At 43.9% G+C, this 143821-nt stretch overlaps 3 protein-coding genes across 13 annotated transcripts in view; 2 read left to right on the top strand and 1 right to left on the bottom strand.

Moving 5' to 3' along the window:
* The window catches only part of ANKRD13C (ankyrin repeat domain 13C), a 77591-nt gene extending 25895 nt beyond the window's left edge, over nt 1-51696 (top strand). The window contains exons 2-13 of one of the 2 annotated variants that reach the window (XM_075003512.1): nt 3448-3489; nt 6983-7087; nt 14541-14626; nt 17729-17774; nt 19028-19094; nt 23118-23262; nt 38494-38625; nt 42269-42430; nt 44537-44616; nt 45201-45299; nt 46170-46270; nt 47653-51696. In XM_075003512.1, the coding sequence (XP_074859613.1) occupies nt 3448-3489; nt 6983-7087; nt 14541-14626; nt 17729-17774; nt 19028-19094; nt 23118-23262; nt 38494-38625; nt 42269-42430; nt 44537-44616; nt 45201-45299; nt 46170-46270; nt 47653-47783 (1196 nt within the window). In that variant the 3' untranslated portion in view covers nt 47784-51696. Of the gene's footprint in view, nt 1-3447; nt 3490-6982; nt 7088-14540; nt 14627-17728; nt 17775-19027; nt 19095-23117; nt 23263-24683; nt 25622-38493; nt 38626-42268; nt 42431-44536; nt 44617-45200; nt 45300-46169; nt 46271-47652 lie in introns of those variants that run through there. The other variant, XM_075003511.1, reaches the window with a different exon arrangement.
* Nucleotides 51697-63030: 11334 nt separating this feature from the next.
* Nucleotides 63031-96849, bottom strand: SRSF11 (serine and arginine rich splicing factor 11). Of its 8 annotated transcripts, none has more exons than XM_075002373.1 (14): nt 96502-96849; nt 87205-87338; nt 83143-83252; nt 81614-81706; nt 76504-76553; nt 75260-75387; nt 73989-74070; nt 71545-71691; nt 68141-68272; nt 67422-67511; nt 65881-65976; nt 65212-65350; nt 64958-65107; nt 63031-63366 (listed from the first exon to the last, which is right to left on the bottom strand). In XM_075002373.1, exons 1-14 carry the CDS (start codon nt 96627-96629, stop codon nt 63295-63297), a joined length of 1551 nt encoding a protein of 516 aa, XP_074858474.1. In that variant the 5' UTR covers nt 96630-96849; the 3' UTR covers nt 63031-63294. The 8 variants fall into 8 exon arrangements, with proteins under 8 accessions (XP_074858474.1, XP_074858475.1, XP_074858479.1 ...); XM_075002374.1 differs by having other exon boundaries at nt 64958-65104; nt 96502-96848; XM_075002378.1 differs by lacking the exon at nt 64958-65107.
* A 4143-nt stretch (nt 96850-100992) lies between these two features.
* On the top strand, nt 100993-141652 carry LRRC40 (leucine rich repeat containing 40). 3 transcript variants are annotated; one of them, XM_075003199.1, is made up of 15 exons: nt 100993-102447; nt 103820-104001; nt 106232-106305; nt 109180-109309; nt 110843-110966; nt 111807-111949; nt 112826-112998; nt 113358-113448; nt 116714-116759; nt 119342-119447; nt 126525-126632; nt 129153-129263; nt 131764-131841; nt 135028-135213; nt 137231-141652. In XM_075003199.1, exons 1-15 carry the CDS (start codon nt 102132-102134, stop codon nt 137334-137336), a joined length of 1974 nt encoding a protein of 657 aa, XP_074859300.1. In that variant the 5' UTR covers nt 100993-102131; the 3' UTR covers nt 137337-141652. The 3 variants fall into 3 exon arrangements, with proteins under 3 accessions (XP_074859300.1, XP_074859301.1, XP_074859302.1); XM_075003200.1 differs by having other exon boundaries at nt 102346-102791; XM_075003201.1 differs by lacking the exon at nt 100993-102447 and adding an exon at nt 102573-102625 and having other exon boundaries at nt 103887-104001; nt 137231-141651.
* The last annotated feature ends 2169 nt before the right edge of the window (nt 141653-143821 follow it).

The following is a 143821-nucleotide window of genomic DNA, read 5'->3' as shown; positions in this document are numbered from 1 at the left end:
TCAACACCAGCCAGGAGAGGTTCAATGCCCGCCTGACCCACGCCCGCCAGGTGGTAGAGAGAACTTTTGGCTGTCTGAAGGGCTGCTGGAGGTGCCTCCTTGCCCGACTGGACGTCAGCCTCCAAAACACCTCCCAGGTTGTGGGTGCGTGCTGCACACTCCACAACATTGTTGAGAGCAAGGGGGAGGCTTTCGTCCAGGGGTGGGCGGTCGATGCTGGCACGGGCTTTCCCCCAGCCGGCTGCCGCACCCAGCCGCCAGGCCCACCATGAGGGGGTACGGGTCTGTGAGGCCCTGCGGGCCCACTTCGATCAGGGAGACCCCTGAGCACCTCCCTGGCCTTCCCCAGAAGACACCCCCCCCCCACAGCCCGCAATGTCTGCACGCCGCCCCCAACACCTGCACGCCACCCCCCCAACAAGCACACGCCTCCAGCTTTTTGGAAATAAAATATTTTTTTTTAAAACTGGATAACTTGTGTGAATCAACAAAGAAACTGCAACTAATCCACCAAAAGGGGGACAACTATATACAAAAAGGGGGACAACAGCCGAGCCGTCCGCCGGGCCCCCATCAGTCTGGGGTGGGGGTAGAGGGGCGCGAGCCCTGGCGGTTACGGCTCACAACCCCCTCTCCCCGTGTCTGTGGTCCCTGGCGTGGCCGGCTGGGGGCTGGGAGGACCGGCAGGGTGGGGCCGGGATGCCTCCGCTGGCCGGTCTTCAGCCCCAGTGGGCTCTGTGGAGCTTGGTGGTGGTGAGGCGGGTGGGGCGGCAGGTGGAGCAGGAGGTGGGGCAGCAGGTGGCAAGGCGGGTGGAGCGGCAGGGAGGGCGGCCTGGAGGGCAGCGGGGGGCGGGAGCCGGGCGACGGCCTCCCAGATTGACCCGGCTATGTCCCTGAAAACCCCCATAAAGTCCTCCCATGCTGCCCACTGCTGGGTGGACTCCTCCCGCTCAAAACAGAGCCTTTCCTCCGCCACCTCTGTCTGCTGCCGGAGAGGTGCCAAGAGCTGAGGGTCCACCAGGGCCATCCCCAGAGTCCGGAGGTGGCGGGACCGTCCTGCTGGCTTTGGGGGTGTGTCTAGGCGCTGGTGGTGGCTGGCCTCTGGCGGGCTGTCAGGGACAGCAAAGGGTGCCTGGCTGCCTGGGGCGTCGGATGCTGTAGCTGGAGAGAGGGAGGGGAAGGCTGTTAGTACGGTGCCCTGGCCAGTGGCTTGTTCTCCCCACCCCGTCTTGGGTGCTGGGTCTCCGCCCCCGTCGGTGGGTTTGATGTCCCTGTTGGCTGTCGCCATGGCATTGTCCCCCCGCCCCCTGGGGTCAGGACTGAGTTCTGTCCATGGGTACGGGCGCTGATGGCCGTGCTGCCGTCCTGGGACTGTACTGTGTCTGGGCATTTGCAGGCTGGGGTCCACTGGGGTTGTGTGAGGCTCCTGGTCGTGGCTGGTGCCCCCGCCCTGTGGCCCATGGGTGTGTGCTCTGTGGGGTACGTACCTGACCGTCCATTGCCATAGTCGGGGGAAGCTGGGTGGGCGGATGCCCAGCTGGTGCTCCGGGAGGGGAGGTCGATGAGGAGTCCCCCGCCCCTCGCTGCTGGACCTCTCCTCTGCTGTCCCCAGGGGGGCTCCTCGGGTGGGCCCCGGGGTGCGGGGCTGGCCTCCGGGCCGGACTCTGGCTCCGAGGCCTGCTGGGGCTCGTCGGCCATGGTGTCAAGGGTGGCTGGGGCGGAGGAGGTGTCGCGGGGGCCCAGGATGGCCCTGAGCTTCCTGTAATAGGGGCAAGTGGCAGGGACAGCCCCAGACCGGCTGGTCGAGTCCCGAGCCCCGGCGTACCCCTGCTGCAGCTCCTTCACTTTACTCCGGACATGATCCAGAGTGCGGGCAGGGTGACCCCAGGCGGCCAGGCCCTCGGCCAGTCGGGCGAATGCTTCTGCATTCCGCCGCTTGCTCCCCATCATGTGGAGCACCTCCTCCTCACCCCAGAGCTCCAGCAGGTCTCGGAGCTCGGCCTCCGACCAGGAGGGGCCCCGCGTCCTTTTGGCCTCCCGCCTGGCTGCTGGGGGTGCCTGGGTCCCCTCAGGACGGGAGCCCTGGGGTAGCTCGGGGGGCTGCCTTGAGGCAATGGATGAAGGCAGCGGGGATTGGGGTCTCTGAGAAGTGTGCAGGGCTAGCACGTGCCTGTGCTGCTGCCTGCACGCTCTCAGCTTCCTGCCACAGGAAATCCGGGTTGGTGGTGCCTTTAAGGCTGCCGCGTGGCACCTATAGAGCCCCGCAGGGGCTGGAGAGAGTGTCTCTCAACCCCTCAGCTGATGGCCGCCGTGGAGGACCCTCCAATCTCGAAGTAGCGGGACGCGGATCGTCTACATGCACCCTACCTCGACGCTGAACATCTGAGGATGGGAATAGCGACTTCGACATCTCGCCACCTAACGTCGATTTCAACGTCGAAATAGCACCGACGGGTGCTATTTTGATGTTGTGCTGGCTACTTTGAAGTAGCTGGCTAGTGTAGACGTACCCTCGGAGTCTAGCAACTCCTGTCAGGGATTTTTATTCCCTTACACTAGAGTTGGTACTGTCCCATCAGCTTGTGCAGCCTTCATGGGTATGAAGGTAATACACACCAAAGTAACAATCACCAAAGTCTTTATTCTTTAATGTTTCGCAATATCTTGGTTTCAGTGCTTCTTCATGGGCAGGACCTAACCCCTTCTGTAGGGAGCTAACATTTGAACATTAATGCTCCTTTCTTGTCAGATATCTTACACAATTACAGAGTATTAAAATGCAAACCCTTAATGTAACCTCGAAACATGGGGTAGAAATGGTTTTTAAATAAGATTAATACATGCAACTTCCTACAGTCATCTCATAATATCTGACACATTCTTGTAAACTTAAGATCTGTTTTACCAGTACTAATACACATATGAACCAGACAGGTTTCCAGCTATGCGTTTGTCAGTGTTCAGGGAGGCGGGATGTTATACGTGAGCTGGCACACTGTTTGCCAGCATCACATTCTTTAAAATTGATCAGAATAATTCTTTGTAGTTGTTGCTCTAGATATACTATTCTTGATAAGATCTGAGACTTTTCTGATCATAACAAATTAATTGTTTTGGGATATAGCTCTTACTTTCCTAAAAACAGAATCAGATTTTTTCCTGTTTGATTTGCTAGAAGCAAATTTCGTCTTGTAAATGATAGACTTTTTTCCTGAAGCACTTTTTGATATAGATTTATATTAACATCTTAGTTTTTGTATCAAAGGAATTGTTCATTAAAAAGATTAATCTTGTAAGTGTTGTATATTTGTCATTGATAGATTATGTTCTCTCTGTTTTAAAATTGAGTTGCATATGTGCATTTGAGACACCAGAGCCAACTTCTGAAGAAAGTCTCATCAATGTTTGTACCAGAAATTTAATTATCTCCATATTTTTCCATTGTAGGAAACACTCCGTTACATCTTGCTGTGATGTTGGGGCATAAAGGTTGGTAAATCTATTTTAAGTATCTTATGTTCTTGGATTTTGCTCAAGATTTTAGAGAAGAGAAATGTTTGGAAATGGGAGACTAAAAATAGACTTGTATTGAATGTGTTCAGTTGCAAGTTGAGGAGGCTTTCAGGAAAAAAGAGGGTATGTGAGATTAGAAAAATAAATCAGAGAAACTGCCAAAACTAAGGTTGCAAGTGGGACCTGATATATAAATGGAAGCACACAGGAGATCTTTGGAGCCAGAATAATGAACTATAATAGGTGGTCATTGACTGGGCACTCTTTGGAGAGTCTAGGAAAAATATATGTAGAACAGACTTTTCTCTTTCTACAGCGCTATCAGGGAACAGTGACACATGGAGGGTCAGTGTTAGAAAGGTTAAGGAAAGAGAGCATTACTAAACGGTGCTTTTCCATTTTCACCCCAGAAGTCGTACTTCTGGGAGGTGGGAAGGTGCTGCCATTTCTTCTCCCAGAGCTAAGCCCCCATCCATGGGAACAGGAAGAAGAGCGGCAGTGGAAATGAGTGGGCTGCCTCAGATGATTTGGTTAAGCAACAGATACCAGGGTGTTCTTTCCGTCTGGCTACTTGTTTACCAGAAAGCAGGAAAGGGAAAGCCTCTCATTTAAAAAAAAAAAAAAAAATTTGAGAGTGGAAAAAAATCAAGAACCAGCGGAGATTAGTGCTTTAAATAATTTTTAGGTGGGTAGGGTGAAATGAACTTAAGTTGTTGCTTGAAAAATTCCATTCTACGTACATGTTATGTATTGATAGTAATACCTTACAATATATATGTGACTGCTAAAGGAAGCTTTTTAATAATTTTTTCCACAAAAATAGCATTTATGTAAACATAATCTCAGTGGGATAAGTGAGTGTTCTCCCTGTGCGTTTCTCGATAGTTGTGAAAGTAAATCAGTTTTCAAAATCTGTTCTAGTTATTACTTCTCTTAAGAATAGTTTTCAGTAGCTTGGCTCTTTACAATGAAGCTTCAGATAGAAGTCGTCCTTGTAGAAATATTATATTTCACAGATTTCAGCTGTATTAAGTAAAACTGAGTTGCTTTATCAATAATCAGTGCTCCATGAATGGTGACTTAACACCAGATTCCTGTGTAGGTAGGTAGGTACTTCCACTGTTTTAAAGACTGAGACTTGTCCAAGGCTACATAGCAAATCATAGCATGAATTAAACTAAAGAATGCTTGTGCTCAGTTCATTAGATCATGATTTCCAGGATCATATACGAGATCACTGCATAACTTTATCCTTCCTTGGTGTTTGTATAGCACATCATAATTGCTTCTGATTTTGGTACTTAATAATTTAAGTACAGTAGACCCCTGACTTACACATAAGTTGTGTTCCTGGGCAACCATGCCGGAGTCAAATTTCCCATAAGTCGGGACCATGTGAAGGAAGGGCCCTGCCACCTTTGAGTCCCTTGGTCCTGGCTGCACCTGGCTCCCTGCTCCCATGAGCAGTAGCGAGTTCAGAGCCTGGCGCAGCACTGTGGGTCAGTTTCCTGGCTCCTAGGAGTGGCGGCGAGCTGGGAACCAGGCGGCAGCCTGGCTTCCCTTTGCTTGTGGGAGCCTGGAAACTGACCTGTGCTGCGACCTGGGTCAGTTTTGTGGCTCCTGGAAATAGTGGACAGCTGGCATCCAAATGGAGCAGCACCAGTCAATTTCCTAGCTCCCCCCGACTCCCAGGAGCTGGGAAACTGATCACTGTGCTGCACATGGCTCTGGGCCCCCGCAAGCAGAGGGGAGCTGGGAGCCAGGCTGCTATCTGGTTCCTGGCTTCCTGCCACTCACGATTTTGACTCTCATTCTTTTGACTCGTGACTCGGGTGTCTATTCTGTATGGAATGTTAATGGGAGAGCAGCAACATAGGTCTGAGTAAATAATGAAAGCACAAGGAAGAGTAAACTGCATGAACTATGAGACCATGCTAGTGAAGTATGAGTGCTTCAAAATATTTTTGCAGCTTCTGAAAGCTAAGGGCACAATTAGTTTCTCAAATTCCTTTTACAGTAAACTCTTTCATACCTGTCATTCCATCATCTGGAACTGTTCAATAACTGGTATTTTAACCATAAGTAAATTTTAGTTAGGTTTTCCTTAAGTACGGTATAGTGAAAGTGGATAGAAATAAATACAGGATAAGTTTACAGTGCACAGTACTACTGTTGGTAAATAAACTACTCTGCATACATTCTAGTTTCATATCTACTCTTGTTTTTCTTTAGTGTTATGCAGTGCTAGGTTAACCTCTCTATTATCCATAATATTTGAATATCCGGCACCCTCCCGGTCTTGTGGCTGCCAGATGTGAAAGTTTACGCTGTATATGTACCAAATATGTTTAATAGCTCTTCTCAATACCTATACTTCCTGTAAATGACCATAGAGTGTCCATTATAGAGAATGAGAAATAGCAAACATAACAAACATAGCCTTTGTCCGTTTTAAAATATATACTGGATGACGGTTATTGTATTTCCAACCAAAGTGGAAACAGATACATTTTAAGAAATTGCCGTGTTTACTCTTAACCAATACCCTGTTGTTGCTTTTGGGGGCAAGAGAGCTGTAGTTTTTGACAATTTGTTGTCATGAAGGGTGACACTGTTCTTGTAAAAGTGATGCTTTGGAAATTAGGCCTGATTTGTGAAGAAAATGAGGGATGGACTGTTTTACCTATTATTCCTGCTTGTGGGAGAAGGTTGAACTGAAGGGAATGATCCGTACCATTGTGGCTGCCACCCTCATCTCCTGGAACCCTACCGTGCACTGTGAAACAATGTGGTCTCAGTCAGCATAATTCTGCGATGACCGATTCAGATTTGGAGTGGGGGGAAGGAGAGAGATCGACTGACTCATGACAATGACTCTGCCTACATTTTGAACACCATCTGGAACATGAGACTTTCGTTCCTGTTGTCACCCCTCCACTCATGTCAATTTCTTTCCCACTTCTTCTCTTCTGTTTTGTGCCTTCTGTTGAACAAAAGTGTTAGCTTGTTAAGTCTGTCTCTCAGCACTGCTGTGAACCTGTGACCAGGGAAGCAGCTAAAGGCAATGTTTTAAACACCCTCTGAGACACTAGTATAGGTTTGCTATGTCTCGGAGTAGCTAAGAAGACTGGTGATATACAAGTTTTTCTGTACCAGTGAAGTTGGTGTTCTTTCTGTATCAGGGAGACTTGCTGCATTTTCTGTCCTTACTTGTCCCCCAACCTCTTCTCACAGAGTGAGTGAGAGAGAGAATCTGCATTTTAACAGCAACAGTTCCAGAGCATTTCTGCTTATCAGAAAGGACAATTGCCACCAACTAAAAGACAGTGTCAGTTTTTTGCTGTAAAAACCCTAGCAGCTAAATGGAAGAGAAATAAAGGCTATTATTAATAACACATTTATAGAACAGTTTAAGAAAGGAAACAATGGGATTTGCTGTAAATAAATATTGCCACTTGTTCTGTTACAGAATGCGCACACTTGCTTTTGGCCCACAATGCTCCAGTAAAGGTGAAAAATGCTCAGGGATGGAGTCCTCTTGCTGAAGCCATCAGCTATGGAGACAGACAAATGAGTAAGAAATGTTAGCTGATTCCTTGGTTGATGTAAACAGAAGTCTGTATTAGACTAGGAATTGAGGTCTGTTTAGCTGATATGTTTGAGTTGTACTTGGCATCAATGTTGGTTGCTAAGGTTACCACTGAAGTTAACTGCAACTAGTTAACATTTATTTAAAATGTTACTGCCTGTGCCTATCCTAGATATTGTGTTGTTTAAAAAATGTTAGTTATCTGTTAAGTGGTATCTCTGCTAAACAGTTTCTCTAGTCCTGATAGCACCAGCATAGTCATAAATTAAACTGTATTAAAGCAGGGGTTCTCAAGCTGGGAGTTAATCCCTCAGAAGGGTACAAGGGAGTTACTAAATGCGGGCTTGCAAGCTGTCAACTTCCAGTCCCAAACTGCACTTCACCTCCAGCATTTGTAGTAGTGTTAAAGATAAGAATGTTTTAATTTGTAAGGGCTATAATTAATAAAGTCCATGCTCAGTCTTGTTGTGTAAAAGGAGTCACCAATGCAGAAGTGTGAGTTCTTCTTGGAGTGTCCCTGTGGGTGTTCCACATTAGGTGTTGGGCTCGCCCGGCGCCGCAGATTGGATCTTCCAAGCAGTTACTGCCAGACCGCACATGCACCGGTGCGCGCTGCTCCCTTGCGCGCTCCTGGCCACATGCGTGATCCGGTCCCCGCCAGTTCCTCTTAACCGCCGTTGGCTGCAGACAGAATCCAACTAGGCCACGGCCAAGTTAGCGTATTCAATGGTTTTAACTGTTTTTCTTTAAAGTTTTCAAGTTCTTAGGCTACTGTTAAGTTAGCCAGTTTTTTATTTTCAAAAAAAAAAAAAAAAAAGAAACAACAAGCGGGACGGCATTCAGTCCAGTCCTAGTAACAAGCGGAGCACCGGAGGCCAGGAGCCTAGGGCCATTAGCCCTCCTGCTGCGTCAGGCTATCCGAGAGGGGGAAAACAGCACAGAGAAGGTGCTAAGTACCCCATTAACAACTAAAAGACTCACCAACAATGTCCTCTTCAGGATTCAAGGAATGTGAGTCTTGCCGAGAGGCAATGCCAGCGTCTGATGGGCATAGTCACTGCATAAGGTGCCTAGGGGAGTCCCATGTCACGCAGAAATGCTCCTTCTGTGCAAAATTAACAGCCAGAGCAAGGAAGGACAGGGAGATGCGGCTTAAAATGCTGCTCTTCGACAAGGCCCTCCAGCCAGACGTGCCGGAGCGGCCGCAGCAGGAGGCACCCTCCGGGGCCCATAAAAGGAAAGCCGCCTCCCTCACCCCATCAGCGCAAAAACGGAGGAAAGTCTCCCCAGCCCGATCCCTGCCAGCAGCAACAGCGAGCGGGACGGGAGGAGCGCACAGCCCCCAGCCGCAGCAACAGCTGATCGGCGGCGGCACGGAGAGCCACGTGGAGGCGGGTCAGCCTCCGATAATCAAACAGCCACCCCGCACCGTGGGCAGGGCGGCGGCTAAACAAGCGCCGGTACCGGCGGCACTGCAAGCAGCGGCACCGACCCCCGGGGAACCGGCGGTGCAGAGCGCGCAGGCACGCAGCCTGTAGGCACCGGAGGACACCGCCAGTGCAGCACCGCCCATAAGCGTGCTGAGCACGGCGCGGATGGGGCCGAGATCCCCTACAAGTCAGGGGGCGGAGCTACCCCCTCAAGGGAGGGGGAAGGCTGCACACAAAACAAGGCACCGCAGCCCCTCTCCAGACAGGGCTGCAGAGTTGCTTTCTCTCAGCCCTCCGCTCATGCTGCAGACTCCAACTAGAAGGCAAGGGGTCCCCCCTAGCCTACCCAGAGCCCCCATCTCCATTTTTACAACCAGCCTCGCCCTAGCTGGGACCACCTTCACCCTTCCTGGGGTTTGAGCCGCTGGAGTACTATCACAAATTGCTCTCTCCAGTGTCCCAGGTCTCTCGACAATCGTGCTCCCCCAGACACAGAGGGTATGCACCAAGGGAGTGGTCCAGGTCACCTTCCCAAGAACAGTGCCCATGCTGCCATGGTCGCCCCTATCACGCGGGGCATAGACACCACCGGCAATCTGCCAGGGAAAGATCCCCACAGACGGTCCCGTATCCCTGAGGGCAATCGCGAACGGGGACAGAGACTCAAGTATCTCAGGGGGAACTGGTTATGGAACCCCAAGATTTTTTCCCTTGCAAGCTTCCAGTGAGCGGATGTACCATCACCAACAGGAACCGGAAGGGTCCAGAGAGGCGTACCCTAGTGGTTCCTCGCTCTCCTCCCCGGACGAGGCTACGGCCCCGGGGGACGTCCATCCTCCGGACGATCTCAAACAGTTCCAAGAGCTGTTTAAGAGGGTGGCCTTCACGCAAGGCATCCAGACAGCAAAGGTGCAAGAGAAACACCATAAGCTCCTCAAAAATCTGAGACCTCCGGCCTCCTCCAAAATAGCAATACCGCTTGATGACGCAATCTTGGAGTCCGCCACTATGATATGGCAGACCCCTGCGACTATTCCGCCTGTCCACAAGAGAGCGGATTAAAAAAAAAAAAAAAAAATACTTCGTGCCGGCAAAGGGCATGGAGTTCCTGTTCAGCCACCCACAACCAAATTCCTTGGTGGTGGAGTCGTCGCAACAAAGATCAAAGAGATCTCAATTCAAGACAGGGGGAACAGACAAATATGTCAAGAAGCTAGAGCTGTTCGGCAGAAAGGTCGTCTACTCCTCCACTCTACTGTTGCGAATGGCAAATAACGCAGCGCATCTAGCGAACCATAATTTCGACAACTACACTAGGTTAACCTCCCTCATGGACTCGCTTCCAGAGGGCAAGAAACCGGTGCTCAAGGCCATCGTGCAAGAAGGCTACGTGGCCTCAAGGACGGGAGTTCAGATCGCCCTGGATGTTGCGGACACAGCAGCACGCTCCACAGCTACGGCAGTGGTGATTCGAAGGGAGTCCTAGCTTCAGACTTCGGGTATACTGAGGGACCTGCAGGCAAAGAGAGTCGATCTTCCCTTCGACTCGCAGAAGCTGTTTGCTGAATCAACTGACTCGGTCCTTCATTCCAGTAAAGATTCAAGAGCCACACTCAGGACCCTGGGGATTTACACCCCTCCATACAGAAAGAAAAAGTACAACCCTCAACAAAGATGGTACCAGTACCAGCAACAGCGTCCCCAGTACCACAGGGGTTACGAGCAAGGGCGACATCAACAGTACCAGCAGTACAGAACTCCCAGGTGACGTTCCCAACAGAACCGGGTGTCCTCGGGACAGGGCCAAAGGCCACAAGTTTGACACACAGATCCAGGGCTGCGCCATCACTACCATCGCACAAGGTCATCTGAAGCGGTTATTCCACCATCGCCTCCGACCATTCTATGACCAGTGGCAAAGGATCACCACAGACAAATGGGTGCTGGAGATCATAGCCACGGGGTACGCCATCCCCTTCCAGTCGCTCCCACCACCACGACCTCCACCCAGGCCCCACCTCCAGGAGGCCCCCCACGTAGTGAGGCTCAAGCAGGAGGTAGACCATCTCATGCTCATAGGGGCAGTGGAAAGAGTGCCGGAGCAACTGCAAGGGAGAGGGTCCTACTCGAGGTACTTCCTCACAGAGAAAAAGACAGGAGGCTGGAGGCCCATCTTAGATCTTCGAGGCCTCAACCGGTACTTGCGCAAGCAACGCTTTCGGATGATCACAGTCGCCTCCATCCTCACGGCACTAGACAATGGAGATTGGTTCGCAGCCCTCAACTTACAAGACGCGTATTTTCACATAACTATCCATCCGGCTCACCGACGATTCCTCCGGTTCATGGTAGGCAAAGAACATTTTCAATACAAGGTCCTACTGTTTGGCCTCTCCTCGGCCCCCAGAGTCTTCACCAAGACCTTGGCAGTGGTGTCAGCCTACCTGCACAGACAGTGGGTATTTATATTCCAGTATCTGGACGACTGCCTACTCAAAGAGGCCTCGAAGGAGGAGGTACTACGCATGATACGCGTCACAGCACGCACGTTCTCTTCGCTCGGCCTGGTTATCAATGTGGCAAAATCAAAGATAGACCCCACACAGGACATAGAGTTCATAGGGGCACGCATAAATTCTATTATAGCGAGAGTGTATCTACCAGAGACTCGCTTTCGGGCCATCGGCTCCCTCGTGCAAGTCATCACCTTCAGCCCTACGGTGCCGGTTCTGACGTGCTTACAGCTGCTGGGCCACATGGCAGCAGCGACGTTCGTAGTACAGAACACCAGGTTACACATGCGCAGCATGCAGCACTGGCTGGCGAGCGTATACAAACCGGCAGCACACACTGTTCACAGGGTGGTGTCGCCCACAACAGAGGTACGCAAATCCCTGCAATGGTGGGTAAACCCCAAGAACCTGCTAACAGGGGTACCCTTCCACCAGCCACAAATATCGGTTTTTCTTACTACAGATGCCTCCCTCATAGGGTGGGGAGCACACATGGGCAAAGAGGTGACGCAAGGGCTGTGGTCCTCCACGGAGCAATCACTGCACATAAATATACTGGAGCTCAGAGCAGTGTTCAACGCCTGCAGACACTTTCAAGACCATGTACAAGGCAAAGTAGTCGGGATCAGTACAGACAATACCTTCACCATATTTTATATAAATCGGCAAGGAGGAGCTCGGTCCCGTGCCTTATGTGCGGAAGCAGTCCGGTTGTGGAACTGGTGCATCGCCAACAATATAACCTTGAAAGCCTCGTACTTACCATGCGCTCACAATGTGAAGGCAGACCAGCTGAGCAGGCGTTTCACACTCACACACGAGTGGCAGATCCATCCCAATCTGCTACGACCGATTTTTCACGCATGGGGTTTTCCCTAGATAGACCTGTTTGCTACTCAACACAACAAGAAGTGCCCACGATTCTGCTCCAGGGCAGGACTGGGACAGGGGTCCCTGGGGGACGCATTCGCGATCTCCTGGAGGGGCCCCCTGCTTTACGCTTTTCCTCCCACAGTGCTGATCCACAAAGTCTTGCAGAAAGCCAGGAGGGAAGGAGCCCGAATGATCCTGATAGTCCCAACGTGGGATCGACAGCGATGGTTCCCCCTACTCCTGAACATGTCAGACCGGCCACCGATGCCCCTTCCAGTAGCGCCGGATCTGCTCACGCAAGCCCAGGGGTCCATAGTGCATCCGCACCCCCAAGGCCTGCGACCACAAGCGTGGTTAATCCATGGCTCATCTCCCTAGAGAGCACATGTACGGAGGAAGTGCAGCAAGTCCTAGACAGTAGCAGGAGGACTTCCACCAGGAAGACCTACAAGCAGAAATGGACTCGCTTCACGGCATGGTGTTCTACCAAACAGCTAGCCCCCCTTTCGGTGCCTATACCTGTAATACTAGAGTATTTACTGGACCTCAAGAGAGGAGGACTCTCACTATCCTCGTTAAAGGTCCACCTTGCTGCCATTTCGGTGTTCAGACACGAAGAGGAAGGGCACACGGTGTTCGCCCATCCCATGGTTACCAAGTTCCTCAAAGGGTTGGTAAACCTATACCCCCCTCGGAAACCGCTTCCACCTTTGTGGAACTTGGACCTGGTGCTTAATGCGCTAACGGGACCACCGTTCAAGCCTTCGGACACGGTTTCCCTCCGCCTCCTTACGATAAAGACGACCCTTCTTCTCGCAATCACGTCAGCTCGCAGGGTGAGCGAGCTTGCGGCAGTTATGGCAACGCCACCCTGCACTGTTTTTTCCAAGGAGGCGGTAACCATACGGCTGCATCCACCCTTTGTTCCTAAAGTTTCTTCTGAGTTTCATATTAACGAACCTATCGTTTTACCCTCGTTTTATCCAAAGCCTCATAACTCTAACAAAGAGGCGCGCCTACACCTCCTGGACGTGAGGAGGGCGCTAGCCTTCTATATAGACAGGACCAAGTCCTTCCGGAAAATGGATAGACTCCTAGTCTCTATCGCTCCCAAATCGAAAGGAGAAGGTCTCTCTTCGCAGAGAATCTCGCAGCACATCGTATCCTGCATAAAAATGTGCTACGAACTCAAAAAGACTCCTTTACTGGCCACGCCCAGGGCTCATTCCACTAGGGCGGTGGCAACATCAACAGTCTTTTTCAAGGGCGTTGCGCTAAAAGACATTTGCAGAGCGGCGACCTGGTCATCCTATGACACCTTCGCCAAACATTACGCCCTTCACAGGGTATTCCAAGAGGATACCCGTCTCTCGACAGCGGTCCTCTCGGGGACAAGCTGCACATAATCCGATTACCCACCTCCTATCTTGGGTTACTGCTGGGTAGTCACCTAATGTGGAGCACCCACGGGGACACTCGAAGAAGAAAGGTAGGTTACTCACCGTAGTAACGGTGGTTCTTCGAGATGTGTCCCCGTGGGTGCTCCACTACCCGCCCATCCTCCCCGCTTCGGATCTCTGTTTAGTGTTTTGCAGGAGTATCCGAGGTGGTTGGTCAAGGAACTGGCGGGGACCGGATAGCGCACGTGGCCAGGAGCGCGCAAGGGAGTGGCGCGCACTGGCGCATGCGCGGTCCGGCAGTAACTGCTTGGAAGATCCGATCTGCAGTGCCGGGCAAGCCCGACACCTAATGTGGAGCACCCACGGGGACACATCTCGAAGAACCACCGTTACTACGGTGAGTAACCTTTCTAACCAGTGTAGTAAAGCGAAGACTGAAATTAAGTATGTTTAAGACATTGTTTTTCAGTGAATGTGAAAACAACAAACAGACTTTTTCGAAGAGCGAAATCATAAATCAAGGTAACATCGTGATTCATTTGTAATTTGCTATTGTTCAGTGTAGACCATTGGGGCAGCTTAATGCCTCTGAAAACTTATCAACCAGTTATGTGTTAAATGTCAATTGAAGTTTCTAGTTGTGATTAATCAGGAGTTTGTGTGCAGGTTACATATGGGAAGTGAGATATTGCTTTTGTCCTTGGTTCGCTGCTGAACGGAGGGGCTCAGTCACAAGCTGTGTTGAATGAATTACTTACCCATTCTTGTCGCAAGTGAATCAGTAAGGTTTCAAAGTTAGCCCACTGCCACCTATTAGTGAATGGCAGTTAAGAACTTCATTGTTTGGAGTTTTCCTGTTTGCCCTGTAAATATTGCCAGCATTTAAAACACAAGGCATTCCTCTGTTCTTCAGGGATTCTTCAGTAAATTTTAATGTCTTCCACAGTCGGATGTCCAATAATGTGCAAGCTCAAGTTGGATGCAGCAAGAAATGTTGCCATGAATTTACATATGCTAATTACTTTGCAAAATAATAATAATACTGAGGCTTTCTTGCTGTGGTAATTCACCTATAGTTCTATATAATTACATATTTTAAATGTCTGATGAAAGACACATCCTTACATCTTGCAGTATTTGCTAAGATCTGCAAAATGAGTCCCTACCCTGACAAGTTCACAATCTGATCAAAATATTTGATTTACAGTATCCTTCTGTTTAGTTACAGCACTCCTAAGAAAGCTGAAGCAGCAGTCCAGGGAAAGCGTTGAAGAAAAGCGACCTCGGTTATTAAAAGCCCTGAAAGAGGTAAGCTCAGTGCAATTGTTGATAAATGAGTTATTCCTTTATGATCTTCATACCGAAACAGAAAGATCGTGTATCCTGCCACTCTGCAGTGGAGCCCCTTTCAGACAGCCCTTTGGGAAAGTATGTTTTCTATGTCTTTAAAGAGATCATGGCCACCCTATGGTGGGGCAGATGATCGTGGGGACCTGTGGAGGCCGTATATTCCTAGAGCAAAAAGTACTGTGGTCAAGTAATCACTCTCTGTTGAATTTTCAGATATTCTTTAGTTAAACTAAATGTGCTAAATTCTCAAGTTGTACTTTAAAATTAAGTATTTGATTTTTCTAAAGTTACTTGCAGGAATTAATTTGACATATTCAGAGTCATAATGAATCCTTGGAATGTGAAATTTCACGCACACAAGTTATTCTCACAGGCTATGTCTAGACTCATATTGCTATGTCAGGATACAGACGTCTCCCAGTATAGCAGCTCCAGGGTTAAATGCCTTGCTCAAAATAGGAGCGCTATTTTGAGCACAATATTCCGTGTCCACTACCCCTTTTCATGAGAGGGCTAAAGAAAACCTTGAAATAGCCCCTTATTTCAAACTTTGGTGTGATTTGGATAGCACAGAGTTTGAAATAAGGTAATATGAAATGTCTTATGCAATTTACGTAAGTTATTTTAAGTTATGGCTACAGTGTAGCTTTAGCCATACTGTCAGTGTATTATATTTTCATTGTTTTTGACTGTGCCACTAGTGCACTGGTTCCCAAACTGTTGTTCATTATCACTCTGGCTAGTCACGTGTTGATTATTTCCAAATGTTCCATAGCAGCTTCGTATTAAGATATAGTGAATGCTTTCTAATACTTTCCTATCTAAGCAATTGCTGTGATGGCAAATGGGTCAGAAGAGTACGTGCATCCTGAATGGGAGATGGGGTTGTGCATGCTGTGAAATAGTGTGTCCCTGCTCTCTTATTGGTTCAGTTTCATAGCTTCGTGTTTTGGAGCATCTGTCTCTGGAGAGAAGAGCACTCGAGCTCTATGCCCAGTTAGTGCTAGGTGCTGTATGGAAACTGCCAAAAAGAGTGCCAATAAGGCTTTGGGGGACATGGATCCTCCTCTGCAGTTAGAAATTGTTACGAGAGGCACAGTTTATATAAGGAGGAATTACCCATCTACCCAATTTTCTCCAAGCTGCATACATATATGCCTCTTTCTGGAGCTGGTTCCCTTTCTCTTCCAACTGGCAGTTCTTCAGCCTCCCAGTCTTCTTGGCTGCTTCCTCACCACCTTCTTCTGTGGAATAAGCTGGATCTAGTTTTTATAGGCTCTAGACTCCTCCCACTCCCAGCTGCCTCTGGCTGCTTCTCCACGTTCACTCTCCCATTGGGGTGCCATGGTAGTGGGGCAGTTTGAAGCAGGCTAACGAGGTGCTAACGTGCATATTCAGTGCCTCATTAGCATAATGGCAGTTGCGGGAATTTCAGAGTGCAGGCTTCAAATTGCAGATTGACAGTGAAGATGGTGGCAGCTTCGAAATAAGTGCCCCACTTCAACATTCCCTTACTCTTATCTAGTTCTGTGGGAGTAAGGGAATGTTGAAGTGGAGCACTTATTTCGAAGCTTCCCCCTGTGATGGGGTTCAGGGGTCCCTCTGCACTGCACCCTGTCCGCTGGCAGGAGTGACTCTCACTCAGCAGGTACAACAGGAGGTTTATTAGGCAACAGATGCCCAGTTTCTCACAGAAGGGACAGTACAGCAGTCAGAGACAGTCCTTCCAACCCATCCTGGGGAGAAGACCCCGAGGGGTGCCCCTCTGGGGTGTAGCTTTCCCCCTTCTCAGGCTGGCTGCCTTCCAGCTCTCTCTTCCCCTAGCCTCTAACTGCCGCCCCCGATTCAAAAACCCAGCTCGGCTCCTCCCTCCTCTTTGTTCAGGGCAGAGGTGTTACCTGCCAGTTGTTGCCCCAGGGTCATCCTTAGCCACTGGGAGCTGATCTGCTTGCCTCTCACATCCAGCCTGACTCTCACATGCACCCCCCCCCACTCCATCACACCCCCATCTTCACTATCAATCTGTAATTTGAAGTCTGCACTTCGAAAGTCGCATGGCTGCTGTTATGCTAGTGAGGCATTGAATATGCGCATTAGTGCCTCGTTTAGCCTGCTTCAAACTGCCTCATTACCATGGCACCTCTGACGGGAGAGTGAGAGTGTAGAAGCAGGCTCTGAGAGGTCAGCTAATAGGAGTCAGCTGCTTGTTTTTTCCCTCCTGCCATGTGGCAGTGCTCACTGTTGTAAGATCACTGCAGTACAATTTTATGTGAATTAAGCTTTTATGAATGGGACTTTCTGGACCTTAAATTTTATGAATCATTAATTGATTCAATAAAGAATCTCTGCTTACTTTCTCCACCTTTAGAATAGAAATCCATTCCCTGAAAGGTTGACCAGTTTTGGCCATGAGTAGACTCGGTAAAGTAGTTGTGGTGCTCTTCTTTCACATGGACACAAGACCATTTTCCAATCTCCAAGTTGAGATCAGAAATGAATGAATGCCTCAATTTATTCTAAAATTGCTTAAAAAGTACATTTCTCATATCTCTTTTGGTTTCATTTTTTTGCAAATATTCTAGGGCAGAATATTGCAGAAAGCCCAGTTTAGAAATTGTGAATATGAATGTTTGCACCAGACCCTGTTGGTGACTATATTTCTCAAATTATGGAACAAGTAGCACTTCCTAACTGAAGTGCTCAATTAAAGTAGTTGATACAGCCTGAATTTTTCATATTGGATATTACTACCAACTGCTTGTGTCCAGTTCAAAGTCCAAGAAAGGCTTGGATGATTGCAAATAAAAGCTACTGATCGGCTCTTTAGCCACTGTTAGTAAATCTGTCACATTAATTTTTCTCTAGCCGGTATGTTATTTTCATTGTTTTTAAGATGGAATCAAAGTAATGAAGTCTATTTTCTTAAATACAGTTATACCTATTTTCATTTTTTCCTGGCTTTTCCAAGATGGCTTTTGTTTTGCATGTCTTCCTGGAAATGTTAAACTGTCGGTATTGCTAATGGTGTATGCATTAATGATATACTTGTATTTTTTTCAGTTAGGTGACTTCTATCTAGAACTTCACTGGGATTTTCAAAGTTGGGGTAAGAATTATGCTACCTGTATCTGTGTACTAATAAATGCAAATAAATGGAAGCTATAGTATCTGCCTTTATAGTTAAACACCAGCACTGTTGAAAGAGGAAAAAACCTAAACCCCAACAATACCCCATTCTTTTAGACACTGTCTGCAGAATTTCAAAGCCAGTTGCATGGAAATATAAACCATCTACTCAACTCTGGAAAATTTATGTAGTTAGATCTGCATCTAGCACCAACTTGGAGTGCTAGAAAGTAAATTAAGGCGTGCAATATTAGAAGGGGACATTTGGGGGGCGGGACCAGGTCTTCCTAGAGTGGTGATGTTGATCCTTGATTGACAGTGCTTTGATATATCAGTCAGCTTTTGCCTAGGAAAGCAGGATCCCCAAGTATAGTCAGAATTGCACTATGATTCCACCACCAGCCTCCCACAATGGTGAGCAGCTCAGCCTTGAGAAAAGTGCATCCTTCAATCTCTTTCCCTTGACTATTCCATTCCGTTAAATAGAGGGATCAACCCATTATTATAAATCAAGTTTAAGAAGAATAAGACTCCCTGGACGAGTGCATTTTAGAGCAATTATTGCTCTTCTCCATTGATTGTATGCCTTTGTAATGCCAATCAGCATTTTGGGGCAATTTAAAATCATTGTTTTACTTCTGTAAAATGAGTGGTGCTTTATAAAATGCAGTCAGCTGTGTTGTATTTGTCTTTGCACATATTAATATTCTAATAGTATCTTGGTGCCCAGTTTCACTGCTGGTTTAGTATTCATTTGAGGTTTTAGATATATTACACTATTCTATTTCAGTGACTTCAGTACAGTCAAACTGCAACTAAGCTTTTTTAACCAGTATAATAGCAGTAAAAGAAATGCTGAGGTCATGACTAAAATATGAGCAGCTAGTAGGTAAATGGTTGGAAAATTGTATATGGTTCAGCTGGCTTGAGAATATTTTAAGCTATTGTGGGAAGCTGAAGGCAATCAATTTAACTACATGGCATTTGTTCATTTTTCATTGATTGCAACACTAAATTTTCTGTATTTAGGTATGGTTTCAATCAATATGTAACTAATGGATATGGTACTATAGTTTTAAAGTACAGTAGTGCTTGAAGATGAGTGAAATTTGCAGTGTTTTAAATAAAATGTGTATTACTGAGATAGGGTCTGTTGTGCAACATACTTATATTTCTTCAGTATAATTATACTTATGTATATATACTTAATTATATTTCTATTTTTACATGTAGTGCCTTTATTATCCCGAATTCTGCCTTCTGATGCATGTAAAATATACAAGCAAGGTATAAATATCAGGTAAGCACTGGTTTTTAGTGATTTAAACTAGTTAAGTTAGAGCTAAATGTTCTAAGAGTACAACTGAAATATCACTTCTGGTTCTGGTTTGAAGGCCACAATTGGCTCCAGCCTTAGCTTTCTGAAACAGTGTTATGTTTGCATGATTTTTTTTTTTTTTGTGAAGAGTGAAGGTGAGTTTAAGTTACCAATTGTTCCTTTTAAAAACAAAAGCTCTGGAGAATGGAACTGCCTTCCAAATAATTGGGAACTGTATTATGAGTGAGTTAGAAAAACGTAGTTCTGTTTAAATTAAAAATTGTTTTGTTTATGTAATGCTTGGGTTTCACGGGTCTTTATGGAAGTGAATCAAACAAGCATTTAGAATTACTTTAATGTAAACAACTGTGGGCTATTGATAAATGTACTTAATGTAACTCTATCTTGGGCATAATTAGGAGTAATGGGATAAAAGTAAGGAAAGAAACGTATTTAAGGAAAATCTAAATAGGGAGACGTTGTATAACAGCATTTTGCAGGTTGTCAGTGAAGTGTATTATAACATGCCCATCCAGTTTCATGGGACAAAGCATCAAAGAACACTTCAGTGGCAAAATCCTTTCGGACAAAAAGTGCAGTAGATAGGCAAATACATCATCATTTATTGCCTTTTAGATTCTTTGTTGCCAAATGTAACCTCTTATCTGATTCAATTCCAAAAGCTTCTAATATGTTTTTAAAATCTTGGTAAAAGGTGTTTTCTGATCTTGTTCATTGGAATGTAACTTTTGTTCTTGGTATATGTTAGTTTTCTTAGATGTAAGATCAGATGATGCTCTTCGCTACAAATGTAACTACTGAAGTTTAAATCAATAGTAATAACTATAACGTGAATTCATATGGCTGAAGAATAAATATTGGTTTAGTTTCGTACTGAGTCAGTTACAGAAACAAATACTTGAGTTGCACCTGCCGTGTAACAAAGTCATGTCAGTCAATTAATTATATTTTTAAACATTACAGTAAAAATCCTTTAATCTGGCACGTCTGGGACCAGGCAGGTACTGGATTACCAAATTTTCTGGATTACTGAAATCACCACCCAGCACTTCTGCAGCTTCACCACCTCTGTGCTCCTCCAGCTTCATAGGGTGACCAGCCATTCCATATTGGGCGGGACGGTCCTGTATGGGGGATGCCAGAAAGGTGTCCATACTCATTTTTTTTAAAAGAGACGAATTATCCTGTATTTAGGCCCTTGGGGGTAGGGGTGGGAGTGCCCACGGCTGCTGCTTTCCCAGGGCTCAGGGCCTGGAGCTCCTGTGGCCACTGCTTCCCCATCCCCTCCTGCCACAGCCCCAACCCACCACCCAAGCCCCCCAATTTACTCAAATTTCAGAGTACACAAGGGTTGAGTGGAAGCAACCCTCATGTCTCCTGGGGGACTACTGTATGTCCGATCATCAAATTTTGCCAGATTATCTGTTAAGTGGAACTATTTTTGCCTGATGCCAGACCATCAGGATTTCCAGACTGTCAGAGGCTGGACTAAAGGAATTTTACTGTATTTGAATTATAGCAGCTCTTTTGTTCTGAGGCATGGCGGCTTTTTAATACTGCAGTAGCAAATGTTACTATAATGTCAGAGAATGAATGCTCACATCTTGTGAGGCAAGAGCCGTATATTGTTTTGTTTTCTGCAGTTTTCCCCACTCAGCTATTTAATTAGATGTAATATTCTTTGTTGGATTCAAATGTCTCTTCCTTTAAATCTCCAAAGTCAACAAAATCAGAAGAACAAATTATGCAGAGGATTTATTCCACAAAAACTACTGCTCTCTTTAAAGCTTTTAACATAGAAATATGTTCTGACTTTTTAGGTCAGATCTCACTGAGGCCGTGTCTACACTAACCAAAAACTTTGAAATGGCCATGCAAATGGCCATTTGGAAGTTTACTAATGAAGCGCTGGAATACATATTCAGTGCCTCATTAGCATGCGGGCTGCCGCAGCACTTTGAAATTGATGCGGCTCATCCAGGCAGGGCTCCTTTTCAAAAGGACCCTGGCTAGTTCGAAGTCCCCTTATTCCTGTCTGCTCATAGGAATAAGGGGACTTCGAAGTAGCAGGGGCCTTTTCGAAAAGGAGCCCCGTCTGGACGAGCCGTGCGGCAGTGAGCCGCATCAATTTTGAAATGCTTCAGCAGCCCGCATGCTAATGAGGCACTGAATATGTATTTCAGTGCTTCATTAGTAAACCTCAAAATGGCCATTTGCTTGGCAATTTCAAAGTTTTTGGCTAGTGTAGATGTAACCTGAGGGTGCGTCAACACTTGTATTCTACTTTTGAAAAAGGTATGCAAATGAGGCATAAATGGCATATTTGACACCTCATTTGCACATTCTAATTTCAGAAGAGTTCCTTTTGAAAGAAGAAAGCCGGTGTAGATGCCGCTCTTTGAAAAGTAAACCCCCTCTTCAAAAGAATCCTTCTTCCCATTAAATAAAGGGGAGAAGGATTCTTTCAAATATGGGTTTACTTTCAAAAGAGTGGTGTCTACGCTGGCTTTCTTCTTTCGAAGAAGCTCTTTTGAAATTAGAATATGCAAAAGAGGTGACATATGCAATTGATGCCTCATTTGCATTACTTATCTCCTTTACATAGCGCTTTCGAAAGAGGAATGCAAGTGTAGACGCACCCTGAGATCAATCTGAATCTCTTCTCTGTGCACATGCTCCTTTGATTAGTGGTAATGGGGATCAAGAGTGAATATAGATAAAAATATTCTATATGTTGTTTTATTTTATTTTTTATTTAAAAAGAATACGTGGCATAATTAAAACTAAGAACTAATGACTGCTAGACTAAACAGATCTGGTTGCTTAGCTGTCTGCAAAAATACTGTGTTTTGGAGGCAATTCACAGGAATTCTATTATGGGAAGACGTCATGATCCACTCAACTGTAATTTGGGGGGTTTTTAGAAGTAGTCCATACACCTGTGCTGCTAATATTTAAAAAAAAATTAAAAGGCTGGAAACACTAGCTAAATCTGATTAAAATTAGGGCAGTGCATAGTTAACTCGTGCTGCTGGTCCTTTTCTCAATTTGGGCCGTATCCTGATATCCACCCCTTGCAACTTTGCTGAAATCAGTGCAACTCTTCTTCAGAAATCCTCAGCCACATGGGCTGTGTCTACATTACCACCTTCCCTCGAAGGAAGGATGGTAATGAGGCTGTTCGGAGTTTACTAATGAAGTGCTGCTGTGCATCGGCAGCACTTCCTTAGGCAAATTTTCTCCTCCCCCCCCCCCCCCCCCCCCCCCCGCGGCAACTCCAAAGTTTTAAACTTGGAAGTACCGGCGCGCGTCTAGCTGCGGCGCTCCCGCTGGTACTTGGAAGTGCTGGGGCATCTTTGAGGTCCCCTTACTTGCTTCCTTACTTAAGGGGACTTCGAAGATGCCCCGGCACTTCCAAGTACCAGCGGGAGCACCGTGGCTAGACGCGCGCCGGTACTTCCAAGTTTAAAACTTTGGAGCTGCTGTGGGGGGGTAATTTGCCTAATGAAGTGCTGCCAATGCTCGGTAACACTTCATTAGTAAACTCTGAACAGCCTCATTACCATCCTTCCTTCGAGGGGAGGTGGTAAAGTAGACCCAGCCATAGAGTCATGAAAGTAACATAAAGGTCCCTAGAACTGTATTTGTAACATGGGATTAAGTTTCACTGAGTTCTGTATATTTTTCTCTCCATTCATGTAAGTGAATCCCTATATGTTTTCCTATGCGTTAGTTCCAGTTTGCATTTATACAAATAACTTTACTACACAAGGATTTTACTGTGTAAGCAAAAAATAGTGGTTTATTTCCTATTTTTGTAAGTGAAATTTGCAACAATTAAAACAATGAAAATTTTAGACTTCACTGTATCAGTATGGAGGGAAAAAGCATGGCTATTGGATACTATTTGAACTCTTTTGTGTATTTGAGCACTTCTAGAAAACTCCTTTTGTAAAGTGCTTTACTGTGAGTATATTTCCACAGGCTTGACACAACTCTAATAGACTTTACTGACATGAAGTGCCAACGAGGGGATTTAAGCTTCATTTTCAATGGTGATGCAGCACCCTCTGAATCTTTTGTAGTTTTAGACAACGAGCAAAAAGTTTACCAGCGAATACATCATGAGGTGAGCCGCTGCATGTATACATGTTAAACGTATCTTATATCTATATAATATTGATACTAATAAAATACTTACATTAAATATGCATTTTGCTAAAAAGTCAGTGTGTGTACCCAGCTGTAGCTCAAGTAACAGCAATGAGGTAATCATTTCAAAAGCCAGTTTTGTGAATGACAGTGTTTGGGATGAATGGTAAATAATGAAGAGGATAGGTCATAGAGAGTGAGCTGGATTGCTTTGTGAGGTGGGCCCAAGCAAACAGTGTGTTTTTTCAATATGGCCAAATGTAAGGGCATGCATCCTGGAACAAAGAATATTGGCTATGCTTACAGGCTGAGAAGGTGTTGTTTTTGGAAGCCTTGACTCTGAAAGACTTGAGAATCATAGAATCACAGACTATGGCTACGTCTACACGTGCACGCTACATCGAAGTAGCTAATTTCGAAGTAGAGACATCGAAATAGGCTATTTCGATGAATAGCGTCTACACATCCTCCAGGGCCGGTAACGTCGATGTTCAACTTTGACGTTGCGCAGCCCAACATCAAAATAGGCGCAGCAAGGGAACGTCTACACGCCAAAGTAGCACACATCGAAATAGGGGTGCCAGGCACAGCTGCAGACAGAGTCACAGGGCGGACTAGCGCTTCCGGGGCAACAGCTAGCCGCTCCCTTAAAGGGCCCCTCCCAGACACACTCAGCCTGCACAGCACGCGGTCTGAGGAGCCATAGGCACACAGACGCCGGGCGCCGCAGTCATGGACCAGCAGCAGCAGCAGCAGCAGCCAGAGGTCCACCCAGCCCTCCCAGCAGAAGCAGGGCTTGCCCTACTCTGTGCCATGCGGGAGGCAGCTGAGCACCTCCTTCGTACACCGGAGGAGGAGATGCCCCCAGGGCAGCAGGGCTCAACCCCTAACCCTGCAGCACCCCACCCCCCCCCGCCCCGCCTCACACGCCGGCGGCTGTGGAGCTACCCCACCAGCACCGACTGGTGGGAGCGGCTGGTGCTTGGGGAGTGGGACGACGACCGCTGGCTCAGGAACTTCAGGATGAGCCGGCAGACATTTCTGGAGCTGTGCCAGTGGCTCACCCCCGCACTCAGGCACCAGGACACCGCCATGCGGCGTGCCCTCACAGTGCAGAAACGGGTCGGCATCGCTGTCTGGAAGCTGGCCACTCTCGACAGCTACCTATCCGTGGGGCAGCAGTTTGGTGTCGGCAAGGCCACCATCGGGGCTGTCCTCATGGAGGTAAGAGAACCCACGGGGGGAGGGCAGGGCAGGGAAGGGGGGCCTGTGCAGAGGAGGGCAGGGCAGGGGAGGAGGAGGGGAGGGGAGGCCAGGGCAGAGGAGGGCAGGGCAGGGCAGGGCCACGCACACCCTGCTCACCCCTCATTGGTGCTGTCCCATGTGCTTTCTCTGCAGGCTGTGCGTGCCATCAACGCCATGCTCCTGCACAGGCTCGTGAGGCTGGGGGACCCAGATGCCACCATCGCGGCCTTTGCCACCCTGGGCTTCCCCAACTGCTTCGGGGCTCTGGATGGGACTCACATCCCCATCTGCGCCCCACATCACAGTGGAGGACGCTACATGAATCGAAAGGGCTACCATTCTGTCGTCCTCCAGGCCTTGGTGGACAGCCGGGGACGTTTCCAGGACATTTATGTGGGCTGGCCTGGCAGCACCCACGACGCCCGGGTTTTCCGGAACTCGGGCCTGTGCCGCCGGCTGGAGGTGGGGACCTACATCCCCCAGCGGGAGATCCCTCTGGGGGACACCACCATGCCCTTCTGCGTCATCGCAGATGCGGCGTACCCCCTCCGGCCGTGGCTCATGCACCCCTACGCAGGCCATCTCTCCGCTAGCCAGGAGCGCTTCAACGAGTGCCTGAACTGTGCGCGCCAGGTGGTGGAGCGCTCATTTGGCCGCCTGAAGGGACGCTGGAGATGTCTCCTGACCTGCCTGGATGCGGGCCCCAACAACATCCCCCTGATTGTGGGTGCCTGCTGCGCCCTGCACAATTTGGTGGAGAGCAAGGGGGAGACCTTTTTCCAGGGCTGGGCTGCGGAGGCCGGCAGGGCAGACGTCCAGCCACCTGCTGCCCCCAGTCGGCAGGTGGACCCCGAGGGGACCCAGGTCCAGGAGGCCCTGCGGGCCCACTTTGATGAAGAGGCCGCGGGGTGAACTCTGCCCAGGCCCCCTACTGCCCGACCCTTCCTCCCCCACACTCCTGCCCTAATGCCTACACCATGGAGCACCCCACCGCACCCCCCTCCCACTTTTCCTGGACAAATGACAGCACGCACTGGTGGCTGAACTTAAACGTCTTTTTGTTTCAGAACCTTTTTTTTTAACTGTAAATATTTGAACCAAAAACAAACTATGTACAAACATGTTGGAAAAAACTAATATGTACAAAAATAAAACAATACAAACAAACCAGTGTCCTCAATAATAAAAAGAAAACCAGGGAGGATAAAGGGGAGAACTATTTACATGGGGGGGATGGGGCAAACGGGGGGCAACAAATAATAACTGTAAACTATATACAAGGGGGGGGCCACGTCCCAGGCTCCTCGCCCCTATAGCCCGGCACTGGGCGTTGGCGGCCGGGAGCCCCGCCGCGGTCACAGCCCTGTCCGGGGCTGGGTGGGGGTGGGCCGGACTGGAAGGTAGGACGCCCGGCGAGGCTCAGGTGGCTCCAGGGGTCCCTCGGCGCTCCGGCCCTCGCCGGTGGGTGGCGGGGCGACAGCAGACAGGACGGCGACGGGCGGAGCAGCTGGTGGTGGGGCTGGTGGAGCAGGCAGGGCGGGCGATGCGGCGGCCGGCGCGGCATGGGGGGCCAAGTAGTCCACCAAGCGGTTAAAAGTGTCCATGTAGGCCCCCCATGCCTCCTGGCGCCAGGTCAGCGCCCGCTCCTGCAACTGCAGGTGCTGCTCCACGACCTCCAGCTGCCGACGGTGGATGGCCAGCAGCTGGGGGTCTGTCGCCGTCAGCGGGTGGTAGCGCGGGGTCCGCCGTCTAGCCCGCCGCGGGGCCGGTCGGTCCTCGGCCAAGGGGCTGGCCTGGAGCGATGGTCCCGGAGGGCTCTCCAGGACGACTGAGGCTTTGCCGGCGCTCTCTTCCAGTCCTTCTGATGGGGCAGGTGCGGGACACAGGAGAGGATGGGGGAATAAAGAATGGAGACAGGCGTTAGTATGGGCCCTGAGCCGTGGCCTTTGTCCCCCCAGCCCTGTGCTGCAGGTTCCCCATCCCCGTCCCCGGGAGATGCTGCTGTGATGGATGGGGTTCAGGGGTCCCCCTGCCCTGCACCCCGTCCCCTGGTGGGAGCGACTCTCACTTCACCCCGCAGGGTCTGACAGCAGGAGAGGTTTCTTAGACCACAGATGCCCAGTTTGTCCCAGGAGTGACAGCACCAGCTGTCGGAAGAGACAGTCCTTCCAACGCGTCGTAGGGAGAAGACCCCAAGGGGTGCCCTTCTGGGATGCAGCTTTCCCCCTCCTCAGGCTGGCTGCCTTCCAGCTCTCCCTTCCCCTAGCCTCTACCTGTGGCCCCCGCCCTCACCCTCGCCCCCCAATTCCAAGCCAGCTCGGCTCCTCCCTCCTCTTTGTTCAGGGCAGAGGTGTCACCTGCCAGCTGTAGCCCCAGGATCCTCCTTTGCCCCTGGGAGCTATTCGGCTCTTGTTGCTCATATGTAGCCTGAGTCTCCCTTTTGCACTCCCCCCACTCCATCACATGCTGCTGCTGCTGCGGGGTGTCCCACCCCCTCCTCCCGGGGGCCCCTCGAGGTTCCGCTCCCCCCCTGGCCCGGGGATGGGGCATGGCACTGTCATGCGGGGTGGGGGGGGGCAGGGGCTGATGCAGTGCTGTGAGGGCCATGGCCCTGGTGTCCTTGGGGCCATGGCCATGTGAGCATGTGGGGGGCCCTGGACATGTATCTCTTACCCCCGCCCCTCAAGCCCAGGGGTGTCCACCAGAGGGGGGTACCTACCTATCGGTCCGCTCCCACGGTCCGGAGATCCCCGGGGGGCGGAGGCCCTGCTGCTGCTCCGGGATGGCAGGAGGAGGATCTGCAGCCCGGATTCTGCAGAGGAGGAGCCCCTCTCCTCCTCCTCTTCCTCCTCCTGCCGCGGTGTCCCGGGGGTGGCCTCCGGGGGGGCCCCCAGGGTGCGGGGCTTGCCTCCGGGGCGGACTCCGGCTGCAGGGCCTGCTGGGGCTCGTCAGCCAAGGTGTCAAGGGTGGCTGGAGGGGAGGAGGTGTGCCGGGGGCCCAGGATGTCCCTGAGCTCCCTGTAAAAGGGGCAAGTGACGGGGGCGGCCCCAGATCGGCTGGCTGCATCCCGGGCCCGGGAGTAACCCTGCTGCAGCTCCTTCACCTTACTCCTGACGTGGTCAGGAGTGCGGGCAGGGTGACCCCGGGCAGCCAGGCCGTCGGCCAGCCGAGCGAACGCATGCGCGTTCCGCCTCTTGCTCCCCATTACCTGGAGCACCTCCTTCTCGCTCCAGAGCCCCAGCAGGTCCCGCAGCTCAGCCTCCGTCCAGGAGGGGCCCCGCTGCCGCTTCCCAGCCTGGCTGCCCTTCTGGCTGGGCTGTGAGCCCTGGCTCCCCTTGGGGGGGGGTCCGCTGTGGGGGCTGCCGGGCAGCCATCGCAGCTGGGTGGGGGTCTGAGGTATGTGCAGGCTGGCCACGTGTGCATGATCCCTCAGCTTCCTGCACAGGAAGGGAGGGGGAGGGGACCTTTAAGGGGCCGCTCCATGCGGCCACCAGTGAGCTGAGGGGCTGGAGAGAGCGTCTCTCAACCCCCCCAGCTGATGGCCGCCATGGAGGACCCGGCAATTTCGACGTTGCGGGACGCGCAACGACTACACGGTCCCTACTTCGACGTTGAACGTCGAAGTAGGGCGCTATTCCTATCCCCTCATGGGGTTAGCGACTTCGACGTCTCGCCGCCTAACGTTGAAGTTAACTTCGAAATAGCGCCCGACATGTGTAGCCGCGACGGGCGCTATTTCGAAGTTAGTGCCGCTTCTTCGAAGTAGCGTGCACGTGTACACACAGCTCATTAGAACTGGAAGGGACCTCAAGAGGTCATCAAGCCCAGTTCCCTGCCCTCACAGCAGGACCAGGCACCATTTATATAATGTTAGAAACTTATCCAACCTGCTTTTTAATATCTCTAGTGATGGAGATTTTATACAACCACCCGAGGAAAAGTATTTCAATACTTAATCACCCGGAGAGTAAGGAAATTTTTCCTAATGTCCACCTAAACCTTCCTTGCTGCAATTTAAGCCCATTGCTGCTTGTCCGATGATTAGAACATAAGAATGGCCATACTGGGTCAGACCGAAGATCCAACTAGCCAGTATCCTGTCTTCTGACAGAGGCCAGTGCCTGATGCCCCAGGGGGAGTGAACAGAACAGGTAATCATGAAAGCATTTCCTCTCCTGACATCCACTTCCAGCTTCTGACACCATATCTACCTATCCTGGCTAATATCCATTGATAGACCTAACCTCTGTGAATGTATTTAGTTCTTTTTTGAACCCTGTTCAAGTCTTGGTCTTCACAGCCTCCTCTGCCAAGGAGTTCCACAGGCCTACTATGTGCTGCATACAAAAAGTGTTTAAAAAAAACAAAAAAAACAAAAAAACTTCCTTTCATTAGTTTAACCTGCTATCCATTAAGTTCATTTGATGGCCCCTACTTCTTTTGTTATGGGAACAAATAAATAATTTTTCCTTGTTCACTTTTTCCATCCCAGTCATGATTTTATGTCTCTATACTCCCCCTTAGTCTCCTTTTTTCTAAGCTGAAAAGTCCAGTCTTTTTAATCTTTCTTCATATGGCATCCATTCCAAACCCGTAATCATTTTAGTTGCCCTTTTCTGAACCTTTTCCAATGCCAATATATATATATATTTTTGGATGAGGTGACCACATCCGTATGTGATAGTCAAGATGTGGGCGTACCATGGATTTATATAGAGGAAATAAGATATTCTGTTTTATTCTTCCCCTTTTTAATGATTCCTAGCATTCTGTTTGCCTTTTTGACTGCTGCAGCACATTGAGTAGATGTTTTCAGAGAACTATCCACAATGACTCCAAGATCTCTCTTGAGTGGTTATAGCTAAATTAGTCCCTATCATTTTGTTTGTATACTTGGAATTATTTTTCCAGTGTGCATTACTATACATTTATCAACATTAAAATTAATTTACCATTTTGTTGCCCAATCACTTAATTTTGTGAGATCTTTTTGAAGCTCTTCACCGTCTGCTTTGTTCTTCACTATTTTGAACAGTTTAGTATCGTCGTCAAATTTGGCACCTCGTTTACCCCTTTTTCCATATCATTTATAAATAGGTTGAATAGGATTGGTCCCAGTACAGACCCTTGGGGGACACCACTAATTACCTCTCTCCATTTTAAAAATTTACAGTTTATTCCTACACTTTTGTTCTTCGAGTGTCCCCGTGGGTACTCTAGATTAGGTGTCGGGCTCGCCCGGCACCACAGATCGGATCTTCCAAGCAGTTTCTGCCGGACCGCGCTCCCCTCCAGTTCCTCTTAACTGCCATCGGCTGCAGACGGAATCCGACTAGGCTACGGCCAAGTTAGCGTATTCAATGGTTTTAGCTGTTTTTCTTTAAAGTTTTCAAGTTCTTAGTCTATTGTTAAGTTAGCCAGTAGTTATTTAAAAAAAAAAAAAAAAAAAAAAAAAAGAATGAGAAACAACAAGCGGGACGGAATTCAGTCCGGTCCTAGTAACAAGCGGAGCACCGGAGGCCAGGAGCCTAGGGCCATTAGCCTTCCTGCCGCGGCAGGCTATCCGAGAGGGGGAAAACAGCACAGAGAAGGTGCTAAGTACCCCATTAACAACTAAAAGACTCACCGGCAATGTCCTCTTCAGGATTCAAGAAATGTGAGTCTTGCCGAGAGGCAATGCCAGCGTCTGATGGGCACAGTCACTGTATAAGGTGCCTGGGGGAGTCCCATGTCACGCAGAAATGTTCCTTCTGTGCAAAATTAACAGCCAGAGCAAGGAAGGACAGGGAGATGCGGCTTAAAATGCTGCTCTTCGACAACGCCCTCCAGCCAGATGTGCTGGAGCGGCTGCAGCAGGAGGCACCCTCCGGGGCCCATAAAAGGAAAGCCGCCTCCCTCACCCCATCAGCGCAAAAATGGAGGAAAGTTTCCCCAACCTGATCCCTGCCAGCAGCAACAGCGAGCGGGACGGGAAGAGCGCACAGCCCCCAGCCGCAGCAACAGCTGATCGGTGGCGGCACGGAGAGCCACGTGGAGGCGGGTCAGCCTCCGATAATCAAACAGCCGCCCCGCACCGTGGGCAGGGCGGCGGCTAAACAAGCGCCGGTACCAGCGGCACCACAGGCAGCGGCACCGACCCCCAGGGAACCGGCGGTGCAGAGCGCGCAGGCACGCAGCCTGCAAGCACCGGAGGACACCGCCCGTGCGGCACCGCCCATGAGCGTGCCGAGTGCGGCGTGGACGGGGCTGAGATCCCCTGCTTGTCAGGGGGCGGAGCCACCCCCTCAAGGGAGGGGAAAGGCTGCACAGAAAACAAGGCACTGCAGCCCCTCTCCAGACAGGGCTGCAGAGTTGCTTTCTCTCAGCCCTCCGCTCATGCTGCAGACTCCAACTAGAAGGCAGGGGTCCCCCCTAGCCTACCCAGAGCCCCCGTCTCCATTTTTACAACCAGCCTCGCCCTGGCTGGGACCACCTTCACCCTTCTTGGGGTTTGAGCCGCTGGAGTACTATCACAAATTGCTCTCTCGAGTGTCCCAGGTCTCTCGACGATCTCGCTCCCCCAGACTCAGGGGGTATGCACCAAGGGAGTGGTCCAGGTCACCTTCCCAAGAACAGTGCCCATGCTGCCATGGTCGCCCCTATCATGCGGGGCACAGACACCACCGGCAGTCTACCAGGGAAAGATCCCCATAGACGGTCCCGTATCCCCGAGTGCAATCGCGAACGGGGACAGAGGCTCAAGTATCTCAGGGGGAACTGGTTATGGAACCCCGAGATTTTCCCTTGCAAGCTTCCAGTGAGCGGATGTACCATCCCCAACAGGAACCAGAAGGGTCCAGAGAGGCGTACCCTAGTGGTTCCTCGCTCTCCTCCCCAGACGAGGCTATGGCCCCGGGGGACGTCCATCCTCCGGACAATCTCAAACAGTTTCAAGAGCTGTTGAAAAGGGTGGCCTTCACGCAAGGCATCCAGACAGCAGAGGTGCAAGAGAACCCCATAAGCTCCTCAAAAATCTGAGACGTCCGGCCTCCTCCAAAATAGCAATACTGCTTGAGGAAGCAATCTTGTAGTCCGCCACTATGATATGGCAGACCCCTGCAACTATTCCACCTGTCCACAAGAGAGCGGACAAGAAATACTTCTTGCTGGCGAAGGGCATGGAGTTTCTGTTCAGCCACCCACAACCAAATTCCTTGGTGGTAGAGTCGTCGCAACAAAGATCAAAGAGATCTCAATTCAAGACAGGGGGAACAGACAAAGATGCCAAGAAGCTACAGCTGTTCGGCAGAAAGGTCTCCTCCTCCTCCACGCTATGGTTGCGAATGGCAAATTACGCAGCGCATCTAGCGAACCACAATTTCAACAACTACACTAGGTTAACCTCCCTCCTGGACTCGCTTCCAGAGGACAAGAAACCGGCGCTCAAGGCCATCGTGCAAGAAGGCTACGCGGCCTCGAGGACGGGAGTTCAGATCGCCCTGGATGTTGCGGACACAGCAGCACGCTCCACAGCTACAGCAGTGGTGATGCGAAGGTAGTCCTGGCTCCAGACTTCGGGTATACTGAGGGACCTGCAGGCAAAGATCGTCAATCTTCCCTTCGACTTGCAGAAGCTGTTTGCTGAATCAACTGACTCGGTCCTTCATTCCAGTAAAGATTCAAGAGCCACACTTAGGACCCTGGGGATTTACCCCCCTCCATACAGAAAGAAAAAGTACTACCCTCAACAAAGACTGCACCAGTACCAGCAACAGCGTCCCCAGTACCACAGGGGTTACGAGCAAGGGCGACATCAACAGCACCAGCAGTACAGAACTCCCAGGTGACGTTCCCAACAGAGCCGTGCGTCCTCGGGGCAGGGCCAAAGGCCACAAGTTTGGCACACAGATCCAGGGCTGTGCCATCACTACCATCGCACAAGGTCATCTGAAGCGGTTATTCCACCATCGCCTCTGACCATTCTATGACCAGTGGCAAAGGATCACCACAGACAAATGGGTGCTGGAGATCATAGCCACGGGGGTACGCCATTCCCTTCCAGTCGCTCCCACCGCCCCGACCTCCACCCAGGCCCCACCTCCAGAAGGCCTCCCATGTAGCGAGGCTCAAGCAGGAGGAAGACCATCTCATGCTCATAGGGGCAGTGGAAAGAGTGCCGGAGCAACTGCAAGGGAGAGGGTCCTACTCGAGGTACTTGCTCACAGAGAAAAAGACAGGAGGCTGGAGGCCCATCTTAGATCTTCGAGGCCTCAACAGGTACCTGCGCAAGCAACGCTTTCGGATGATCACAGTCGCCTCCATCCTCACGGCACTAGACGATGGAGATTGGTTCGCAGCCCTCGACTTACAAGATGCGTATTTTCACATAACTATCCATCTGGCTCACCGACAATTCCTCCGGTTCATGGTAGGCAAAGAACATTTTCAATACAAGGTCCTACCGTTTGGCCTCTCCTCGGCCCCCAGAGTCTTCACCAAGACCTTGGCAGTGGTGTCAGCCTACCTGCACAGACAGGGGGTATTTATATTCCCGTATCTGGACAACTGCCTACACAAAGGGGCCTCAAAGGAGGAGGTACTACGCATGATACGCGTCACATCAGGCACGTTCTCTTCGCTCGGCCTGGTTATCAATCTGGCAAAATCAAAGATAGACCCCACACAGGACATAGAGTTCATAGGGGCACCCATAAATTCTATTACAGCGAGAGTGTATCTACCAGAGACTCGCTGTTGGGCCATCGGCTCCCTCGTGCAAGTCATCACCTTCAGCCCTACGGTGCCAGTTCTGACATGCTTACAGCTGCTGGGCCACATGGTGACGCAAGGGCTGTGGTCCTCCACGGAGCAGTCACTGCACATAAATATACTGGAGCTCAGAGCAGTGTTCGACGCCTGCAGACACTTTCGAGACCATATACAAGGCAAAGTAGTCGGGATCAGTACAGACAATACCTCCACCATGTTTTATATAAATCGGCAAGGAGGAGCTCGGTCCCGTGCCTTATGTGCGGAAGCAGTCCGGTTGTGGAACTGGTGCATCGCCAACAATATAACCTTGAAAGCCTCGTACTTACCAGGCGCTCACAATGTGAAGGCAGACCAGCTGAGCAGGTGTTTCGCACTCACGCACAAGTGGCAGATCCGCCCCGATCTGCTACGACCGATTTTTCACGCATGGGGTTTTCCCCAGATAGACCTGTTTGCTACTCAACACAACAAGAAGTGCCCACGATTCTGCTCCAGGGCAGGACTGGGACGGGGGTCCCTGGGGGACGCATTCGCGATCTCCTGGAGGTGCCCCCTGCTTTACGCTTTTCCTCCCACAGTGCTGATCCACAAAGTCTTGCAGAAAGCCAGGAGGGAAGGAGCCCGAATGATCCTGATAGTCCCAACGTGGGATCGACAGCAATGGTTCCCCCTACTCCTGCGCATGTCGGACCGGCCACCGATGCCCCTTCCGGTGGCGCCGGATCTGCTCACGCAAGCCCAGGGGTCCATAGTGCATCCACACCCCCAAGGCCTGTGACCACAAGCGTGGTTAATCCATGGCTCAGCTCCCTAGAGAGCACATGTACGGAGGAAGTGCGGCAAGTCCTAGAAAGTAGCAGGAGGACTTCCACCAGGAAGACCTACAAGCAGAAATGGACTCGCTTCACGGCATGGTGTTCTACCACACAGCTAGCCCCCCTTTCGGTGCCTATACCTGTAATACTAGAGTATTTACTGGACCTCAAGAGAGGAGGACTCTCACTATCCTCGTTAAAGGTCCACCTTGCCGCCATTTCGGTGTTCAGACACAAAGAGGAAGGGCACACGGTGTTCGCCCATCCCATGGTTACCAGGTTCCTCAAAGGGTTGGTAAACCTATACCCCCCTCGGAAACCGCTTCCACCTTCGTGGAACTTGGACCTGGTGCTTAATGTGGTAACGGGACCACGGTTCGAGCCTTTGGCCACGGTTTCCCTCCGCCTCCTTACGATAAAGACGACCCTTCTTCTCGCAATCACGTCAGCTCGCAGGGTGAGCGAGCTTGCGGCAGTTATGGCAACGCCACCCTGCACTGTTTTTTCCAAGGAGGCGGTAACCATACGGCTGCATCCACCCTTTGTTCCTAAAGTTTCTTCTGAGTTTCATATTAACGAGCCTATGGTTTTACTCTCGTTTTATCCAAAGCCTCATACCTCTAACAAAGAGGCGCGCCTACGCCTCCTGGACGTGAGGAGGGTGCTAGCCTTCTATATAGACAGGACCAAGTCCTTCCGGAAAATGGATAGACTCCTAGTCTCTCTCACTTCCAAATCGAAAGGAGAAGGTCTCTCTTCACAGAGAATCTCGCAGCACATCATATCCTGCATAAAAATGTGCTACGAACTCAAAAAGACTCCTTTACTGGCCACGCCCAGGGCTCATTCCACTAGGGCGGTGGCGGCATCAACAGCCTTTTTCAAGGGCGTTGCGCTAAAAGAGATTTGCAGAGCGGCGACCTGGTCATCCTATGACACCTTCGCCAAACATTACGCCCTTCACAGGGTATTCCAAGAGGATACCCGTCTCTCGACAGCGGTCCTCTCGGGGACAAGCTGCACATAATCCGATTACTCATCTCCTATCTTGGGTTACTGCTGGGTAGTCACCTAATGTGGCGCACCCACGGGGACACTCGAAGAAGAAAGGTAGGTTACTCACCGTAGTAACGGTGGTTCTTCGAGATGTGTCCCCGTGGGTGCTCCACTACCCGCCCATCCTCCCCGCTTCGGATCTCTGTTTACTGTTTTGCAGGAGCATCCGAGGCGGTTGGTCAAGGAACTGGCGGGGACCGGATCGCGCACGTGGCCAGGAGCGCGCAAGGGAGCGGCGCGCACTGGCGCATGCGCGGTCCGGCAGAAACTGCTTGGAAGATCCGATCTGCGGCGCCGGGCGAGCCCGACACCTAATGTGGAGCACCCACGGGGACACATCTCGAAGAACCACCGTTACTACGGTGAGTAACCTTTCTTTTCCTGTCTTTTTAACCAATTCTCTGCCCAAAGAGGGCCATCCACCTTATCCTATGATAACTTATTTTACTTAAGGTCCCTTACCAAAGGCTCTTATCAAAGGCTTTCTGGAAATCTAAGTACCCTATATCTGCTGGATCCCTCTTATCCACATGCTAATTGACTTATAGCTCAGCGATTAAAACATTGGCCTTGTAAACCAAGGGTTGTGAGTTCAGTTCTTGACGGGGCCTTTCAATTGCCTGGGATTTTAAAAAAAAAAAAAAAAAAAAAGGTCAGGGATGGTGATGGTGTGAGTGCAGGGAACTAGATTTGATGACTTGGACTAGATTTGACGACTTCTCAAGGTCCCTTCTGGTTGTCTGGTATGTTCATATGCAAAGAAGAAAATTTTCTATCCTTTCTTCTTGTAACACCCTTGAAAGCTTATCATGTCCCTTCTCAGCCTTCTCTTTTGCAAACTAAAGATTTATTTCAAATCATGGTGAATAATCAGCCAAACATGAGCTCCAAGTGTAACCTGGTGTCCAAAATTGAATGGGATCATTGGAAGACTAAACAGGGACTCTCAAATGGAAATAGAGGTTGTTTCTGTATTTGACACAGATATAACTGCTCCTGGCATAAAGTGTCAAATTCTTGTGTTCCCAGTTCAAGAAGGATGTTGATAAATTGGAGATGATTTGGAGAATGGCTATGGCAATCATTTAAAAAAATGGAAAACATGCCTTACAGTTAGACTCAAAGCACTCAGTCTGTTTAGCTAAACAAATAAAAGATTGAAAGTTGATTTGATCAGCAAATTACATAAGAAATAAATACATAATAATGGGATTCTTAAGTGTTGCAGACAAACAAGATGCAGAGGCTGGAAGTTGAAGCTAGACAAATTCAGACTGGAAATAAGGTGCAGATTTTTAACAGTTAATGTAATTTGGTTGTTGGAATAATTTATCAAAATTGTGGATTCCTCATCAATGCAGTTACTTTTAAATCAAGATTGGATGTTTTTTCTAATATATGTACTGTGGTAGTTCAGACGGTCACCAGTGTGGTGTCCTCACTGGTCCCTTATTCTGCAAGTGATGATAATCTTTTGACAATGTTCATATGCTCTTGCTATATATCACATTTGCCCTGTGCAGATGGCTAATGTGGTAGACTCTAAGGGATTCCCAGAGACTCAAAAATCGTATAAGGTATGAAGGTACCAAAGCCAGGTTTATTTGGTAAACAAGGTACAATAACAGTTGTCAGCAAACTCTGAGCCACTTATGCATATGTACCCCTTTACAAAGGACCAGCTTAGTCAATGCTAGGATTGCTACATTGTTCCCTAGGCCAGAGAAAGAGTTATATCAGGGTTGCCCAACATTTATAGACAGACAAACAATCTGTGATAAACACCTTACATTTCCTCTTACGCATCAAAGTCATGTTTGTCACCTCCTGTTGTACTTTCCACCTATTGTGCTTTCAGTCCTGATGTTCCAGACAAAATATTGCTATTCATCACCTTTGTCAAACTGTTTTATAATGTGCTAAGTTGGGTTGTCCTTGTACTGCCCTAGTGGAATGGATTTACATGTTGTAAATGTTTTAGCAGTACTAATGCTGAGTTAATGTCCCAGACACTGACTTGCAGGCAAACAAGGGTCTGCTTGTTACTCTTAGTGTAACTCCTGCTTGCTTTGGTTTAGGCCAATGCTTACACCAGGCCCATGCTTCATACTCTTTCTTTCTCTGACATACACTTTTATTTAAACTGGATTTAATTAAGGCAGTCCTATGGTTTGCTATGCAGGCAGTCAGATTAGATGATCACAGTGGTACCTTCTGGCTTTTAGAAACTATGAACCTGTTATGGGCACTGTGTATGGCAAACATCAGCATCAGACGTTTGAATTACTGGCAAAATGCCTTCAATCATATAGCCTCATCCAGCAAAACACATGTATTTTATATCAAGAAGTCCTGTGGCACCTTATAGACTAACAGATTTCTGGAGCATAAGCTTTCGTGGGCAAAGACCCGCTTCGTCAGATGCATGAAGCAGGTCTTTGCCCACGAAAGCTTATACTCCAAAATATTTATCAGTCTGTAAGGTATCACAGGACCTCTTGTTGTTTTTGAAGATACAGACTAACTCAGCTAACCCTTTGATACATGTGTTTTTTATATGTTTTGCTGTATTAGGGTCTATGTAAGGAATGTCATTATCAAGTATAACCACACTTCCAAAAAGTTACTGATCTTAAAATACAGATTTAAAAACTCAACTAAAAATGTGTTAGTGTTTCTGAGTAAGCAAATGGGTCGCTTACAAATTAAAATTGTGCTCTTGAAATGGCTTTGGTAGTTCTCAGCCGCCAAAAGTTGAAGGCTTTAAGCTGCTGTTTACGTGGATTGTGATGTAAAATCAACAAAATGGGGTAAGATACTTTCAAATAATAAATTTTACCCTTAATGGGTTTTAGACAGTTATCTGTTCCTATCCAAGGAAACAGAAGAGTTGGAGCAGAGTTGTAAGAACATTGCCACATTGGGCACTGAAGTTAGGTAGTAGCCAATGCTGTTTTGGTTTGTGTTTTGACTTTTTAACAGCATCAAACTCAGTTTGACTCTGTTTTTCCATTGGTAGTATAATGGATATTAAACTGTCCCTTGAGTTATGGTAAATTAATTGAAACTATCTCATATGCTGAATTATTAGTACATTTGGCTGGCACAGTTTCACACAATGTTCTTCCTTCCATAATACCAATTGTACTGCCATGCTAATGTTACGTGAATTTTTTTTTAATAATGCGACTAAAATAACTAGTTCTTGAAGCATCCATAATTTTATGAGGGTATAAAACTGGCCAATTGAAGGCTAAGGCTTATTCATGTGTCTACTTTTAACAATGAAAAAGGTTAAAATAATCAGTAAGTTCGGTACATTAGTATTTATTTTGTTCCAGGAATCTGAAATGGAAACAGAGGAGGAAGTTGACATTTTGATGAGCAGTGATATTTATTCAGCAACATTATCAACAAAATCAATTACTTTTGCTCGTGCGCAGACAGGATGGCTTTTCAGAGAAGACAAAACAGTGAGTCTGAACAGAGCCTTGCAGTTTTAACCTGCCTTTTCTTCATTACTGTGTTCAGAATAGCACTGGTTGATGGTGTTAATACAAAAGACAAGATGAGTGTTTTTTGTTCAACATTTGCATCATGTGAAATCTCATTTCTATTTGAATTGTAAGCCATGGAAGAAGAGGGTTTGTTTTTTTTTTAAATTAATGTCTTCAGCAGAATCTGTACTGCATAGTGTAAAAAGCATAGTAAAAGAATATTTGAACCAGTTGGAAGAGACGGAAAAGTTCACAGAAAAATGCAGCATCCCACAGTATAATAGAGATTACGAAGCACTGAAGGTAGCTGTAGGACTGTGTAGTAGGCAAATTAAAGGAGATCTTTGATGATGTTTAAACATGTTGCTATAGTTCAGACAGAATCAGTGTTTAGATATCACAGTAATAGTTGAAATAGGAAAATATTGTACAGAAATGGTAACCATGGCAGCAAGTGCAATAATTCCCTTGCAGAGGATGAGATGAAGTCAAGTCCAAACTGTTAGGGTGTATCTACACTGCAAAACAAAAAAGTAGTCCAGTAGCATTTTAAAGACTAACAAAATAATTTATTAGGTGATGGGCTTTTGTGGGACAGACCCACTTCTTCAGGTCATAGCCATACCACCTTGGTTAAACAGCTCCCATGCTATGATCTGAACAAGTGAGTCTGTCCCACGAAAGCTCATCACCTAATGAATTATTTTGTTAGCCTTCAAAGTGCTACTGGACTGCTTTTTTATTTTGATAGTATATAGACTACCATAGCTATTTCAGAATTAGACACTATTCTGAAATAACTTTGTGTTGTCACAGCAAAACTGCTACTTTAAAATAATTTCAAAAGAGTATGGCTTATTTTGAATTCTGTAAACCTCATTCTACAAGGAATAGCACTTATTCTGAAATAGATATTTTGGAATAGGGGCTGTATAGACAGGGAATAGGGGCTATTTTGAAATAAGGGTGCTCCAGTTTTGAAATAGGGGGACTTGAAGTATGTCTGCACAGCAGTGTCATTTCAGAATAGCTGGGCGCCATTTTAACATGCATTTTATGTGTAGATGTGCTATTTTGAAATAAGCTATACAGGAAAATCTCTTCATAAAAGTAATAACATCTGTCTAATGAAAACAATTCAGCTGAAAAATTTCCGGGGGCCATATTTGAAAGTTCTTGCTAGGTTCCCATCAAACTGCTCCTCTCTTGTCAGTATTCAGAGTTCAGCCAGTCTTTGATTCATCTGGTTCTGCTACTAATTTCCATGGAGGGCAGGCAAGGTAGCCCTTACCTCTGACATTCCTGCTCCCAGGTACTAGGGACCTATTAAATTCACAGTCATTTTTCATCAATTTCAGTCATAGGAGTTTTAAATGGTAATTTTAATTATTTCAGCCATTTAAAGCTCAGATTTCACAGTGGTGTTAATGTAGGGGTCCTGACCAAAACAGAATTATGGGGAAAGTGCTCTCAAGATTATTGTGGGAGGGAGAGGTTGCAGTAATGCTGCCCTTCTGCATTGCTGTGTTGGGCAGCTGGAGATTGGTGGCTGCTGGTCAGGAGCCCAGATCTGAAGGCAGAGCTGCTCTTGGTGGCAGCAGCAGTAACGATGGCACAGAATGGTATTGGCACCTTTACATCTGTGCTGCTGCCTGCAGAGCTGGTCTCTCAGGTAGCAGCCACCAATCTTTGTCTGTCTAGCTCTGTGAAGGCAGTGCAAAAAATAAGGGTGAAAGTAACCATACCTCTCCTGTCCTTTCAGTAAGTTTTTAAAAGCTTAATCAGCATGACATCAGACAGCCAGTGAACTTTGGGTGCACAAACTTTAAGTGTGTTCAAGCTGATCATTTTTGAAGATATTTGTCATTCTGGATAGAAAGCGATCTCAGTACATTTCTTGTGTTACATCTCCGAGTTCACCCAAGTCTACACTAGACGGCATTGTGAGGTACAGACAGAAAACACAGATCACTGTGTTTGCACTTAGCTAAGGTACATTTAGAATGTGCAGAAATCTACATTAATTTGAATTATCTGGGGAAAACCCCAAATTCTCTCCCATAGCTACTGTTCTTACAGTTGTAGACACTGAAAACACAGAATGCCAGTATCTTACACTTTTTCAGGTTTGGTCATCACAAAGATGAGGAAGCAGCATAGAATAGGCTCTCAAAATATCAACAAAGGTCAGAGGCATGAACCTTGGAGATTTACCTCTGATGTAGGAATGACCTAATCTAGGATAATTTAGGGCAGAAAGTCAGTTTGGTAGAGTTGAAGTTCAGATATAGGAAATAATGGCCTGATCCTACAAGCTGCTTATGTTCTATTGAACACAGGAGGTGGTGTTTAGCATTTCATAAAATCAGGCCCTACAGCCTTAGAAACAATGAAGGGAGTTAGTAAAAACGTGTGGTAGTACTACAGTAAGCTCTTCCATGTTCAGCAGCCTCAGGATCAGTAGGCTGATCGATATTCAAATATTCTGGATAACAGAGAGGATCTCTTCACCATCTGGGATCTGCATTATGCCAATACTGCTCTCCCTGAAGCCCTGGGCATCTCGGCCCCCACAGCACCGCCTCCACCAGCACAGCCCACTCCATGCTTGCAGCAGCTCAGGCCCTGCCTTGTGCTGCTGGGGAAGGGGTGTGTGTGCGGTGGCTGGCTCACCATGCGGTGGCCACCCATTCTGCTGCACTCCCTACTGGCTGAAGGGACTAACTGCTCCCAGCAGCAGGCCCTAGCTCATGCTGCCACGCTGGGAGGAAGGTGAAGTGGAGTGGGGCTGGCTAGCTTCCCATGCGCCAGCCTCCAGTCACTGCCAGGGTTAAGCTGTTGGGTGCCCTGACCTGTGCTGCAGCCCTGGGAGCAGGACCGTGGAGCACTAGAGGGATGCTCTGTGCTGCCAAGTGTGTGTGTATATGCGTGTGTGCACTCCATGCTGCCGTGTGTGTGTGGGGGGGGGGGCGGTTTGTGCTGCCATGCAGGGCTTGTTGGGGGGTTGGGGAAGAGGTGCTATGGCCACCTGTCTCCACCGTGGTTACACAGCTCCCCTGGAAGAAGAAACCCAGGTGCTGCGAAGAGCACCTGATATCAGTGCTGGTTATCTGAGAGTTCCGGTTAAAGGAATACTGGTTAAAAGAGAGTTTACTTTTTTACTGTTTAATTCTACAAGAATAGACGTTCAAAGCTGTAAAGTCTGAAGTAATGTCACTTATTTTAAATTACTAAACTGCGTACATTAATACCAAGAGTAATGGCAAATAATTGAACAGTATTTTTGAAGAATCAAACCAACTGTTCGTGCAAGTGACAGTGAAAATACATGGAAAATCCAACCTGCCTGTGAGATGCAAGCACTCATTTGTGAGGGACTGGAAGGAATGTTTTTTCTCGTTAGGTATTGATAGACTACCAAATGACTTCCTGTGTGTGGGAAGATTTTTGTCACCTTTCGAAGCATTAAATGATTAAATGATGTTGCTCAAAAGTTAACTTATATCTGACCATGTTTTTACTTTTTCCGTTTTACGGAATGTAAACACTGAGTGCAAAAAAGTCATCACAGTTTTACTGTAGCTTTCGAGTTCATTAATGTCAAATTAATGTCTTCCAGGAAAGAGTAGGAAACTTCTTGGCAGACTTCTACTTGGTCAATGGACTTGTTTTAGAATCAAGGAAAAGAAGAGAACATCTCAGTGAGGAGGATATTCTTCGAAATAAGGCCATCATGGAAAGCCTCAGTAAAGGTGGTAACTTAATGGAACAAAATTTTGAGGTACAATTAACTTACTCTCTACACCAGTCCCCTTTCCTCCTCCCCCCAGGGAATAATCTTAGTCTTCACACTTGAGGCTTAATACATTTAATAGGAAAAAGCTTCTTTTATGTTCTCTTTTTTGTATAAATCTTAGTTTAAAACATTTGAACTGGTTTATAACTGTAATCAATATAGTCTTTTCGTTGTTGAACTCCTGAATATTTCAGTGGGTGATTTACACAAAAAGATCCCTTGATCTTTCATGATGGTTTTTATTGTAAGGTAGAGCTCTTTCTGGCTGACTGAATTGGAATATTTTAGTTTTTTGTTTGGAATGATTTTTTGATTCTAGTTCAGAATGTTGCTTTGAAGGTCATCTTTCTGTTAGTGCTGTTCTCCTCTGCATTTTTATAGAGGTAACTTGCTGATTCTACCTACCGAAGACTTGATTTCTGAATGGTCCCCAATTTAAGTACCTTATCAAGCAAGGTGGCTGGAGCTTTGGACAGGATTAGTCTTGAAATATTTTTCCTCTCTTTTTTTCTTCATGAACTGGGAAGTTATTCCACTAACAGTCAGAACTGCTGACTTCGTCTTAGCACTATACTAAGTGTTTGAATGTATTGTTGTGTTTTTAGTCTTTGTCTCTAACACTAATTTTATGGTAAACCTTTATGCATTCCAACTTTTGTGGCCTGATCTCTGGTAAAATGTCATATTACTAAAAAGGCCTGGATATAACTTTACTATCTTGAGTTGATTATAGTTACTTGTATTGAATAGCAAGTGCTCATAATATAAAGAAAGTAAACTGTTGCATGAAGTCAAAGCATAGAGACCTCAAATGTCCAAAATGATTTAATGTTTTTATTGAGCTTTTTTGTGCGCTCAGTTATTTTATGCTGGATGGTTTCAAGTGATGTTGTGCTTGGAGGGAGTAGGGAGCGCTGGAACTACTCATTAGTAATGTGTAACGTCTTGTCGCAGCAGACTGGTTGTTTGGGTGGTTTGTTAGAGCATCCAAGCAACTTTCTGTTTTTATATTTCTAGCGAGTTCAGCCTTTGGAAGGACTGTGCAGTTGTGCTAGGTTGTGTGTGCTAGGTTGTGTAAATTGCACTGTCTTGTTTTGGACCACAGTGCTTCAGACCAGGGGTGTGCAAAGTGGGGGGCGCTCCCCCTTGGGGGATGTGAAATTTCTTATGAGGGGGTGCAGCACATTCCCACTCTCTGCAGCTGCAATGTCATTAATGGGACAAAGCTGGGTCTGGGAGGGAGTGCAGGAGAGGCACGTGCCCTGGCTGCTCTCAGTTGCAATGGGACACTTGCTCCACTGCTTTCTCTTCCAAGCCCAGCATGTGACCCTGCTCCTGCTCCATGCACAGACAAAGCCTGGCGCACAGCCTGCCACTGCACGTCCTCCAGTTACCTTTATGCTGCTATTTGCTGGGCAGTGGAGCTGCTTCCTCTGCCCCTGTGCTGCCTGGCTGTGTTCAAGTAATCAGTGGAGCACCAGGAGAATTGCTCTTGGCCCTGCCCATACCGCTTCTGCTATTCTAGGGAGCCCCCCCAACATGGCACTGAGCCCAACGGGGACAGCAAGAAGGGGCTGTGTACACTGTGGGGAGGGAAGAAGCCCCTTTAACCTGGCTCCCAAGCATTAGGGTTGTGTGTTAGACCCTTTTAAAATCTTTCCCCAGACCAATGTTCCCTCTAATCTTTTCTATTTCTCTCCCCGACCCCAGCCCCGCAACCAAACAAGTTCAGTGTGTCACTTCCAGGGCCATCTGGGGGGGGGCCCTGCTAATTGCAGGTTTGAAACTGGGGGTGGAGGGGGCAGTGTAAAAAGCTTGCACAGCCCTGCTTCAGAGAATATGGATCTAGTATATTTGTGTTATTGTGCACTAATACAGAGACTTTCTTTTTTAAGAGAGAGGAAATCCATGTTTAGTTTGACTCTTGCCAGTAGATATATAAATACTGGGTTTTGAAAATTTACTACTAATTTCAAAACCTTTGCCTAACTGAAAAATTGTTTTATAGATTACAAAAGTGCCTTTTTATCTTTTGAACAATATCCTACTATGCAATTTTACAGGTAGTGACTTCTTGTTTTTTCTTAACAGCCTGTCAGACGACAGTCCCTCACTCCGCCTCCACCCAACACAATTACATGGGAAGAATACATATCTGCTGAAAATGGAAAGTAAGTATATCTATTTCGTTATAGGCAAGGAGTCCTTAGTCATAAATGCTTCCCCACCTTCGATTGTTTTTCTATTTCCATAGCTTCTGTATTTTTCTTACTACTACTACTTAATTTTCTGCAAAAACCCTTCTCCCAAGGCTGGCTGAACAAAAAAAGGAGTCGGGTATTAAGGTATAAATAATTTGACAATCTTCCACTACAATTAACTGAAAATACAGCAATGTTTTGAAGCTTGTGGACTACTTAATATTTGGAGCCTAACTTTAAATACTTAAAAGATTAAGCTCTGTATTTAATATATTTCAGTTGTGCTTTTTATGGACAGCAATCATATTTATGCTTAAAGTAGTTCAAATTAATTGCTAGCACCAAACAGGTCTTGGTTCTTACCTCAGGCAAGACCTAGTAGCTTATGACCAAACCCATTATTTACATTCAAAATCTCACACTTTCTGAAACAAGGTGCAAAACTGCTCAGTAGCAGCCATGTTTTTGTGAAAGATTCAGTCCTCACCTAACTCCATAGCTAGCTACTTGTTGCCTCTTACGCTTGCTTACTGTAGCGATTTTTTTGTTTAAAGAGCTCCTCACCTGGGTAGAGAGCTGGTCTGCAAAGAAAGCAAGAAAACATTTAAAGCCACAATAGCCATGAGCCAGGAATTTCCATTGGGAATTGAATCGTAAGTCAGAATTATCTTAAACATTCATGTGTGTGGAAATTGCTACTGTAAATGTACTGTAACTGTCGATCTTTGAGATGCGGATGCAGGCATATATTTTCACTCAGTTGTGTGCACATTTATTTTCTTGACTCTTTTCCCCCTAATGTATTTGACTTTACTGCCTCTTGGACAAGAAATAAAAATCATTTACGCTAGCTGCAGCTGTTTTACTCTCTCTGACTTTTGCTTAGAAATCCACAGTGCAATGAGTTCTCTTCTAAAACAAGAGACATTTGTACAAAGCAGTGATCAGTGACTATGGAAAAATGATACTAAGGGGATGAAACCCAGTCTGGAAATTGCCTTTATCTTTACCAGATTGGTCCATGCTTCACATGCTTCCTCCCTTCTTGCTGTCTACACTTTGTTTTTTGGTTTTTTTGTTTTAGCAGCTAAGATTGTCTCACCTGTATTCCATGTGTGAAAGCTAAGGATTTAAGCTTTGGGATCATTTAAAGCTTGAGTTCCTAATTTTCGATCTCCATATAAATTACTCTAAATAAATGTTAGATTTCAAGTTTTGAGGGGCTGGGAGAGGGGGTGGGGGGAAGTAATTGGCAACATGATTTTAAGATCCAATTTCTCATTTTTCAAAAAGGGTAGAAACACTGATCACTGGAAATGGGATTTTAAAACTGTCACTCAAAGCAGCAATGCTGTGTCATCACAGATCTAGGAGTGAGTGTGTGTGTATAGTAGAATTTAGACCACGAATTTTCAGTCCTTTAATTTTACTTATTATCCATTGCATTCAGTGTACATTTTTTGGAAAATAAGCAAGCTGGTAACAGTTAAGTGCTTCTAATACAAATGCACTTTCCTTTTCAGATTATTGAATGTTTTAGAAGTGATTGCACCCTTCAAGCACTTTAACAAACTTAGAGAATTTGTTCAGATGAAGCTACCACCAGGCTTTCCTGTAAAGCTAGGTAAGCTAACACCTTCAGCTTCTACTAAGGTGACCCTGTATTTCCATGAAGCAGGGGCCGAGAGTACTAATGACTGAATTTATGTAATGAATTGTTGATTTTTAGTTACATCAAGGAAACTTAATTATCTACTACATTGGTCTGCCATACCTGTAAGAGGACTATAGTCAAGACTTGGTGAATGGAAAAATCAGAATCCTGTTAGGTTAGCAAAAGACTGAAGAATATGTTGTAGCTGGGATGAGAAGTCAACAACCAAGAAATCACTTTTCTTTACTAGTCACCAAGGGGCTTGAGTAAATAGTGAAAGTGTCAACTATAAACAAAAATTACCATTTTCTAGTCTGGAGCTCATTCTGAAGACTGTGTTGTGTGGTGCACCCACTGCGGATCACTTGAATTGAAGGATGATGTTGACCTTGAATAAATGAATACGTTTTTGTTAATTGGAATTTTCTCAGGATGAACATTGTCATCAGGATTGTTGCCAGGGCCCCTAATCCCACATTTTAACATATCTGATTTTCTTCCTCTTTGAGGATTGTTCAGAATATATATTTACATTTACTATTTATCCCTCCTTGTGACTGCTGTAAATCAGTTATGAGCAACTACATGCAGCTTCACAATTTCTGCCAACAGGTGGAAAAAACTCATTTGCTAATTTGTATGGACACAGATTACCATAGCAAAACCTTTGACATAAAGAAACAAACCCACCCAATTCACAAATAGCAGCAGAGATCCAAGAATAAACTGCCTCTACCCTCCAGGGTAGTTTGTTATAAGGTGGAGGGAAAGGTGGGTGTATATATGAACTTTTCTGAATACACTGAATCTTACTTTGTTACACATCCACAATCCTACAGTATTCAGTGGGAACTGCTTGTGGAATCTTGACCCAAGCTTTTATATGCTATCTGGGTTTTGTTGTGTTTAACCCTCTTACCTAGATTTCCAGCACAATTTTGCTCATCTGATAAATTCAGATGTTTGTTCAAGGCACTGTGAATTTATCTGAACCAAGCCTCTGGAGGTTTGCAAGTCATTCAGGGCTTTTCTATGCAGGGAGTAGCTATTCCTGACCTGAGTCCAAGTGTGGGATGGTCTTATTCTGCAGTCAGAGTGCAATCTTCAAATTAGTTTAAATCACTTCTTTAAAATCAGGAATTGTTAATCTGCTTTCAGTTCATACTACCTTATTCTGGATTAATTTTCATGTGTAGACGAGCCAGTAAAGTGTTTGAAATATTTAATAAGCTCTAAAACAGAACTGGAGTTCCTAATTGCAAGTATATGATAGTTTATTAAGCCAATTGTTAATGTAGTGACTGTGTAACCCTTTCTCTGTGCTCTTCACTGGGCCATTATGCTCTCCTCAGACATACCTGTGTTTCCCACCATCACGGCCACTGTGACTTTTCAGGAGTTTCGCTATGATGAGTTTGATGAATCCATCTTCACTATTCCTGATGACTACAAGGAGGACCCCAGCCGTTTCCCTGATCTCTAATTTAACTGGAAAGTTAATAACAATGCCAGCGTACTCCAGTGAAAGCAAGTGGATGCAAACAGCCCACAAATGCCATTATAGAAGTGGGTCAAAATGGAAGGGATAAACCTTTTTTTAAATGATCAAGAAGAAAAGGGAGCATACACAACTGATGTACTGAAATTCAGTATAATGTGATTCTGGTACCTGAATTGCAAGTCTTCTGATGTGTCATTTACACTTTATACATATAATGCTGCGAGTATGCTAGTTTGACACCTCAGTGACTCTAAGGATACTTTAACAGCTGTGAGGACAGTCATTTGTTTATAAATTTTTTACGTTTGTTCTTGGTGACACAAAAAGCACTCTTGGACCATTAGCGCAAAAACTGAAATGTCTTAGCTGGGTATTAGACCTTTAAAACATCCCACCTTAACAAGGTGACCTTATCTGCTTTCAAGCTGTTTTCATAAGTTGTAAACTATGTAACATTATGTATAGTTCAGTAATTTGAATGTTAGTTGAACACATAAGAGAAGGAATGCATTTTCTGTAGATGAATGAACCAAATGGTAACCATTATACACTTGCATTTACACATTGCAATACTCTTCAGAAATAGCATTCACTCTGCAGGGAATAAGGTACCTCCTTTAGCACCTTAGTGCAATCCATTGTGGTGCTATTCATGTTTTTATCTGAACTGTTAAGTTTTTTTCACTGCAAGCTGTTTACTAATCTTGCTTTTAAAGAATTTGCAAATACTCACCCTCCCCCCACGCTGGTTTAAAAATCCTGGCTGTGTTCACAATGTGGTGTTGATTTAGCATGCTTGGAGTTGTATCTACTGAGAAATTGTCACTTGTGATGTTATACTCTTGGTTATGGGACTTGCTCCATAACAGAAGGGTTAAGTGAAAGACACTTCTTGAAAACCTGGTGTAATTGTAGGGCACATTGAATAGGACTCACAATGGAAAAATTAAAAGTGTACGCTTTTCTAATACGTAGAATGTAACTTCAGTTACTTTCTCTTCCTATTCCAAGGAGTGTGTCAAGTTAAGAATAGGCTTTAAAATCAGGATTTTTTTTGCTTCCTTAACTTATTCATTCCACTGTCCTAAATTTAAAGGTAATTTAGCTTTGTTTTGCTAGAAAGAATGTGTGCAGTTGGCTGTTAGTGCTAATTGTATGAGATTCAGCATTAATTGCTGTGATGCAAATGTACAGAAATGTAAATTTTAAATTTTTTGTGCACCCTAATTAAACTACTTTTTCTACAAACCAATACAGTAAATACTGAACTTGAATTTCTATAAGGAATTGTCAATGCTTTGTATAGGTAACCAATCTTACTAATCAGTTGGATGAAATAAATAGCTAAATCATGATACAGTAAAAGCAGACTTGACAGTCACATTGCCATTTCCCAATAAAATCAAAAGTAAAATTCTTTCAAATGGCTCTTGGCCACTATCTGTCTTAATCTAAAGAGGTTGTCGTAGAGAAATACAATATCCACTGTTTACTGTCCTGTCCCTTCACGCTCCGTGGCAGTGGACTGAATGGACTGGCAGTAGGAAATAAGCATTTTAAAGGGGGAAAATGTTAATAGTTGACTATCAATACTGCACATTGTTGAGTAAAATGCTAGAGAGAAATTGATTAGTTCTGGATGCAAATAAAGCACTAGTGAATTGTAAAATAGTTGCAGCTATTCTGAAGGCACCTAACCAATTTCAGATGTCTAACATTTAATAGGATTAATGAGCTGTTCTTCCAAGTGATTAAGTCCCGGGGATTTTACACTGATTTCATGAATTGAAACCTACCTTCCTTGCCAAGAGCTGAAATCCATAGCAGTAAGTGAGACCAGGAGGCAGAATTATTTTGTCAGTTTTTGTAGCTTAAGGTTACTGTGTCCCCTATTTAGAATTGTTTTAAGGCTAAATGGTGGGAGAGGCAGACTGTCAGTCCATCATGGGCGACAAGCCCGAGAGGGATTCCTATAATACTTGTATTTTTGAAACTAATGGAAACCCTCAACTTCAGTACTTAACCGTTCAGCAGTTTTGACAAAGAGAAAACAATAAATGGTTGAATCTTCCTTGTTACGAGAAAGAAACCTAGTGCTTTGACTAGGATGGGAAGGAAAGTCCACCACCCCATAAGCCTGCATAAGAAAAGCTGCAACTAGAGGAAGAGATGCTAGAAGCTGTGTCTTATAAAGTATGCTTGTTTTTCCAAAATCATATTTTTGTTTTTAATTAGGCCTTGAGAAAACATACAGGATACAGCCCACCTGTGATAAATGGGCCTGAAGACAAGACTGTTTTCCTTTAGTGAACTGTCTGATGTAAAGTACATTGTAGAGTATGGAAACACACCTAGTGACAGCAATAGGCTTTGGTTCAAGCCTTACGCTCATTAAAAATTCTCTTGATGTACTATTAAGAATCATGTGTCAGTGACCAGCTTTTGTTTCAGAACAGTTGCCATTCTTAAATACCACTGGCAGCCTCAAATTATAGGAATTGGCATTCAGTAATTCCTTGTATATCAGCTCCTTTGAGGATACCATACTCTGGGGCTTGACATTTTGAAACACAGCTAGTGAAATGTGCATTTTCAAGAGCGGTTTCATAAATATTAGCAAACAAGGGTTGATGTATGTTTACAGAAATACCTGTTGAAGTCCAGTGTCTGTGCTGTGTAGCAGGAGGGACCTGGCATAGCTTTCTTTCAGTTGCTCTGTCTTCCCTATACCATATAAAGGATAATCGTTCCCACTAGAGAGTGTGCAGCCATAGTACTGCTAGAGAATGCACATACCAGAGCTTTCTTCAGCAGCATAACAATGAACATGTCATTTAATTTTTTTTTTTTTTACAAAAAAAGGCATGTAAAAGGACTTGTGACAAAATACACTGGAATGTGAAAGGCAGCTGATTCTTTTTAAAAGTACATTTCAGGAGTTATCCTATTTGTATATTGGCAACTGTAGATTAGTACTGCTGGGAAAACATCAAAAATGTTTATCTTTCACTATCATGGATGGTGTAAAACTCTTAAGATCTAGATATGCACATGATGAATAATTCTGTCATGGTTTGAAGTTTTTAAAATTTCAAGATTCCTCTCATGGGGAGAATAAGCTCAGGAGAGCACGGTTATTGAAGAAACAGCTTAAATATTGTGTACTTTTTTTAAAAAAAAAAAAGCTGTTGGATCCAACCCTATTTTATTGGTTATCTGAAATATTTATGATTCAGAATATTTAAAACAGCCACTACTTCTAAAGCTGAAATGGAATATTTGCAAACCAAGTACTAAAACTCAGTTTTACTGGTCTTCCAAACTACTGCTTTAATTTGTGGTAAAGGGAATGCATTATTTTCTTTCCAAGTAGCTGCTGTTCCACTGACTGTATTCACTTTTATAACTGCAGTTCTGGACATACATAGCTATCAAATGGTTACCAAACTGTTGATATTTTGCTGGAAACCCCCCTTAAAAGTTTGGTAATATGTTCAAAGCAACTGTCAGTTTTTATGTACTTGTTCTTGATTTTTTTTTTAAATTCATGTAAGGATAATTACATTATTTTAAACTGTATTCGCAACTCTCCTGAAATGCTGCAGTCATTTTATTTTCTTTCAACAGTTTTAATCATGAAAAGTCACTTTTTTGCATTTTACTATTTGTGTGGTATTAACTCACCTTCACTAAGTGATTTTTAGTATAATCTGTTAGAATAAAGACCAAAAGATTTTATTTGATTGTGAAACTGAACATGTGAAAACTGTACATTACTTTACATAATTTGTACATGTTTGCGCAAGGACTGAGTTGAGGAAAGGCAGGGAGTGCTTCAGCTCATTCTGCAAGGATTTTTTTGGTCAGTTTTTAAAATAAAATGACGTTTTCAATATGAGCCTGTTCCTTCCTGTTATGTGGAGACTTTTGTTTATTAAACCTTATTCGGAATCATTATCTTCAGAGGGTTCTGATCCTAAGAACCCCACCTTTAATTAGAGCAGATATAATCTCGCTTGAAGTTAATCTGTTTTCAGGATCTGCAGCCAACTAAAATTAAATCAGTTCCAAACCGCTGCCTTTACATAACACTAGATAAATGGACAGTGAAATCCTTGCCTCACAAGGAAAAGTTGTTAATTAGGGAGTCTGTTTCTTTTCTTTTGAAAGATGCTGGGTGAATGTATGCAACTGCTACTACTCCTTTTGAGTAAGAGACTAACATGGATGTGTCCCCATCCTGGGTCCTCTGCTTATTTTTGTTCTCCAAGACATGGAGACTACCAGGGGGGCCTCTTAAAAACCCACATTAATAAGTTTCACCCTAGAACATGAAATAAGCAATTTCAGTGCAAAGCTGGAGTGATGATAATGCCCAAGGAGCAAAATAAGTTTTAGGCAGTGTGACTAAGTTAGAGATGTTGAAATCTACAACTTGAGGATATTTACATGTTGTTATAAAAGGTGTGTAGGTGTTACCTCACACCTAGGGATCTGGCAATTTACAAGCCTTTTCACATAAAGAACAGGATCCAAGTCTGCCTTTTGCAGGCCACATATCATAATAAAATGCTGGACTGTTAGGACTTTTTATAAAAAGAGCAACCATCAAAAAACTATCCTGAAACAGAAGTTGACCATAATCTGAATATTTTACTCCTTAGGGCATGTTGGTTCTAATATGCATTTTTTTATTAATTAGTGAGTACAATACAATTTTTCAGCACAACACTGAAGAAACTGATTAGAGGCAAGTGGGGGTGGGGGATGAAAAACAAGTTGATGCTAGCTCTTACCTTCACGAAGCTGTAGGAATGGTCGATTACACATCTGTTCCTGGCTGTAAATTATATTTAATTCAGATCTAGAGCTGTGTGGGAGCTATTTGACAATATTAAGTTTTGTTCTGAATGGAAACAATTTCCCCCAAAACCAAGTGTTTCATTGCAAGAGTTTGAAACACTGACTTATTTTTCCCCAAAAACAAAACTGCTGAAATCAAAGCGTTCCAAGTTCTGTTTTTAGTGAAGTGTTATTTTCTTACAATGTTCTAGTGGAAAATTCAGTTGGTGCTAGTCAATCTCAGGCATACAGAACACAGCTTGTCATTAACAATTAAGGTTGATAATACTGCAAGTTTTGTATATCTTAGTTTTCTATGTTGAGGTCAAGAAATAAGAATCCTTTAATACCTTTTTCTTGAGGTGCATTCACTTGAAATGCAGGTAGCAACTACCAAAATACAATCCCCCTGGTATGTAGATAAGGATTGCCAAGGTGTTGGACTCCAACTGGACCCTTTTGCAGACCTATCAAGAATAATCACTGCACGTTTATCCTTTGCTTTTTTGTACAGAAGACAGCTTTTTACTGAGTGCAATGGTTCCTGAATTCTGATGCTCTAAGCAAGGATGTACTCTAAGTCCCTATTTGGGATGGGAATAGGTGGTTTTTTTTGGGGAGGGATATGACATTACTAGAAAAGTAACTTGAATTTTTTGAGATGTTTTGTCCATATAGGTGCTCTACAGTAGGATACATGCACACCCTTGCACGCTCAGCTACAGAATGGAAAGTAGTCTCTGCTGCCTTGCTTCTGTGCAGAGCAGCATTTTGTGCCTCCACAAGATGATATAAGGAAGCAGACTTACTTCCTTTGCACCTTCAGACCAGAAATTCCATACCTAGGCTGTCTAGATGGCCGAGAAGACAAAAGAGAAGTTACTCACCGTAGTAACGATGGTTCTTCGAGATGTGTCCCTGTGGGTGCTCCACAATAGGTGTCGGGCTTGCCCTGGCGCCGCAGATCGGATCTTTCCAGCAGTTTCTGCCAGACCGTGCATGCGCCGCTCCCTTGCGCACTCCCGGCCACGTGCGCGATCCAGTCCCCGCCAGTTCCTTGACCAACCGCCTCGGATGCTCCTGAAAAACACTAAACAGAGATCCGAAGCGGGGAGGATGGGCGGGTGGTGGAGCACCCACAGGGACACATCTCGAAGAACCATCGTTACTACTGTGAGTAACTTCTTTCTTCCTCGAGTGTCCCCGTGGGTGCTCCACAATAGGTGACTACCCAGCAGTAACCCAAGAAAGGAGGTGGGTAATCGGTTTATGTGCAGCTTGCCCCCGAACGGACCGCTGTCAAGAGGCGGGTATCCTCTTGGAATACCCGGTGTAGGGCATAATGCTTGACAAAGGTGTCATAGGATGACCAGGTTGCCGCTCTGCAGATGTCTTTTAGCGCAATGCCCTTGAAAAAGGCAGTTGATGCCGCCACCACCCTGGTGGAGTGAGCCCTAGGCGGGGCTAGTAAAGGGGTTTTCCGAAGTTCGTAGCACATCTTTATGCAGGACATAATGTGCTTTGAGATTCTCTGTGAAGAGAGACCCTCTCCTTTTGACCTGGGAGTGACAGAGACTAGGAGTCTGTCCGTTTTCCGGAAGGACTTTGTCCTGTCTATGTAGAAGGCCAACGCCTTCCTCACGTCCAGGAGATGCAGGCGTGCCTCCTTGCTGGAGCTGTGAGGCTTCGGGTAAAACAAGGGTAAAACTATTGGTTCGTTAAGATGGAACTCCGAAGAAATTTTTGGAACAAAGGCTGGGTGCAACCTTAAGGTTACTGCCTCCTTTGAGAATACTGTGCAGGGCGGCGTTGCCATCACTGCTGTGAGCTCGCTCACCCTGCGAGCTGACGTGATTGCAAGAAGGAAGGTTGTCTTTATTGTAAGGAGATGGAGGGAAACTGTGGCTAAGGGTTCAAACGGTGGTCCCGTTAGCGTGCTGAGCACCAGGTCCAAGCTCCACGATGGTGGAAGCAGTTTCCGAGGGGGGTACAGGTTTACCAGCCCCTTCAGGAACCTGGTAACAATAGGATGGGCAAACACCGTGGGCCCTTCCTCTTCATGCCAAAAAGCCGATATAGCGGCGAGGTGGACCTTCAACGAGGATAGGGAGAGCCCTCCTCTCTTGAGGTCCAGTAAGTATTCTAGTATTACAGGTATAGGCACCTCAAGGGGAGCTAATTGCTTGGTAGAACACTATGCAGTGAACTGAGTCCATTTCTGCTTGTAGGTCTTCCTGGTGGAGGTCCTTCGGCTACTCTCCAGGATTTGTTGTACTCACTCCATATGTGTACTCTCTAGGGAGCTGAGCCATGGATTAACCATGCTTGTAGGCACAGGCCTCGGGGGTGTGGGTGCACTATGGACCCCTGGGCCTGCGTGAGCAGGTCCGGCGCCACCGGAAGGGGAAGCGGTGGGCGGTCCGACATGCGCAGAAGCAAGGGAAACCATTGCTGTCGATCTGATGTTGGGATTACTAGGATCATGCGGGCTCTCTCCCTCCTGGCTTTCTGCAAGACCTTGTGGATGAGCACTGTGGGGGGAAATGCATAAAGCAGGGGGCCCTTCCATGAAATCGCGAATGCGTCCCCCAAGGACCCCTGCCCCAGTCCTGCCCTGGAGCAGTATTGGGGGCACTTCTTGTTGTGTTGAGTGGCAAACAGGTCTATCTGGGGAAACCCCCATGTATGAAAGATCGGTCGTAGCAGATCGGAGCGGATCTGCCACTCGTGTGTGAGTGCGAAGCGCCTGCTCAGCTGGTCTGCCTTCATGTTGTGAGCGCCTGGTAAGTACGAGGCTTTCAACGTTATATTGTTGGTGATGCACCAGTTCCACAGCCGGACTGCTTCCGCACATAAGGCACGGGATCGAGCTCCTCCTTGTCGATTTATATAAAACATGGTGGAGGTATTGTCTGTATTGATCCCGACTACTTTGCCTTGTGTGTGGTCTCGAAAGTGTTTGCAGGCGTTGAACACTGCTCTGAGTTCCAGTATATTTATATGCAGTGACTGTTCCGTAGGGGACCACAGTCCTTGCGTCACCTTTTCGCCAATGTGTGCTCCCCACCCTATGTGGGGGCATCGGTAGTGAGAAAAATAGAGATTTGTGGTTGGTGAAAGGGTACCCATTAGCATGTTCTTGGGGTTTACCCACCATTGTAGGGATCTGTGCACCTCTGTTGTGGGTGATACCACCCTGTGGACGGTGTGGGATGCCGGCTTGTAGACGCTCGCCAGCCAATGTTGCAGGTTGCGCATATGCAATCTGGCGTTCTGTACCACGAACGTTGCTGCTGCCATGTGGCCTAGCAGCTGCAAGCACGTTAAAACCGGCACTGGGGGGCTGTATGTAATGACTTGCACTAGGGAGCTGATGGCGGGAAAGCGATCGTCGGGTAGATAAACCCTTGCTGTGATAGAGTTTATGCATGCCCCTATGAACTCTGTCTTGTGTGGGGTCGATCTTTGACTTCGCAAGGTTGATGACCAGGCCCAGCAAAGAAAACGTGTTTGCTGTTACGCATATCATGTGTAGTACCTCTGCCTTTGAGGCCCCTTTCAGTAGGCAGTTGTCCAGATATGGGAATATGAATACCCCCGTCTGTGCAGGTAGGCTGACACCACTGCCAGGGTCTAGGTAAAGACTCTGGGGGTCAAGAAGAGGCTGAAGGGCAGAACCTTGCATTGGAAATGTTCTTTGCCGACCATAAACCGGAGAAAACGTCTGTGTGCCGGGTGGATCGTTATATGAAAATACGCATCTTGTAAGTCGAGGGCTGCAAACCAATCTGCATCGTCCAGTGCCGTGAGTATAGAGGCAACTGTGATCATCCGAAAACGTTGTTTGCGCAAGTACCAGCTGAGGCCTCTAAGATGGGCCTCCAGCCTCCTGTTTTCTTCTCTGTGAGGAAGTATTGTGAATAAAACCCTTTCCCCTGGAGTCGCTCTGGCACTCTTTCCACCGCCCCTATAAGCATAAGGTGGTCCACCTCGTGGCTTGAGTTTCGCCTCATGGGAGGCATCCCTGAGATGAGGCCTGGGCGGAGGTCTTGGCGGTGGGAGCGACTGAAAGGGGATCACGTAACCCATGGCTATGATCTCCAGTACCCATTTGTCTGTGGTGATCTTTTGCCATTGTGAGTAGAACGGTCAGAGGCGATGATGGAACATTAATTGTGGATGACATTGCGCGATGGTAGTAATAGTGCAGCCCTCGACCTGTCCGTCAAACTTGTTGCCTTTGGGCCTGCCCCAAGGATGCACAGCCCTGTTGGGAACGTTGCCTAGGAGTTCTATACTGTTGTTGCTGTTGATGCCGCCCTTGGTCGTAGCCCTGTTGGTACTGAGCACGTTGAGGTTGGTACGGGTATCGCCTTTGTTGAGGGTAATACTTTTTCTTTCTGTATGGAGGGATATAAATACCCAGGGTTCTGAGTGTAGCTCGAGTCTTTACTGGAATGAAGGACCGAATCAGTTGACTCTGCAAACAACTTCTGCGTGTCGAAAGGGAGATCAACAATTTTTGCCTACAGATCCCTCGGGATACCCGATGTCTGAAGCCAGGATTCCCTGCGCATCACCACTGCCGTAGCCGTTGAGCGTGCCACCGTGTCCGCTACGTCCAGGGTGATCTGGACTCCTGTCCTCAAAGCTGCATAGCCCTCTTGCACGATGGCCTTCAGCACCGGCTTCTTATCTTCTGGAAGTGAATCCATGAGAGAAGTAAGCCTGGAGTAATTGTCAAAATTGTGGTTCGCTAGATGTGCTGCATAATTTGCCACTCAGCAGCAGGGTGGAGGAGGAGTATACCTTTCTGCCCAATAGCTTGAGCTTCTTGGCATCTCTGTCTGTTCCCCCCACTTTGTACTGGGAAGTCTTCGATCTCTGCTGAGACGATTCTACCACCAGTGAATTTGGTTGTGGGTGACTAAACAGGAACTCCATGCCCTTCGCCAGGACGAAGTATTTCTTATCCGCTCTCTTGTTTATAGGTGGAGCGGAAGCCGGGGTCTGCCATATGGTGGTAGCAGACTCCATGATTGCGTCGTCGAGCGGGATAGCGATTTTGGACGAGGCTGGAGGCCTCAGGTTTTTGAGGAGCTTGTGGTGCTTTTCCTGCACTTCTGTTTGGATGCCTTGCGTGAAAGCCACCCTTTTAAACAGCTCCTAAAACTGTTTGAGATCGTCCAGGGGGGCAACAACATCCCCGGGGGCCGTAGCCTCGTCAGGGGAGGAAAAGGAGGAACCACTAGGGTAGGCCTCCCTTGAACTCTCAGGGTCCTGCTGTCGGTGGTACACCCTCTCACTGGAGGCTTGCGAGGGGAAAATCTCGGGGTTCCAAAATCAACTCCCCCTGAGACAACTGTGTTTCTGTCCCCGTCCGTGAGTGCCCGTGGGGATAGTGGATGGTCGAGGGGGACCTGCCCCTGGGTGTATGCCTGTGGTGTCTATGCCCAGTGTGATAAGGACGACCGTGGCAGCACGGGCATGGTTCCTGGGATGGAGACCTGGACCACTCTCGAGGTGCATACCCCCGATGTCTGGGGGAGCGAGATCATCTGGATGACTGAGACAATGGTGAAACTGGTTTGTGATAGTACTCCAGGGGGTCAAATCCCAGAAAGGGCGAGGGTGGCCTGAGCCATGGTGACGCTGGTTGGAGGAATGGAGGAGGCAGCTCTGGGTAGGCTGGGGGGAGACCTATGTCTCCTGGTTGGTGTTCACAGCATAAGGGGAGGGCTTGTTGAGAGCAGCCCTGCAGCCCTGCCCAGAGAAGGGCTGAAGTGCTGGGTTTTTGGTGCTGCCTTTCCCCTCCCCTGGGGGGCTGGCTCCGCCCCTTCCCGTGCCAGGGATCTCAGCCCTGCTGTTGGCGCTGCGCTCGGCCCGCTTATCTGCAGTGCCACGCAGATGACCTCCTCTGGTGCCTGCAGGCTGAGTGCCTGTTGGCCCTGCACCGTTGGCGCCGCGGGGGTCTGTGCCACTTGCGGCGGTGCTTGCCTGGCCGCCGCTCTGAAGGCTGTGCGTGCTGGCTGCTTAGTAATCAGAGGCTCAGCCTCTGCCACGTGCACTGCTGCTTGTTTGTGAGTGCGGCTGGGGGCTGTGTGCTATGCCTGTCCTGCTCGCTGTGGCCGCCGGCAGGGATCGGGCTGGAGAGAGCTTCCTCCGTTTCTGCACCGAAGGGGTGAGGGACGCCGCCTTCCTTTTATGGAGCCCTGTGGGTCCCTCTGATTGAGGCCTCTCCAGCATGTCTGGCTGGAGGGCCTTATCAAACAGCAGCATTTTCAGCCATATTTCTCTGTCCTTTCTGGCTCTGGCTGTGAGCTTTGCACAAAAGGAGCATTTCTGGGTAACGTGTGATTCCCCCAGGCACCTAATGCATTGACTATGCCCATCAGAGGCTGGCATAGCTTTGCGGCCCGACTCACACTTTTTGAATCCTGAAGAGGACATCGCGGTGAGTCTTTGAGCTGTTAATAGGGTACTTAGCACCTTCTCTGTGCCTGTTCCCCTCTCACGAACCCCAGCCTGCCGCAGCAGGCCTGCTGGCCTTCACGTCCCCACTTTGCCTCCGCTCCTCCTCCTCTTTTACTAAGAACTTTCTATATCTATCTATCTATCTATCTTTTTTTTTTTTTTTTTTTTTTTGCAATAAAGAAACAAAATCTAACTAAATTCTGAAACTCTAACAACTCTAAAAACTCTAAATACGCTGACTCCGGCCGCAGCCTGAGCGGATTCCATCTGCAGCTGATGGCAGTTAAGAAGGAACTGGCGGGGACCGGATCACGCACATGGCCAGGAGTGTGCAAGGGAGCAGCGCACACCAGCGCATGCGCAGTCCGGCAGAAACTGCTGGAAAGATCCGATCTGTGGTGCTGGGGCAAGCCCGACACCTATCGTGGAGCACCCACGGGGACACTCGAGGAAGAGAGACAAATTGTGCACTCCATTTGCATATATCTTGCTGGCATGTGGTCTGTCCACACTGGGCCAAATGTCAGGAAAACCCCCTCTGAGACATCTCTTTCCTGGTGGAACAAGGAAGACAGGGATGTCAGCAGATTTCTGCCTGGAGACCTCTGGTCTCCTGAAAGAAGTCTGCAGTTTAGACATAGCCCTAGAGAACAGGAGGGGGGCACCTACATGGACCACTTCATCGAACACCACACTCTTGGTTCTTTTGGGGATGCAGTGTAACCTTGGCTGGTATATTTGAGGTAAGCCAAAAGAGTGTAGAGCTCTTTGTCTAGCTGAAGTGATAGCTAAAAGGAATGGAATGAAATCTAGGGAGAGGTGGTGGAGAGAACAGGTAGCCATTTGTTCACACGCCAATTTCCTCTGGGCATTTAGAATCAAAGTGCAGTCACAGGGGAGGGACTGCTTTGTGCATGGGCAGTAATCCTTAGACCGCTAGCTGTAAGAGTGGGTGAGCCTTTTAAAAGGAAGCAGAAAGCTGTTACAGCAGCCAAAAGCTTGGGAGCTTACTGATTTGAAGACCAGGCTTAAAGAGCTAGTCCAGAATTTTGGAAAGCAAAACCCTTGTCTTCAGAAGAGTAATGGGAAGCCCAAGGAGTAGCAGCATTTCTTCATTTGAAATAAGTTTGGTACCTGCTAGGTTTGCAGCTAATTAGGATAACTGAATTCGGCATAAGTTAGTTCCACACTCTCCAGTTCTCAGAGGTTGGGTTGAATCAGGGTCACACAATTCTATGATGAGAGCCTTCCAGAGCAATCAGAATTGCTGGTGTAGAGCTGGAGATCAGAGTACCACACTTGTCTTGGGCAGGATGATGTTACAACAGGATTAGGCAAAATATGGCCTGGGGGTGTCTGGCCCTCTGGGCTGGGGCCACAGAAATGCATCCTATGGCTTAGGGGGACAGGCAGGCAGTCCCCCTGCCGTGGTCCCAAACACACTGCTAGTACCAGCAGCTGGCTGTTGCTAGCAAGCATGTCTCTGCACGCTCCTGGAGAGGAGAGGGGCAGGGGTCTCTGCAGTGCCTCCCCACCTGCATTTGAACTATTCCCCAAGTCAGAACCCCTTCTGCATCCAGATCGAGTACTCCCTCCAAAAGTATAGTAGAAAAGTGCAGCCCATTTGCCACTTGGAAAAATTATTCCTGTGCTACATAAACATGTTTTTTCCTGATACAATGCGCATCAACTCTTCAGGATGACAGAGGCAGGTGAGCATACAGTGGGGTACAGTATATCTTCCCTTGGCATAGAAAGGACAGCATTTCACATTGTTCAAGGTGGCAAGAGATGTGCTTCTAGAAAGACTCAGGTCTGACATGCTATGGAAGACCACATTGTTGAGCTCCCATTTTTTGTCCCAAAGGATGTTTCAGGTTGGGTTTATTTTGGAGGCCTGAAAGACAGCTAGCTGAGATTTGTCTGAAAGGAAAATTCAGTTCTACAACTCAAGTGATTTTTGCATCAAGCCTAGGATCTTGCTCTGCTCTGTTACACACTGATGTCTGAAAGCACCTGAGGGGTGGTCTTGTGTGGTGCATGAGACATGAAAGTTGATGAGTTGCAGTCATATTTCTGCAGTTGTTTGCAAGCTATGTTGTACTGGCAAGATTAGACTACTGAGTAAAGAATTGTTCTTCAGGGAGAAGTTCTGACAGGAAGGAAGCCTACATTGGATTCAATAAAGTGTTTTCTTCAGATGTCAACGTAGATTTCTTTATCAACGCTGGGGCCTGGAACTTAAAACAGGAAGCCCTGGAGATCAGACTGGCTCTCTACAGCTGATCAGCCCTTTGCTCACATAAGGACTGCTATGTCCCACTGATGCAGATGAGCCACATTGCTGAGAGAAGCTTTGTAAGGATTTGCAAAGGCTGTGGAAATGAGTAGTCCTACGGCACCTTACAGATTTATTGATGCATTAGCTTTTGCATGCAATGATCCACTTCCTTAGATGCAGGGACCATAAAGGCTGTGGTGTAGTAATCTGCCGAGCCTAAAATGGAAGCATTGGAAATTTGTGGGATGGGTGTACAGCTATATGAAAGCCCACACTGTTGAGGGTGACCAGCTAGAATCTTGGCTCTAGGGGTAGAATTATAGTGGTCAGTATCACCATCTTGAAGTGCCAGGAAAGATGTTTGTTTCTTAAGTTGGGATTTGATCTCCATCTTCCATCTCTTTTGGGATCTAGGAAATTAGAACCTCTACTGATGAACTCTCAAGAAACTGGTTCAATCATCCCAAACAGTAAGAGACTGGACCTTTTTCCCTCCAAGAGACCTTCATGAGATGAGTTCCTGAAAAGGGACAGGGAGGAAGGGATAACATGGAACTGTACAGAGTATCCTATAGTGATCACCTCCATCTGGAGGAGGTACTTTGTTCGGGTAGGGAGAATGAACAGAACATTCAACACAGGATCAAGATAAACAGGTTTCAGGCCCTCAACTGAGGTATCAAAACTATTTCTTACAGGGAAGATTAGATGTAGAAGGTACCACATCTGCAGAAATAAATCACCTTCCATTGACAGTAGGAAAGTCTCAAAGCCAGCTGCAGGTTGCACTGGAGCAACCTACATTGCTGTTACAGTTGGATCTACCAAGTCATTTTTTTGTTGCAAAAAATGCAGATTCCCAGTGACAAAGCTCTTGTATCCACCGAAGTGTATAGAGACTAGTCTACATTAAGAACTGAAGAGCCCTTTGAATGGGGGGAGGGAGGCGCAGGAGAGGCTTTCAACCAAAATCTGCACCTCTCTTGGGAGGTCAGATGAAGAGCCAGGAAGTGCTCCACAGCACTATAGCATTTGATAGTGATTTAGAGGCTCTCTGGCATCTACAGAAGCGTGGAGGGAATTTCTGGCTATCAGCTGGCCCTCTGAATTCATGACGTGAAATTGTTCCATCTGGTTCTCTGGCAAATGTTCAATAAAATGAATGAACACGGAATGTGCGTTGAAGTCATTCTGCCAACAAGGCTAGTTTGAAAAAGAAATTAGGACAGCTGGTGAGTAACTTTCTTACGCTACAAGACTTATTTTTGGACTCATTATCATAAGGAGACAGTCTGGAATGAGCCTGTCTCTATCCATGTCTACCCATCAGGGGAAGAAATGCTCCTCTCTCTTGCCTGGGATATACTACTTTTTATCTGCATGCTTACAGGTGAGTTAGACTATAAGCAGGCAATGAGAGTTTCATCTATTAGATCAATGTTCTTTTCCTGAGTGGTAATCTAAATTTCCACCAAGGCATGTTAAGAGTTGGACTTTTTCTAATGGGATCTGGAGGGATTCTATGTTTCATAAAGAATTGGAAAGCCCCTAAGTCACTGGTGGAGGGCAGCTACGGGGCATTACTGCCTCATCCAAACAAAGAAAAGGCTAGGAGAACTGTTTGTATTGACATATACTTCTCTGTATTGACAAAATACTTAGTTTTTTAAAAATTACATTTCTACAAATTCTAAAAATGACAGCACATATCTAAATGGCAAGTTTCATTTTAAAATGCCTGTGGAAAAGTTACAATTTTAAAAACCATTTTGTTTTGTTAAGCATATCAGACTCAAAAATAAGTAAGTAAGTATCTCTGCTAGTTGTAGTTTCACGCCAATACCTATCCATTTAAACAAGTGAATTGTCCTGTCATTTCAGGGCCTTCGGTTAGCTTTAAGAGTTGTACAGGTGATGCACACCCTTCCATTTCATTATCCTGTTTCCTGCTATTCTTCCATCAGCATTCTAGAGAAGATAAAATATTAAAGTGTTTATATTTCAATTAAAATACACAATTTACAGATACATTTTTCTCATTATTTACCCTATAACACTTTAGGTTCCCATTCAGGTCTATCCCCAGATAAGGTAATAAGGTAGTACAGTATGCATTTTATATTGAGGGTGGGAAAAAAGAGAACTCAGAGCTAAAAGATGGGCTAGTCCAACAGTTTCTCACCACATTTACTAGCAAAAGAAACAGATTTAAACTGTGATCCTGTTAAAGGGGGTGAATAAGGGGAAAAACGTCGACCCCAAATGATTGAGGTAATTTGATACATTCAATAATGTAAATAAATACAAGTTATTTTACAGGAACATGAGCATAAGTTTAAGGGTTTTATTATCAAAGTCTTGTAAAACAATTTCAGAAACTGTACATCAACATGGCACAGACTGTAGCCCACTTTTGTTTTTACCTGCACAAAAGTAAAAGCTCTGAAACATCTTTAACTAAGAAAACAGCTTGTCTAACTACTTTGCATATAACATGGAATCACTGTGTGCATAAGATTACTATTGCAGTGACATTAAACACAAATTCATTAGTTTATACAACTTGAGATCAAGTAAAAAGTACATTATCAAGTAGACTTGCTTTTAAAAGCATACAAAGGTCAACTTTAAAATGCACTACCTCTTTTTGTAACATGTTTACCTCATGAATATAAAACCAAAAGGGAAAAAAAAGATGAAAACTGCATTAAGCAACTTCTAATCATTGGCTGTTGGGCAAACTAGGAGATTTTGCATTACTAAAGCAGAAAATTTGATCTTCTCAGACCCAAGAGAAGACATTAAGAATTAAGCTCTGCCATCCTTCACTGCCTGAGATGGATTTTAAATTGACTGAGTAAAGAAACATCAAAATTAGCCATCAAAAAAGGTTAGTGCATTGTAACCTTGTCAAAATGAAAACCATCCCCCGCCCAGCTGTCCACCCTCCCGCTTAGCCATATGGCTAAAAGATCATCTACTTATATCAGAATGCTTATTTCCAGATGTAACTATGAATGTTAATTCTGTGTAGCCACACTTAAGACCCTTAAAAAGATCCATCATACATTGTACAATTTTCTTAGAACATTTAGGATGTTTCTGCCACAATTAACATGCAATCAGTGCATTCCCTATACTGCTCTATTACTGCAATGAATCAAACTCTAGAAACACTATCATAAGTGAGCCAATTTACTAAAGGAGATCATACAACATAAACAATCCATGCCTGCTGTAGATGCATGCAGCTTTTCACTTTTGCTTAAAGCAGCAACAAGTTAGTAAGACCTACCTGGCTACTCAAACCAATTTGGACATAGCAAGAATGGCCACCAAAGTGCCTCTTACTATAAAGCTTTTGATGTAAATTAATATCAGGAGCTTTACAACCATTTATAGCTTAGAGCTGTATACATCTAGATTTAGGATTAACAAGTACAGCATAAAAGAATCACACAGGAATGACACTGATGCATGTCTGCAGCTGCATTCACTGCAAAGGCAATATTCAGTCACTCATATCCATGTCTTCTTCATGATGATCATCCCCATTTACTTTGGATTCTCTTGCTGAATCTCCACTTCCTTTATCCACTGGTGACTCCTTTACTTTGGGGGAAGCAGCATCTGCTACTTTCTTTTCTTCTTTCTTCTCCTTCTCGCTGTCATATCCTTGTTCTTCTTCATCATAATCCCTTGTGACCTGCTTTGCCAAGATGAAAAAGAAAGTAAAACTTGCCTCAAGGTCTTTTGGGCTTAAGGTTAATATTACATCAAAGGCAGTGAAACTAAACAAGTTTTTAAACATACTTTTACGTCTTTGTCACTCTCTGATTTTCTCTCCCGCTCCTTCTCTTTGTCTTTACTTTTCTTCTTCTTGCTTGTTGACCGTTCTCGCTCATCTCTGCTTCTCTCCTTGTCTTTATCCTTCTTCTTCTCCTTTTTATGTCTGGGATAACAATAAACTACTCAAATCTTTGCACAATGTAATAACTGTGGTTAAGACCTTGTAATTTCCTCTGGTGCAGAACTAGCCCTTTGTGCTAAAAACCTACCTTAAACCAGAAGCAGCCAAACAAAACATCAGTTCAGCCAATGACAAATTATTCCTCTATAGCACAACCACATCCAGCCAACTCCCTATTGCAGCTCACAGAAAGCAAGAGGGAGATGTACAAAGACTATGGGCAATATTTTAGTGCAAGGCAGGAAAAGGAATCCATCCATCATTCCCCACCCCTGGCCCGCAATGTTATACCCCTCCCACACTTAGTGCCAGAATATTAATCATCAAAAAATGAGGACTTCCATTTCATGCAAAATTTACAGCAGAATTCAAGAAGTGCCTTAACTGAAAAGGATAAAACTATACTGCCCCCACAGCAATCTTTTCAAGCACCAGCAATCTCTCCTCCACAGACATCCCTTTGAAAATCAGTCACAGAGCAACTGAAGTCAGAGGCCTATTAGTACACTGACCTTCTTGGAGATGGAGACCGAGAGAGTTTCCTTTTAGGGGACCTGGGCTTTTTAGGTGACCTTGTTCCACTCCTGCTTCTTCTACGCCGTCGTTCTCTAAGTATTGAAAGGTAAAACAGTTCAAAAACATCCCACACCAGAGGTTTATATTAACTTGAATATGTATTTGTAGTGGAACATAAAGAGAACACTTATCAGAGTTATTCTGGCTTTGTTATTTCATCACAAAGACAAAGCTACTTCTGGGAGAATTCTGTGTCAATGTGGAACACAGAATTGTGCAGAATTCCCCATTGCCTCTGCAGAATTTCTGACTCCCACTATGGACCACTGGTCTCTGCAGAGCCCAGCTTTTAGTGAATGGAGCAGGGCTGGCAGGCAGCACATGCTTTCATCATCCTAATTCTCCCAGAGAGATCCAGCCACATCTGCAAAATGATGAGGAAGGGCAGAGCTGCAGCACACCATGGCCCCGCACTGGGCAAAAAGAAGTTGGAGGGTGAGTGGTGGTGGGTAATAGCTCTGGTTGATCTAGGGGCTGTCCCACTGCTGAGGTCTGTGGGGAGGGAGGGGCTGGTGTCTGGGCCGTACTGGAGTGTGGGTCAAATGGTGCCCCGCAGCTGGGCTTTTTGGGGAGAAGAGTGCTGTTATGCTTGGGATAGGGGGAGGTGTCTGGACTCTGGTGGCCTCATACAGCTCCCTCCAGCACCCCCAGCTGGAACTGGGTTCTACTCCTGGGGTTAATTTTTCTTTTTTTTGCTTTTGTATTGCTGACATACGATGTAGACGGTGTCGCAGTCAGAGTTTGATTTTCAGTTACTGTGCAGCATTTGTAGTTTAATAAGAAAACGATTGTTTCATAAACAGCATCTATCTTAAAAAAAGAAAGCAGATATCTATTTTCTAAGACCAACTAAAACCTTCTTAGTACCTAAAACTTATTTGAGGATCTTTATTCCCTGCTTTACAAGTTCAAGGATATACATGAGAAACACTGAGAAAGATATTAATTTAAGAAGTGCTTCATTTGCAAATACACTTTCTCCTATTATTCTTTACTATGTGGACAAAATAAGTGCAATTATGTTCCTGTTCTTTTTCAGCTGTCACAGTATATAGTCCGAGTTCTGACCTTTTCAAGACCACAAAAGAACTCAGAGTTGTAGTGTATTTTTTTTACTGTTAATCTCATACATAAGACAAAAATCAAATTAAAAACAAAAGATTTTCCTAGATCAGTAAGGCTTTGCATAAATGCTTCAAGAAAGATAGCATCCTCTGTTTCACTTTCCTTGAAGGGGGAGCTGTAGATACCTTATGAACAGGCTGAGGTTGTCTAGTTGAAACACAGCTTATGTAAGTCTCTGTAACCCTAGCTGAAATGTCACTTCATAAACATGTCCAGCAAAACTCCTCCACAAATCATAACTGATTTCTTCAGAGATGATTGTGATCTTTCATTTGACAAACCAGGTTGGAAACTCTTACACCAATACTGCTATAATCTACCCAGTCCAACAGCGTGATCAAAGTTCTGGTACCTGCTTGTGCTTCTAGATCGTCTGGTTGTGCTGTAACTCTTTGGTGGTGTTTTAGAACGTTTCTTTTCTTTCTCTTCCTTCTTTTTATCCCTTGAAGGTAATAAAATGTTGCATATTCAAAGTCAGCCAGTTTTAGAGACATACATTTGCATGTCACAAGCACAGGAAAATACACAAGATAATCACAACTTTCAGACATTGTATAGCACAAAATGATCATCTTTGTCCATGTTAAAACACACTAGTGAAAAGAGAGAGAAAAGAGGAACAATTACTGAAATAGCAGAACAGCTATTTTAACGCAGTTCGAGACATAAGAAAGTTACAACTGATTTTAAATGTAATAAGCATTCCCAGCTCCCACTGAAATTCATGAAGAGCTGCATTTTTTTCAGCATCTATGAAAACCAGGCCATACTGACGTGCCTAAATACACATTCAGAGAGGTCTTAACTTTGGGCATTACAATAGAACAAACAAAGTCACTCATAAAATTACTTCCTCAAAGATGTGCAAAAGTTCAATTACACAAAAGCGCTATCTGTTTAAACCCTGTTAGTGCTGCACTTCAGCACCAATCACTGTTAAAGATAGCCAATTTGTGACAGAAATAAAAATTTCTTGGCAGTATCTGAGGGTCTGGTTATTCTCTTTAATGGAAGCTCTGCTCCATTACATATATTTCAGAATTATCTGAAGTTTAGCAAATTGGGAATTACTTAGTTTTGGATGTGCTCCTAGACCTTCTGCCTCTCTCTCTGGAATGAGATCTCCTCCTCCTTGGACTTTTAGATCGCCGTCTACTTCTTGACTTTGAATGTGACCTCCTCCTTGATCTGCTTCTTGACCGTCTGTCAAACAACGCATTAGCAACAGGATTACAAAAATATTTGAGTTAGACATACTATACTATTAGTTAAGCACCGTCACCGTACACAGAAGAAATAAAGATGGACAACATACGGTCATTCCCAGAGGCTCCAAAGCAGAAAAGCATGTGTCACAAAATACAAGTGATAAACTCATGACAACTTCTGTCAACGATACAGCATTACAACTATACAGCATTATATACTTCTGTATGTGAACAAACACTGATGGTGGCAGAAGAAAACTGACAGGGCGGCAAGAAGTTTTGGAGACTTATTAGAAACTGAGAAAATAAATGCGCACCACATACTCCTCAGCGGAAGGAGCAGAGATAGTGAGATGAGAGCCAGAGTGAAAAAAAATGTCTGAACAAAGGAGGGACAATAATGAGCATGCCCTAGCTGTGGACACACTACTGAGGTACAAAAGCAAGAACTGAGAGAATGGAGACAAAGTGCCTACATATTGCCTTGGGACATATGGTTTTACATTTAGCCAGTCAAAATTGTTTTCAGAAAACAGAAGTGTTTATACCACTATTATATGGAGTATTTTTTCCTCTATTTACCAGGAGCAAAAGAGCCCAGTAAAAATATTCAGTCAATGCAAGAATGAGGCCTTGTCTACACTACCACCCTCCTTCGAAGGAAGGATGGTAAGTAGGGTGTTGTGAGTTTACTGATGAAGTGCTGCACTGCATACACAGCACTTCATTAAGCAAACTACCCCCCCACATGGCAACTTCGAACTTCCTTTACTCCTCAAGTACCAGTACTTCGAAGTTGCTGTGGGGGGGGGTGGGTAGTTTGCTTAATGAAGTGCTGCGTATGCAGTGCAGCACTTCATCAGTAAACTCCCAACACCCTACTTACCATCCTTTCTTTGAAGCAGGGTTGTAGTGTAGACACAGCCTGAGTGTTTCTGGAGTGAAGACAGAAGTCCAACTTGTGTGGATATTAATTTTTTGTTAAACTAAAAGTGAATGTTTCTGAAAAAAATCCACTTTGAAAAGTTTATCATTATTGGTGATGCTTTAAGCCAGCACATACCGCTTTTCTATTTGTGTGTGAATATTTCATAACAAAATTATGTTGCAACCAAAGTTTCCTAACGCTTGATTTTGAAAGCACTGTCAACCTTAAAGAATGCTGCAGAAATCTAGACATTACCAGACCGTGCATTATACAAATAGGGATTCAAAACATAAAAAACAAACACACACAGGACAGATTTTTAAAAAGAACAGCAAATAGATATTTCTTTGCAATATGGAGGGTTCAGTGGTAGAAGGAGTGAAAACAACAAGATCGGCTACACATTATAACAGGTTATTTGTTAATAGCAATGAAGCTGGAAAGGGTTTTGGATTGTGAATGAGCAATACATTCAGTTTTTAAACTGTTAGATTCTAAAACATTGTGTATTATGAAAGGAACAGCATCCTGCGTGGGATATTCCAAGTGCCTGAACTTGCCCCACCCCCTCAAGAAGTGAAAGTGTGCTTTGCCTTCTGGTGATTACTCTGGTTAGGGCTCTTGCCCATAAATTAGTTGTCCCTTCTGTCTTATCCCACTTGTGGGGTGTAGGAGGGGGACTGAATCCCCAAACAGTTTCAAAACAAAAAGCAAACAATTCAGTACTGGGCCAACTCCCAGTAGAGCACCCAGACCCTCACTTCAGGCCTGTCTTCCAGTCTCTTCCTTGTGCATTTCCCGGTTCTAGGGTTAAATGCTCCTATCCTTCTGCATCTCTGTGGGCTGAGAGAGAGGACTCATTTCCAAATAAGACAGAGGGGATGCAGTGTTTTTCACCATTCACCAACTGGGATGAGAGAGATGCTAGTCCCACCATCAGAGGTGTTTGTTCTGCAGCAGGAATTTCCTGGTGAAGTTGTAATTATAAAAGACTTACTTTCAGAAGAGAAAAACACTATTCATCTGAAAGGCCTTTGCATACTTTTTTTTTTTTTTTTTGCGCATTTCTTTGGGCTATAACAAGAACTGCAAGGGAGGATACAACGGGCAAGAGGTCAGGAACAGATTGTTGGTAGCATGATGCCAATCTCAGGAAGCGGTGTACTTGCTTGAGGCTGTACGTCCATAGGGCCTGACCTTATTCAAAAGGGCTATACCTTGCCTTCCCCAGGGCATACTTAATTTAGGCCAACTCAATTTTGCCAGATGGCATTTAAGGGTGTACAGTCAGGCCAGCCCCAAAGTAGTTACATATTTCAGATGGTCTTCACAAGTCTGACTATAGGTATCATCCAGATAGGTAGCAGCATGTTATGAGGCTGGAGGACCTGGCCCATTAACCTTCTGCCCATGACTAGGGTATGTCATGGAATCCAGCTGCAAATTCAAAAACTGAAAAAGGCCAAAAGGAGTATCAAGCCCCCCCCCCCCCGCGCTCTCTAGCTCCAGGTCTCAGGCATAAGGGTAATATACCCTGCCTCATCTAGCCAATCAAGAGTTAATCAACATTTGGCATAGAGTAGGCAGCAACTTTCAATATGGCGTTGATTTCCTTGAAATCTATGCAAACAGAAGTGGTCTCAATAGGCATAAGGACTAGTGATATTGAGCTCTCAAGTCCCTGATTACTCTCAGAATTAGTACAGTGAATCAAGTGCAGTCTGTTTCATGTTCTGGGGAAGGAGTTTTAGATTTTCTTGGACTCGTGTTCAGGTTCCGACAATATGACAGGTGATCAGATAAGTCCACTTGGGATGAACAAAAAAAGAGTAGAGAAGGGAGTGATCAACTGATGGGGCTGGACGGTGCTTCCAGTTTTGACATCCCAGCCCTCAAGGCTGCAAATCCAATACATTCAAAGGCTATGTTCATCAGCGGCACAGGAGCCATTTTCCAGAGTAGCATGAGTTCATACATGAAGCACCAAAGTTAGGGATGTCCACATATGTGCCCCCTAGTCCGCCCCACAAAAACAGGCTAGACCTTCGAGCTAGTGTTTCTCCATCCCTCGGTGCCCATGAAGGGTCTCATATGAGCCAGTGGCATGACTTCCCATTGGTACTATATGGTACCAGAAGCTAGTTTCTAATTTCTTTGGTATTGTAGTCTCTCTCAAGGTGAAATAGGTAGTCAGCATTCTCTCAAAGTGAAAGATGCTTCAGTCTGTCAAAGTTCCACCACTTCCCCCCGACACACATCAGTTGGGTATAGGGTCAACTTAACATATCATTAGCTTTCTGCTCTTCAACAAAATTGAATAGTTTCTCATGATCTCATACTTAGGGAAAGGAATGGTCTCCAAGATGAGATCATCTCTGGTCTCTCTGGTTATTGCCAGTGAATGGAAATCTTCAACTGGAGAGGGAACATCTTTCATATCAGGTTCACTAGGGCATCTGGAATTGAAGGTATCTAGTTGTGTGGACCTGTTGCACAAAAGATCCCAGGTCATTAGATCCCTGAAATATTTAGAATCTCCGCCAATAAAATTACTGGCTAGGTAAGGGATGGAATCAAGCCAGCTATTATGCTCCTCCATCATTAATGTATTTTGGAGGTTAAAATAGAGCTTCATAACCCCGTGTACACATTGTAGGAAGTTAGTTCCCCAATACAACATAGGATTTGGGACCATCATGCTCAGCACCAGGTTTGAGCACTTGCTGAGTCCAAAAGACCTATCAGTTATGTCACATTCATCTTTATAGGGGCAATCAGCTTCACAGATTGTGATCTTCAAGCATGGGCTCCTGATACTCAGATATGCCCAAAGCTGCACCCCAAGAAGGGGCTATCTTGGCACCAATGTCCAGGATAGCCATACCAAAAGGCAAATGTTTTGGGATTTATTGCTGTGATCAATGCCTCCAAGGGTCCTTGAAAGGCCCCCTCTGAGTGGAGTCCTCCTACTTCAGTTTCCATGGCTGTTCCATTCTTAGGGCTGGACACACAGGTGATTTCTTGAACTGATACCCAACCAGGTCAACAGGTCCACATATCTGGTCCAAACACAAAGGACCTTCCAAGTCCCAGTGACGAGTCAACAGGGTGCAAACATGCCCCCCACCCCACCCCATGCCAACCCCCAGGCAAAAATCAGCCTCTGTGGTTAGCTCTCATTTTCCCCTGGCCCCAGCAAGCCTCTAGTAAGGTATCATCATGGGGCATGGTGGATGCCACACAGGCCTCGGGACAATGACTTTCTCTCAAGGAGTATGAGAAGGAAGGGAAGGAAATCTGAGTGACCTATTAGTAAAATTTTCTCAACCGCCTTGGCTCCTGTTTTCACGTCAGGTTTGAGCCATCTCCAAACACAAACCTCACAGCTTTTGGCAACTGGAGGGGAACAATGTTCTCAGAGGATATTACTTCTTGAAACACCAAAACTTTTCCAGAGACAGCCAGAGCTTTGTGGCTGACCACTCTGACCTGTGAATGATCTTAGGCAATAAAAGAATCAAGTACATAGACCACTTGCACTCTTCCAGTTAAGTACAGCGAGAGCAAATCTCCCTCCTATGCAATAAGCCACCAAGCTGCTGCGATTACCCGTTCAAAGGTTTTGAGGCAAGTTTGAGTGTATATTTGTTTCTTACCAGAACATGGGCAGCCACTGGATCTAGGCCTGCTAGTACCACTGTTGTGGCTGGCTGTATTACAGTGATCAATTGTTGTACTGGCTGATGCTATTGGGCTGCTAGACTGCTACTAATGGCTGGCAATGTGCTGGAATAATTGTTCAACCATTCACTTCAGAAGTTAATCCATATGCATCCTGATATGGGCATGGATGGCAGTTATTGAGGGTCCCTCCTTTTCATGGTTTGACTAGCTTGCTTTCACAGAACTAGGTCACTGCCTGTTGGCATTCAGCATAAAATCCACAGTAGGAGCACCACCTTCATAGGGACCTTCTAAGCACCAAAACACTGCTGCAAGTCTCAGGTAGGGTGGGGTACGTCCCCTCTACCACTAATATAGACTGTAGCAGGACTCTAGCTCATCAGCTAATTGTCCTTTCTGTCTTATATCCCTCCGGGGAGGATGCCAAAACTAAAACCAAGCCAAATTCCATACTGGGCCTTCCCCCAGACTTCCAGTGTGCACCCCATTATTTCCTTAAGGCTTCTCCCTCTCATTTGTGAGCTGTTCACTCCTGGGGTCTATCTACTCCTCTTCAGAAATTGGTCTGGCTAACAGGCCTGTCCTGCTACAACTCTGCAGGCAAAGCTCCATTCAGGTGGAGCTCTGTCCCTCTTTCCTGACCAACCAGCCCCCAATTGAGACAGACTCTCCCAGTTTGGAATTGGCCACAGGTATAAACAGGGCAGGGCTGACAGAGACCATAGGCTTTCCTAAACCCTTCCTATGCTGCGTTGGAGCATTATGCCCCCACACTGGGTAAATAAAATGTTTCAGAAGACATTCCTACGGCTCCAAGCAAGTTGCGAGAGCAACTCTTACTGGTCTAAAGAATAAGACTACCATGTGTACTACAAGGACACTTGCCAACGTATGTTCCTAAATTCTACAAAAATAGGGCTTCACCCATTGTCATACTCTACAATGGCCCTGCTGGTCAACCTGGTGAGGTTAAGATTTACCTGTTTCTTTTTATATGTAAAAGATGGCATTAGCCAAGCTTCATGTCTCAAAAGTAATCATGAAAGAATTATATAAGGCACTTCATTCCTGTTCATATTTTTGGAGTGAGAAATCTAACCTGTGCCTAGAAGTAGAAGGTGTTCGCCTCCTCCTTGATCGTGATCTTGATCTTGAATGCCTTCGTTTTTCATCTTTTTTATCTGGAATTAGGCAGGTGAAACATCAGTACAAAAGACAAGTGGTATCGATCTTTAAGGAGATCCACAAAAGGAAATGCATAAGGGTCTTCCTCCTCTTCAGATATCATACAGAAGCAAAAGAAAGCCTGAAAAGATGTTTTTGGTAGGATTCTCTCTCTTCCCCCCCGCCTTTTTTTTTTTTTTTTTTTTTTTTTTAAGAAAAGGTCAGAAAATCAAGTCTGGTCTTGGAAGATGTTTAGGAGAACTAGTAGACTAGAATGTAACAGGTAGCAATTACATGAAGCTGGATTTAGAGGGTAAGTGATTTTTATGCATACTAGTGAAAACTTTTGTTAAAAATTGCTCAACTCAAGCATTTAAGCTGTGGGAAGAAAAACTGCTTAAATGTCAAGCTTTGAACACCTTAAGAGCTGAGATACCTCCCAGCTCATTGATTTGGATACTTTAAAAGAACCCTACAGTAGAAATCCAGATGACTAGTGTTAACTTTTCTGATCAATGGAGCTTCTTTCAGGTATCCTCTTTCTCCCTGCAAAAAATACACTTAACGCATTCTGATTTTTTTAATCCATTATAAAGGAAAAGAGGACATGGCTACATTATTTCACCTTTGCAGGTCACCTTTCAGGTTTATTATGCATCGATTTAGCAATTGAAAGTGAATTGACCTAACCCCCCCAAAACAGAATTTTTATCCCAAATTATTACAAAAGCAGCCTGCTCCCCTTTTTTGCTCCTTCCTAATCTGGCCTAAAACACTAACAATCACTGAGAATAGCACACTTTAGTAACAACCAAGTGATCTGACTCTCTGATATTTACATTAAAAAACTTGAAGCAGAGGTAGCTATAGCAACTTCTCTAATTCATTTGGGCTGATTTAGGCATTTCATCATCTTCAATCAAATATACTTTGACAAATGAGATGTCTCATTCACTAATTTATTCTCCAGAGCACTCTTCTGGCATTTACATAACATAAAATAATAGCTGTGTGGTTGAAGTGGGCTCTAGATGAGTCATTCAGCCACTTTAGCAGGATCTTCTGAAGTAGGTGAGACACTTTAAACTCAACCGATCAGTGTAACAAGGAAATACGTAAACTATGTTTTTAAATGTACAAGCCCTTTGTAGCTGCTCTAGTGCCAAAAATTGTGTTTAACCAAGTATTTAAAAACAGTTCAGTTACCTGGCTCTATGGCAGCAGAAATCAGTGACTGTGCTTCTCGTACTCTTTTCATAGCTTCCTCTATTTCTTTACTGGAGGTATCAGATTTCAGACTTGGTGAGACAAGACCAGCAGCTACATGGTTCAATCTGGAAGAAGCCATTAAAAGAAGTAAAAATGAAAATTCAGATTCAAAATACTGACTTTTTAAAAAAATACTGGCCTAGACTGGGCTAACCGCAACGAGCCTGGAGTAAGGGGAAAAGCACTGGTGAGATGCTCTCGGAGTAGTCGAAAAAGGAGATTACAGCTCTGAATCCAACTTCCTCTTGGTCTAACCACTGCTTGAGGAGTGACTAGTGTGTACAGGTTCTATACCTGACACAGCGTACACTGATGTAACTACATTCCCTACTCCTTGTGGACCCCCCCCCCCCCCCCCAACATTCACAGGAGTGGGCAGAGGAGAGAGAAATGATGGATATAGCAAACTCCACAAAGGTGTTATGTGCTGGAAGTGATGATACCGGGTACCAACATGAAGGACAACTTACATCCTATTACCGCCTTGTGCCAGCGTACCACTGTCCAGCCCCAAAATAATATGGGGTCTATTTGCTGTCTTGCAGACATATCTGTTTACAATGTTACTTTTCAAATATTTTTGAAAGGGTAGCCATTTTTATTCTTATCAGTTGAAAGAGTAAATCCTTAGAGAAAATAAACTAAATCAGACTGATCTGACCACTGAAGAGTGGCTCCCAACCAGGGATCCATGAGGAAAGAAATGAAAACGATCATATAAAAACAGAATTGGTTTTGATGAGGGTCTGGCAGAGGGTTCAATAGTTTTCCTGAAATATTAGCCACACAGGAGCCTGGTCACACCAGGAGACAACTGAAATGTTGCTTCCTGGCCCAAATGGGCTGGCAGAGAGCCCTTCCTCTGTGGCGGCACAAGCTGGGACATGGTTTAACTGCTCACACCTCCTCCCCCCATGCCTTCCCACGAGTAAAAAGTGGTTGTGGTGAGGAACTGTTTGTCTCACTGACATATGCCGTGTTACTGATAAGGCTGGAAACCACTGGCATAGCTGTTAGGGTGAACCATTCTTTCCTCGCAGTAGAAGTAGCCTCCACAGGAAGCCAGTTTCCTCTGATCTTAATTTGGCCAGGTGCAGTGTTGAATGACATAAGACAGCAGGTTCAAGATTAAATCCAATCCAATATAAAACTAAGTACCAAACACTATCACTCATACTTACTTTGGATCCACTGTGCTCATCAGTTTTAGTAACTGATCTGCTGCAAGAGACTGTGAAAAGACATTTTAAAAAAAGGTTGATTAACATGAATTTAGTTTTAACACATTAATGGATTTAAACCCCACACTTGGGCACTGAACATAGCTAAAAATAAGGCCACAAAGAGCTTACAGTTGAGAAATCCTGAAGGAGTTATCTGCCAAAGTGTCTCATTCTTTTTAAATTCTTGTTTTTGTAAAATCTATTGACTGCTCCAGCCAAAGAAGTGAGCTGTTTCTAATCTAAATGTTCTCCTTTTAATACATGCCAGTCAGTAGCATTTTTCCAAGAAAGAATCAAAAGAATCTCTTTTTAGATCATTCATGGTGTTCACAATTTCCTCTCTTAAATGTCCTGAGAGGGCTCACCCACCCAACTGTTAACTCAGTTTTTACGTTTACAGTACAATGCTCAATACTTCAAACCAGGTTCTCTCAAACTTTATATAGTTGGGACCTATTTTTTTTCAGGACCTTTTTTCGCAGCCCAAAAATATAAACACACACACACACACACACACACAAAAATGAAAAATGAACAAATTTTCACTGTTTATTATTTATTCACAATAATAATACTACATACCAATAATTTGTGTATTTTCTAAGGACTGGTATTTTCCCCACCCCCAAGGACTGGTACTGGGCCGCAAACTGCACTTTGGGAAATGCTGCTGCAAAACAAGAGCACTAACAAGGTGTGCCTTTTCTATAGGACTTTCTCTAATCCATCCATAAAAGGTAGACATGTCCTGCTCTTATTTCATCTACTACAACTAAACCTGTGCATAAAGCCACTTGTTGTATGTTACCATTTGAAAGCATAAATGAAGAATGAACGGTTAGCAAATCTCATCCTTAACAATTCACTATTTGGTAGGTGACCACTTGCAGAGCTATCCAGTGTGTACTGTAATCAACCTGCTAAGCAGCCAAAAAGGACAGCTATTTTAAAAAGGACAGATTTTTCCAGTTTGTTCAGTACGGTTTATAGAACCTCTCTAAAAAAGGACTCTCATCTGGCAACATCCATATCTGGTATGATTTTAATTAGCTGGGTGACCACTTCTCTTGGGTGTGGCCAAGTTCCTGTGGTCCCATAAAGTTTGTTTGCAGAAAACAGTCCTGGCTCTGTGTTCTGTGCTGCTGTGTATCTGTAATTTACCTCTACATGTCTTCTAAAAGCCCAGTAAACAGTGGAAGTGCTGGTAATGTGGCCGACAATACACTCATCCCTTGTTTAATGAGTACTTTACTTTTGAGTACTCGCTAAAATGAGGAACATATACACCTACCTTTATTCACTATATGCGTGAACTTCTACAGCTGGAGCCTTCTCCCTCAGACATGCAGCTGTCTGACAGCCCCGTGGCTGGGGGGGGAACAAGAGGGAGAAGGCTCTTAGCCTGCTTCCCTCCCCCACAATGGCGGGAATGTAAAATTGACCAGCCATGAGCGGATCAGTTTACCACCCCGCAAGCCACGGGGAGATTGGAACCAGCGTGCCCCTGGTTCTGAGCTCTTGCCACTCTGGGAGCTAGGAAACTGACGAGCCCTCGTGGTTCCTGGCTCCACTCCCCTTGCAGAAACATTTGACTTATGCAGGGGTTGCAGTAACCACCCCTGGGTAACTCGAGGGTTTATTGTATTAGGCCCCCCGCCCGCCCCAACCTGCCTCCAGCCTTAAACCACCCCCTCCCAGCAGCCTCAAACCTCCTCCAGTCTTAGACGCGCCCCCCCCAGCAGCCCCAAACTGCCCCCAGCTTTACACCCCCCTCAGCAGCCCCAAACTACCTCCAGAATTAGACTCTCCCTGCAGCCCCAAACTTCCTCCAGTCTTAGAAACCCCTGCCCTTGCACCCCTCAACAGCCCCAGCCTTAAACACTCCTCCTCTTCCCACTGCCTCTTCACCCAGACTGCTAGGCTGGGTAGCTTCCCCAGCTCTCAGGCTCCCAGCAATAAACTCAAGTGCTAAGGTTTCAGCACCTAGGCATAAGGTAATTATTATCTCTAGTGATACAGAAAGCTGCCATCTCCAGCAGTTATCGCTATTGATAAATATCTGCCTGAAGCAGCAGTATTAAGAAACTGCAAGTGGCTTCTTTAACAGCCACATACATGCAGCTGGAAACTGCCCAGCTGGCGACCTTTAACAAATCTAATGGGACCCATGTTTGGCTCCCAACCCATAGGTTGGAAATCCTTGTTCTACATACATACACTACATTCTATTTCTGGTGCCAAACTATTCAAATACATCAGAAAAGTATCTAAACTCACCTAGTTTATGTCAAGTTACAAGCCCTTGTAATGAACTAGAGACTTTCACATATATTTTAATGGGAATTTAGTGTCGCTCTTATGAGTTTTTGCCTACGAGGAGAAATTTGGGAACCAAAATGTTCTCATATAGCAAGGGATGAGTGTACTGATTTCCCATGATCCAGCAAATTCTCTCGTTCGGTACTAGTCAGGTCCCAAAAGAGAGAGGTTCGACTTGCAGTTAAATTGCTTAACATTTTCATGTTAAATTGCTTATTTTAATCGTAACAAAGTACCTAGCCAATGCATAAGCACATCTTGCCCAAATGGTCTGTTTCTGCTATATAAACATAACACTTGCTATAATACCCAAAAAAAAAAAAAAAAAAAAAAAAAAATGCAGAGTCTTGCATGGTGCCCATTACTAACTGTTTCTCTCTGCTATAAGACAATAGTGTCTGAGAAACTATGTGGTACCTCATTAAAAAAATTAAGATGGAGAGATTATTTCTAAATTGACGGATAGAAATCTTTGCTTGGGATATTTAGCTCTGAATATATTTGTACAGGTCCACCAACTCAATTTTAAACATGTGTTTAAGTACCTGGGTATCTCAAAATCTAACAGAACTGTATGCATCACCTACATCACAGCTGTAACAAAGTAGACTGCATTTTATGGCAAGCCCTGGAGAAGGGGATTCCCAGGCAAATGGTCAGAGGATTGGGGAGGTCCCAGGTCAGGAAATTAGCTGTTGAATTAATGTTGAACTGATTTACCAGGAGGTTACTGGTGCTACCAATAAATGGACTGAAGGAAGGGTCTGAACAGTCTGTAGGAATGTTTAATCCTTCCTGGTCTGGGGAATAAGCTTTTCTCCTATAGAGAGATTTTCATGTTTATGGGTATTTGAGGGGTAAAATCCCTGTGATGGGAATTTTTTTTTTCCAGTTTAAGAGGTGGGTAGAGAAGGAAGATCTGGATAGAAGCAATTTCTCATCCCTCAAGTGGCATGGTAGTAGGGCCATCATATCTCCCTGTCCCAAATATGGGACAAGGAGATATGGGTGGCTCCTCCTGCCTTCACAAAGTCCCGGGGAGCCAGTAAGGAGGGGGCAGCTGCCAGCACTCTCCCTGCTTCCCCAGGCTTGGGGAAGGGACTCCTGCCTGCAGCTGCACCTGCGCAACTGCTGGCAGAAGAGGTCAGTGGGGGGATGGCACAAATATGGGACAATTAGTCCCTTTTCAAAAAAAAGTCAGGACTTTTTTGGCGTCCCAAATACGGGACCAACCCGCCCAATATGGGACGGATGATCACCCTACGAGGTAGTTCTCTCTTTTTAAAAGGATTTCTGAGTAATTATGATATTCTAATGGAAGAACTGACAAACTCAAAGCAAGATCCCTAACCTCAAATATAACAGCTGGCCAATAAAAACGTCTGTAGGTAACCAAATGGCAAATGATAGTGAAACATCAGCTTGGACATCTTTCAAATCCTGGAATTTTGTTTTCTGGCAGAATGCCATCACATCACTTACACACACTGATGGAATTAAGGAGAAATATATTCCCTTTTATACTGACTATAGTGTGCATCTGACAGGATGTGCCTTAAGCCGATGAGAAAAAAAATGTCAGCAGTATCTACACCTGCAATTTTTCTATCCTGCCCCTTTTATTCTTAAGAGAAAACTCTCCTAAAATGAAAGAACACTAGTACTACCCAGGATTTATTTAAACCTATCTTGTTTGCTTTACTCTAACTGAAAAACTTCATTGCTATCCAAGGAAAAATGAAGTTTCAGAAATGATTTACTTTCTTGGGTGGTTCTGTTATGGTCAAAACATTTGTCATACAGAAACAACTGTGAAAGGACAAGCACACATGGAACCAAAAATGTATTCTTAGGAAAGAAAATGATGTCCAAACTACAGTATTTAAATTAAATAACTTGGAGGGAGGTGGTTAAGATAAAATATTCAACAACTAAATGTGAGACTATTTCAGTAGTGCACACAATCAGAATAATAACTTGCCCTGAGTTTAGTCAGAATTCTCACAGACATCAGTCATTCCTGTCATTGGAACTAGTGTCTTGGATAATTAAAATAAAGCAAAAATTATAAAATGTAACCTATCAAAAATACAAATGCTTAACCTAAATAATCCAATCACAGAAGGTTTTTAAAAAGGTAGTTTTTGCAGGGGAGAAGTGTTATTTCATGTGCAGAAGTGTTACAGTTTATGTTGCCATAGAAATGATCAACTTCTGAGTCGAGAAACATCATTATTTTAACCCAGGATAGAATTCTGAAATTTTCATCACTAACACTATGTAAAAACGTCTCATTAACTGAACTCTGCTAGTTGAGCTCTAAAAATGAAGGATCATTAAAATGAGATGCTGATGCTCCCTGAGTTTACAGTGATTTTGGACTCTTGAACACTGGTGTTCATGTCTTCATATGGAAACCACCATTGGGTTTTGGAGATAATGCATACAAAAGAATTACTCTCTCAATTATCAGGACTAAATTAGGAAAAAAACCATGTGTAAAAAGATATTAAGCCCCTATTTTCACACTGCTAAGTCCATAAAACAAATGCATTGTATCACAAGCAAGATAAGAGCTCTACATTTTAATTAACTGTAAAACTATACCCAGTGCTTATCTTCTGCATATTGTAGCACTACTTCAGGAACAAATATAGCATGTCTAGGACCTTTCAATTAGTCAATTAATATATTGGCAAATCACAATCTACTGCCAAAGATGGTAAAGAACAAAAAGTTACTTTTATACCTGAGAGTTTAAGTTTGCTCCAGGAAGCCCAAGAGCAGCTAGGGCAGGATCAAGAGCAGGCGCGCCCAAAGCAGCTAAAGGAACAGCACCAATCTATAACAGAGATGATAATTAAAAAAACTGGCACAGTACAATCTTTAACACTATCACTACCTAATTTAAACCCAACCTCCCAATTAGGCACACTGACACACTTTAGCAAAAATGCCAGGAAGTAAGCGTACTTTGCTTCTCTCGTGTATTTGCAAACGGAAGCACACAGAAAATTATATTATAGGATTTGGGGGTGGGGGGGGAGAGAGAAAGCAGGGGTTGGGGGGAGAACAGCAGAAGAGATTTCCCGCAGCTCCCTTTGAATGGTGAGAAAAATCCCAAAAACACAACCAAAAAGACTTTCCCATTACACTCAAGAAACAACTTAATGACATTCTTTTCCAGAAAGAACGAGAAAGTAAAAATTTTAGTCTGTGTTTATTGCCTCACTTTATATAGCAAGTGTACTCAAACAACAATCACAAGGCAATTCTAACAGCTAGCATTATGAAAATCGATTATTTTTTGTCCCTTTTATCATCCCTAATAAATTGTTCTGAAGGTGATATTATTTCTTCAGAAAAACCCATGCAAGCTGACTGACCAGATGTAAGCCATTACAATTTAGTGAACAACTGCAGATGCTGCAAAGGAAAGAACAGTCCATCTAGTTTAGTTATGGTTGGCCTGAAATGCTAGCCAAAGTAAAAAGGCAGTTTTAAAAATACACAACCCTTCCCCTCCACACTTTTTCCACTTAAGTCAACATTTATGACAGACCACACACAGAAAACAGATTCCTTCACTCACCCCCTCGAAACATGCCTACTGAAGTTAGATACACAACTCCCACTGAAGGGCAATGGAAGCTGTGCACCTAACCCCTTTAAGTGTTTTTGAAAATCCACAATAGGCATTAGTTTCTGAAGAAGCCTAAACAATCATACAAGAAATCTTTTGAATAGATTCCAAAGTAAAGTACATTTCAGATTGGCAAAATTAAAGTTAAGGGTTTGTGTACAATACACACGTTTTCAAATATGTACATAATCCATTTTCAGAGAAACTAACCTTTCAGACAGTAAGCCAGTTCTGGACCAAGTTATTAAATGGTTTTGACATAAAGGAGCTACGACTGAGAACCTGACCCAACAAAAGACTGGTAAGATCTTCTAAATAATTCAGTCCCAAGCCCTACTTCCCCAAGGTCACAAATTATTGAAAAAATTATACAGGCCACCAGACATACTACAGTTCTGAGCATGCTTGTAAAAACCCAGATTCCCCACTAACAAGCTACCACCCACATATCATACACTTCACAATGTCATATGATTGCGACCACACCACAAATCAGTGTTTAACTAAAGCACTAAAAAGATAATACACAGTCAAATATCTCATTGGTATCCAAGCCCATTTACTCAAGTGCTTTGATACAGTATATGGCAGTCTACCAAAATGTGTACAGTATTCCTTTCAACATGAAAACCTACCTGAGAAAGGGGGTTGGGAGTAGGCAGAAGACCACCTCCAGGCAGTAGACCTGCCACAGCATTAGCTGGTGCCAAAAGAGATAAAGCCTTAGTCTCATCAGGAATAATTCCTGCAGAGAAACAGCCTTGCATTAGAATATATTCTCTCTCAAGGTCAGAAAACACACAAATACACCCAGAAAATGTCTCCCTGATACACCACCTGAGTTTGTTGAAAGTACTTATGTTGGCTAAAATATAAAGCTTGATTTCTATTAATATTTATCATTAAATTTTATGTCAGAATGAAACTTCAATGTGTGAAAATTTGACTGTTCCTTTTTCTCTACAAATGGTTAAGTTTCTAGAGTAAAAAATAGCACAATACACACTACTTTTTTGTTAACACTGCCAAGATTTCATCACCTGTACTCGATTTTTAAGTCATGAACCAAACGTAAGCAAGCACAGTCGGTTCTCCAGGGGTGTGCTCTCAACTTTCAAAAGCTGTTTTATGAACAACGACTCGTGTCGGCTGCTTCACTATAAAGCACACAGAAAAATCAAGATACACAAGACAAAAAAAGTTTGATTTAGGGGTTAATAATATGGTACAGTTCACTATGATTTCTTTTACACCTACCATACAAATTTTGTAAAAAATTAAGAAGGTAAGGAAATATTTTGTTGAATAAAGCGTAGGGCTTTTGCTGACTTGTCAAATGAATATGAAAGTAAGTGTCTGGAGATCTCCAAATACACACACTGTGTGTATAAATACAGTATATTGTGGCACTTTCCTTACCTGTCCAGTAAATGCATATGTTCCATTATGTGCCATGTTTACTGTAACAAGAATGCTGCTACACACTGCCATTTCAGAAAGAACTTCTGGCCCAAACTCTATTAGCCAACTAAGATAAGTGTGGCTGATTTTACTGCCTCTTCTCCACACAGAACAATATTAAGGGTCCTATTATGAAACAAATATGTATGTAGATAATTTTATTCTATCCAACAGCAAAAGCCCTATACAGATGGATTAATATCTGTTAATGTGCCCAAGCCCCCAAAATGAGAGTTCAATAATACAATTTTACTACATATTTGCAAATACCAGTAGTATTTCTGTAATACATATTGAGAAACTGCATCTGATCATAAAACATACAATATGTACAGGGCACTTAAGAGAAACTGGATAAGCTGCAGAAGAAAACTGTTGGGTGGTATTTTCAGCAGGGCCTGGTATATAGTTCAGGCTGAACCAGGGAAAAGAACTGTAAAACACAACAACAAAAAAGAAAAACCACTGTTAAATAAAGGTAATGGTTCCTTCCACCTATACTGAGAAGTGCCGATAATATAAACAAATGTATAATACACAGCACTGTTATCTTGCTTGCGTCATTGAGCTGTCATCAATTTAGATACCAAAAGTTATGGAGGGAGAAGGGGAAACGGTCATTTAAGATATAGGGTATTAAGGTGTCAATATATTAACATACCTATAGAGATTATGGGGTAATTTTGCATGCAATATTATGTCTCAGAGAATATTATAAATTATATTACACATATTTCAAATTAGCGCAAATACAACATTTCTCGTATCTAAATATAACTCCTCTCTGACTTCTCTCGAGACACCTCTTAGAAGATCTGCATCCATTTAAAAAAAAAGTCATGCATCTGATCCTCTTTTTTAAAAAAGTATTTAGAAATAAATAAAACTACAATTTAAAAAAAGCAATGAGGCCCCTCACCAGTTAATTTTCATGCGGCAAAGTTTTTTTTTACTCCTGCTTTGATAGAACCAAGAAATACTGCTTGAATGTGTAGAAATGAAAGAAAAAGAAACAGACAAAAGAAACAAACATTAAACCAAAGAACCTAATAACCCCCCCAATCATCTTTAATATTACCATTCCTTCCAAAGCTAGGAATATCACAGTGAAAATTACAATTAATGCTATCTCTTACCGTAAACTTTGTGCATAGTATTAACACACAAAGCAACAGTCAACACCAAAATGTCAGTAAATGCTACAACTGGAGTGTGATTGTGATATACGAGACTATTCTCTGCAGTGTAAAAATTAACATTCACTTTCTGATGGGCAACATTCATACTGAACATCACAATAGAAAGTAAAAAAAAAAAAAATTAGGCTCCAGTTCAGCAGACTACTTAAGCATATGCCTAGTTTTAAGCAAGTGAGTAGTCTCTCAGATTTCAAGTGTCCTCCTGTGCTGTGCTTAAGTACCTTGTTGAATTGGGGATCTAGTGGTAAGTATGAAGAGAAAACTCTGTATTCCAAGTCTAAAAGCAAACATTTTATTACATAAAGGACTTATATGTAACTGAAAAACAGTAGATTCTGTCCTGTGATAAGCCATATCATGTCCAAAATTCTGACTCTGCAGAACTACACACAAGATACTGCTCTTCCCACAAGAAAATCCTTGTTCAAAATAGGCCCAGTAAGATACTAGTGGATCATATTATCTTTTGCACATTCTGAACTGAAAATTATTGGCCAAATTTCTCTAAATGACTGGTGTGTCCACCATCAAGCAAATCAGAAAAGTCATACTGATGAAGAAAAATCACATAACCCATCAGTAATCTTGAGTTTAAAGTTCATAAACAATAGTCTATGAAATATTTAAATACTACAGACAGAGATCCTGTTATTATAGCATGCTTTAATAATGCATACATCAGAATAAGATGAATGCCATAAGATATGCTATTTTATCCAGACTACTGTAAATGAAAGCAACCACTTAGAAAGTGTTCTGTAGTCTGAAAAATGACAAACTTCAAGATCATGGCACAATTTTTTACGTAAGTAATTAAGTCTGAAGTGTTTGTTTAAAAAAGTACTCTTAACAAGAATCTGACAGCTCATCAACCCTAGAAGACAGCTGAGAGAATTAAATCGCCTTATCAAAAGTCCAAACAACATAGGCCTTATATTAAATTTGCTATTGTGATATAACTTGGTCTGAAAAGATTTTACTCCATTTCAAAAAGATTTTATGGAAAAGAAGAGTAAACCAAAAATTGTTATATTTGAAATAAATTACTTCTAAAGCCTAGAAAAGTGTAATGAGACTTCTGTTAGAAGTGTTGTCTTCTCAGCATATTGTTTTAAAACAAGTTCCAAAAAACCTGCTCACTGTCTTTCAAATTACTGTAACACCCTAAAATGTAAAAAAGAAGAGAAAAATGTAGTTAACAAGTGGTTACACCAGGAAAACACTTGGGGACTTGAGTGCTTGCTGGCCTTTAGTTAATGTCTAGAATCCCCTGTAGCTGCAGAGGACCCACAGTGTTTCAGTCATCTGGAAGGGCTTTGCATTTGCCTTCTCCACTACAAAAATCACACACACAAATAACAGAGAGAAGAGTTTATTATTCAGTGAAATTCTATAAAATATAGCAAGGCTGAACAAGAAAACTTGGAATAAAATCTAAAATCCAGTGCCCATTTGGCACCTCTTGGAGGACCTCAATTTCATCTTAGAGCATAGTCATTCAAACCCTTGGTATACTGGAATTTACAGGCAGAGTGAATGTTTTTTTCCAGGGAAGTTGTCAACTAAACCAAGTAGCAGAACATGTCAAAATAACTGCTAACTTCTCCCCCATCCACTCTCTAAGAGGGAGGAAAAAACTTGCATGAGATTATATTTAAAATAACCTAAATAATTCATCCTTAAGTCAATGTTTCTTCAGCATGCAAGTCAGCATTTTAAAGTCTGATTAGAAACACATCTTGGGAACTCTGATGAATTAAGAACATAATTTTCAAACAATTCTTTTAAAAATATTTGCACCCTAAACTTAAGAGTTTTCTTATATAAAAAGTTTAACGGGAAAAATGTGCAGCTCTCAGATGTCACTAAAACTATAAAAATTTGCTTTAATAAAAAGGCTTAAGGACAGCATACCAAGGGTTTCAAACATTAATAGCTTAGATATTTTACAGGTTACTAAACCTCTCTCTATTAAGCTATACTGGGGTAGATTGCCATCTGATGATGGCTTCATAGGTCATTAAACAATTCACAAACCTTCTGCATATGGTACGACTATCAACGCTCTGTCAACGAACACAGTGTTTGTCAGATGCTGGGCCACGACTGCTGAGTCAGGATCATGGAACTTTACAAAACAGACCCGTGAGGAAACAGGCAAAGGAGAATCACTAAAAACAAACAAATAATAAAAGTATTAGATGCAGGATCAACAACAACAACAAAAATCTAACTAATTCATTAAAAACACAAATATTTCCAATACAGAACAAAACATTTTAAAAATCACTGCTGCATGGTTTCAGTTTTTGTACCACGTAACCATTAAAATTTCACTAATCATTTGTCAGAATGCTTAAATGATACCAAATGATGCTGGTTTGCTGGATTACCAAATTAATTTCACTCCCCCACTTACAACAGATAATGTTAACTCTCCTTCCCTCCCCATTAACAGTTAATCAAATACAAATCTGATGAGTATTATTCAGGAGCTTGATCCAGCAAGTAAGATGTGAAAGGGAATTGTGGTAAGGAGAGTTTCCTCTTCAAAAATACTGAAAGATGGTACTATGACCCCATAGAAATCAATTTTTTTTAAACATCGTCTTCTTTGGGTCCAAAGTTAGAATACTTCTAACATTTTTGAAGTTATATTAAGCACAGACTAAATTAAAATAGTACCTTCAGTAAACCTATTGAAAACCTGTGACTGACTAATCTTTTAGACTAACGTTTTTCGTGCATTTCCTTATGACCAACTTTTACAATGCACACACAATTCATCAAGTTCAAATCTGAAGTTGGCATATTATAAAACACAATTAGAATTTGCACTAACATGGTACCTGAAATAAGTCAAACTGGAAACAGTCTTTTCTGCAGGTGCAAAAAGATTTTCTTTATTTCAGTTAATTAAGTTAGTTCAGTTCAAAGACTAGCTCACTCAAAACTAAGAAATGGATTCTGAGTTGAGAAAACTAGGCAGCTTATTTTCCTCTCCCATCAATAAAAACCATGTGAGGGAACGAAAGCTGTAAGTTCTAGTCTTGAAAGACCTGGTGACCAGAAGTAATCAAATTGATTTGCCAACTAGATATTTCATGTATTTAATAAATCCATTAGTTTTCAGTGCAGCGTATGTTTTGACAGCCTTTTATTTCTTTCATATCCAACACAGAAAGAATTTAGAATGGTGGTTTTGTGTTCCAAATAAAGCTTGACAAATTACAGGCAAAATGTCAATGTAGTAAATAAGTAATGCATCATTTACTGTTTTCTAACAAATAATAAAAGTTAGGAATCTAACACATATATAAGCTATACAACTGCCTAAATGCATGTGTATAGCTAGAACTGTCACCATAGTTAGCAAATAGAAGGACCAAATTTAGTATAAAGATTACACTTAGCTGCAAGTGAGTATGTAATGTTTACCAGCCAATAAACAAACTTCTCTTTTGGAAAACACATACAAATACAAAGCAAGATTAAAAACAGATTTAAATAAAGGTCTTCTGATAACATAAATCAAGATAAAAATCAGAGATGTTAAAACAATCCACTCTGACTATAAAGTACTACCTCTGGCTTCATTTTTGCATCATCAACTGAAATAATCTTGAATGTATAGCCCCAAACTAACAAAACAAAGTCTAACCTTCAGAAATTGAGACTGCTACATCAGTCTTCATATTCTTCTGTATTCGACAACAGCAACCACAAAAGACTGAACAATACCTTGTCTTCCATATTTTAACAATATTATTGTCTTAGCTTAATATTTCTGAGATCTTAGTTTGCCTGTGTTTCTTGGACTTAAATACCTGAGGCAAAAATAACCTTGACAGATGCTAAGAAGCATCAATACCCTCACAATCAAGCAGACCAAACCATTCCAAGGTTGCTTTTGAGTACAATCCTCTTTTAAAACAGATCATCTTGGCAGCTCTGCAATGACATTCTCTCTCCCAGGTCAGATCTGCAGCAGTGTTCCCTCTATTTTTTCCATCCATGGGCAGAATAAGTTTTGTTATGTGCACCAAGGCATGTGGGGGATATGCAACGCCAGTGGAAACACAAACTACCCATTGTGTGTGGCTCCAGACACACAGCTAGACAGCTGGGTGGCAGCTTACTCTCTTGGGCACCCACCCAAGCACTCACCTTACAAGGAACACTGCTCTGCAGTAATATCTGCTATTCTCACTCCAATTTTGTCAAGAAATGGTTGTGGCACTCTCTCTTCAGCAGTATTTACCTTTTCACCACACTGAATTTTGATTGGGAACTTAAGTTGAAATATATCACAAAAACTATACTAATTACTATTTCATATGTAAATTACGTAATCCTTAATACCACTGAACTGTTATTCAAACTTATCTAACTTGCAAAGTTGATGCTACTTAGTTTAAACAGAATTGATAGAACTGCATAAAGAAAGCCAACAATTCCTGCTGCAAGATATATGTTGAACGTCGTCATCAGAAAAGACTCAAACTTGTTAAAATTCTCTACCATTATTTTCTTTAATCTTTTTCCAAACAGTTTTGTCCTAGGGAGACAGAATCTGCTTACAAAGCTGTATCACCTCTTTCATCAACCTACCCATTTTACTTGATTCATAAAAGTTCATGTAAATGTAACATCACCCAGGCAATACAAAGAGAAAAGCTTTGATATCTAGCAATGACTGGATAGCACATGGTAATGTAATGTAAATTGAGTAAATTATTAGATTAGGAGCAGCCAACAGTTAATTTCAAATCCATGTTCAGTTGCACAGTATTTCTGAAAAACGCACCTAATTAAAGTTTTCCCAACTTGACCACTGCCTTCAGGTACTATTTTTGGAATATTAGGCTAAACAGTAATGCTTAAAACTGGAGTGAAAAGTATGTGTTTTAAAATTTTAAAATGGCTCTACCTTCAAAATGGTGCAGGAAATTGCAGTTTAGGACAGAAGACATTCCTCAGTAAGTGCTTTTTATTGAGTAGGTGAATATAGGTTTATTTCAGGGATTCATTTTCATTGAATCATGACCCGCTTCTAACAAAAATTTCTATACAATGCCCAGAGGAGGGGGACCAAAACTAGCCCTACCTGAGCCTGCAAACCGAGGCAGAGGGGGCCAGGCCGGGGGGCATACACCTAGAGCCTCAACACAATGAGGCTCAATCTTTGGTGATCCTTTTAGAATGGGATCATGACTGACAGCATGAGAACTGTTTGCTTATGTTCATGTGATACAAGCCTTTGACAAAATTAAAAAGGTGTTTTTCCACTAAAGTTATCAGTGTTCCACACAGAAAGTATGTTGTACAAATACCACATTCCACCTACAAAGTCAATTTTAGTTTTAATTCTCTTGCCCATTGCTTTGTATTAGCAGGTATCTGCATCCCTGGCTCATTTGTGGATACAGAGTATCCATGCAAGGCTCTACTCTTCATTACCAAATTGTATACATTTGGAAATGCTCTCTACAATACACTATTTTAGCATTCACTTTATATATTAAACTTGTAGTGGGGGGGGGGGGGGGGGGTTTCTTCTTACTACTGGATAGAGACTAGTTGGTCCAAGTTTCATATTGGTGTTATATTTGGGTTTAGAAGTCAAATAAACATCATAAGTAAGATTACTACAGAATTTCATAATGAAATAAACAGACTGTTATACTTTAATAGTTTACGTTAACTAGAAGAGACCCACTGTGAATTACTAATATAAAATGTACTTTGTCTATTTGACAAGCCTTACATTGCACATCCTACAAAAATAACTGGATTGGCAATGAAACTTTATGATAGGAATCTTAACATTAGGATGAGAAATAAGGAGAAACATTATTTGCATATATGTGAATTATGGTAAACATAATTAAACTCTGAATTATCTAATGAAAGTTTTTGAAACTGAAGTCAATTGGGTATGCCTAATAGAATCCTTTTAACCCTTAAGAATAAATTACTATTTGCTCATACTATATATAAGCATATCTGTCACAAAGCAGGAAGCGTACCTATAAACAGATCTTTCTATGACAGAAAAAACATTATGAAGAGTATTCTTCATGAGGGTGCAATTTTAAGACATAAGACCTCAAATGTATCAACTCACATTAAAAACTATTCTCTTCTAACACAGTATCTCTCTATGACTGGACCATACACTGATGCCAGTCCCTGAGATTCCCCTGACAGAGTCAGAAGGTAGCAAGTTGGTTGACAATATCAAAAAAGATTAAGAAACACTGTTCTAATTAGAGATCTACACAAAATAAATCTGGGTTCCGAACCCAATTCCTGAAGAATAGAAAGGTCACAAAATCCACCAGTACAACAAGCCTGCATTCTTGAAGGCAGCTCAGCAGAAGCTGAACTGCATAGACAAAAACCACTTATCTTCTCACTCAAAGATCAGTAACTGGCACAGGAGTAACAGGGCATATAAACTTGTAATGGGTCCATGACATACAAGTTGCTGTGCATAAGGAAAACCATAAGCTACACTCAACTTCCAGGACAGCCCATTAAAGCCTTTACCTTGCCTTCTATTTCTTGAAGATAAAATCTTTAATGGATGGAGTTCCTCCCTGTAAAAGAGGTAAATAAAAACAAAAACCTTTTTTTAAAAAAAAAAAAAAAAAAAAAAAACCAAAAATTGTCCATTTTTGAGGACAGGAAGGAGAAAGAAGAGAAAGAATGATAAAAATCATGAGAGCTACATTTTTCACGCAGGTTATCAACTTTCTGTGCATGTTCCGCAACAATGACAGCAATACAAATATAAGCTTTCCACAATAGAAATGTGGACTAAGCCCTAGAGGAGACTGTATTGTGTTCTGTCCTCAAAATAGTCTTCACTGCGGTCTTTCTAGGCAAGGTTTATTATTAAGGTTACCCAAGACTTCCTATAATAAACGGCCCTGGTTTCAGATGTTTATAGCTTTGCCAAATTTTAATTAGAATGACATTTTCAATGCCAGATGTATTCCTCTGGGTGAACTATTTTTGGAAATCTTCTGCCAAAATGGTTCAGACATTTCTGAAAATTCAGAAGGAAGTGGTGCTGTACTGATATTAAAATCTGGTAACCTCTAAGAAATTATAACTCTGTTCTTTGGAGTAGGAATTTGAAATTTCGCAGGGGACGCCTTTGGTCAGCAATGTGTGCCCTTTGCTATTCCTGGAGAAATTCATGCAATTTGGCTGTCTTATGAGCCTTTGAAGTATCTCAGTTTACACACACAGATTTTTTCAGATTTTGAAAGTTAAAATTTCCAAAGACACTGCCAGCACAGCCAGCCAAGAGCTGAACAATATTCTCTGCAATTCAAGTTCCCAGATGCTTCTGACTATGTTAGATCCGTGTCCACAGCTGCTAAGAGCAAGACGCCTGTCTCACCTGTGTTCTCAACACACAAGTAACGTGGAGGAAGTAGCTTGATTTTAATTCAATGCAGACAAGATGTGAGGAAGGAACAGAGCAGGAGCCTCGAGTCTGTTGAGAAGGAGCTTTGGGTGTGGAAAGAACGAAAGTGGAAAGAGAGGAGGACAGGCTGAACCAAACAAAAAAACACACCACAACCTGCCGAGAAACATAGGGAAAGAAGGGGAGAAAGAGCAGTCGCAGAGGCAAGGTATAGGCTGAAACTTGTGCTGCCTGAAACAAGAAAGCAGGGCAAGAAGTTGACAAGAGACACTGAGATTAAACAAAACAGTTCTGGGAGAGAGATTAGGAGATCGTGGGGACTAGGAATGTAGCTGGGGGTAGCATGCAAGCTATGGGTTGGAAATAGAAATCAGATTAAGAGTGAGGATGAGATGCAGTTGCAACTGCTTGAGCAAGGAGACATGGCCTGGGGATCTTTAGTAGTAAGACTACTTCACAGACAATGTTGCAATTTGAGAACATAAGGGTCATACTGTGTCAGACCAAAGGTCCATCTAGCTCAATATCCTGACTTCCAACAGCAGCCAATACCAGGTATCCCAGAGGAAATGAACACATGAGGCAATCATTAAATGATCCATTCCATGTCACTCATTCCCAGCTTCTGACAAACAAAGACTATGGACAATCTCTGCCCATCCTGACTAATAGCCATTCATGAACCTATCCCTCACGAATTTATCTAATTCTTTTCTTGAACCCTGTTATAATCTTGGCCTGAAGAACAGAGACTGGAACAACATGGAGAATAAGACAGGATGAAGAGACTATGTGGGGAAGACAGGGATAGGTTGGCGATGGGGAAAGATTGTAGGCTGGGCGAACCAGAAGACGAATCTGTGCCCATTAAAGCGCATGTCCCTCCGTCAGCGCAAAATGGAATCCAAAATTCCCAAGACTAAGTATTCCTCAGAATAAATAATTTTGTTAGGTCTTTAAAGTGCTACATTTCTGCTAGTTTGTTTTGTTGGAGTAGACCAACAGGGCTACTTCTCTGTTACTATTCCTCCGTTGTCAGCAAATATCTGTGAAATCAACTGGCTAAAAGGTCAGATCCACCCTTGTACTTTCCACAGAACAGGACAGCCAGCTTCTAGCATCAAGTCCTCCATTCAATCAAGACCAGAGAGTTATGTACTGAGCCAAAGGTTCCATCCAATTCTGCTGATGCCACATGCTGGCATCAATATGCTAACACAATATGGAATTTATTTTCTGAGTTTGTTTGTGAAAGACCTAGAAAACTACACAAGAAGTTAAAAGAATGCAAAGGTGACATTCTTAATTCATGCACTAACCAGTTGGGAAATGTTAGTATTAAAGTTAATTGTGCAACCATAATTTAGCTTTCTTGTAGAGTATGATAGACTATTCACACAATCACATAATATTTTATCCACAGACATTCTTCCACATTCAATGTATAGTATGGACCTGCTCTGGGAATTAATCAGGCTTGGAGAGAGAAACAACAGTAGGACATCTTAGCCTTGAGATCATAACTTCTATCCCTGGAAATCCATGCCTAAATCACTAAATACCTTGCAGTTTTTGGAACAAATAAAGATGGAGTCCTGTAGAGTCTCCTTCATGAAAGAAGTGCTTACTTTGTAGTTTTAAGAGAGTCTTTCAAAGTCTACCTGTGTGTTAGTTGAACAGTACACACCAGAAATGGATTTTAACAATAAAATTCACCTTAAGGACAAATTAGCTTTGAGACTGAGTGCCAAACTAAACATATTACACACTTCTCCTAATAAAGTCCAAATATGTGATTTTGCAATCTCTCTCTTTCTTTTTAGTAAGAATACAGTGTATCCTCCTGAAACAGCGTTCTGTCCTGGAAAGATTTTATTTACCTTTACCTCTTACACTTCACCAAACCTTGTGTAATACATTATGACAACCTATTCTTGGATTTAATATGGGTGCGCATGTGAAATTAAGAACACACAAGACTGCATACAAAAAAAGGGGCGGGGGGGCAGAGAACATGAGCACCCCAGCAGAAGACTGAACTTCAGGAGATATTTCTAGAAGTTACTGCCAAAGCACAGAAGTTGTAGCACTATGCTGATACTTGATAGACCTAAGTTAAATATTCAATACCAAGTTCAACCAGACTCCCTTGGAAAAGTCAATCTACCTTATTAGCCCTTAAGTTCCTATCTGTAGAGTGGCGGTTACATCTCACTCATATGGGTACTGAAATATAAAATGAACTAACAATTGTGAAGTACTCCAAACTGTGAAGAGAACTATGTAACAAACTAACATTCTCTTGCTAAAGGAAAATAACTCATTACATGGTGAAAATGAACTTTGGCACAGAAGTAAGATTTTCCTCACATTCAAATTTAAACATTATTATTTGAATACAGTCAAATATTAAATGTCTATCGCCAACTTGATTTCCTGTCTATCCAGTTAGTTGTCCTCTACACTATAAACTCCAATACAAAATTACATTGAAATGGGATGAATATTTTCAGTGTCCATTTTAAAATACAACCACCACACCCACAAAAAAAAAAAATCGGATCACTGAAGAATTTTATGGAGGAGTAGGAGAGTGGGGAGCACAAATGGAAGAAACTTTGTGGTATCTCCCCCCCCCTTTCAAACTGCAACTATCTGACACTAGGTGAAATACTGGTGTGTTAGAAACCATCTGAGAGGAGATTGATGGACACAGTCAATATGAAGAGTTTGTCACATGATCACAAACACCATGGATATTGTAACTATGCATGCAAAATTCCATGACATCCACGTTCTATGTGACAACACACATCCATTTTGGTCTTACTTACATTAATCTATTTTCTACACGAGAAACAAAGGCAACCCCGCTTCACAAAGAAACAACATAAGGAATACAAATGAATGCTTGCAGTTTTTGGTCCTTTAAAACCCATCTTTCATCTAATGTATCACAATAAGCAACATACCAGTCACCTGCAATAATTTAAACCTTTTCCTAGCATGGATTTGGGATTACAATTTGAGAGTGCCACATGTCTTACATGTGTTAAGAAAACATACCTCTAACTCATATAAATGTTGTAAAAATTAAAAATTGTGATTAATTTTTCTGTCTAGAAAATTCCATAAAGCTGAAACCCCTTACCTACCAACTAAAATCTATTAGCAGTAAATTATGTGGGTGGGTGTGAATATGGGCATGCACTAGGTCTTGTTTTTTTTGGGCTGTGACCATAACTCACTGATTCAAGCTTTGCTGACCACCTTGCACCTTCTCAATGTAAAACCCACATTTATCGAGAGAAAAATAAATATCCATTATGTGTAGTAAGTTTTGGGTTTTTGTTTTTAAATTGCAGCTATCCCACAGAAGTACAGAGGTTCTGTACATGCGATCAGCTGGAGAACCCCGGAATAATCAGCGATGCAAGGGGACCTGTATTTAGCAGCGATAACCGCCAGAGCTTCAGGCCCTTTCCCTGACGAGTTGATATCACGCATGCTTTGAAAACCGCCCCGGGAACGTACGCCCATCCGTGAACTAATCTGGCGCGGACCAGGCCGAGAAGCGATGTGTGACGGGTGAACTCTCACCACGCAGCTCACACGCGCCCCGATACGGAGCTACTAGTTATCCCTAACGGCGGCTCATCTACACAGGCGACGACGCAAGGCAGCTCTTCGGGCTGCCTAGGAAAGTATGATGCCTCTGCAGCACGAGGCCCGGACACGGCGAGCCAGGCCCCAGGCCTATCGCTCTCAAAAGGGCTCAGGAGACGGCGGCGCGGGGCGGGATGGGAAAGAGGCGGGACGTTGCCCTGAGTGGGGGAAGGGAGGCGAGTATGGCGGGGGGGAGGGGAGAGAGTAGGCGCCGCTGGCGGACTCACTCGGGAGGAAAGAGGCGCAGCTCCTCGATCTTGCCCAGGAAACCGAAGAGTGTCCGCATCTGCTCGGAGCTAGCGCTAGGAGAGACATTGGTGACCTGGATTACGTCGGTGCCGCTGCTTGAAGCCATCGCGCTGCCTCCCACTCCGGTGCTACAAACACATCAGGGAGAGGGAAGAGCGCGTTAGGAACCGCGTAGCTTTTTTCTGCGTCCTCTGCCTCTTCCCGTCCGGGCACAGCCACAGGCCTCGCGCACAAAACAACCGTTGTTGAGTGAAAACTGCCACCAGCTGCCTGCTCCACCAGCCAGCCCGGGCCGCGGACTAGTATCCCACAATCCTTTACTGCTCCTCTGCACGCAGGCGCGATCTGCGTACTTCGTTGGTCTTGCGTAGTCTTACAACTCGCCTCTCCCACAGAAGACCCGTTTGCGCATGTGTAGTATCTGTCCCTCCCCAAGGACTTGCTGCTCCTGCACATGCGTAGTCAAGCAAGTCTTGCCGCGCTTGTTGCTCCTGCGCACGCGCCATGCTGCTGCCTTGCCTGAGGAGCAACCCGCGCATGTGCAGTATGATGAGCTACCCCGGAGACTTGGGAGGCGGTGTGCTTTTGGTATTCTAGGTTCGCTATTGGCTACTCCAGGGCGGGGAAGTTTCCGCTAGGTAAAGCGCAAGGCCTAGTGTGAGGCCTGCCCACGGCCACTGGCGCAGAGCGCATAGCTGTCGAGACTAAAACCCGGATGGGCGCCCCCTTCTACAAGCTCTGGTGGTGTAGAGTCAGCAGACCCTGCATCAGCAAGGGGCCGAGCCCCGCCCCCCCCGCTTTCTCTAAATGACTCCCAGGGGAGCTGAGGGTGATGAGCAGCTCGTGGAGGCTGCTCGTAATTCGTTTACTCTTATCAAATCAAAGTCGGTATAAAACCAAATCTCTTTCCTGTGTTATTTGGAACCTCCTCTTTGTGGACCGAGTGGATCACTTTTTGTCATCTGCTTCTGTTGACATATCGCTATGATCTAGTCAGAGGCTTGGATATCCTCCTGTGGGGTAATCCCAGACTTCACCCCTCGTTTAGGAGAGACTTGGAAACAAAGAAAATTAATCTCTAAATCTGATAGTTGGCCTTCTGGTCTTGGCATGAATACACAGAGACACTCCTCTTGGACACAGCAATCCAATCATAGCCTTAAAAAGAAATTTATTAACAAAACAAAAGACGAATAATACCAAGAAAATAAATAAGCAGCCTGCTGGGTTGCTAGGTGTTACAGAGCAACAACAACAAAAAAGGGTTAGAGCACAGAGAACTGCTTCCTTTGGGATTTAGCTTACAATTTACAGACTACAGGGAAGAATCATAAAACAGACTGAGAAGTTCCACACCAAACCCAAAATAAACATAACTCCATCACATCTAACTAAACATTTCCTTTCTACTTACATAGCTATGCACTGATTACAATATGACCAGGATATTTACTGGATTAAGCCGGCTTAAGATCAATCTTGGTCGTTCTGTCTCTGCTTCAGCCACACCACAAAGACCTCCCTCAGCTGGCAATTGTTTCAATTAAAATAATCACTTATTTTTTCCCATTGGCTCACCTGCCTGCTTCCCACAGAGTACTCACCCTCTGTGGTTTTAACCCTTTACAGGCACTCTTTCATGACAGTCCCCTCTCAGTCTTCTCTCCTCACGACTAAACAAACACATTTTTTTCCATCTTCCCTCATAGGTTATGTTTTCTAGACATAATTACTTGTGTTGCTCTTTTCTGGACTTTCTGCAATTTCTCCCCATTTCTCCTAAAATGTGCCCAGAACTGGACACAATACAGGCCTAATCAGCACAGAGTTAAGAATTCTTGTGCCTTGCTTTCAACATTCCTGGCTAATACATTCCAGAATACTTTTTGCTTTTATGGCACCTGTGTTACGCTATTGACTCATCTTTAGCTTGTGATAAAGTGAGTTCCAGACCATGAAAGCTTATGCCCAAATACATTTGTTAGCCTTTAATGTTCCATAGGACTCCTAATTTTTATAGAAACAGACTAACATTGCTATTCCTCTGAAACTTGTCACCTTTTAAAGTATACTTTCTGTTATACAACGACATGCACAAGGGGGGATGACCTCCCTGACAAACATTGGAGGAGGCCATAACACCTCTGACTCTGGGGCAAGAAGGCAACGAAGGGAGAGCTCTTGCTGGGTCACATGAAATAGTGAGCTCCTCCTGGGGCCGAGGTAGTGATAGAACAAGTGAGCTCCTCTCAGACTGGGTGGGGAGGGGGAACAATGAGCTCCTCCTGGGGGTGGGAAAGAATATGCACTTCCAAAAGTGGTCATATTTCAATTTCTGTTCATGCCTCTGCCATTATGTGAATTATTGATGAAGCTACTGCACCCAAACCTGATCTCTGCTGGAGACCTCTCAATATGCCTTTTCAGCTTGATTGTGAACCACTGGTAATTATTCCCCAGGAACAGTTTTCTAACAAATTGTGCTGCCACCTTATATTAGCTCCATCTAGGTTGTATTTTCCGAGTTTGTTTATGAAAAAGTCTCAAGAGACAGTGTCAGAAGTCTTACCAAAGTCAAGATACTAAAGTCCCCTCCCACCAATCTGCAACGCTATTTATTCTGTGAAAGAAATCTATTAGTTTGGTTTGACATAATTTGCTTTTGACACACACACACTTTTGTTTATCTTTTTATTTGCTAGGTGTTTTCAAATTAATTGCTTAATTATTTATTCCATTATGTTTTCAGGTATTGGAGTGAAGCTTACTGGTCTGTAATTTCTCATGTTGTCCTTTTTTCCCTTTTTATAATTGGCACTATATTTACTCTTTACCAGACTTCTGGAATCTCTCCCATCTTCTGTGACTTTTCAGAGATAATTGCTAATGGCTTAGTTACATCCTTAACCAGCTCCTTGAGTATTTAGGATGTATTTCATCAGGCTCTAGCAACTGAAGACACCTAACTTATCTAAATAACTTGCTTTTTCCCTGTTTTAGCCTCTGATCCCACCTCATTTTCACCGGCATTCACTATGTTAGTTGTCTAATTGCTACTAAACTTTTTGGTGTAAACGGAAACAAAAACATCATTTAACACTTCCACCACTTCCATATTTTGTTATTCTTCCCTCCCCCATGTTGAGTAAAGAGACTACACTGTCCTTGATCTTCCTCTTGCTTCTATTTGCAAAATATTTTTGTTATCCTTTTATATGTCTAGTTTAATCTTGTTTTGTGCCTTAGCCTTTCTAATTTTGTCCCTACATATTTGCATTATTTTTTTAAATTCATCCTTTGTAATTTGACCTAGTTTCCTCTTTTTGTAGGATTCTTTTTTGAGGCTCAGCCCATTGAAGATCTCCTGTTATGCCAGAGTGGTTTCTTGCCATACTTCCCAATTTTTTTGTGCAGTGGGATAGTTTGTTCTTGTATCCTTAGTAATGTTATATTGAAAAAATGCCATCTCTCTTTAACTGCTTTTCCCCTTAGGCATATGAGTGTTGGGGGAGGGATTGATTTAGAGAGTCTAGTAAAGATGCCCTAATTTGACCACTGATTGTGCTCTGGTTGACTCCAGTATGCCACTAGAATGAGAAGTGTAAGGGGAATTTCTCCCATCAACTCCCTGCAGCGGAGACGTCACAGTTACATAGCTAGAATTGCGTACCTTAGTTTGACTTTGCCCCTAATGTAAGCCTGGTCTTAGACTTTCTTCTCTTGAGATCATACCTACTAACTCCCTGAGTTTGCAAAGTCTACCTTTTTGAAATCCACTAGCTTTATTGTGCTGTTGTTTTACCACCTGCCATTCCTTATTGGGGTGTATGGGGTGTCCAGGGAGGGGTAGCACCTCTGGTGTGGGGACTTGTTTTGTCTCTTCGGGGGCAGTTGGTGCATTTTTGGTCTGCACCTGGCACCCAGCTCTCACCTGCGGCTCCAAGAAGCTGTAGCATGCAGGCAGCCTAAACCAGGCGAGGGTAGCCGGCAGATCTGAAACCTGCGGTAAGATAGGGAATTGCCTATCATAGCATACAAAGTTGGCCTCAGCGGACCGGGTGGATGAGATCAACAGCAAGATCCCATGACCAGGAAGGCGGTTCTTCACAGCTCTGTAGAGAGCGAAGGGCATGACAAGGCACCAAAGATGGCATGGCCATCCACTGCAGCCTAGGAAGTTCCAGCTGTGACGACTTTTTGTACTACTGGAACCAGGCTTTTGAGGTTGAGAGAGTGGAACTACCCCTGTGCAACAGCTTTTCCACTTTAAACATTCTCCCACACAGGTTCTTTGCACATTCTTATCACTTCTGTCTACGTCATTGTCGGACACAACAGACTACCTACTATTCCTTATTATCGTGAGCTCTACTATTTCATGATCACTTTCCCTGAACTGCCTTCCACTTTCAGATTCTCAAGAAGTTCCTCCCCATTTGTCAAAATCACATTAAAACATCCTCTCCACCAGTAGCTTTCTCCATCATTAAAATAATTTTTATTCACAAATACATGCCAAGAATGTATTGGATAACCTCCCGTGCTGTATTATTTTCCAATCAAATATCTGGGTAATTGAACAATAATTAATGCTATCTTAGGTCACTTCATCAGAACAGTAAAATAAGTTAGTGAATTCCATTAGGCAGGGGGCCTATCCCTTCCATTTTTTTCAAGGGATCTGGAAAGAGAGGAAGACTATGCTAAAAGAAACACCCATCTCTCATAGTGAGGCGTGGGGTTTTAGAAATGGTAATGCGTGAATGCTCAAGACTGAGGTCTTCAAGAAACTGGTGTGGAAAGATATGAAAATGAATAGAGGATGAGCATATGTTAAGGAGAAACATCAAGGCTTAAAAGGGATATGGTTGGGTGTGAAGAGAACTGATGAAGTAACCGTCCCACCACAGTTGTATTGACTTTATGTGGGAGAGTTGTCCACCATTAATCTTCTCTGAATACACTGGATAACAAAATGTAAGTGTATATTATTTTAAAACAAGACAGCACCCTATACTAACCACATTAAATGTGACCTGTTAAAAAACCAATATTTATTTGTTTTTATTTTTTATTTTTTAAATATTTGTCCTTTGTGTTTATGGTGTAAAAAATTTTGCTATAGAAGTATCTTCTGCTTGTTTTTTCTTACGAAAGATTCTGATATTTCTGTTTTTATATGAGGAATTGCAGAAACCTGTGGCAATTGGGGTCTTTCTCCATCTTTAGCTGAAGAGGCAGATATGCTGAAAGTTCATCAGAGTTCTTCTCCAAAATATTTGTTAAATAAGTTAGAAAATAACAAGTAAAGTTTTACATTGTCCTATTACAAATAACATCCTCCTGCAATCAGACTTCCCTTGTCTGGCTTTTCTAACATTTTCTAACAGAATACAAATATATTAATTCGATTGTAATCCAGGGGGTCTTGAAAAAAGAAAGTGTTTGAACGGAGCAGGAGCTCTCTCAGCTCTCCGTTTGAAAGGTGACCCTCTTGCAACGTTTTTCTCCCAGGTGTGTGTAGTAGTTTGAGGTAAGCAGGTTTTAACAAAACCAAGGAGGGTTTAAAATGTGACGGTGTGAGTCTACTAAAAGTTACTGTGGAAAGATGAGGTTATGGGGCTCGGGTCGGGGCGAAATTTCCCAGCGTGACTCCGGAGCCAATCCGTTCGGTTTTCCTAATGGCCACTTCTACAAACTTGGCCCGGCATCTAAAAGGCAAGTTGGAGACTTTCCGGCTCCCACGTCGCCAGTGGCGGGACTCGCGCGGGATTCAGACAGGACTCGGCTATTCGGCCGGAGGAAAACTACCCGGCTTGTAAGCGCTGCGTTAATGCTAACGAAGCGCGGCCGGCGATGGCCGCTGCCGCTACCGCTACCCGCGCGTGGGCCGGTTCCGCCCCCCGCCCCAGTCTGGGGCCGAGGTACTAGCAGCCAGTGGGGGAGGGTAACGCGGGCAGATTTTCGAGCCGGAAGGGGAGGTTGGGGGGTGGGACTGCAAAGACAGCCCCTGTAAAGGCAGCGCATCAGCTTCTCGCCCGGCGCGGCGCTGAGGCCGAGGCTGGCTCCTCCTGCTCTGCGTGCTTGTAGCGGCGGGGGTTGGTGCGCTGCGGAGCCATGGCGGCGGCGCGCCGGGGGAGAGCGGGGGATCCTCGCGCTGGCTTCAGGCGGGAAGCGGGGGAGCCGGGGCCCGCGGTGCCGCAGGGGCTGATCAGAGCGGCCCGGAAGAGCGGCCAGTTAAACCTGGCAGGCCGCGACCTGAGTGAGGGTGAGAGCCCGGGAGCGCTGGGCGCGGCTCCCCGCTCACGCCTGAGGCCTGGCGCCCGGCGCAGCCCCTCCCCTTTGTGCCCTGCTCTCCCCCAGGGAAGGGGCACCGGGCTCGCCGTGCTGGGTAGGGGGCGGGATGGGACTCTGGGCGCGCTGCTCGGGGGGGGGGCGGGTCCCCACACTCACATTCAGGGCGAGACGTTTGCGGTAGGGCTGCCAGGGCTGCACAACCCGGCAGGATGCTGTTGTGCAGCGCTTTGAAATGGGACATGCTGCATGTTGGTTTTATATCCCCGCCCTTGCGGGGGCCTGGATATGAAATCCTCTGGGCCCTGGATTTGCCTGTTAAAGGGCGCGCCCCTTCGCTAAGGCTGTCTGACCTGAACTGGTAGCAAACCCTTGCAAGAAGGGTTCTGATGGCTTGGCTCCCAACTACCTAAAGCTTGGGACTGCATTGGAATATAGGTCATAGGTGTCCTGTGCTCTGTTTGTATAAAGCAAACCGTGGCAAGAAGTGAGCTGATGCATTCTGCTCCTTTGGAAGCTTCCAAACAGTCCTGAGGGGCAGTGCATGATAATGCTCCACGCTGAATGTTACCAAGGCATAAATGACACTGGCAAAGTTCAGAGCCAAAATGATGTTACTTTCTGCAACCAAGCACAGATGAATAACAAGTTCCTTTAGACAGGCAGGGCACCTGGCTTTTCAGGAGCAGCGAGTGGTCCTGTAGTCACAGAATTGCCAATGCTTTTTCACAGATGAGGATCTCCTCACGCTTGGTGTGATGCATAGCCGATTTGGCTGATTAAAACCCAATGATTGCTGTAAGAGTGAGAGCTGATCAGAAAATAGGGGGAAAATACTAATGAAAGTAGTCAGTTCTTTGGAATATTTGTCCAAACGAAATGAACAATCATCTGTATGAAGAATAAAGCTATTAAACATTTTTGGATAATTACAGTGATTTTAAAAGTTGACAATTTAAATATCAGAGGTATCATTGTACAAATATGCTATTTTAAATGCAGTACCTCCGCATGTGTGGCGAATAAATTTGGATATTCCAGAGGAAGCCCATCAGAATTTGTCTTTCAGTGCTGCTGATCGCTGGTGGGAGCAAACAGATTTGACCAAACTCAACTTAGCCTCGAACAAGCTGCAGTGTCTTTCTGAGGATGTCAAACTTTTGCCTGCTCTCACTGTACTAGATGTAAGTAAAGAGCTTTTGTTCTAATCCGATTGTGCTTGTATTTTGGAAAAGTCAGGGAAGGAGTATATTTCCTCATGGAGATGTCAGTTCCCCTCTTTCTGCTGAATTTATTAAAGTAGTATTGATGTGTTCCTAGAGGAATTTCCCTTTGGAATAATGGTGCATATAATCTGGGATCCTGTTTTCTTCAGTGATCAGCACCAAATGTTTCATAGAAAGGTCCCAAATAGTGGATAAGGGACAATTGTTTAATGACTTGCCTATGAAGACGAAAGTCCAATACGCATCCTTGATGAAGATTTGCCCCAATAGTGTCTTTGATGGGAAAGCGCAGTGGGGGAAATCTTCGATAGAAGATTGGGGAAAGTGTAGTTGGGGAAACCTAAAATAGAATAGGAGACCATTCCTTCCCCACAAACTCTCTGGGTATTTATTTAGCCACCATCACAATAGTTCTGGCACCTGGAGTGCTGCGAAAGCAGTGTGCTCAAATGGTGTCCACATACTCTGATGTAGGGTTGACAGAGTATGGACATGTGTCCATAGCCAGCCTATCAGAACTTTATATTTGGCCTTGCTCTCCTGCTGAGGATCAGGGTCCCATGCTTGCTCTGTTGCAGTAGTCCATTTGGGGAGCAGGGTCAGAGCATGTCCCGCTCCACCTGCTTAGTGCTTCCCTGCCCCAACTCACAATTCCTTCATGAGCATCATCTTCTACAGGCCCACTGTGTAGACACAACTTTACCATGCTGTTATCGGACTTGGAACCCTGCCCATCAGCAGTGGCTCTCTCTTGCACACAGCACCATACCTGATCCCCTCCCAGTCTCTTATGGCCCCACTGTCATGAGCCTCAAAACTGCCCAGGGACTGTAATGGTCCCAGGTACAGGGCTTCTGTCCGTGGCAGAGTCCCTTGCACCACATCCCATGAGTCCTCCCATCCCACCTTGGCCTGTTGTACAATTTCCATACCCAGGTGTGTCCCTGGGGGGAAAAAAGTTTCAAGCCTTGCAGCAGGAGCTGTTAAGCTCCAAACATGGACTTAGGGCTATAGCAAGGAGCGATGCCTTTGCAGGGAGCTGATGTGGCTGGCAGGGGCTCTTCCTGCTGGCTTCAGCACAGGGCCACGTAGGTAAACCTGAGCCCCAAACCCCTGCCCTGCCATCCAAAAGCCCTCATTCCCAGAGCCCCAGAATCTCTGCCTCCTCTTGCACCTCAACCCCTGCCAGAACCCCTCCCCAAATCTAGAGCACCTGCATACCAAATCCCTCATGACCAGCCCCAGTCAGGGCCCTCACACTTCTGCACCCCAACCTCTGCCCTAAGCCTGAGCCCCCTCCCACAATCAGAACGCCTTGGGAGTGTTCCCTATAAACTAAGCACTGGAATGTCTGCTCAGGAGAAGTTCAGGTGTCACCCAGCTGATTAGGAGAGTTCCCACAGCTGGCAGTATGTGTTTCTGTTGGTGGTGGACATCCGTAAATGTTGTGGTGCACAGAACAAAATTTATTCTACCCATGGATGGAAAAAATAGAGGGACTAGTGTTCCTTGGCCCCAGCCTGTCACGTGAATTTTGTTATGTGCACCAATATGAAAGTGACGTTTTGTACATCAACTCCACATTGGTGTACATAAGAAAATTAATTCTGCTTGAGGTGGAGAAAATTGCAAGGAACACTTGGGTGCACCCCTGTTTTGACAACTTTAACCAATTAAAACAGTGGTACCGCTTGCCTTAGGAGAGAGTTTTTTTCTTTCCTGGAGGGAAGTTTGCCATTGCAATGCTCTTTTCTGGATGGTAGCAAGGTGTACCTCTCTGGTCCTGCACCATTGGTACCTGACTGGTATCAAACCAGGGAGTCTTTCGGAGCAGGGAAAGTCAATGTTGGCCTCTCTGCTTCTGCTGGCTGTGGGCCTCCACTCCAGGGACATCAGAAGGGCCAGCATTGACCAAGTGGGGAATGGCTGGGTGGCTGTGGGCCCCACAGCGGGGGCCAGCAGTGCAGGTAAATTTTTTCCCTGCTCCTTTCCTCGTGTCTGCTTGAGAAAAAAAGCAGAGCTTTACTACCTGTTTGCTGCAACTGGTGGGAGGGAGGGCCTCCCCAGTTCTCCACTGAGAGGAGGTTGTACAAAAGTTTCATTTGTAGGCATTTAACATAATTTGATTCTTGACTGTAAAAAGGGTATTGACAAGGATCTGTATTTCTAAAACCTTTTTTATTTCTAGGTACATGATAATCAGCTGACATCTATTCCTTCTGCTATAGGATTTTTGGAAAATCTTCAGAAGCTGAATGTCAGGTAAATATGTATTACAAAGTTTAAGTACAGTAAATATTAACATATATTTGTAGAGTGGTTAAGAAACTCAAAATCTTCTAAAATTACAGTAAAAGTGCGATTTTGATTTGTTCTTAACTCGTATTAATGCAGGTTAAGTGAAAATCGAAACTGCTTCCAGCTCCCTGGTCCCCCAGCTGGGAGAGCCTGGTGGGGATGCAGCTGCTTGCAGTGGAGCTGCTCCCAGCTGGGAGACACCGTTCAGCAAGCCTCTGTCTGAGTGTTGGGCGCCCTAACTGGGGAGTCTGGCGCACACACAGCTGCTTGCGGTGCCGGCTTTCCCACCTGGGAGAAACTGGCATAAGCAGCTGTGTGGCCTCCAGCTGGAAGAAGGTGGGAGCTGCGTGGCTGCCCTCCCTTCCCGCAGCTGCCCACTGTCCCAAACCGCCCCCCCCCCTATTTTACACATAAATCAAATTATGTAGTGGTTGCCCAGGACCCAGCCTTTGCATAAATTGAGGGGTTACTGTGTATGTGATTTATAAAAGGCTCGCCAAACTAGCACTGTGTTCAGTGTTGTTAAATAGCTGTGTAGCAGTGAAGGGAGAACTTTGTGAGTGTAGTCAAGCTTTCAATTTGATGTTTAAGCGTGGGGAAAAAAACTGTGTAAACAAAGTTCCATTTTGGTCCTTGATGATGCAAAGAGAATCATGCTGCTAAAGTGCTGTGCGTAGACAGGCATTTGAGTCTTTCTTCATGATTCTCCTTGTATCATTGATGCAAAAAAGTTTGTAACTTTTTAAAACTGTTATTGGTCAAAGTTTATATTGGTTTTTTTTATACACAGTTTTTCCAGGTAATTTTAAGAGCTGTTAGCCGAGTGACATTAATCCTTGCTTTTGCAAGTGTGCATCTCAGACCTAAGATTCTGGAGCTCTCAGGTTTTGCTTCTGAAGTATTGTGACTAAGTCATATTTTTATCTGGAATGTGATCCTCACTGTGGACACTTATGTAAGGATGCTTGGAGAAAACAGTGATCTGATCATGTTCACATGGGTCACATAAAGTTGTCCTGAAAATTTAACAGTGATATACTCATGAGTGACCAATAATAGAAAAACTTAAACAAGCCATTTGCCTGTTGAGGTCTGTATGGAGAGGTTCTACCCTTCCCCAAATAACTTCTGGCACTCGTGAGTGAATAGAATTTGGGCAAGACAGCCCTAAAGACAAGTGTACAACACTTCTTGCATGAAGAAGGCCAGCATTATTTGTAATTAAGTACACTCACTCAGTGGAAGAGTGGGTGCCTGAGTCTCGGGTGTGTCACTGCTCATGTAAAACATAAGTTGTCTGTACATTTAAATGTGTTTGATGTCATAAAACTTCTTTTAATTTCATGATGAATGTGCACTATATGTTGTTACTCTTCCTGTCACACCATAAATAAGGAAGTTGAAAATGCCAGCCAGTAAGGATTGGAGTTTTCAAAAATGAAAAGGGAGCTGTGCACCCACCTCTCTTCACTTACTAAACATAAACAAGAGTTGGGGATCCAATTCCTTCACTGTTCTGAAAGTTTGTGTTGCAATGTATAGCAAAGTCCATTGCTTTCTAGTGATTGGGTACTGAAGCACACTGAAGTGAACTGGTCTGTCGATATACTTCTGTGAACCTTTGTTCAGCTCGTGGACTTGCAAGGCCATTCCGCAAGCCTTTATGCTCTTTTATGTCTCTTTATTGACAGAATTTGTGGTTTTGTTTCACATAAAAATTTAAAACAGTGAATATCTCGGTACACTCATCCTTCATTAAATGAGTACTTTATTTACGAGTACTCACTTAAATGAGGGACACAGATACCTACCTTTTGCTCACTGGATGAGTGAACTCTCCCCAATAATACGAGACTTACCCCCTCTCTGTGGCTGCAATCCTCTGCAGCCTGAGCCCCCGCCCACCGGCTCTGCAGACACTAAACTACTGAAAATTAACCCCCGCCCCCACCGGCCCCGCACACCCAAACCACTGCAAGTTAACACCCACCCCTGCTGCAGACCCAACCTGCAGCAGCCTGAACCGTGCCCCTCCCTACCCAACCCCCATGTTTTAACCCTACCTCCCACTCATGTCCCCAAACTGCCCCCAGCCTTTAACCCCCACCAACCCAGGTTCACTTACCTTTCAAAAGCAGTGCCACCTGCTGCCACTCGGAGCACTTGGAACCAATCAGAGACTTTTACATGTATTTTAGTAGGAATTTAGTGTCCCTCTTATGAGTTTTTGCCTACAAGCAAAAAGTTAGGAACCGGCTGTGCTTGTATAGTGAGGGATGAGTGTACTGATAGAATCAGAGAAGGCCTTTATTTTGTCTTGTGCTTGTTTTGAAGTTTTCATCTATTAATTCTCCAATGGAAGATGATCAGTCAGTCTAAGAGTGTCAGTGTAAAAGATAAAACATACTCTTTGTATGCAGTGAGTTTGACAATGAAATTTTGAAAGCTTATTCATATTGAAAAGTAGTTTTTGCCACACATTTTCAGATTTTGAGGCTGAAAAATATAGGAACAGTATTCTTTGTTTAAGATACTGTCTAAAAGAATAGTAAGTAGGCAAGAATAGCTAAAGCTCAACTTCAAACAGTAGCTGAAAGTCGTCTTTGGCAACTGAAGGAGTGATGCATAGAGAACCTAGGAAATTAACCATTAGACAACTGCTCAATTTTTAAGTCCATTTATATTTCTACGGCTGCCTTAATGCTATCTTGTACAGTGCCATGTAAAACAGAAATATTTCACAAATAGTTGGGTTAAGGTTCATACTGATGTGTAACCCTTCATTTTTGTTTGTTTGTTTTATTTTATTTATTTTTTAATTTACTTTTTCATTAATAGTCACAACAAGCTGAAAAATATTCCACAAGAGCTGATGCAGTTGAGACAGTTAAAGAGCCTGTTTCTCCAACATAATGAGTTGAGTCACTTACCAGATGGGTTTGGACAGCTTATCAGTTTAGAAGAGTTAGTAAGTTGCATAATTTTTTTAATGATTATTTTTCTTGATTAGCTCGTTTATCTGCATTTTGCGATTGGCAATTCAAAAAGGCTGCCTTTGACAGGACTACCGCCTAAATCGACTTCCTAAATATTTTAAAATAGTCTAATGATTTCTTTGTACTGTTGGATGTAACACTGTCTGATAGAAACGTGTTCTTTAGTTTATTAGATGTTTGAGCTTTTTGCAGCATCACACTTAGCTAAAAATTATTAATGGAAAGTTTATTATCTTGACGTTAATATTAAAGCCTTTCCAGAGTCTTTCAAATACGCTACAGGTTGTACCTCTCAAATCCAGTACTTTTTCATCTGGCAACATCCATTGTCCAGAATGACCATGGATGTTGACAGGTAAGAGAGCAGATGGCAGGTGCAGGAGCCCCGGCAGGGATTGGAGCCAGAGTCCCTGCCTTTCTTGCAGCTGTGGGATGGAAGGCTGCTGCAGGTTGGGAACCTGAGCTCTTTGGCAGTGGGGGCCAGGAGTTGGAGACCCTGACTTGCCTTATGGTAGCACGGAACCAGAACCCTGAGCCCCCGCTTGTCATACAGCAGCAGGGGCCAGCATATCGCCATGGATCTGGGACCAGAGCTCCTTGGCAGGAATTGGAGCCCCTACCTGCACCATGGCGGCATAGCGCCAGAGCCTGAGTCCCTGCTTGCCCCCACAACAGCAGGGGCTGAGAAGCTGCTGTGGGGCCAGGAGTTGGAGTCCCAACCTGCCCCATGCAGCAGGGGCTGAGAGGCTGCTGCAGGCCTGAGCAAGAGCCCTTCCTTGCCCTGTGGCAGCATGGGGCTGGGAGCCTGAGCTCCGGCTTGTCCTGCAACAGTGGGGGCAGGACACTACCACAGGGCTGGGAAGTGGAGCTCCCAGTAGCACATGGGGCCAGGAGCTGGAGCCCTGACCTGTCCCACAGCAGTGGGAGTTGGGAGGCTGCCACAGGTGGGAGTTGGAGCCCCCACGTGCCCTGTGGCAGTGAGCAGGGGGCTGGCTAGAGTCCTGTTGCAGTGCCTGGGACTCTGGGCAGGGACCAGAGCCCCAGGGGAAGCAGGCTGGGGGCTGGTGCTCCAGCAGTCCCTGAACACAGCCCTGCACTTTCCCTTATCTAGCAAATACTCTTGTTCAGGACCTGTCAGATTATGAGCATGCTGGATAAGGGAGGTGCAACCTGTACAAAAAACAAAGGTACTTGGGCTCCTAAGTCACTCAGATCCATTTGAAAATTCCACCCTAATTGTCGTCATGAACAGGTCAGTGAAATAATCTATAAATACACAGCAGCAGCTAAAGAAAATTTCACAACATGTAAGGACGCTTGAAGCATGAATACTGTAGTTGCTACTATCTCTACCACTGCTGGAAAACCTCATTTTCTGTTCTTGTAAGTTCACGAACATGCCATCCAACTACATTTGATATTCTCTCTCGGTAATTGACTTTGCACTTGGGCTGGTTTTAAACACCCTTCAAAGTAATTTCTCAATTATACTTTTCCACACCCAGGACCTCTCCAACAACCAACTTGGAACCATTCCATCCAGTTTTGCTTCCCTAACCAGTTTGGTGCGACTCAATTTGGCCGATAACCAACTGAGGAACCTGCCAACAGAAATCAGTGCATTGAAAAGTAAATTAGTTTTTTACAAATTTTAAATGGCTTATTATAAATTGATAGTCTTTTGTCTTGAAAAATGTGCTTGCGTTTTTATTGTAACTGAATAAGTAGATATAGTGTGAGGTATTGTAAATTGCTGTGATAAGTCACAGCTTATCATGGATATAAAACTTTAAGGTTTCTGATAGCTGGCATTCCTTGACAGAACATGAGGATTATTCCAAGAGGAGCATGGATGAAACTTGTTTGGCCTTGATGCTGGTGATCTTGTTAAAACACTATAACTGATGAACCTTTCCTTACAGCATGTGCTGTATGGAAAATCAAGTGCATAAACAGGGTAGTAAATGGATTACTTGTGGAAGTTCAGCTTTAATCTTCAAAACATCTTACATTATCAGGCTTAATAGCCATTTAAGCTAAATATGGACCTTAATTGCTGTAGCAGACAGAGGAACAGATTGTGTACTGATGGTATACCCTTAGTTTCTGAACTGACATAGATAATGTGTGTAGACCAGCTCGTTATCTCTTCGTACCATCTCCAGTCTGAACCCCCCTAAAAAAGGCTTTCTGTGTGGCCAATTTTTTTGCATTGTCATTGAATAATGTAGGTAGTATATGCTGGAAATCTTTGAAGTCTGTTTATAATTAGGCAAACAGAAAGCTTTGGTGAACACTAAAGATGTGTAACAAGAAGTCCTGTGGCACCTTATAGACTAACAGAAATTTTGGAGCATAAGCTTTTGTGGGCAAAGACTCGCTTCATCAGATGCATGAGTGTGATACTGAAGATGTGTGTAAGCTTTTAGAATGTTTATTTGCTTTTCACCACTGCCATTATTTCTCTAGGCTTAAAACAACTGGATTGTACTAAAAACCACTTGGAAACTATACCTTCTGAACTGGCCAACATGGAAGCTTTAGAACAGCTTTATCTAAGAAAAAATAAATTGCAGTACTTACCAGAATTTCCATCATGCAAGTTACTGAAAGTAAGTTTTGCTACAGCTTCTGTAATATTAGTGTATTGGAATAACTTTTTTCTCAACCTTGATTTGCTGTTATGTACATGTAAGTTCTCACAAATTACTTTAACCATTACCTTAAACTATTATGTTAGTTACAGAAGTGTTACCAATATGTATAGTAAGAGCAATTGCAAGTAACAGTGAAACTTGACGAGGACACATCTACAACTATTTTTAGATTTGCAGAGCTAAAATTTTGCTTGATTTTAAATGGAATGACTGAAATGCTAAATGTCATAATGTACAGTAGTTATGATTTATACTAGTCTCCAGAATTACTTAGTTTTCCCAAGCATTTTGTAAAATGAGGGACTGTCAGTCCGATCTGTATCCTGTCCAACATAAAGATGGACCTGTCTTAAGTAAGAGTATTCTGAAAGTGTATAAGAGAATCACGTCTCCATATATAGAGTGTGAATTGTACTCATGTTTGGTTTTGTGATTACAAAACTGTACATAAAAGAGAGCTCATGGACATCAGCAAGGTCATATAGATACTCCCAGGCTAGGGCTACACTGTAGCCATACTGTGGAATGATTTACAAAGTTTGTGTTGCTCAAGTTACGTATGTTGTTTTGAGGTAACTTATTTCAAACTCGGAAATAAGTGCTTATTTCGAACTTCCCTCTCACGAGGGGTAGTAGGAACAAAATACTGCGCTCAAAATAATCCTGCCATTTTGAGCGCAGCGTTTGGCTGCTGGGCTTCCATTTTGGTGTACAAACATATCCCGAAAAAGAGACCTCAGTCTAGCTTTAGCCACAGTAATATATTGTAAACCTATAGCAAAACCTACATTTTGCCACAAATATAATTTTGAATTATTTCTGCTTCTACAGGAGTTACATGTTGGTGAAAATCAGATTGAAGTATTAAGTGCAGAGCATCTTAAGCATCTGAATTCTCTCTCCGTGTTAGAGCTTAGAGATAACAAGCTAAAATCACTGCCTGATGAAATTACTCTGCTTCAGGGGCTCGAGCGACTTGATTTAACCAACAATGATATCAGTAGGTAAGATTAAAAACCATATGAATCTCTGATGTGTAGCAAATGAAATCAATCTTCATTATTTGAAGCAGTGAATTTTAATAATTCTGTAGTTATAAATTTATACTGTGCTTCAATTTTTTTTTAAAAACTATTAAGTGACTTGATTACAAAATTAAAATTGAACCCCAAGAGAGTTCTTCTGATTCACTTTACCTTTTGTGGTCTTAATTCTGCTACATCTTCATTTTTACATCTGATATATTTGTGTATTATACTGTTAAACCTAAGATTTAGAATACTAGGTGCTCTGACTGACCAGTGCTAATCATATTTTAGTTTTGTTGAAATCACTCTCTAAAATGAGCTACTTCTATTTGCAGCTTGCCTTATGCTCTAGGGAATCTTCCTCAGTTGAAACTCTTGGCACTAGAGGGAAATCCCTTGAGAGCTATTCGAAGAGACATTTTACAGGTAAGTACTTGTAGGAATCGGATAGAACTTGAAGTATGAGGACTTTATTAAAATTGCAAAGGCAAGCACTCTAAATTATAGTGTCAGAAGTAAGTTTGCCTGTGTAGCCTTAATTGATGTTGGGTGCATCTACACTAGGAGCTAACTTTAAAGTTAGGCACTACTTCAAAGTAGCCAGCAGAGAGTCTACGCACATTTCCCTTACTTTGAAGTTAAGTAGGGAGCCCAGCTTTGAAGTCCTTACTCCATTCTTGGGAATGAAGTAGGGTGTGTGTAGAGGCTCAGCTTCGAAGTTATTTTTGTCGTGTAGACACAGCCGTTATCTCCTACGGGATGCATGCATTGTGATAGTCATTAGTTAACATTTTTACATGACTTTTTTCTGCAGAACCCCTTCCTCATTCAGTGCACAAGATGGATGATGATAAATTAATGAGCATTTATTCAATATTTGTTCTCATTCTTCCTGTGTGTGTGTGTGTGTGTGTGTGTGTGGTGTGCATCCTACTTAGACTCTATTTTGAATTATTAGATTCCTCTTGGGCTTTTCTGTGGCACAGTAAAGGATTTGTCTCCTTAGAGCCAGGCGTAGGTGTAGCAGGCTCTCCTCTTTCCTGACTTTCCTTGCAGACAATTGCCCCAGTCCTGCCATGGTCTGCCCCCTCTTGACTCTTTCTTTTGTCATGGGTCAAGATGACCATCCATTATAGCTGGAGGGTGCTTTTTGTCTGGGGCCTATTTTGATTCCAGTCTCCATTCATGCCTCTTGAGGAGAATTCATTGACTCTGTGAACTCCTTTGAGAAGCAGTGGATGTTGTCAGAGGTTCTCTGTTCAGTGTTTTCCTATCTGGATTCCTGATATTTTTTTTAACCTCTGGAAAAACGGGATGAAGTAGGTCACTTGTTTTCCCCAGAAATCAATTGTGGAATTGGTTTTAGTTGTTGTTCCTCCTAAATTGAGGGAGCAGTCCTTTATTTACAAGTGGAGCTAGACCTTCTAGCTCTGTATTACAAGTAATACCACAGTTTCTGCAATATTTCCAAGTTGTGCAACAAATGAGGTGTGGGGGGGTGTCTTGTGGAAAAATAGTATGTGAACGTGGAACTTGAGACTGTACCATAGTGCACAAGTGTAAGGGAGGGCCAATTAAAATTTCATAGGCAACATTAATTTTGGTGTTTTCTAACTTTTGGGACTAGCAAACTTAGCAACCTGTGTGTGTGTGTGTGTGTGTGTAATTTCCTGTGTTTGTTTGAGAATCAGAAATTCCATATTGACACTCGCATACTTTATCAGCAGGATTGAAACCAACGATTCTGCACATAGACTTTGCCACTCGAGTAATTGATACTAATAATAATGTATCCACCTGTAGTGCTGTGCCTCACAGGCACGCTTTGGTTACATGTACACTAGCCCAAATCTTCGAAATGGCCATGCAAATACATATTCAGCGCCTCATTAGCATGCTGGTGGCTGCAGCTCTTTGAAATTGCTGCGTCTCGCTGCCGCGCGGCTCGTCCAAACTGGACTCGTTTTTGAAAGGTCCCTTCTAACTTCGAAATCTCCTTCGAAATCAGCAGCTAGGAATAAGGGGATTTTGAAGTTGGTGGGGTCCTTTCGAAAAGGAGACCCATCTGGACAAGCCGTGCAGCAGCAAGCCGTGGCAATTTCGAAGAGCTGCGGCCACAGGCATGCTAATGAGGCACTGAATGTGTATTTCAGTACCTCATTACTAATCTTCGAAATGGCCATTTGCATGGCCATTTCGAAGATTTGGGCTAGTGTAGACACAACCTTTGTGAGTTTGATGTGTTTGCTGATAGCAGAGGAATGATGAAACTCAGGAAACTTTGGATTTTTCACCTTCGGTCCTGTCTCTTCCTCATCCCTGGCTCCTTGTCCAACTCCCATTCTTCTTCTCTTCATAATCTGTTTCCATTCCTCAAGCTTCTCATCTCAGTTTCTGTGCCTACTCAGTCCTACTTTCCCACTGCAAGTTGCCTGTTTTGAGTCCTGGTTCCTCCACTCCACTCCTCATCTCCCTTGCTTCCACCCCAGCGCAACATCTTGTCCTCTGTCTTCTTACTCAAGCAGTCCCAGTTTCACCCAGCTCCTTGTTTGAACTGCCTCAGGCTCAGCCGTTCTGGGTTCTTACTCTTGCCTGACTCCTGGTCCCAGTCTTCCAGCTCCATTTCCTTTTCCCATGCTTTTTGCCCAGCCAGTAGTCACAATGTTCTCCCCGTAGCCCAACTCCTTACTAAATGTCTCCATACCCTCCAGTCTCCCTCAAGCACTTCCGCAGATCTTAGTGGTACACTCCAGCATTCCGGGTTCCAGTTTTCCTACTCGCCATCTTTCCGTCCCAGGCTCCTCATTCACCTCCCAGTCGCCTTGTTCAATCAGTTCCTTCCTCTGGCCTGGTTCCCAGTCCCAGCTTCCCTTCCCCTTCAGATCTCAGTCCCAGTCTCCCTCTTCCCCCACTCCATCACACCATTCTCTGTTCCTCCTTTCCTGTCACACTCACTAGGCTCCTTGTCTCATCCCTTCCATCCCCACTAGTCCAGCTCTTGTCCCCTTTGCATTCAAGATAGATTCCCTCCCTTGTGCTGCCTGGTTGTTGGCACAGAGATCATCAAGAGCACTTCAGAGATATTTCCTAGTCCTGCAGCAGATGAGGTGGCAATTACAGGGAAAATCTGGCTTCCCCCCATCCTGTAGCATTAAGAAATATGTGCAGTTACTTTGTGGGGACTAGAGTACAGAAGAGTGAACTGATCATTCTGTGAGGAAGTCTGCTGAGTTTGTGTGAACTGAGGTTTTTTTTCCCCCAAGGACTTATAAAATTTAGCTAAATCTGAGTGCATGTTCACAGGAACAGCCAAAAGCCTGCCCCTGCCAAATTTAGTCTTTGCTCCAAATTATGGAGGCATTAGAGATTTTTTTAAAGAAAAGATTGGCAAAGTAATGTGGTTTTCCCTGACTTCATTCTTGGAAGTGACTTTCTCTCCCACGCCTCCTCAATTTACCTGAGGCAGGTATCAGACATGGAAATCTTCAGACCAAATGGTGAAAGTTTGGCAAAGTTGATAGTCAACTGAAAATATGATCATCTTAGAATGGGAAAAGTGTCAGGCAATTACGATAACATGGAGTGGTATGAGCCTTCTCTGTGATACTGACCCTTTTCACTCATTGTTTCTAATAAAACTACAGAAATGCTATCAAGGGCTTGTCTCCATGTTTTTTCTTGGCATTTTTAGAAAGGCACACAAGAACTCCTGAAGTATCTGAGAAGCAAAATCCAAGGTACAGTATTACTTTGCAATATATGTTGAAAGAAGAGACTCTTTCTTTTTGAAGTGTTGAGATTTTAAATGCTTTTGTACTTAACCAGTACAGCTATTGTTCTGTTTCATCCAGTTCTCCTAATATGGTCAGCAGTGCTCTTTTCCCATAATAATTTGCTTTTGTAGTTCAACACTGATTCTTCATTTTCACAGAAGATAACAGCAATTTGACTATATCCAAATAATAAGAATTTGTTCTGGGACATTTAGAATAATAATTTAAATTGCTTTCTTGTTGTGGTGGTATGAGTTTGTCCTCTAAATTGTGCATAAGGAATTCAAATATTAGCCTTTTTTCCCCTGAACCTCCTTGTTGACCTGCATATTGCAGTTCACCTTTTTTAAGCTCCTTCATTTGCCCAGTAGTTTGATTGTACAGTTAGAAATGCTGACCTTCGTTTGAGGGTTAACTGTACTTGGAAAATAACATTGCCATGGGGATTACAAATTTAAACTTCTCAATGTAGGTGTATGTGTAGGTGCATCTGCCCTAAATGCTCTTTTATCAAATGGGGACAGTTAATTAAGAATATAAACTGTAGTTTTGGTTTGCCTAAAACTAGAAGTAAAAATTCACATTTATCATAACCTTTCAAATCCATGTCCATCTGAACCAACTTCTCCCCAGGTAGTAGTTTATTTCCATTAGTGATGATGTCATTAACATAGAAATCTTAAACTGGAGAATTAGGTTGAATGTTTTGGGAATTGCTTTGCTAGACAGCCAGTTCTATCTTTTGGGGAGAGGTATTTTCTTCTTTGGGGGGAGGTATAGCTCCATGGTTGGAGCATTGCCCTTGTAAACACAGGGCTGTGAGCTCAATCATTGAGCAGGCCATTTAGGAGTCTGGGGCAAATAGATTAAAAAAAATATGTCGGGGATAGTGCTTGTCCTGCTAAGAGAGCAGAGGATTGGGCTCAATAACAGGGGACTGGACTTGATGAACACTCAAGGTCCCTTCCAGCTCTATGAGGTGGTATATGCATATTGTTTTTGTTTTTTTTTTTTTCTTATGTTGAATAGAGAAGATTGATTAGCTCTTGGAAGATGTAGATGCTGCCTTTGAACCTACCCTCTACCGTGCCATTAATAAGTGCTGTAATAAATGAAAGACAGCGTAAAATTTTCAAAAGCAACTAAGTGAAAAATAAACTAGATTGGGAGAGGGGGAGTGACATCCAAGCCCCCCGTAGCTCTAAGTACTTCACTGCCTATGCTTGTTTCTGCTCTTTTCAAGAGTGAAAATGTGCACCATGAACTTTTCTACCCTATCCAGCATTTCACAGGATCTTTCATTTAAGTGTCTGGGGGGGTGTCTACACTACGAACTAACTTCTAAGTTAGGCACTACTTTGAAGTAGCCAGCAGAGAGTCTGCACACATTTTCCCTTACTTTGAAGTTAATTTTGAAATGGGGAGCCCAACTTCGAAGTCCTTACTTTAACTTGAAAGTAGGGTGTGTGTAGATGCTCAACTTTGAAGTTGCTTACTTTGAAGATGTATGTCAAAGTAAGCAACTTCAGAGTTATTTTTGTAGTGTAGACACAGCCTCTCTGTTTAAAGCTAATGCAAAAAATATAGTGGAATGCCTGAAAATGAATTAAATTATCTAGCGATTTGATTTATAAGGTAAATTAATCTATAAATGAATTATCTCTCACACTTAGAATTGTTGACTTTTTTAATATAGAAGTGGTCTTGGTAGCATGTAGCTTTAGTGTTTGAATACACATACTCAAGGTCATTTTTCTCTTTAGTAATAATACCTACCACTGACATGGTATGGTTGATTTCCATTTTATAGTGTTTCTCTTTGCACCTGAAGATGGCAGTGTTAAACAATCGGTTCAGTGCCTTATATAGGGTTCCCTCATGACTTGCAAAGTCAGGTTCAATATTGTCCTGAAAAACTAAACCCTAGCACTAACTACCTATCCATGCTTACTTTACCTAGTTGTCAGTCACTTGGTTTCTATAGAGAGGCTATTCTGTAGCATAGATGATATTTAAGCTTACTGCAATATACTTCTACATATTGCACGTGTTACTGTGAGGTCTGAGAGCTAGATAAACTGATGACTATAGCAGTCTTATTTCACAGAACTTTGGCCTGAAAAATAATACGTTTGTTATTTTTGACCCCTCTACATCAAAAGCACAAGTGGACATGCTAATCTATATCTGCTGCCAGACTGCTTTTCATAAGTGCTGCTGAAAGTTTGTATAGTTTCCTTCTGTAATTGAAATTAGTGTTAGAATAGTAGTTGTACTGTCTAACAGATTCTTACTGTATCTGATGGGTACAGGGCATTTTAAAGCCTGTTGCCACAGCTCCATACATGCACAGTTGTTGCTTTGGATTCTTAATCCTCTTGCTCTCTATCCACAAATGCCATTTTTACTCGAGATGGCAGGAAACAAAAGAATAGGAACTCTAAAGAGAGAGGTACTACTTATGTGCTTATTCAAGCATTAACATCTGTTATGTGTTGTTTTTTGTTTTTGTGTTTTTTTAATGTGTATGGTTATGCTTGCTCTAGATATAACTATCCCAAATGAGGAGTTTCCTGTGACAGCCATGACTCTTCCAAGTGAGTCAAGGATTAACATTCATGCCATAACTGCATTAAAGTTGTTAAAATATAGGTAGGTGTTTCACCAGGCTATATATTCTTAGAACTGTAAGAATCCTCTCTTGTGTTACATTTGCTTTGTTTTCAGTGCCAGACCTGGACAAACATTTTTTGATAAAATATTTCTGTTAAAAAAGAGCAGTTACTCGCCTGTAGTAACGATGGTTCTTCGAGATGTGGCCCTGTGGGTGCTCCACAATAGGTGTCGGGCTCGCCCGGCGCCGCAGATCGGAAATCTTCCAGCAGTTTCTCCTGGATCGCGCATGCGCCGGTGCGCGCCGCTCCCCCGCGCGCCCCCGGCCACGTGCGCGATCCGGTCCCCGCCAGTTCCTTGACCAACCACCTCGAATGCTCCTGAAAAACACTAGACAGAGATCCAAAGTGGGGAGGATGGGTGGGTGGTGGAGCACCCACAGGGACACATCTCGAAGAACCATAGTTACTACAGGTGAGTAACTTCTCTTTCTGCTTCAAGTGGTCCCCGTGAGTGCTCCACAATAGGTGACTATCCAGCAGTAACCCAAGTAAGGAGGTGGGTAATCGGTTTATGTGCAGCTTGCCCCTGAGAGGACTGCTGTCGACAGACGGGTATCCTCTTCGAATACCCGATGTAGGGCATAATGCTTGGCAAAGGTGTCATAGGACGACCAGGTTGCCGCTCTGCAGATGTCTTTTAACGCGATGCCCTTGAAGAAGGCTGACGCCGCCACCGCCCTGGTGGAGTGAGCCCTGGGCAGGGCCAGCAAAGGAGTCTTTCAAAGCTCGTAGCACATTTTTATACAGGACACAATGTGCTTTGAGATTCTCTGTGAAGAGAGACCCTCTCCTTTTGACCTGGGAGCGAGAGAGACTAGAAGTCTGTCCGTTTTCCGGAAGGACTTAGTTCTGTCTATGTAGAAGGCCAATGCCCTCCTCATGTCCAGGAGATGTAGGCGTGCCTCCTTGCTGGAGCTGTGAGGCTTCGGGTAAAACGAGGGTAAAACTATTGGTTCATTAAGATGGAACTCCGAAGAAACTTTTGGAACAAAGGCTGGGTGCAGCCTTAAGGTTACCGCCTCCTTTGAGAATACTGTGCAGGGGGCGTTGGCATCACTGCTGCGAGCTCACTCACCCTGCAGGCTGACGTAATTGCAAGGAGTAAGGTTGTTTTCATCGTAAGGAGACCTAGGGGAACTGTGGCTAATGGTTCGAAAGGTGGACCCAATAGCGTGCTGAGCACCAAGTCCAAATTCCACGATGGTGGAAGCGGTTTTTGAGGAGGGTACAGGTTTACCAGCCCCTTCAAGAACCTTGTAACGATAGGATGGGCGAATTCAGTGGGCCCTTCCTCTGTATGCCGAAAGGCTGATATAGCAGCGAGGTGGACCTTTAGCGAGGATAGAGAAAGCCCGCCTCTTTTGAGGTCCAATAAGTATTCTAGTATTACAGGTATAGGAACGTCAAGGGGAGCTAACTGCTTGGCGGAACACCAGGCTGTAAATCGAGTCCATTTCTGCTTGTAAGTCCTCCTGGTGGAGGTCCTTCGGCTACACTCCAGGACTTCTTGTACTTCCTCCGTACACGTGCTCTCTAAGGATCTGAGCCATGGATTAGCCATGCTTGTAGACGCAGACCCTGAGGGTGCGGGTGCACTATGGACCCCTGAGCCTGCATGAGTAAGTCCGGCGCCACCGGTAGAGGAAGCGGTGGGCGGTATGACATGCGCAGAAGCAAGGGAAACCATTGCTGCCGATCCCAAGTTGGGACTATGAGTATCATGCGAGTTCTCTCCCTTCTGGCTTCTGCAGAACCTTATGGATAAGCGCTGTGGGGGGAACGCGTAGAGTAGGGGGCCCCTCCATGAAATCATGAATGCGTCTCCCAGGGAGTCCTGCCCCACTCCTGCCCTAGAGCAGTACGGGGGACACTTCTTGTTGTACTGGGTGGCAAACAGATGTACGAAAAAATGTGCCGTAGCAGATCGGAGCGGATCTGCCATTCGTGCATGAGTGCGAAGCACCTGCTCAGATGATCTGCTTTCACGTTGTGAGCGCCCGGCAAATACGAGGCTTTCAACGTTATGTTGTTGGTGATGCACCAGTTCCACAATCGGACTGCTTCCGCACATAGGGCACGGGATCGTGCTCCTCCTTGTCGATTGATGTAAAACATAGTGGAGGTATTGGCGGTATTGATCCCAACTACTTTGCCATGTAGGTAATCTCGAAAATGTTTGCAGGCGTTGAACACTGCTCTGAGCTCCAGTGTGTTTATGTGCAGTGTCTGTTCCACAGGGGACCATAGCCCTTGTGTCACCTTGTCGCCGATGTGCGCTCCCCATCCTATGTGGGAGGCGTCGGTAGTAAGAAAAATAGAAATTCGTGGTTGGTGAAAGGGCACCCCCACTAGCAGATTCTTGGGGTTTTCCCACCACGCCAGGGATCTGCGCACCTCTGTCGTGGGCGACACCACCCTGTGGACAGTGTGGGATACTGGTTTGTAAACACTCGCCAGCCAATGCTGCAGGCTTCGCATGTGTAACCTGGCATTCTGTACCACAAACGTTACTGCTGCCATGTGGCCCAGCAGCTGTAAGCACGTTAAGACCGGCACCGTGGGGCTGTATGTGATGACTTGCACCAGTGAACTGATGGTGCGGAAGCGGGCGTCGGGTGGGTACACCCTTGCTGTGATAGAGTTTATGCGTGCCCCTATGAACTCTATATCTGGTGTAGGTTCGGTCTTTGACTTTGCGAGGTTGATAACTAGGCCCAGCAAAGAAAACGTGTCCGCTGTGACGCGTATCATGCGTAAGACCTCTGACTTCGAGGCCCCTTTCAGCAGGCAGTCGTCCAGATATGGGAAAATAAACACCCCGTCTGTGCAGGTAGGCTGACACCACTGCCAGGGTTTTGGTAAAGACTCTGGGGGCCGAGGAGAGGCCGAACGGAAGAACCCTGTACTGGAAGTGCTCCTTGCCGACCGTGAAGCGGAGGAAGCGTCTGTGTGCTGGGTGGATTGTTACATGAAAGTAAGCATCTTGTAAGTCGACGGCTGCAAACCAGTGTCCATCGTCCAGTGCCGTGAGTATCAAGGCAACTGTGATCATCCAAAAACGTTGCTTGCGCAAGTAACGGTTGAGGCCCCGAAAATCTAAGATGGGCCTCCAGCCTCCTGTTTTCTTCTCTGTTAGGAAGTAGCAGGTGGTCCACCTGCTTGAGCCTCGCCTCGTGGGCAGCGTCCCTGAGGTGAGGCCTGGTGGTAGGCTTCGTCGGTGGGAGCAACTGGAAGGGGATCGTGTAACCCATGGCTCTGATCTCCAGCACCCTGGTGCCCTTGGTCGTAGCCCCGTTGATATTGAACATGCTGCGCTTGGTAAGCGTAGCGTCTTTGCTGAGGATAATTTTTTTTTTTTTTTTTTTTTTTTTTTTTTCCCCTGTATGGGGGAGTATAAATGCCCAAGGTTCTAAGTGTAGCTCTCGAGTCCTTACTGGAGTGGAGGACCGAGTCGGTTGAGTCTGCAAACAGCTTTGTGTATCAAAGGGAAGATCCACGATCTTTGCCTGTAGATCCCTAGGCATACCAGATGTCTGGAGCCAGGATTCTCTACGCATGACCACTGCTGTAGCTGTTGAATGTGCCGCCGTGTCCGCCACGTCCAGGGCAATCTGGGCTCCCGTCCGCGATGCTGCGTAGCCCTCTTGAACAATTGCCTTTAACACCGGCTTTTTGTCTTCCGGAAGTGAATCCATGAGGGGAGTAAGTCTGGAGTAACTATCAAAATTATGGTTTGCTAGGTGTGCCTTATAATTTGCCATTCTCAATAGCAGGGTAGAAGAGGAATATACCTTCCTGCCAAACAGCTCTAGCTTCTTAGCATCTTTGTCCGATCCCCCCGATTTGTACTGAGAAGCTTTCGACCTCTGCTGGGACGATTCGACCACCAAAGAATTTGGTTGTGGGTGACTAAAGAGGAACTCCATGCTCTTTGCCGGGACGAAGTACTTCTTATCCGCTCTCTTGTTTGTAGGCGGGATAGAGGCCGGAGTCCGCCATATGGTAGTGGCTGACTCCATAATGGCTTCATCCAGCGGAATAGCAATTTTTGGATGAAGCCGGGGGTCTCAAATTTTTCAGGAGTTTGTGATGTTTCTCCTGCACCTCTGCCATTTGAATGTCTTGCATGAAAGCTACCCTTTTAAATAGCTCCTGAAATTGTTTAAGGTCATCCGGCGGGGGAGACATCCCCGGGGGCCATGGCCTCATCTGGGGAGGATGAGGAGGAACCACTGGGGTAAACCTCCCTCGAACCCTCAGGATCCTGCGGTCGATGATACACTTGCTCCCTGGAGGATTGTGAAGGAAAGTCTCGGGGTTCTAAAACTAACTACCCTTGAGACAGCTGTGTTTCCGTCCCCGATCAAGAGTGTCCACGGGGATACTGTGCGGCCGGGGGGGGGACCTGCCCCTGGATGTAGGCCTGCGGTGTCTGTGTCCAGCATGATGAGGACGACCATAGCAGCATGGGCAAGGGTCTGGTGGAGACCTGGACCGCCCACGGAGTGTGTACCCCCGATGTCTGGGAGAGCGAGACCTCTGCGACGACACAGATAGAGGTGAAACTGGCTTGTGATAGTACTCCAGGGGATCCACTCCCAGAAATGGTGAAGGTGGCCCAAGCCATGGTGACATTGGTTGGAGGAATGGAGGAGGAGGTTCTGGATAAGCCGGTGGAGACACAGGCCTTCGGTGTGGCGTGTGTATCACAGGGGGAGGGCTTGGTGCTAACAGCAGCGCAGCCCTGTCCGGAGATGGGCTGTGGTGCCGGGTTCTTGATTTCGCCTTGCCCCTCCCCTGCGGGGCTGGCACTGCCCCCTCCCGTGCCAGGGATCTCGGCCCCGCTGTCGGCGCCGCGCTCGGCACAATCAGCTGTGGTGCCGCGCGGGTAGCTTCCTCCGGCGCCTGCAGGCTCCGTGCCTGGTGCCCCTGCACCGTTGGTGCTGTGGGGGCCAGTGCCGCCTGTGGTGGTGCCGCCAGGTCCGGCGCTTGCCTCGCTGACGCTCTGGGTGCCGCGTGTGCTGGCTGTTGTGTAACCAGAGGCTCAGCCCACGTGCGCTGCTGCGCTGCCGCTTGCCTGAGTATGCGGCTGGGGGCTGTGTGCGCCACTCGTCCTGCTCGCTGAACCCGCTGGCAAGGATCGAGCCGGGGAGAGTTTCCTCCATTTCTGCACCGAGGGGGTCAGAGAAGCTGCCTTCCTCTTATGCAACCCAGAGGGCCCTTCTGGGTGAGGCTTCTCTGGCAAATCTGGCTGGAGAGCCTTATCGGACAAGAGCATTTTAAGCCTCATCTCTCTGTCCTTCCTGGCCCTGGCCGTGAGCTTAGCATAGTGAGAACACTTGTGGGTAAGGTGTGATTCCCCCAGGCAGCGGATGCATTTGCTATGCCCATCGGAGGCCGGCAGAGCTTCGTGGCATGACTCTCTCACTTTTTAAAACCTGAAGAGGCCATTGCGGTGAGTCCTTTACTGTTAATAGGGTACTTAGCACTTAATCCGTGCCTTTCCACCCCAAATAGCAATCACTGGCCTGTGGGGCAGCGGGTGGCCTAAATGGCCTTCATGTCCGCTCTTCTCTTCTCTGCTCCTCCTCTTTTTTTTTTTAGTAACCAAAAACAACAAATTACACGTAGAAAACAACTATCTAATCTGACTCTGGCCTTAGCCTGAGTGGATTCCGTCTGCAGCCGATGGCGGTTGAGAAGGAACTGGCGGGCACCGGATCGCGCACGTGGCCGGGGGAGCGGCGCGTGCCGGCGCATGCGCGATCCAGGAGAAACTGCTGGAAGATTTCCGATCTGCGGCGCCGGGCGAGCCCGACACCTATTGTGGAGCACCCACAGGGACCACTCGAAGAACTATTTTATCAAAACTGAAATGTTATGTAGAAATCTATCCATTTTGGGGGAAAAAGTCAAGATTTCTTGGGTCAAGACAGCCAGGCAGCTAGGCACTCATTCAGAACTGTCCAGTGGTTAGGTCACACTCCGAGGAAGTGTGGGTATGTCTGCACTGCAGTTAGACATCCTTGGTTTGCCTGTTCCAGCGGCTGGACTGTGAGGCTCTTCAGTTGTGGTATAGATGTTTGGGCTCAGGCTGTAGCTTGAGCTCTGGGACTTTGCCTAGAGTCCTAGAGACTGGTCTCCAGCCACAGCACTTGATACAGTCTTGTGTGACCTTCTTATAAATAAGCTAGGGAAGGACAACCTAGGCAGGGCTATTATCAGATGGGTGCGTAATCTGTTGGATAACCAGTCCTAGAGAGTAGTTATTAATGTTTCCCAGTCATGCTGGAAGGCCATAATGAGTAGGGTTCTGCAAGGATCAGTTTGGGTATCAGTTCTGTTCAGTATCTTCATCAATGATATACTTGAGTACGCTTAAGGGAGTACGCTTATAAAGTTCCCAGATGATATCAAGCTGGGAGTTAGTGCAAATGCTTGGAGGATAGGATTATAATTCAAAATGATTTGGACAAATTGCAGAAATGGTCTGAAGTAAATAGGATGAAGTTCAATAGGAATAAATTCAAAGTACTCTACTCGGGCACCTGGTGCCAGCATAATCTGGGTTGTGTTGTGGGCTGACTGCTCCAAGCCCCACCCCTTCCACCTGGCCCTGGCTCATCTGGGAGTGCAGAGCTCTGCCGCCTCCCACCTTGATCAGGCGCCTGGCAATTCTGGCAGTTCCCCTGAGCACCAAGAACCCTGTAACACCATACTGGGGTATTGGTTCTGAGGTAAGAGTGACACTTGTGTAATCCCAGCATCTTTTCCACTGGCCCTTACATGTTGGAAGTATTGATTTGACCCAACACTGGTTATCTTCTAAGGTCTGACAACAGATCGGTGTCGCCATGTGTGGTGATAAAATTGCCTGTGCACAAGGTATCCTGGCACCCTATTATGATAGCCTTCTGGTTAAGAGGAATTCAAAAATATGCACGTCAGTATTTTTTTTTCTGTTGATTATCTGAAAGAGGAAGAATGTCCAGCTAATGAACAGAGAGTGATTGACATGTGACTCTGCTCAATAAGATTTTTTTTTTTTATTTAGTGAGAAGCAAGCAGCTGTGATTCCTGATGAAATATTTAATGCAGTTGGAAACAATTCTATCACTGCTGTAAACTTCAGCAAGAATCAGCTGAAGGAGATTCCAAAAAGGTATGGCTTCTCCTTGGTGGATGATATTCCATATGCTAATAATTCTGTTCTCTCTGTGTCCCCAAGCAGTTTGTTAAAATACTGTGTTTTTAACCTTGTTGCCAAGAATATTTACTTCATATCTTAATTTCTGCTTCATGACATTTTTTTATGTTACGATGTTATGAATAGGATGATTGCAACTTTTCTTAAAACTGACTTTTCATATTCTGGGTAGTATGTTGGGGGGTCTTACATTGATGCTATTTGTGGGTGACAGAAGCATAGCTAGGAGCAGATATGGCTCAGTAGTACTTTTGTTACACATAGGCCTGTGTGTAGGTGGGAGGTTGTTTTTGCTTTGCTAAGTGTTGAAACAAATGGGGGTGGTTCTTCAATGACACTTCACATGATAAAAATACAGTTGACTGATGTGGTGAATCTGTAGGACTGTTTATTGTTATCGCCACAAAATGGTTCACGTTTTCTTGTTCAAAGAAATAATTTATGTGGGTCTAGCACTTTGAGAGCTGACAGCTCTATGCTCTAGATGAGGTCCAATGGAAAATGCATTTTCTGCTGGTAATTCAGTTTTGTGTGTTACCTGCAAGCGTAAACAATTTTCACATTTTTCTTCTTCAGCGATCGTTTGGCATCCTCGGTCAGCATGAAACTGCTAGTGCTATTATATTTTCAGATTTCATTTTGCCTTAGTGGAAGCCTATAGAAAGGATTGAAATAACTTTAGTGGGAGCAACACAGTCTTTTGTTTGTAAAGCACTTAATAGTGTGCTGTACTAGATAAAAAGGGAGATATGATCTCTGCCTCGAGGAGCTTGTAGACTAAATAGATGACACAAGAATATGCTTAATTCTAATTTGTTTAATAGTGTAGTGATATCTTTTAACAACATGAATTGCTGTTTGTGACTTCAAGGTAGAACTGAGTTTTCCGGAGGGATTTGAATGATAAGCTCGATATTAAACAGGGGAGCTGGGACCTTCTGGAACTGGTTACACTGTCTGGCACAATAGCCTTGTGGCTCAAGCTAGAAGCCACGATTTAGCACTTCCAAGCCACTATCCATGCAGTGGTGTAGAAGGAGAGTCAGAAAAGAGAGTCCACCCAGGAGAAGGAAGAGCCACAAGCCTAACCAGGGCACCTGGGGGCTGTGGTAAAATAAAAATAAGTATCTGGTAAGAGGACAAGCCGTCCTAGTGTTTTGACAAACAGAGTATATAAGCTGTAGTACCTAGTTCAAAAGGTGAACAAAATGTTTACTCTTGGATCTATGTGCTAGCTTCTTGCTGTTAAAGTACATGTACCACAGGTTTGATATTCCAGTCCTTATTCAGACAAAAATGTATTAACTTAAACGGGTGTTTCACTTGAGTAGAAACTGTAGAATGGAGCGCTGCGTAAGTGTTTATAAACCCTCCTAGGAAGGGACTCTCTCTCTTCATATGTTTGTACAGCCCTAGCACAATAGGCTGTGATCTTGACAGGGGTCCATATGTGGCACCGTAATATAAAAATATAATAATCATGTATGCCTACATGTCTCTACCAAGATCAGTTGGTTGTGTGTATTGCAGTAGAGTCCAGGAGCACTTATAATGGACCAGGACTTTATTTTTTTTGTTCAGTGCCTACTACAATGAAGTTGACAAGCACAGCCATTTTGTTCCATTTCCTGTAGGAACAATCTCTCTTCAATGCAAGAGTAGTCCTGAAATTCTGTAGAAAAGTCAGTTTGTTAACCCAGTATTTGTGTCTATGCGAAATGTGTGTCCAGTATATGTGTCCATTTGCTTAGTCACAGTGTCAAAGACTGGGGGAGGAAGGTGTTGCGGACCATGGCTTATGGGAGTAGCTGCTTGGCAGAAAGGAGTTTCAGGACGAATCACCATTTGGAGAGATGAGCACACTATATGTAAATTGCTTTCCTTCTTGGCTAATGTAAAACCTTAATCTGAGAGATTTCAAATATCTTCATGAACTTCCAAAGAGTTCAGATTGCAGTGTTTCAAAATTATCTCAGCACACTGCTTATTAGAGCAACAAATGTAATGTTCTCTGTAAGTCGCAGTAATGACGTGAAAGACCAGAATAACATTAATTTCAACATTGAAACAAGCCATTGCATTTCATTGTGGCTACTAAGAAGACTGATGTTTTGGTGCTTTTTTAAGTAAAATAGCATTTATAACGAGGGAGTTAACTGTGAAAGATCAGTCCATTTTTGCCACAGCTTTCTGAAATATGTTTGTTTGTCTGTAGTTTATAGCAAGGTGGATGAGAGCAATTTTAGCATGTTAACTATGGGCTTTTGTCTTGGTATTTAAATGTAAGCCTCAATCAGCTTTCATAAGTGTACCTCCCGTTATTTTCATCCTGCCAACATTGCCACTGAAATCCCAACGAGCACAGAAAACCTGACTTGAAATTTCCAGAACAAGAAAGTTTTTTATAAATTATATGCACAATAAAAAGTATGATGCTGTATTCATGTAATAAACTTTATATGTAATGGGTTGCAGGATTGTGGAGCTGAAAGAATCAGCCTGTGATGTCAATCTTGGCTTCAATAAACTCTCTTCTATTTCCTTGGAGGTCTGCATGCTTCATAAATTGACACATTTGGATATCAGGTTTGTGATGTTTGGCTGGACTTGCTTTTAGAGTAATTTCTTCTCATGCCTTTTTAAGCCATCTGTTGGTACAGTATAGCAGTACTGAAATCATGTTTAGTTTTTGCTTCTGTGCTGTTTGAACAGTTGGCAAACTTGAGGTTGGATGATGATCAAGTAGCCTAGGCCTAACCATTGAAAATTTATGAAGTGCACAAGCCCTAAGTAAATGACATGATTTGACACAAATATTCTGTGTCGGTGATATAGGCTTTCATGGAGTTGAAATCACTGTCGGGGAGGGGTGGGGGGGACCTCAAGGGCTGCTTTGATAGCAGCGCAGAACAGTTATGCTTTCTAAGAATAATATAATCCAATTCATTAGAAAAGGTTCAGAAAAGGGCGACTAAGATGATTAGGGGCTTGGAAAGGGTCCCATATGGGGAGAGGCTAGAGAGACTGGGACTTTTCAGTTTGGAAAAGAGGCGATTGAGGGGCGATATGATAGAGGTATATAAAATCATGAATGGTGTGGAGAAAGTGAATATAGAAAAATTATTTACCTTTTCCCATAATACAAGAACTAGGGGACACCAAATGAAATTGATGGGTAGTGGGTTCAAAACTAATAAAAGGAAATTTTTCTTCACACAGCGCACAGTCAACCTGTGGAACTCCTTGCCCGAGGCGGCTGTGAAGGCCAGGACTCTATTAGGGTTTAAAAAAGAGCTTGATAAATTTTTGCAGGTCAGGTCCATAAATGGCTATTAGCCAGGGATAAAGTATGGTGCCCTAGCCTTCATAACAAGGGCAGGAGATGGATGGCAGGAGATAAATCACTTGTCTTCTGTTCTCCTTCTCTGGGGCGCCTGGCATTGGCCACCGTCGGCAGATGGGATGCTGGGCTTGATGGACCTTTGGTCTGACCCAGTATGGCCATTCTTATGTTCTTATGTTCTTATGGGTCAGAGTGTGTACGTGGGCAAACATATTTGTAGCAGCTTCATAACTTCCAGTAGGTACTTGATTGTCATTCAGATTAAATGTGCTAATCTTCCTAACTTTTCATGGTGTTCAGGTGGCAGAATTGCCACTAGCACTTATTCCCAGGGTATAGTGCAAAGTGAAAAGCAGCCAGACATCATAACTTGTCCTGGCTTAGTTAAGTTAAAACAAGCTGGCTTAAACATATCTTCCCCTTCTTCAGCTGAAGTGGAAGGAAGGATTAGGCTACAAATTGCTGGGATGGTTTGACTATATGAGGTGGATGATGGTCAGGCAACCAGGCTAAATGCCTCAGGAAGAGAGTGAGGATAGATTGTTTAGTCTAAGACTGTGCATCATTTAATAAGTCTTCAGTTTTGAATTACTCGTCCCATTTACTTGAATGCTGTATATGAAATCGCCTATTTGCCTCCTTAAGCCCCCTTCCTCTTATTTTAAGAAGCTCCTGAAAACCTTTTAAGGAAGAGTGTGGGTTTAGACAATGTCATTTTGTGTTCTGTGTGGGAGGTCAGGCTGGGGGACACCAGTGCTTTGCAGCTTTGACTGAAATGTTATAAACTGTACCTACATGTTGTTCTAGTCTATGTGCTCCTTGGGTGATCCTTTGTATGACAGCCTGACCAAAGTACAATGCTGAGTACACCTTCCAGTGCTATACAGGTTGCACCTTTCAAATCCAGTATGCTCTTGTCCGGTAACATCCCTCGTCCAATGGGTTGTTGCCAGATGAGAGAGTGGCGGGCAGGTGCAGGAGCCCCAGTGCAGCTGAGAGTCGGAGGTCTGCTTGCCCCGCAGCAGTGGGGGTCGGGATGCTGCTGCGGGGCTGGGACCCGGGGTCAATGTTTGCCCCGCAGCAGCAGGCATGGGATGCTTTGGCTAGGTCAGGAGCCAGAGCCCCTGCCTACCCTGCAGCAGTGGGGAATGGGAGGCTGCTGTGGGGCCCGTACCTGGACCCCCCACCTGCCCTGTGGCAGCAAGGGCAGGAATGCTGCCATGGATCTGCACTGAAGCCCCTTCCTGCCTCATGGGGCTGTGAGCTGGAGCCCCCACTTGTCCTGTGGTACCAGGAAAGGGGTGTGGGGAAGGGTGGGGCAGGGGCTGGCTGGAGCCCTGTGGCAGCTCCTGGGAGCCTTGGCTGTCTGCTGTCCCTTGTCTGGCAAAGTCTCTTGTTTGGAACCTGTCAGGTCCCAACCATGTTGGATAAGGGAGGTGCAATCTGTATTGGAATTGGAGCAGTGACTGATTAAAGATTTGATTGAATTAAGTCCTACTTCATACATACTGGAAGTTATTGTCAAATATGTATGGAGGTTATGCTACATTACAAAATGTTTGGGTATGTCTTTATGATAAAATCTGTTCTCTACTGACTACTAAAGAAAACAGTGATTTCAATGCCTGTCTGCATTGCCTGTGGTCTTGGCATACCCATGAGGCAGTTGACAGACTAGAAGATTTGCTTTCAGGAAAACCTTAATGAAAACCTTAAATTTGCTTTTCTTTGTTCATAATTTAGAAATAACTTTCTGATGTCTTTACCTGAGGAAATGGGAGCACTGACAAGACTGCAAATAATAAATCTTTGCTTTAATAGGTAAGTTCGCCTACAGATAGGCCTACTGGATCAATTAACATATAACCAGAATTAGGCAAAGACATCATGTGGTACTCCTGTTTGTGTGTTTGAAACAGTGTGCATGGGAGGATAAAAATGGCAACGCTTCCCTCTCCTCCATACTAATAAGCCTGTTCATACTAGGGTTCTGAATTTGCTAGAAAAGTAGTTTTATTTCCAAGTCGTCAATGAAAACCAATGGAAAATAATTTGCAATGTTCTCTCATTTCATTACTTTTTCTAATGAGAGACATCTTTTTCCTTCTCTCCCACACTCAGTAAACACTTTAAATGTTCAAAGCATTGTGCAGATATGTTAACTAAAAAAAACCTGGTTTGCATTGCATGTCTTACTGAGGCAGATACAAGTGGTTTTTGCTTCCATCTGCTGCTAAGTAACAGGAATATTCTGTCAATTCTGGGAGAGGCACCTGATAGGAAAAATACTCTGTGGTTGTACTTTTTTTTAAAAGGGTGTCTCTGGTGCATTTTTAAGGGTTTTCAGTTGGTCACTGGCCTCATCATGTTTCTGTGATAGATATTACATGTACAATCCTGGCCCTACTAAAATCAGTAGCCAGAACTTCATGGTTCGTATTGTACCAGTGACAAGAGGTTTCCAGACCTGGGCTATCCACCTTTCATTTCTTGATTTATAATGATCTTGCATCTCCCAGTTTTAGTTTTAGTTAGTGGTGGCTCATGGATTTGGGAAGAAACTACTGTGTCTTGACTTGGGTCAAGCAGAGCTTTTCAGGGCAAGCAGCTTCTTACCAAAATGTAAACACAAACAGTCACTCAGTTTGTTGACTATTTGGCAGGAAACAATGTTTGAAAATAAAGATTTTGTTTCTTTTTTTCCCTTTCACAAATGGTGCTGCTCTTTGCTGGTTAGTTTCAGGTAGTTTTCAGCCCATTTTAAATAGAGCCGGTTCCAAGTCTTTTAATTGAAACCATATGTCAATTTGCTTGAATGTATACTAGAACCAGCTTCTTGCTATCTCAGGCCCTATATGAACAGTGTATAAGGGAGAAATCTGGACCTTGTACAGAAAACATATAAAACTGCTGGAGCGCTTCTACACACACAGCCTGAGGTCAATACTGCACGTTCGATGGCAGGACAGTTACAAACCTGGAAGTCCTGGATAGAGCAGGAACCACAAGCATCGAAGCCATGATTCTGAGAGCCCAGCTTCACTGGACAGGGCATGTCATATGAATGGAAGAGTCAAGAATCCCTAAGCAACTCCTCTACGGTGAACTCTCCCAGGGCAAAAGGAATCAAGGTAGGCCTTGCAAGAGGTACAAAGACTGCATGAAGGTCAACATTGCTCACTCATGCTGGTGTAAAACCAGATCAGCTAGAGCAGCATGCAGAAGACCGAACTGGCTGGTGTGCTCTTGTACAACACACCTATGACAACTTTGAAGAGCAGTGACATGTACGCCTCATTAATGCTCGTGAGAGGAAGAAAGTAACAGCAGCAGCCTCACCAACAGAGCCAGGACAATTCCCTTGTCCCTGCTATGAACGCCCATGCTGTTCAAAGCTTGGACTCCTCAGCCACATGCAAGTCCACAACCGACGAGCCTGTGCAAGCTCAAGATGTCATCGTCGGACACAACGGACTACCTACCAGTACCATATCAGAGCCAGCTTCTTGCTATCTCAGGCCCTATATGAACAGCATATAAGGGACTAACCAGGACTAGGCTGTGATTCAAAGAGATGCTAGCTTTCTTTGCCTATGCTGATGCAAGGTGAGGTCAAACTTTGAAAACAGTTTACAAGGGTGTGCAATGGGAATTTATAGACAAACTGTTCTGCATGCACTGTATGGTGCTTATTTTACAAAGAAATTACTGCTGCAGCGAATTAGTCTTTCTATACACCCTTGGGAGCAATATGCACCCTTGGTTTCTGAGACAGTTTGCTTAAAGAATTTTAAAAAATAGGTGGACTCCATCCTTCCAAAACACTCCCCTGGTTTCTGGCTTGCTGCAGTTGTCTTGTGTCTTGCTGCAGCTGTCTTGTGTCTTGCTGCAGTAACTCTTGGAAAACACTGTTTTTGAGGAGCAAAATATAACTGAGTTGGAAGAGAGAGTCCTACTCACGCCCCCTTCCCACTCAAACCCTTAACTCTGATTAGATCTGTAACATCTCAGTGTTTTCCAGGAAGACAAAAATGAATTGTGGAGTAGAAATAATTTTCCTTTTGCTAAGGCAATCAAGGCACATTGTTTAACAAAGCATTGTTTTAATTGTTGTTTTTTTAAAATGTCTAAGTGAAGATATGTTTTGTTTTTAAGCAGTATTGAAAGTTCTTCCTATATTAATATTTAAATGGAAAACACTCTTTTTAGAACCAAATTTTTCTTCTCTTTATTTAATGAAAACAAGCTGTGAAAACGGTGGGGTGATCTAGTTTTTTGCCACATCAGGGGTGCTCTGCATTATGCTAGACGTAAACTATTAATATTTAGCAGAATCTATAAATAGTTTGTAAATAAGTATTTCTGAAACATTTTTAAATGGTGTGGTGCACCACATCCATTACTAGTGTTTGAGAGCTGTATTAGTTAGCTGTCACCTTGAGAGAGAAGTGGGTAGATAAATTGTTGGATGATTACAAGTAATGAAGCTTCTACTTAATTTCTTTCTGTCATGAACTGTTAACATGTCTAAATGCAGGACTCTTATTTTTAATATAAAACATAGTCCTACATGTGGTGGGATTTGGGGTGGTGGTTAGTATCTCAGGGATGACAGTTTTTAATGGGTGTAAAAAAACAAGCAGCATTAAACTTGGGAATGTATTTACAGGAACTGTTAGCTCAGACTATTGGAGGAATATGTCTAGCTGATTTCATTGCTGCTCACAGTTGTACAAAATGAGTGCTGCTGGCCTTTCGTTCTCTGGCACATAAGCACTGAGCAGATGTACAAATTACATTCTGCTTTTCCGTTTGTGAAGTAAGCCAATCAATATTACTGCCATCCTCCCAAAAGTGTATGCTTAAAATACACTGCTAGTAAGTGATTATTATTAATCCAACTCAGTTATTCTCTCACTTTTTCCCTATTAGCTGTTTTATTACCCTTTTTGTATGTCTGTCTCACTGGTTTGATTTCTTAAGTGAATTTGTTCTCATTTTTGGTAGGTTTAAAATATTTCCAAATGTTCTTTATCGCATCCCAACACTTGAAACTATCCTGCTCAGTAACAATCAGGTTGGATCCATAGACCCTCTGCAAATAAGGGAGATGGACAAGCTTTGCACCTTAGACCTTCAGAATAATGACCTCCTTCAAGTGCCACCGGAACTTGGAAACTGTGTAAATCTTAGGTGACTTTTTTTTCTTAATACTACACAGTAAATTGTATTATCAAAACCAAGATGCTTTTGTATAACTTTTGTAGGCTTTTTGTAGATATAAAAAAATGATAAAGTAACAATGAACTTTTTGTGTTTGCTCAAAATTCATAAAATGCCCAACCTTTAGGCCTCAGCTATGAAGTAGCTGCAGTCTTTTATGTAGTTTCCAAGACTAATTAAGAATAGAGGAAAGCGTTGGTTCCTGATTTTATTTATCTCCATTATTAAACTGAAACAGAGTAAAATGAAAATTATGTTTGAGGCTAACTCATGTTACATAGCGTTACTGGAATGTGGAGTTTGGCCTTGTGCATCAAACTTGGCAGTCAAACTTTAATAAACCCACAAGTTTAGGAAAATTCAGAATTAAGCTGCTAGTTTGCTCTTAACTTGCCTTAGTTTTACTTACTTTAAGGATTGTTCGTAACCAAGGATTTGTACTCAGGTTACATGTATTGTGCCCCACTTACTGATATTTGTCCTTTGGCTGTTTGTCAAAGGTAATTTATTAGAAGACTAACAGTGGGATGCTCTAAGACTCTCCATTAAGACTGGCATTTAATATATCATAAGGAAGGGGGCAGGGTTAGTAAAGTGGCATTGTTTGCAATCGACGTTATTTATGATAGACAACTGAGAGAGCCCCTGAGGAATTTTATAACAAAGATAGGTGAATGGGCAGTGTAAAGGCAGATGAATGCAATGTTGATGTCTTTGTAATATTCCACATTGGAAGGAATAATTTGAACTCAACTACTTTTGTAAGTTCTAAATTACCAAATATTCAGAGAAAGATCCAGATGTAGTTGTGTAAGCGCCATGAATATCTCCACTCAGTGGGCTTCAGCAGTGTTTAAATAGAGAGAAAAAAGTAAAATGTTAGGATGTATAAGTAATGCAATAGAACTAATACTGAAAAATTTATATTTGGTGCACTTTATAAATTAATTTTAGGTCCTCAGCTGGCATACTCTGTTCAGTCCTGCTTGCTTCATCTCAATGTTTATGCAAAAGATAAGTCACTCCAAGAGCGGGGGATTACACATATTTAGAGACGTCACAAGACTGCCTCATGAGGAGAGAATGAGAGGTTTGGGAGTGTTCTGGTTTTGAGGAGAGATGAGGGGGAAAAAATTATTACAACGTACATGGAGAGTAACTATTAGTTTTTGTTCCACACCCTGCCCCTCCCCACACTACAAGTTTGGGAGTGGAGGGTTGATGAAAGTGGAAGGTGTGCGTAAACCACAGCTTGTCAGTAATTTTTGTACAAAATAGTTTTTGCCAGAAAATGCTACTTTGTTGACAAGCTGGTGTTGACAAAGACAAGATACTAATTACTGGCAAGTCCTGTGTTCCTTGCAATTCATTCAGTAAAAATTAATTTTTAAAATTAAAGTTTTGAAGTCATACCAGGACAGATAACCTTTTCAGTGATTGCTCTTCAGCCTACTACTAACTTTTCTCAATATGAGTGAAATGGAACTCTCAAGCAGGGAAACAACTTGTATACCAAGCTTCAGTTGAGCATAGTTTAAAAAGGCCAGTTTTTGAACCCTGGCATTGCTTTTTCCACTACAGACCAGTGACTTTTGCTTACCTTTGAGCATGTTCATAACAACTGAGTTGGGAAAATGCACTGTCATCATTTACCATCACCCAGTGCTACAACCAGTTATTCCCACTGATTTTTCCCCACTTAGCCTAGTGGCCAGGGGGGCGTTTATTGAAAGTGCGTTTCTCTAAATGTAAAGTTGTACAATGCTGCATGGATACTGTACACGCACAAACTATCCATCACAACGTATTTGCTGGCATACTATTAGAACTAGAATTACACCAATCTGAGTTTGAGTAGCAGAAATTTATAATATATTTGATCTGTAAGCAGGCATTTTTTTTCTGATGAGCCCTAAGTGTGCAAGTTGTATCAATGTGCTGGTGCAAGCAGAAAAACTAACATTCTTTTTATTTTATACTTCCCCAGGACTCTTCTGTTAGAAGGAAATCCATTCCGCACTCCTCGAGCAGCCATTCTGGCAAAAGGAACAGCTGCTGTACTAGAATACCTAAGAAGTCGAATTCCCACTTGATGAGAATACACTTACTCTTTTGTTAGGCTAATGGATCAAAATACAAACAAGATTTTTTTTTTTTTTTTAAATCAGAAACCCAAAGGCTGTACACTATTCAAACTGACGTCCTGTTTGTAAAGTATTGATTAAGCTGGCCGATGCTGTAAAGCATTTTTATAATGTTGTTTTTACTCGCCATGTTGGGGGTGGAGGAGGGGAGCTCATCTATAAAATCTCTGCTATTATTCCAGAGTTGGCTAGATCAACATTTCAATTGAAAATACCACAATGCTATTTATTTGTAATGCAGTGATTTCATTGGACGATACCATTAACAAAGAATTTTTTTCTACAATTCACTTTTTTAAAAAGAATTGTGTACTAATTTTTAATACCAATAAAAATTTTCATAAAATGAAAAAAGTAAACTTTCTGATTTTCTTAGGTTTGTATTGTAGATAGCTGTGGGAGCAAATGCTTTACAGCAGGTCACTTCTTAATCAAATCAGTAAGTGCTACACATTGTCTGCCTACTGTTCAATGCCTGAAAACTTGCTTTATACAGCAATGCTATAATAAAGGTAAGGACAGAGTATTGAATTGTGCTATAAAAGATATGAAGAATGTATTTACAGTAAAAATTGATTGAATTCTACTTTTTATCTGTTTAATGTACCACAGTCAAGATCTCTAGCACACGAACATTTATATATGCTTGCTATATTACATAGAAATGACAACGTAATATGCATGAAGTATCAGCATTAATGATAAATCTGTCAGATGTGAATTTCAATGTAAATGTATTGAGAATGCTCTTTACTAGTCTTTAACATGCAACAAACTGTAGCCTAAATCAGTCAGTCCCATGGTAGTTTGCATTGATTGTTGGGTTTTTGTTTTGTTTTGTTTTGAACACTTCACTTCCAAACAGTGTTGAACACTGATAGCTGCCTGTTTTCTAAGGCCATGTTTTCAAGAGACTTCAGTTTGTTCTGGAGGTCAGACTAAACTACAGTACCTACATCAGGAACTCTCAACCTGCATATGGTGTAGCTTTTCTTTAGACAGTTGCAATAATTTTACAGCAGAACCTCAGAGTCTCAAACACTTTGGGAATGGCAGTTGTGCATAACTGAAAAGTTTGTAATGCTGAGCAAAATGTTGTGGTTTTATTCAAAAGTTTACAACTATTGATTTTAATATTGCTTTGAAACTTTATGAAAGAAGAACACTATTGTTAACCATCTTAACGTAAATGAAACAAGAAGGTTTCCTTAATTTTTGTAATAGTTTACATTTTAACACAATATTGTACTGCATTTATTTTTTAATAAATGTACTGCATTCATTTGCTGCTGCCAAATTGGATGCCTCCAGTTCCAGCTGAGGTGTATGGTAATGGGCAGCTCATAAATTCAAGGTTCTACTGTAAATGCCTCACCAGAAGAATACTTAAATACATTTTGAATGGGAGGGGAGTGTAAAGACAAGTCTGGCATGAGTTTGGTTTTTCTTTACTCTGAACTTTTTAAACTAACTATGGTGATTAAAAATAATGGCAGAGTCTCAACCATTATTTACTAAATATGTAGCCTGAGAGGATAAGTAGTTAGGAAGCTGATAACTGCATTTTTATCTTCACTACTTTTCCTTGTTAAAGCACACAACATATTAAATAGCAGTTTAAAAGGAACCAGTAAGAGACCAACTCCTCTTTCCAGAAACCAGAAGACTCAGCAACACAATTAATTATCTTTGGATAATTGATATCCCTTCTTATATTAAAAGATGACAAAATTAGTTACAATAAGGTGACATTTTTATTATTTGTACAATAGAGACTTTTTTAATGTTATTCAAAACACTTTTTAAATACTGAAAAAGTTGGTACACCAAAGCCGAAAAATGGCTCTGCTATACACTGCACAGCATTGTTTTAGTCCCTGTATTTTTTTATGTACAGAAAGCATCTCCAAAATGCATTCTAAACACAATATGCACCTTACCGATTAGTGTCAATACATAAAAGAAAACTGGAAGGATACAACTTGCATGTGCAAATTAACTAACAAGATAATTGATTTCACTGAATCAATAGATTTAAAATATAGTTTTAAAGTACCTTTTTGCACATAAAATGAAGCAGCTTTCAAGTTCAATAAGTCCTTATACTGCAAAAAACATTAAATACATTCACAATCTATGTTAATAAAGTAGTAAATATTTCTTCATTCAGCTTTATTTACATCAATACTGTAATTAAACTGAAAAGTACAGTTAGTCATTTGTTATATAGCAATCTTTTTAACACATACAAAAATGACTTTGTATATAATTTTAAGCTCAATATCACAATTATCTCAAAATATTAATTACAATACAGCCATCTCCATCATAATTAAACATGTCTTATAAAATGGTAAAACTTTTAATAAAGTAAGCTGTTGGTTTTGAACTGGATACAGTACTCACAAGTAGAAAACACAAGTCTTTGTTTTGACCATGATTTCAGAGTAATGCCACTTAGGCTAGCAAAGAGGCCTAAAAGGCCCCAATTTATAAATATCAAGCCTCTTGTGCTGCGCTGTTGTGGCTTGTTTGTGGTTCATCATTAAATGCTTTACATGGGGACAAGTAAATACTATATGCAATGAAATGGATTGCATTTATATACAGACTACATCTGCTTGAATTGTCTGAGGCTATTGATGCTCATAAGGTTGCTAGAGAATTTCTAAAGTAACAAGGAACAATTTCAAAGTCAGAAGGCATTTGATACTTTTGTACAGGTGGAATTTCACTGAGAACTGATCCAAATTCAAATGGCCATTCTGAGGAAGTGGAGCTCTGGTTACATTACCTGGCCTCTGGGTGTTGGTGTGCTGCACACGTTTGTAACATCATTTCTTAAGCATAGCAAAACTGGAGTCATAAGACGGACTCAGTTTATATCCAATCCAAACTACTGGCCTGAAAGTTGCATCATTGCTTTTATATTTAGCTCACAGTTACAGTACATTGAAATAAACAAATCTGATTAATTAAAAAGCAAAAATCAGAATTCTGACTGACTTGAAATCTTAAAATTGACTGGATGACTCTTTTATTGTAACACATACACTTGGAATTTTAACATAAGAATGCCAGACACAGAAAATGAAAAGCTAGTAAGTACATCTTTCTTTTGCATGGCAATTTCAAAGCCCAACCGTGCTGTTTGTAACTGTGCCCTTTTATGAATGTTAGCAACCTGGTGGTGGTTATATTAATGTTTTACTTTAGTTGCAATGGGCCTAGCCTGGTAATTTCTGAGTGAGAGTTGAATGGAGGCTGAAGCCGGTGCACTCACAAGCTAACTTTATAGAAAGCTGACAGTACCCTTTTTTAGTTTTGAAGATATTAGGGACAGATTGCAAAACTATAAGTCCTCATTAAGGATATATGACCCTAAACTCCCATTGACTGCCCTGGGAGTTGAGCTATGTATCTTATCACAGAATCAGGTTTGTGGAAATGAACTCAATCATTACTTGTCCTTTACTAGTGCATAAAAGCTAAATAACAGAATAATTAGCACTACAAACAGGAGCAGGTTGCAATTTGAGCAGCACCTAGTAATATCAGTGGTAAGCAGATTACATTTAATCATTTTAATAATTAAATGCTTTTTGAACTGTTAAGGATTAGTGATGCTCTGGGAAGTGCTTGTGGTCTGTGTGTGCAGCTGTAAGAATGACCTACAGCAATATTGTGCATGTTTCTTCATTTTCAGAAAACTTAGTAACACCTACCTATGCTCTTTCACCCTGGGATATGTAATAGACAGCTCTGGCAACCACTGCTGGGTATTCAATAGTGAACTTCCTTAAAACTGTCCCTTTGTGTAAACAGAGTTGAGACATGGCAAGAAGCAGCCTTAGTTATAGTTTGAGTAGTCTCTCTCTCAATATAACAGAACATAACTGCATAAAAGTGGGCTTGTGATGAATAATGGTAAAGGCATATTTTTACAAATCTGGCCTATTAAAAATACATTTCAGGGCATGAAAATACACTTGGTTCAATCTTTCTAAATTACAAGTGACTAAACCTATTGTAATACACTGTTCAAGTCAATCATAAAAAAAAATCATTACTGAGACAAGAGACTCCTTTAGGAAATGGATTGAGCCTCCTGTCTTGCCGCTTTAGATACTTCTCCGCTTCTGATAATGACCTGTGGCCAGAGGGTATTTGGCTGGTATTCAATTTCAGCTGGAAAGGGGGTTCTGTATAAAACTGGAAATACACAAGTGGGTTGTATCCTTTCTTAAATCTTGAAGCAGTCTTATATAAGTATGCAAGTATTGGCAATTTGAGAGCTACACACTGCATTCACTAATAGGGCCATATTGGAGATAGATTTCTATACTGATTTATTGTGTGGCTTTAAGTTACTGTGATCCTATTCTTAGCATCATGGTTTGTTTGGGAATGGAAAGGATAAGTTCTAGTTTCTGTATAGTAATGTGCCATGTGAGCTGTTGTAGTACCATTTTGTGTTCCTTAGCAACTGCAGTAATACCAGAACAAGGGAATGGTGCCCTGCCCTGCTCTTTTAATCTAGCATTTACTTAAGGAGCACTAGATGAGCTTTGTTGTGCAGGAAGCTAAAAAGTTTGTTACTGTTTTCCTGCTAGCAGAACTGTTACCGTGGGAACACACACAGCTGAACACCCCCCACAAAGCTCAGAATTGAAAAGGCTAAAGTTCTAAAAGCAATTTGGAGTTTCAGGTGGTCTTTCTAAACATGTTTCAGTCATAGTCAAACATTCTCGTCAGTAGCTAAAATATTCCTGGATCTCAGCTGTTGTGTATTTAATATGAAAGCCTAGGGGGGTAGCTGGTACTACCTACTATTCTAGAGTCAAGAAGCAAATGTATTTTTTTTTAGATGATAGCTGCCTGCCTCAGAACTCACTGACTAAACAAGAAAATAACCTCATTTTTGTGGAATGTGCTCCAGGATGCCATGTCCTGTATATGCTATTGATCTGCTCTAGCAGCTCAAGCTTAACAAGGAATGTGTGTAATAGGAGAGTTCCTACCTGCACATCTTATAGATTATTGCTTATGTAAATTCATAAAATCTCTCCAGAAAGACAAAACCAGAACACAATGCCCTAATTAGCCATAGTGAAGAGTCAAATTGCTTCATTGCTCAATATACGAGCAGCCCCTCTGCCAACTTGCATAAAAATATAGCAAATAAACAAGACTCATACTTAACAACTAGGAGGGTGGGGTGGGGAAGACAGATCTAGAAACTCAACTACAGTGTGAATGAAAAGCCTGAACTGTTGACTTTCCAGGCACCACGCTGTGGGCTTCGTCAGAAGTTTGGCTAAGAGCTGCAGCATCAGACGTTAAAGGGAACAGAGGTTCAACTGGAATGTCTGATTTTATTCCCAATACGAATTTCCCCCTTAATTAATGAAGTTGTTAAGTCCCCAAATGCAGCTGACTGTATAGAGAATAAAAGTGGGAGAAGAGGTAGGGTGAATAAAAACAAACACTTACACTGAGTATGCCAGTGTAGTTTGTAAGTCTATGTAATAAAAAGGTCCTCAAATATCCATCAGCACAAAATGTGGCACAAACATAACACTAAAGATCACATGGCTGTTATGTTACATCTTTAATTGTGTCTGTGTGGTTCAGGGTGCACAATAATTTTTGATGGGGGCACTCCATGAATTTGGTAAGTGGTCAAGGACCACATACTTCCATGATATTAATGGAGGAGGTTGGGGTAAGGGGTGGGGAGCAGGAGGGGGGGTGTGTTCTCTCACAGGGTGTTTGGGTGACGGAGCGGGTTGTGACCTGGGCCGGGGTACTGAAAGTGTAGGGGGGGGGGCGGTGCAGGGATTGAGAGTGTGACCTGGGGCATAGGAATGCGGTGCAGGATCGAGGGGGGGAATATGGGTATAGTGGGGCAGAAGCTGGGGTACCAGAGGCAGGCTTTAATTGGGAGCCGCTTATCTGGGGGACTCCCAGCCACCAGAGTCCTACTTTACATGCCTGGGCAGGCTGCTCGGAGTAGTCAGCCGTGGGGCCCAGTGTGTTTGTGAACAGCTACAAACCCAAGAAGTGTGCGTGGGGGAGGGGGGGGTACAGTGAGCTGCCTGTTCTTCCAACAGGCAGTTCCCAGTGGTCAGAAACTGGCCCATGTGAGCTGCAAAATTGTACTGGGAGTGTTGGGAACATGGAAAAACCACTCCACTTCTTTCCCCCCAGGCTTGCAGTGGTTCAAACACAAACAGGCCCATGAAGCCAGCTTACCTGAGCTGGCGGCTAGTTCCATTCTGGGCAAAGTAAGTCGACTATAGGTATGCGATTGTACCTACAGCAACTGCATAGCTAAAAATCAATGTATCTGCATTTGGCTAACTTGGATGGCCATACTGGGGAAGGTTAATGGGAGAACCTCACCCATCAGCCTCCCTTGCGTCTCACTAAGC

Source organism: Carettochelys insculpta, chromosome 9 (assembly GCF_033958435.1).
Source record: "Carettochelys insculpta isolate YL-2023 chromosome 9, ASM3395843v1, whole genome shotgun sequence".
Classification (NCBI taxonomy): Eukaryota; Metazoa; Chordata; order Testudines; family Carettochelyidae; genus Carettochelys; species Carettochelys insculpta.
The sequence above is the reverse complement of the archived record's forward strand: the minus strand, read 5'-3'. Positions and strand labels throughout refer to the sequence as shown.

Coding starts and splice junctions, on each gene's coding strand:
- LRRC40 (XM_075003199.1), top strand. CDS start 102,132: ATGAGGTTATGGGGCTCGGGTCGGGGCGAAATTTCCCAGCGTGACTCC. Junction 119,448..126,524: donor TTAAAGTTGTTAAAATATAG/GTAGGTGTTTCA, acceptor TTTTTTATTTAG/TGAGAAGCAAGCAGCTGTGA. Junction 135,214..137,230: donor GGAAACTGTGTAAATCTTAG/GTGACTTTTTTT, acceptor ATACTTCCCCAG/GACTCTTCTGTTAGAAGGAA.
- SRSF11 (XM_075002373.1), bottom strand. CDS start 96,629: ATGGCTTCAAGCAGCGGCACCGACGTAATCCAGGTCACCAATGTCTCT. Junction 67,512..68,140: donor AGGAGCACATCCAAAACTAA/GTAATTCCCAAT, acceptor ATTACCTTCAAG/GGATAAAAAGAAGGAAGAGA. Junction 65,108..65,211: donor AGAGTGACAAAGACGTAAAA/GTATGTTTAAAA, acceptor ATCTTGGCAAAG/CAGGTCACAAGGGATTATGA.